The sequence below is a fragment of the Aulonocara sp. 'chitande type north' Nkhata Bay genome, linkage group LG8 (assembly GCF_057382095.1).
Source record: "Aulonocara sp. 'chitande type north' Nkhata Bay isolate Kocher_YH1m ecotype deep benthic linkage group LG8, A_spYH_male_GT1.1, whole genome shotgun sequence".
NCBI lineage: Eukaryota > Metazoa > Chordata > Actinopteri > Cichliformes > Cichlidae > Aulonocara > Aulonocara sp. 'chitande type north' Nkhata Bay.
Window position 1 is genome coordinate 11,746,416 of NC_141351.1, and position 116,205 is coordinate 11,862,620.

General features: G+C 40.4%; 12 protein-coding genes across 15 annotated transcripts; 8 read left to right on the forward strand and 4 right to left on the reverse strand.

The window, feature by feature from the left end:
- Positions 1-5,086: 5,086 nt before the first annotated feature.
- LOC147323300 (G protein-coupled receptor 15-like) lies at positions 5,087-5,938 on the forward strand. Its single transcript, XM_086304884.1, has one exon. The coding sequence runs from the start codon at positions 5,087-5,089 to the stop codon at positions 5,936-5,938; it is 852 nt and encodes a 283-aa protein (XP_086161010.1).
- Positions 5,939-12,299: 6,361 nt separating this feature from the next.
- On the reverse strand, positions 12,300-15,267 carry LOC147323301 (proteinase-activated receptor 3-like). Its single transcript, XM_086303599.1, has one exon. The coding sequence runs from the start codon at positions 13,363-13,365 to the stop codon at positions 12,469-12,471; it is 897 nt and encodes a 298-aa protein (XP_086159725.1). The 5' UTR covers positions 13,366-15,267; the 3' UTR covers positions 12,300-12,468.
- kcnh6b (potassium voltage-gated channel, subfamily H (eag-related), member 6b) lies at positions 15,268-31,209 on the reverse strand. Its single transcript, XM_086303596.1, has 12 exons — positions 28,459-31,209; positions 27,867-28,024; positions 26,348-26,773; positions 25,792-26,185; positions 25,465-25,664; positions 25,127-25,379; positions 24,844-25,037; positions 24,631-24,739; positions 24,062-24,325; positions 23,746-23,926; positions 21,810-22,014; positions 15,268-21,682 (listed from the first exon to the last, which is right to left on the reverse strand). The coding sequence occupies exons 2-12, from the start codon at positions 28,008-28,010 to the stop codon at positions 21,386-21,388; spliced, it is 2,667 nt and encodes an 888-aa protein (XP_086159722.1). The 5' UTR covers positions 28,011-28,024; positions 28,459-31,209; the 3' UTR covers positions 15,268-21,385.
- LOC147323303 (DDB1- and CUL4-associated factor 7-like) lies at positions 17,231-19,817 on the forward strand. Its single transcript, XM_086304885.1, has 6 exons — positions 17,231-17,275; positions 17,432-17,543; positions 17,645-17,763; positions 17,870-18,079; positions 18,230-18,347; positions 19,711-19,817. Exons 1-6 carry the CDS (start codon positions 17,231-17,233, stop codon positions 19,815-19,817), a joined length of 711 nt encoding a protein of 236 aa, XP_086161011.1.
- A 143-nt stretch (positions 31,210-31,352) lies between the features above and the next one.
- taco1 (translational activator of mitochondrially encoded cytochrome c oxidase I) lies at positions 31,353-57,824 on the reverse strand. Of its 3 annotated transcripts, none has more exons than XM_086303603.1 (7): positions 57,715-57,824; positions 34,376-34,462; positions 33,886-34,201; positions 33,685-33,791; positions 32,798-32,931; positions 32,025-32,187; positions 31,353-31,707 (listed from the first exon to the last, which is right to left on the reverse strand). In XM_086303603.1, exons 3-7 carry the CDS (start codon positions 34,160-34,162, stop codon positions 31,498-31,500), a joined length of 891 nt encoding a protein of 296 aa, XP_086159729.1. In that variant the 5' UTR covers positions 34,163-34,201; positions 34,376-34,462; positions 57,715-57,824; the 3' UTR covers positions 31,353-31,497. The 3 variants fall into 3 exon arrangements, with proteins under 3 accessions (XP_086159729.1, XP_086159728.1, XP_086159726.1); XM_086303602.1 differs by having other exon boundaries at positions 33,886-34,204; XM_086303600.1 differs by having other exon boundaries at positions 33,886-34,165; positions 57,715-57,822.
- Positions 36,230-45,675, forward strand: pth3r (parathyroid hormone 3 receptor). The gene is made up of 13 exons (XM_086304769.1): positions 36,230-36,295; positions 39,487-39,592; positions 41,015-41,125; positions 41,299-41,423; positions 41,984-42,078; positions 42,182-42,335; positions 44,039-44,192; positions 44,266-44,326; positions 44,412-44,478; positions 44,571-44,665; positions 44,767-44,908; positions 45,018-45,059; positions 45,159-45,675. Exons 1-13 carry the CDS (start codon positions 36,230-36,232, stop codon positions 45,627-45,629), a joined length of 1,689 nt encoding a protein of 562 aa, XP_086160895.1. The 3' UTR covers positions 45,630-45,675.
- Positions 48,679-61,234, forward strand: rundc3ab (RUN domain containing 3Ab). Of its 2 annotated transcripts, XM_086303598.1 has the most exons (11): positions 48,679-49,033; positions 56,581-56,696; positions 56,906-57,033; positions 57,161-57,246; positions 57,331-57,420; positions 57,516-57,596; positions 57,705-57,870; positions 58,114-58,271; positions 58,431-58,550; positions 59,906-60,006; positions 60,091-61,234. In XM_086303598.1, the coding sequence occupies exons 1-11, from the start codon at positions 48,939-48,941 to the stop codon at positions 60,231-60,233; spliced, it is 1,284 nt and encodes a 427-aa protein (XP_086159724.1). In that variant the 5' UTR covers positions 48,679-48,938; the 3' UTR covers positions 60,234-61,234. The 2 variants fall into 2 exon arrangements, with proteins under 2 accessions (XP_086159724.1, XP_086159723.1); XM_086303597.1 differs by having other exon boundaries at positions 59,906-61,234.
- Positions 61,235-66,368: 5,134 nt separating this feature from the next.
- LOC147323307 (protein FAM117A-like) lies at positions 66,369-76,770 on the forward strand. Its single transcript, XM_086303604.1, has 8 exons — positions 66,369-67,092; positions 67,915-68,060; positions 69,919-70,014; positions 70,374-70,490; positions 71,188-71,316; positions 71,515-71,701; positions 73,550-73,709; positions 74,627-76,770. Exons 1-8 carry the CDS (start codon positions 66,774-66,776, stop codon positions 74,913-74,915), a joined length of 1,443 nt encoding a protein of 480 aa, XP_086159730.1. The 5' UTR covers positions 66,369-66,773; the 3' UTR covers positions 74,916-76,770.
- A 1,984-nt stretch (positions 76,771-78,754) lies between these two features.
- On the forward strand, positions 78,755-81,228 carry LOC147323308 (cytochrome c oxidase subunit FA4-like). Its single transcript, XM_086304770.1, has 4 exons — positions 78,755-78,959; positions 80,551-80,639; positions 80,746-80,806; positions 80,962-81,228. The coding sequence occupies exons 1-4, from the start codon at positions 78,909-78,911 to the stop codon at positions 81,016-81,018; spliced, it is 258 nt and encodes an 85-aa protein (XP_086160896.1). The 5' UTR covers positions 78,755-78,908; the 3' UTR covers positions 81,019-81,228.
- A 1,297-nt stretch (positions 81,229-82,525) lies between these two features.
- cenpt (centromere protein T) lies at positions 82,526-88,617 on the forward strand. Its single transcript, XM_086303605.1, has 13 exons — positions 82,526-82,860; positions 83,024-83,144; positions 83,219-83,363; positions 83,441-83,534; positions 83,626-83,762; positions 83,889-83,946; positions 84,088-84,224; positions 85,245-86,330; positions 86,417-86,740; positions 86,820-86,925; positions 87,173-87,346; positions 87,452-87,556; positions 88,226-88,617. Exons 1-13 carry the CDS (start codon positions 82,775-82,777, stop codon positions 88,353-88,355), a joined length of 2,703 nt encoding a protein of 900 aa, XP_086159731.1. The 5' UTR covers positions 82,526-82,774; the 3' UTR covers positions 88,356-88,617.
- A 2,712-nt stretch (positions 88,618-91,329) lies between these two features.
- LOC147323310 (speckle-type POZ protein) lies at positions 91,330-111,653 on the forward strand. Its single transcript, XM_086303606.1, has 10 exons — positions 91,330-91,465; positions 101,015-101,215; positions 101,307-101,428; positions 102,886-103,037; positions 103,178-103,305; positions 103,391-103,568; positions 103,664-103,719; positions 106,579-106,701; positions 107,896-108,038; positions 109,909-111,653. The coding sequence occupies exons 2-10, from the start codon at positions 101,138-101,140 to the stop codon at positions 110,051-110,053; spliced, it is 1,125 nt and encodes a 374-aa protein (XP_086159732.1). The 5' UTR covers positions 91,330-91,465; positions 101,015-101,137; the 3' UTR covers positions 110,054-111,653.
- Positions 111,654-113,752: 2,099 nt separating this feature from the next.
- LOC147323311 (neurexophilin-1-like) lies at positions 113,753-115,645 on the reverse strand. The gene is made up of 2 exons (XM_086304771.1): positions 115,458-115,645; positions 113,753-115,058 (listed from the first exon to the last, which is right to left on the reverse strand). Exons 1-2 carry the CDS (start codon positions 115,515-115,517, stop codon positions 114,312-114,314), a joined length of 807 nt encoding a protein of 268 aa, XP_086160897.1. The 5' UTR covers positions 115,518-115,645; the 3' UTR covers positions 113,753-114,311.
- Between the last annotated feature and the right edge of the window lie 560 nt (positions 115,646-116,205).

Consider the following 116,205-nt stretch of genomic DNA (forward strand, 5'->3'; position numbering starts at 1 on the left):
GGGTCTCCAGCACTCTCAAAGCCATTTTGTTTTGGACAGAGAAGGCCCTGCAGCCCATCTGGCCTGTAGACATGCTCCCTGAAAGAAAGGCATCCTGTATGGAGAAGACAGAGGCATTGTGCCGCACTGATGTATGTGGTTGTTGGTGACCGTGGCTGTAGCTACTTTGTGGTACGAGTCATCAGCTATTGAGGTACGAGGAGACATTTTTAAGCTGCAGAAATGTCTAAAAAAATGGGAATAAGTGGTTAACTGTTCAGGGATTTTAGTTTTTCTGAGAAATATGGAGAACTACTGACTTTGAAGTCATAAAAAGAACACACTGTGTACATGTCAGACAACTCTGTGTGCACCCGCCAAGCGCAGTAAGCTTTAGAGATTTTAGTGGCTTTTCACTGTGCAAGAAAGCTATCAGTAAATATCCCACAAGAAGTGAAGAATCTGCATAACATATAGACATAGCCTGTGCGTGCGTGCCTGCGTGCGTGCGTGCGTGCGTACAAGCAATCCACTAGACCCTGGAGTGGATTCTGTGGAGGCGTTGCTTTTGAATAATCAATGCATGGCTCAAATTCCACTCACTGAGAGCTCACTGACATCCCAGTTAATAATAAGCAAGATTTTTTTTTTCTTCATGTTAACTGGTGTTGGGTTGAGGAGGCGGGGGTGGGGTGTCAAACTGAGTCAATGGAGTCATTGTCTGACCCTCGTGTCTTCGTCCGAAAGTCATCGCTCTCCGAACTCGCGCACCCAGAGCGGCGACGTTTGAAAGGAAAGGAGTTGTTGTGGTTCACTGAGGCTTGTAATCCTGGAGCGGTCTTGAAACAAGCAGGCGAGGTCTCTCTCTCTTTTTTTTTTTTTTTTTTTTTTTCCTTCCTTCTCTGCCTAGCATACTAAACCAAACCGCATCCACCTTACAACTACTACTGAGTTTGAGGCTCTTTTCACGTGTATAAACTGTCCACATAATGGCTGGAGCAGGACATCAGTGAGACTTTGTTCTGAAATGAGCACTGCCCCCTCATTCATGTCAGTTTTACTCTGAAAGTCTTTGCGGTTCTTGTTTTTTGTCTTTTATTTTGACGTTCTCATACGGGTTGTGAAGAGTTTTGTTCCAGAATAAGATCTCTATTAAATATTACGCCTGATTTTTAAACTACAGTTTCTTACACACACAAAAATGTATATACTGGATTTGTTTTAAACCCCTTAGCTATCATATTACACTAACCTGATTTAGAATTAAAGTTTTGAGTGAGGTTTTTTATTTTTTTGTGGATATACAGTGTGGTGTTTTGGAATGAAAACCTTCATAGGTGTCATTGCGGTCATGTGGAAACCTCATATCTCCACTGAAAGATCTGATTAAGGTTTATTAGGAGCGTTGGTCCTGTTGTATTTTTGTTAACCTAAACACTGATGTATACATTTGTATACAGTTCAGATTTTTAAGGAGGGCTGGAGTCTACCCCAGCTGCTGTGGAGATGGGATTGTAACCCGTGGATTGAACTCGTTCAGATCCACTGCCTGTGATAAGACTGGTGACAGGTCCAGGGTGTACCCCGCTACAACAGTCAGGATAGGCTGCAGGCCCGACCACTACCAGAATTCCATAACCAGAAGAAAATTAATGGGCTTTCTGGAAGATTTGGAAAGAGTTTGTGTTTATTTTAGATATTAAAACAAAAATCCTATAAAAGCAGGAGAATATGTTTTTGTTTGTTTGTTTTTTACCAAGCCGTAAGATGTGATAGCACCGCTCACAGATGTTCCTTCCTTGTTTATGAATGTATTATTTATCTGGTTGCCGTTAAACCACAATGATGGCACTCATAAATAATGAACTGTATCTGGATGACTCCGACTGCAGAATCTCTCAGATGACGAGGTGAATGTCGAAACACAAAGCTTTTAGTCATAGTTGCTTTTCTGATTGGAAAAAGCTAAACCTACAGCACCAAATGGCAACAGCAGTTGCCTCAAACTTTGGTAAAGACTCAACAACAATACAGAGAAAACCCTAAAAATCAGACAAACCCCTATGAGCAAGTATTTGGTGACAGTGGGGAGGAAAAACTCCCTTTTAACAGGAAGAAAAGGCACAAAAGAAAATTTAGGCCTCTGCCTGTTTTTTATAGTTGTGTTAAACATCAACTCAAAGCCTGTTGATAAGTGTCCAGTGCAGCTGAAGCAAGAACCTGCACGTTTCATTGACAGGTTAACCAGAAAGGAAGGAACAGCTAACTAACCAGAGTGTGCTGAAGGTTTTGTAAAATTAAATATCTGTATCAATATACATTTGGAGAGAAATATATCTTTTGTATTTGCATTTAAGCAGATTTATCTTTCTGTTGGTCAGTAAATCAGTGGTAGCTAATTTGAATACATTGATGCTCTGCTGTGGGCAAGGAGCAGAGCAAAGTTATTTCAAGAAGAAATGGTCATTTTTTTATATGTAAATGTTTGCGTAAGGCGAAACAATAAAACATTTAGAGTGAAAAACGAGTCTCCTCCGTATCCAGTTTATTTATGGACCCACATTGAGCTGTGCAATCTGAACCAACATGTCAGGGGATCGAGAGTTAACCCTTTTGTTGAAACATTGAATGCATTAAATTTGTCTATCAGATCTAGAAATACTGAATGTTATTCACACGAGCTGTTCCTGCCACCTGGTGGTGGGGAGTGGAGCTGCTTTTGAGTCCCACGGGGACAGGGTTTAATTTTGACAAATCAGAGCATTAAAAACTGAATAATTAATGTAAATTTGAGCTGTCTAAAGCAAACGTGGCATACTGGACCTGAGGTCTGCATTTTGGACTTTTACTGGTGAGCTTACGACCAAAACTAAAACAGGATGGTAAGTTAAGATGTTTATGCATGAGATATAGTGCAGTTACTTATGAGCTAATGACCATCACCTGGCAAAATGCAAAAACATTTATATTAAATGTTTCTTTAGTGACTTTCCTTTTTCCTGGTTATGTTGAGGAAATGGAAGCATTTTGTTCACACTTTATGGCCTTCAGGAAACTGCATATGTTGTGGCAAAGAAAAAACAAGGCTGTTACACACTAAAGTCTACCCTGACTGTCTGGTCTATACATATGTAATTCTTCCATTTTTATTTGATTTATTTAAAAGTTTCTTGATACTAACTTTTCCTAGATTCTTAGAGCAATCTCGGAAATTGGTGAAAGCTCATTTGGCACACTGGTGATACTGACTGTAAGCTAGTTTTTGGTTCTCGTGCATCACAGTGTGCTAAGTAGGGTTTGACCTTTGACCTGGAGAGGGATCGATTCTTTGTTGGAGCTGAAGCTTACAGCCCTCTTAACCTTGCTGCACCACGGGGGACTATCATCCATCAGATGTTATCGGTGGTATGTCAGAAGGTACCTCACTGCTCTTTTCTTTTGTGAAAAGGCAAACCCGAGTGGGCACTGTAGATGGAGCTTCTTGCCTTCTCCTTCCTCTTGCATTATGTTCTGAGGGTTCCCTAGTCGCAAGTCCTCTGACTCTGACTAGGGAACCCTTAAGATCTGCATAGAGGAGGACAATGGCTGCGCTCTTCTCCACTTAAGATTTCTTCCATTGTTTTCTCAGCTACCATCTTTTCTTCATAGTATGTTCAATTTCTCGTGTCTTCTGGACTCGAGTAGCATCAGTGTTTCCTTATCCTAACCCTAACCTTCCTTCTCAGCTGTTTTGTTCCCAATCTTTCTGCTCCATAGTAATAGATCGGATCACCCGTTTTCTCTAGTTTATTCTCCAGCTCCTATTTTGGATTCAGGAGACAGACACCTTCTCTACTTTTAAGATTAGGCTTAAAATTTTCCTTTTTTCACACACCGAGAGTTTGGATCAGGTGTGTCCTAATCCCAGATCTTACTATATTTTTTTGGACTTGACATTCATAGTTTTGTTTGCTCAAGAAGTTTGAAGATCAACAACCTTTAGTTGTTGTTATAATTCAGTCTATAATTTACCCTCTTGTAACTTTGCTTCTACTCTGTAGTGTTATATTAATACAGTACTATATTACCTGTGAACATAATCCAAGAAGTTAATCATTTCTCAGCACAAAGAAACTGGGAAGACGGTCAAGTAATATATAAACCTAGAAGCATTGTTTTGGCTCAAAGGTAAAAGGGTTTAATGGCAGTAGTTTTATTCTCGTTGTTAAATACATAAAAATAATTTAACCTTATAAGTATAATCAGGAAGCTCTACCTAAAATGTATCATTGAGGTAGAAAGTTAAACGGCTTCATGGTCCAACCACTTTCTGCAGGTCTTCTACCAGCAGGAATCATTAAACATGGAGAAAGTACAGTCTTTTAAAGAGAGATGTAAACATATAAAAACCTCACTGCTTTTTAAAAATAATATATTATTTCTTGTTAGATTGCCTGCTTATGTTGTACATTTGTTCTTTGTGAAAATGCTTTTAATGCTTTTATTGTGCATCAGCTTTGACTCGTTCACAGAATTATGTTTTAATCTGCTACATCTTTTCTAACTTTGATCACTCGAGAAAAGTTGATTAAGTTTGACCGACATGAGCTGTGACACTGGCACACAACGGCAAAAGTCACTGTATCCATGGACGAATAATGAAGAATAGTTATTTAAAGTAGTCTCCTAGGTAGGTCACACCCCTGACTTCTGACCTTTAACTATACCATGTGAAAGAAAGCTTTTTTTTTTTTTTAAAGGTAACCAGAGCATTTACTCTTGTTGCTGGTTAATAAATAGAAAACTCGTTCCTCTAATAACTGTTAAATCTGCAGGATCTAAGATCAGATGATTAGTCACTTAAAAAAATAATAAATCAGTCCATGCCAAGCTTGAAAAATGATCCTCACTGTCACTTGCATATTCAAATAAGCATTTTCATAGGAGAAACAAATTATGTGCATCTACACAAAATCATTCCCAATAATAAGAACGCATCGTGAAGGTAAGATGACTTTGAAACTGGAAAAGCAAGCGTCTTCAGATTTTTGTTTCCTCGGGAGAATCTCATTCATTTCTGTTTCATTTCAGGAGCAGACGATCAGTGAGAACCTCTTACTGCTTCAAAATGCTCTCTCAGAATCTAACCTTCAACTCCAGCGAGCCTTTGGAGAGCAAGTGGGGACACTGTGCAGACGTAACACCAGGTATTATAGTCTGGGTGTTTTTCAGCGCTCTCTTCTCTCTGGTTGGATTTCCTGCATGTGCTGCTGTTCTCTGGGAGCTGTTTCAGAGACACAGAGCTGGAACCTCGATCACCCCTAATGATGTTTTCATGATCAACCTCACAGTCATGGACCTGGTCTTCCTATTTTTTGTCCCACTTGGCCTGACTAACTTCGTCCTCTGGCACATCATGTCTTTCCAGAGCTTCATCAGTTTTCTCTATGCTCTAAACCTGGCTGGACGACCTCTTCTAACAGCATGCATCTGTCTGGACTGCTACATGGCTGTGTTCCATCCCATCGCCTACAGCACAAAGAAGAGTCTGACTCCCCGGGTCCTTATGGCTGCTGCTGTGTGGACTGCTACGATGGTTCAAGGGTCCATGTCCATAGTTGATCAAGAGATAAACCACAGTGTAAGGGCCACGTTTGCGTCCCTCATTGCGCTCCCCATAATTGTAATCTGTGATGCTTCCATCCTCTGGACCCTGAAGAAGTCCTATCGCAGCGGGGGACACCTCCACCCCAGGAAGAAGAAGGCTCTCCAGATCATCACCAACAGCATGGTCATGACCATCACCTCATATATCCCCCCAGTGCTGGTGTACGTCTTTGGGCATCTCATTTTCAGAGATGACAACGATTACGAGTGCGTCATAACAATACCTATCTTGATCATCCCGACAGCAGGAAGTGCAATCATGCCTTTGCTGTATTTGGGCAATCTGGGGAGGTTGAATAATATTTGCTGCTAGGAAGGATTTGCATATATAAAGGTGTAGTACAGGTCTGGCACGATAAAAGCAGAACAGATTTTATTTTTAATCATTTTAAAATTATTAAAGCAGAAAATAATGGATTAAAAATAGAAGTTGCTGCAAAAATGGCAGAAGAATGAAGCAGAATAGTAATTCAGCAGATAATATATAATATGAAATATAATTTTATGCATTTGCAGTTGATTGCACAGACATTAAAAATAACTTGAGTTGTTCCATCTTAGTGCACTCAATGCATGTATCATCCAGACTGTTTCAAAGAACGAGAAAAGTTACTCCTCTCCACTGCTCACAGATGTAAAACACATATATCACATATAGCTTTTGATGCCTCTTGTTAATTTTAAATTATTACTTTTCACATTGTTACAACTATATTCCATTTTTTAAAATAAATATCTATGTATGATTATATATAAACATATGGATGTACTTTGTTGTGAACTGGAGAAATGCACCTTTGGTTTCGCTCGTATATTTGAATAATGCAAATATATACAATTTTCACATTACTTAACATGTTATTGTTTCCTACGACTTCTGCACTGAGTTATGAAAACGATGTTTGCTTATACCTGCACGCCTGTGTGAAGATGAGTGTCATGAAAGATGACCTGCCTGCCTTCAACATTTACATTTGTAACGTGATCATTCACCCGATGAAGCCCATGTAAATCAATCATGGAAAATAAGTTCTTGATTTCCCAAAGTTTTCCAGTCTATGGGCTTGTAAATGGGAGCAGGACCTTTTTTCATACCTCTTTATTGGACTTTTTCATTCAATTTATCAGATTAAAATCTCAGTCTGAGATTCTAGAGTTTGTTTTTCTCTGATAGTATCTTATCTAAAAGCTAATAAAGGTTTTATGTCACCAGATTCTCTGCCGTTTTACCACCTACGACTTTGTTCTAAAGTCTTGGGTTATTATTATTATTATTATTATTATTATTCTAATTAACAATGAATAGAGTATATGTGCAGTGTATTAATGGAAACAACATTCAATTAAAAGTTCAGGTTCCCAAAATGTCACTATGTAAAATGTTGTTTAAGATCAGAATGCGATCATTTACAAATCTCATTAAACTCAGTTGTATCCACAATGGAACATATGAAACATTTCAGATCTTTAACTGAGAAAATACATTGTTAGAATATCTTTTTAAAAAAGCTGGAGAAACATTTTTGAAATTATTTGGTTAACTGGTAACAGGTTGGTAACATGACTGGGTTTAAAAAAGAGCATCTCAGCGAGGCAGAGCTTCTTAAAGCAAAGATGAGTAGTGGTTTGCTAGTCTACTTAAAACTATCTCTACACATTGTGGAACAAATTTGGAATAATGTTACTGGATGTAAAAGTGTGAAACTTTAATTTCTTATTAGTCACATGAGGTAATATCATCAAAAGAATCTGAGAATCTGGAGAAATCTCTGTGCGCAAAGGACAAAGCCAAAACTCTATATTAGATCTTTGACCCTGGCAGCTGCATTAAAAACAGGCTTGATTCTGTCATTGAAATCACAGCATGGGCTCAGCAACACTTCCAGAAATCACTGGCTGTGAATACGGTTCACTGTGTTATCAGCAAGTGGAGGTTAAAGCTCTGTCATGCAAAGCAAAAGCCACATGTGAACACGATCCAGAAACCCAGCTGTCGTCTCTGAGACAAAGCTCGTTTAAAATGGATTGACACAAAGTGGAAAACTCTTCTGTGCTCACACGAAGAGTGTCTGTCTTGCTTTTAGTGCTTTCAATTAATCAAAAGGTTTAAAAGCAAATCTTTCATGTGCCCTGTGTTACATGAGTTGATGCTAAAAATGGCCTCCTGTCCTAAAAATACTTCATTTTCTCAGTTTAAACAGTTGATCTGGTTTCTGTGTTCTAATGTGAATTAAGTGTGGCTTCATAAGATTTGCAAATCGTTCTTATTTACATTTTACACAGTACATCAACTTTTCCAAAAATGGGTTGTATAAGAAGATGAAAGCTTTCTTCATTTGGTTTCCATTGTTGTTTTATTTCATTTTTTAACCACATAGAAGAGAAAAAAGTACATATAGACTCACAGAATAACAGAAACCCACCCAATAGAGGTGGCTTGGGCACTTTCTATGATCTAAATGTGCACATGACAAAAAAAAAAACAGTCTGAATAGGGCTTATCTGTAAACTGAGCTGTTTTTAGTTTTGACTGTTTGAAAAATTTTTGTTTTCTTCTACAGGACTGATTTGACAAGAGAAATGTGCAAAAACGATTAAAAGTGGCTTCAATTAGAACTTGCACCGTCCAAGCCTTAAAAAATCGAATTTCCCAATATTATACAGGTAAAGCAGAGGCATGACAGCAGATCCCCAAGAGGATGAAAGGGTAACTAGATAGTCTAAGATACATTGACGAATCGACAGCTTGGTGATCAGGTACCCCTCAACTGAAATAAGAACTACTGGAGGGAGGTAAGAGATGATGACCATGGTCAGGCTGAAGATGATAGTTTGAATGGCCCTTTTTTTCTGGGGATTGATGCTGTTTCTGCCAAAGTCAGACTTTATTAATGTATAGAAAATAAAACCATCACAGATAACAATTATGATAACAGCAATTAGATATGTCACAACAGGAAGCATGCTGCTAAATAAATTTGAAGAAAGCGAGTATGCAATCCCAGAGGCGAGTGTGAGAGTCCAAACAATGCCAGCCATCACAACCCTGGGAGCCAGACCTTTCCTCTTGTGATAAGCAACTGGATGAACCACAGCCAGGTAACAGTCGAGACAGGTACAAGCCATCAGGAGCGGTCTCCCACACATATTCAAGGCATAAACACCGCACCAAACTGACATGAAGTCCCACCCCAGCCAAATGAAGTTATTTAGTATTCCAGGTGGAAGGAAGACAAAGAAGATAACATCCATGATCGAGAGGTTAAGTATGAACAACTCATTTGGTGAGAATGGATTTTTTCTCCTGTGTATTTTAAACATCTCCCAGAGGATGGCAACAGTGGAAGGAAAACCAAAAACAAAGCACAGTGCTGAGACAACATCCCAAGCATAAAAGGCCGGTTCAGTGCCATCACAGGATAAGTTAGACCTTTCAACTCCAGCCAGGGCAGAGCTGTTGGAGGGAGGCTTGTATCGAAGATGAAGTCCAAGCAGCATTATTGAACAGTGGCTAAAAGACCTGAAATATACAGTACAACAATTATTTACTATAGTTCAAATAAATAAATACAATAAAGGAAAACTTTTAAATCAGAGTATAAGCTTAAAGTTAAACTTCTCGTTCTATTGACTTCAGATAACTAGCTGAGTGTTAGTGTCGGTGTCACTACTGGTAGTGTGAGGAGATACATGGACCCTACAGAGGTTGCTCAGGTAGTCCAACCCCTCCCTGCAGAAGGTTTGCTGTGTCTCCCAGCATAGTCTCAAGAGCATAAAAAGGCTGTAAGCAAGCAACTTGGATTATAAAAAACAAAAATGTGATGTGAAGTCTTTATATAATCAAACAAATGTGCAAAAGATGCTGAGACTCGGCATCTTTGGTCGGCAAACAACGGAAAATGTACATAAAAATAATCATTATTAAACAAAAACGCAAACAAATGAGAACTGTACCTTGTTTTGAGGTTTTATGAAGGTGTTTGTGCTGAGGTCTTACTGTAATGGGCTGCCTGGACGTTTCAAACTCATCTTTAAACTGCTGTCTAAACATGTGTCCTGATTTCCTGACAGTGGAAATTTTGCAAATCATATTAAAAAAAAGTGTGACCACTGAGGTCATGAGCTTTAAAGACCACAGAGAGAGACACAATGTGCCCAGCGGATCAGTGCTGGAGCAAGAGCTGAGATGTTTTTCCTGTAGGTAATATATTAAGAAGTGAGCCGAAATTCACACTTCATATGTGGATAGATTATTATTATATTATTATATAACATATAACATATATATACATATAATATAACATCAATGGGCTTACTGAGTGTATCACAGACTACATAACTTTCTGCACCGACTCCATTGTTCCAGCTCAGACTGTTCATTGTTACCCAAATAACAAGCCGTGCATGACTAAGGACATCAAAGCCCTCCTCAATGACAAGAAGAGGGCTTTCAGAGAGGGCAATAAAGAGGAGGTGAGGAAGGTCCAGGTGTTACTAAAGGACAAGATCAGAGAGGCTAAGGACAATTACAGGAGGAAGCTGAGTGGAAACTCCAGCAGAACAGCATGAGAGAGGTGTGGAGGGGCATGAAGACCATCACTGGATTCAGGCCAACCAACAGCAGGGGAGCAGAGGGAGGTGAGAATAGAGCCGACGAGTTGAATCTGTTTTTCAATAGATTCGACACCACAGTGTCTGCTCCCACCCCCACAACCTCACCTGTAGTCAGCCTGGAATCCAGAGCCACACCACTGTGCCAGCCTCTCTCTTCACATGTTGCCTCCTGTGAGATTCCTGACACCCCTCCCCCACCCATCACCTTCACTCAATGCCAGGTTGAGATGCAAATGAGGAGACTTCACTCAGGCAAGTCTGCTGGACCAGACGGAGTGAGTCCCCTTGTCCTCAAGACCTGTGAGGAGTCTTTCATAAACTGTTTATGCTGAGTCTGAGTCTGCAGAGGGTACCAGTGATGTGGAAGACATCATGCCTCGTCCCTGTACCAAAGACGCCACGTCCCAGTGGCCCCCAGGATTACAGGCCCGTGGCACTGACCTCCCACATCATGAAGACCCTGGAAAGGCTCATCCTGGACCAGCTGCGACCCATAGTAAGACCACATCTGGATCCCCTTCAATTTGCTTATCAGCCTCGTCTCGGAGGACGCCATCATCTACCTGCTCATTCGTGTCTATACCCATCTGGACCAGCCGGCGAGCACTGTGAGGGTCATGTTTTTTGACTTTTCCAGTGCTTTCAACACCATCAGGCTGACCCTCCTGGGTGATAAGTTAGCAGCGATGCAGGTGGATGCTTCTCTGGTGTCCTGGATTGTTGATTACCTGACAGGAAGACCACAATATGTACATCTCCCACAGTGTGTGTCTGACAAGGTGATCAGCAACACAGGGGCACCACAGGGGACTGTCCTCTCCTCCTTCCTCTTCACCCTCTACACCACAGACTTCAGCCACTGCACAGAGACCTGCCATCTTCAGAAGTTTTCTGATGACTCTGCGGTGGTTGGATGCATCAGCAGGGATGATGAGACAGAGTACCGGGCTGTGGTCGACTCCTTTGTCACGTGGTGTGAGCAGAATCATCTGCAGCTCAACGTGGCAAAGACCAAGGCACTGATCGTAGACTTCAGGAAGACCAGGAAACACTTGACCCCTGTTTCAATCCAGGGGGTCAGTGTTGACATTGTGGAGGACTATAAATACCTTGGAGTACACATTGACAATAAACTGGACTGGGCTAAAAACACCACAGCACTTTACAGGAAGGGCCAGAGTCGTCTCTATTTTTTGAGGCGACTGAGATCTTTCAACATCTGCCAGAAAGTGCTCGGGATTTTCTATGAGTCTGTTGTGGCCAGTGCGATCCTCTATGCTGTTGCATGCTGGGGGAGCAGGCTGAGGGTCGCAGATGCCAACAGACTCGATAAACGAATCCGTAAGGCCAGTAATGTTGTGGGGATGGAGCTGGACTCCCTCAAGGTGGTGTCGGAGAGGCGGATGTTGTCCAAAATAAAGACAATGTTGGATAACACCTCCCACCCACTCCATGACATGCTGGTCAGTCACAGGAGCTCGTTCAGTGAGAGACTGAGAGTACCGAAAAGCACCACTGAACGACACAGGAAATCATTCCTGCCTTAACACACTGTTTACTGCAACAGCTACACCCTTCTTGCACATGTTCTTACTTTTTCAGCTATTTAATAATAAGTGACTTTAAAACTATTAAGTTTTTAATAGTCTTAAAGTTATTAAACTTTAAGACTATTAAAACACAGCAGCATAGACAGACACACTTGAATTAAAAACTGCTGTTTGCAAATAAAAAATCAGCCAAATTAAATTTCAAAACACCTTCCCTCTGCATAATAACAGAAGAACATGCCTTGTTATTCTATCTTGTTGGTCTAATGGGAGAAAAACCTCCTGAATTGCTTAATTAGAGTCATTATTGCCCACCTATTCTCTACTGTGGAGGAACTCAGTCATCAAGAATATATCAGCTTAAATACATAATACAGCCATTCTCATTTTATTATTAACATCTGATAAAGCACACAGGTCTCAAACACAAGTCTTAACTGTACATTATTAAATGTATAGGTTTGTTTTCCCATGGTTTTGTTATTCCAACTTTTTTTCCTATTGGCCCAAATAAAATATTAGATCAAACATGTAACACACATACAGAATTATATAAAAGGGAAGACCTGTAAATATGAAGTTAGAGAATCTTATAAACATTCGACAACAGGCGACAGATACACAGAAATACAGCTAGTAGTTTTGACTGTTTGGGTGGAAATAAATACTGATGCTTAAATTACAACTTGCAGCATCCAACTTTTAAAAAATCCAATTTTCCAGCATTATAAAGGTAGAGTAGGGGCATAACAACAGATCCCAAAGTGGAGGTAACTGTAATAGGAATACCAATAGTACATATGAACATCTTGTCACTGGGCATCAGAGGTCCACCGATTAAAAAGAGAAGTATTGGAGGAAGGTAAGAGATGACTACCATGACTAGGCTGAAGATGACAGTTTGAATGGCTCTTTGCTTCTGGGGGTGGATGTTGTTTCTGCCAGGGCCAGACTTTTTCAGTGTATGGATGATGAAACTATCACAGATAACAATTATTACAAAGGCAATTAAAAATACCACAACTGGAAACATGCTGTAGTACAACTTGTAGACAAGAAAGTATGCAATCCCAGATGCGATCGTGAGAGTCCAAACAATGCCAGCCATCACAACCCTGGGAGCCAGACCTTTCCTCTTATGGTAAACGACTGGATGAACCACAGCCAGGTAACAGTCGAGACAGGTACAAGCCATCAGGAGCGGTCTTCCAGATGAATTTAAGGCATAAACACTGTTCCAAACTGCTTCAAAGTCCCAATACATCCAAATAAAATGATTCATTATTCCAGGTGGAATGAAAACCAAGAAGATAGCATCCATGGTGGAGAGGTTAAGTACGAAAAAGTCATTAGGTGATAACGATGTACTTCTCCAGCATATTTTAAACACCTCCCAGAGGACTGCAACAGTGGCAGGAAAACCAAAAACAAAGCACAGCACTGAACAAAAAGCCCAAGCATACACGTTAGATTTAACACTATCACACCAGGAAAAGTCAAACTTTTCCCACACAAATTCAGATGCAGCTGAGCTGTTGGACACACGCTTGTATTGAGGATATATATCTAGCAACATTGCTGAGCCGAGCAGTTGAGAGAAAAGATGAAAGATCAGCGAGATAGAGGTCAGAGAAGTATTTGCAGTGACGTTCTAGTGCTATGTGCTGCCTGGACAAATGCATCAAACGTTTTGGAACTGCTGCATATAAATGCGGCCAAGCATCCATCAAATTAATGATGTGGCGTTAGTGGAGGTTTTGCAAATCATCTTGGAAAAAAAGCAAAGGTACATCACCCAGGAGATATAGACAGAAAGACAAAAGACATAGTTGGGCTGGCATAATGATTCAACAACAATACCAACAATAGAGTGAAGAATTGCTTGCGGTTTTGTGAATTTGTTGGCCTCTTTGGCACCAAAGTTCACCATGTTCGTTTAGTATAGCATGCTAACATATTACACCTTCCTGGTAGCAATTCATGATACAGTGATTTATGGTGTTTTTTGTTTATTTCATATATATTCACCACGTCGTTCTTTTGATTCAAAAACAGATTTTCAGGATCTTTGAATACATACCAGAACAGCTGAGCAATGCCATAACTGGTTGTCTTAAAGGATATGAAAAACAATATACAATTAAGTGTTTTTAACTAGTGAGTACATTTAGACTGTGAGTGACTGGTGACCTATCAAGAGCATACCCCACTTTTCACCCTCTGACAGCCAGTGACTCCAACACAACCTTTACCCTGATAAGATAAGATAAGATAACCTTTATTAGTCCCACCCGTGGGAAATTAATTTTGTTACAACAGAAAGTTGACCGTGCAAAGTTACAGTAGCAAAAATTAAGAAACAATCACTGGAATAGGATAGGATAATAAGAATAAGATCATGTACACAATACAACAGAATAAAATACAATGTTGTCAGAAAAAGGGAATCGGACTTAGTGTTATTGCTATTGCACATGTGTGGATGTGTGTGTTTGGTCAGCTGAGAAGTCCTTGTTGTGGAGTCTGACAGCAGTAGGAAGGAAAGACCTCCGTCCCACATTGTGGGTGCCGCAGCCTGCCACTGAAGGAGCTGCTCAGTGCTGTCAGAGTCTCCTGGATGGGGTGGGAGATGTTAAATTGTAAGAATACCTTTTTTCTCACAGCTCCCTTGTCCAAATCACACGGAGTTTTTCTAGTAGTACAAATGTGTATTTAATATACTACTTTATGTTGTGTAGTGAAAGGTCGGAGAATATGTTCTCTTTCATTGCAACTAATCTAATGACATGGCTAATAACAATTTTTTAAAAAGCCATATTCTATAACAGATGCCGACCAAAGGTTTTAATCAAAACTATAGGTCTACCACAGATCTATGATAAATTCCAGCCAGGAGCTGAGTAAATACTGAATGTCAAATGTATTTGGAAGTGATGCAAATATAATCCGAATTTGCACACATTGTTTTGTAAACTCTCACAGAAGCATGCATGAGGACTGGGCAAACAAATGTTTCGGGTGTTAGCTGGAAAAAATAGCAATGCTGTCAGTGCTGACAAATAATTCTACGCATACTGTTAAGGGTCCTCCAAGTTCACTTTCAAATGATAAAATAAATTGTTGTGTTCTGGTGAAAATTACTAATGTGTTCGTGGAGGCGTAGAAACATCTGGATCTTTTAGTAGAGTAGGTATCACAACAACAAATGGGAGATAGCTCCCTCAGGTTCATTCAAGGAACTGCTGTGTTAAGGAATTTCTATTATTTGGGTTTTATTTGCAGCTGCTCAGGTCTGCAGTGCTACCTTCCATTGCCTCTCGTAAACTTACCACTCTAACGTCAAATAAATATTATAAAACACAAAGTAAGTTAAGAATAAAATTTTTTTTAAGATGAACAAAAGTGGCACTTAAACACCGTAAAAAACCAAAGCAAAGACGTGAGATTGATGATTCATTTACATTTTATTACTAACTCAACTTGCTTATTTTTCAGTAATGTAATGTAACATATAGTTAACAGCACTACCTGTTTAAATCGCACGAGAATCAAAGCTCTCTTTTCTGAAACACTCCTTTCTGAGTCCTTTTGTTCTTTCCTGCAGTAATTGCAAATACCCCTGTTGGTCCTTGAAAGCAGCACTAGCCGCCTCCATGACGCTCATCATTATACTATTTTTGTCCTCCGGTTGCCGCCATTGCTGCCGTATTATGAACTAGTGATGGGATTTCCAGCTCTTTTTAGAGAACCGGCTCTTTCGGCTCCAAACCGGCTCTTCGGGTTGTTTTGTTTAATTAATTTATTATTAACAATAATATAAAATATAAAATTATGCACAAAAGGAATTACTAATGTAAAAAAAAAGTGGTTTTATTTATATATGTTTCTATATAAATATATGCGGTGGCTCCGAGAGACAAAGCCTACGGTTGCCCCTAGAGACAAAGCACGTACAAATTCCAAAACACATTTCTAGCGTTAACTTAACTTCCAAAACAGAGCTCCTTAGATCACTTAAATTACACAATTGAAAGCATATGTGTATTGTTTTTGTATTTATACACAAGCACTCATATATATTCAAATGATTTAAAAAAAATGTTCATTTACCTGTTACTACCACACATCAAATACGGTCGTTGGTACTTCCTGGCTTGTGTAGCCACTAGGTAACAAAAGCTCAACACTGCGCCTAGCATCCTGGAGCACTTCTGTTGTGTTTTGTACGTGTTTTGGAGTTTTTACGTGTTTTGGAGTTTTTACGTGTTTTGAAGTTTGTACATGCTTTGTCTCTAGGGGCCACAGTAAATATACTTTTATTTATTCACTCCACATAAAATGTAATAAATAAATCATATAATACAAAAACCAATTATTCACATTTCAATATTTAAATTTTCAGCTTTTTCCTTTTAAACAAATTTAAAGTGAAACAACACAAAACACTGCAAACCACAATACAATTAAATATAAATTATAATATGAAAACAAAAAGAACATGCATATTCTCTGTCATATGGACCTGCATGAATAAACTTTCTGAATCCTTTATCATCTGCAACTGAAAATAGTTGTGGATGATTACTATACCTTTCTAATGTGACGTTGTTGTCCCTGGCTCTCTTTCTCTGTCTCTCTCTCCTGCTCTGTTCCTGTGCTACTGAGTGTAACTACCGCCCCTCCCCCCCCTTTGCCCAGCGCAAAGCACAAGGCTGCATGCGGAGTGAAGCGGAAAAAAAGTGCGAGAGAGAGGGTGAGAGAAAGAAAAAAAAACAACCCACGGCTCGCGATAAGGAGTCGGTTCGCGTCATTCACGTCAAAGATCCGGCTCTAAGAGCCATTTCGTTCGCGACCGACACATCACTACTACAGAGGCATTATGTTTCTTATAATCTATTCAGTAATCATTACTAAGAAATTCCAGCATGACCTGAAATGAGTGTTTGAGACCATAAACTCATGGGCTGCTGCGGCCAACGTGGTTCAAAAGGCATAGTTGTTACTTTGTAGGTTTCTGATTTGGGTCGCACTTTCCACTACAGCTGGGAGAGTGTGTAGGTTTTCAGTCATCCAGGTTATAGGATGACTTGAGAACCCACACCTAGTCTTAAGTGCTTAAGAAGAAGTCCAGTTGTTATTTTATCAAGCTCTTGAGACTACTGGGAGTTCGCAGAGAAGTCAGCATCTTACATGCAAATTACCATGGCAGTCTGCTGTGACAAAAGCAACTGCAAGGAGGTTTTTATCAACCAGTTGGGAAATACACATTTTTCCTAGGGATTGATTTTCCATTGACTGCCAACAACCACTTGCCAACTGGTTGGGAAATAGATATTTTTACTCACAACCAGTGGTTGCAAGTTAGTTCTAGACCAGTCTCTAGAGATGTGTGACTTGTTGTGACCCTTATTCACTTGACCATACATTGTCACACATCCAAAATGACAGATCTGAATACAACCAGAAGTTTGTTTGCACACCCACAGGTATCGCCCCCTGCTGGCCATAAAAAAGCAATGCAAGTTTAAGCCCTTTCGCTTTGGCTAGACTTTCAGACCTGGAAGCTAAGTTCATCTTTTATACTGTCTATGGTATTAGAACATGAAGTTAAATTTAGACAATGATGTTTTGTCGATTGGCAGGTGAGTGATAGAGAGACCCGTCTGGAGTGTCTGCTCAACAACAACAAGAATTCAGATTTCTGTGCACAGCTCACATCCTTTGACTGGAACGAGGTGGACCCAAACTTGTTAGGTAAAAACCTCAGGGCATTTAATCGATAAACCCAAATTACAATGTTTGAAACTGAAAATAAAAAATGTTGTGAATGTATGTTGTTGTTTTTTTCTGTGCAGGTACTTCCAGTATAGACACCACCTGTACAATCTGGGGGCTGGAGACTGGGCAGGTGCTGGGGAGGGTCAACTTGGTGACAGGTCACGTCAAGACACAGCTCATAGCTCATGACAAGGAGGTAAAAGTTATTAGATGATCCATCAAACTTTATTGAAGCGCTGTCCTTTAAAACAAACATGTTGGAGTGACAGACTCATGTGGGCCACTGTCTGCTTGTATCGCAGGTGTATGACATCTCGTTTAGCCGAGCAGGCGGGGGCAGGGATACGTTTGCCTCTGTGGGTGCGAATGGCTCGGTCCGCATGTTTGACCTCCGACACCTCAAACACAGCACAATCATCTACGACGACCCACAGCATCACCCATTGCTCCGACTCTGCTGGAACAAGCAAGATCCCAACTACTTAGCTACCATGGCGATGGACAGCTTGGAGGTTAGTGCTGCTCCATTTAAAGGGCTCCTGCTCAGATCATGAAACTGCACAGTGGAAATGTCAATCTAACCATTTTTTCCTTTTATTTTGTATTGAAAAGTCAATTTAAGAGAAGCTCTAAAAATGTAAAGCGTCGCTGTGTATCCTCAGGTGGTGATTTTAGACGTGCGTGTACCCTGTACTCCGGTAGCCAGACTCAACAACCACAGGGCCTGTGTGAACGGAATCGCCTGGGCGCCACATTCCTCCTGTCACATCTGTACTGCAGGTAGGCAGCTGTAGCAAAACACTTGATTGTAGTTTTTAGAGCACTGCATAATATCGTTATTTAAAGGAAACCTAGGCCTCTGGTACATTTGATTGGCCCTCCTAAGGTCATTGGGAAATTAAGATTTAGATGTAAATAATTATAAAACATGCAGTCTGTCCTACTTTAGCCACCAAACGCTCTTTGATAAACTCCCCATCAGATAATGCTTTACAGTTTTTTGCAATTTTTTTGTGGAAAATCACAATACAACTGTGTTGCTTTTTATTTTGAAGGGGGTTCTTCTTTTATAAAAATTTAATTGTTAAACTTGTGTTATTTATTATGCAGCTTCACTGTAAATGCATTTTTTTATATCAGCAACACAGCCCAGTTACTCACCTTTGTAGGGGTCTAACACAAGAGTTCGAGATTACAGAGGAGCTGGCAACAATGCACTCAGTGAAAGGGACTAGAGTTACTGCACTGTTCAGATCTGACGGGAAATTGTCTGACTTTTGAAATGAAAGCAAGATAAAGTGACTAAAATGAATTCTGAAATTGGTACTTTTGCATTGTATTACAACTCAGGTGTTGTGTGAGTGCTAAAAATTAACAATGTTGCTAAAATAGTTAACTTCATCAGGGCAAGAGCACTGAATCAGAGTTTGTTGGACTTTGACTTGCAGAGCACTTCAGTCAGTATCACTGCTGGATTTTCTTTTCTTCTTTCAAACAGTCCACTATCCTTTGTCTTCAGAAAACTTAAAGATATCCAGTTGTGTTCTTTTCAAGCTTTTCATGACCCAGATGGGTGAGAACCTACACAGACATATTGATTAAATAGTGATACTGTGTTGGCCCATTTCACATTTTCATTTACTTTGACCAGTAGTTCAGAGGCGCGCCCCTCCACAATGGCCCTAGTTTCCCCTTGGCCCCTTGAAAAAATTAATTGCCCGCCCCTGATCTGAAATGTGAATGTCACTGCAGTAACTGAGATTCAACACAAGACGGAGCCCTTTAAGAACGAGCTGAGCAGCAAAAGTCTCAGATTTTGTATTTTATGCGAAAACATCTTCTGAATCAGAGGTTGGATTTGAGATAATGACTTTGCAGAGTGTGTGATACTTTGGGAAGAAGAAACAGATTAGTGAAGGTTTCCACCTCATTGACTAATTTCTTGTTGGAAAGAATCAAGTAAAGCCATACTGTTATCTGGGGCAGATTTTTTTTTCCATCTTTCCTCCTGCCAAAAAAGGAAAGCCTGGTTGCAGATATTACCAGACTCAGAACAGGAATATGTTGTGTCTACTCACATTATTTTCTCCCAGACTAAATAAGATAAATTGATTGAAATCTCATCTCCTCGTCCTCTGTGTAGCGGATGACCCCATACTGGCCTACACAGCCGAGGGACAGATCAATAATGTCCAGTGGGCTTCCACCCAGCCTGACTGGATTGCTATCTGCTACAACAAATTTTACTAGTTAGTGAAAAATATTAGTTAATTTTCAATTAAGTGCTAGCAACACATCTGGAAACAGCTGGGACAAGGCCATGTTTACTACTGTGTGTCATCCTGTTTGCTTTCGGCAACAGGTAACAAGAGGAAAATGGAGAGGCAGAGTTTCAGTAATCTGCAAAAATGGTATACATTTCGGAACAGTGTCCTCTATGTAAAATTCCCACTTTCAAATCACATCATCTACAGTACAATATATCTCTAAAAGACACTGCATTAAAAACAGGTAAAAACAGGGCTCAGGAACACTTCCAGTAATCACCGCTGGTGCCATCCAAGACCCTACAATAATACCAAGAAAATCAACACCTAGTCTTTCTTACAGGGAAGTTACTGGTACAAGATCAAAGATGCTAGCTATGTCAGTAACTGCTGTTTAATTCAGCTTATCTCTATTCCCTCTTCATTATTTTCTATTGTTGCTGACATAAAATTAAAATTACTTAACACAACTTTGCGGATTTATGCAATGCAGTGCATTATATTAAAGATACTTTATGTGAACTAAATTATCAGCCACACCTCTTAATCTTTGAATTTGGATATTTTTTCAGTCTGATTGCTACAGGTGTATAAAACCAAGCCTAACCTGATTAATCTTGGCCAACATAATTCTCTAAATATTTACACTAAACATAGTGGACTCAAAGTGTCAGTATTGGGTCAGGCTAGAGTAAATGGGTCTGCAGGGAAATTCTTTAGAATTTAAAAAGATCATTATCCATACATGAACAGGGACGCCACTCACTAAGGTTGCTGAGGTGACATTTCTGGATTAGCAGTTATCTATATAAAATATAACAACCTTTCTGTTAGTTGTTCATTCAAAAGTATTAAGTGTTTTCAAGTTTATTTCTTTAGGCAAGTGTGAAGGAAGTACACCGCCCAGCCAAAGAACAAGTCACGTGCTAATATTTCATTGGGCTGGCTTTAGCTTTGATGATGGCACACTTTCCCCATGGTTTTAAGAAGTGATAATTATTATTCATTTCCATCCAGAATTGCATTAATCTTTCACCAAAAAATTGTATTGATGATGGGTGATGGGGGAGTCAGACTGCTAAAGTCTTCTCCAGCACACACAAAGATTCCCACTGGGGTTAAGGTCTTGCCTCTGTGGTAGCCAATCTATCCTCCATGTTCCCTGAACCGCTCATTTTAAACCTGGTGAATCCTGGCATTGTCAGATTGGTATATTCCCGTGCCATCATCAGAGAAAAAAAATCATTCTGTATATTCAGGTAGTCAGCTGACCTCGTTTTTTGGGCACATAACATTGGTGAACCTAGACCCCGAATCCAGTGGGGGGGTCTTTCGTATTTGGTTAGGTAAATCCACATGGTGACTGCTGTTTTTTGGCTGGGCAGTGTGTAAAATCCTTGTTTGCAAGCACTGTCTGTGTTCAACACTGTCCAATGTCCAAAGTAATAGTAAAGTAAAAAGTGTAATTATAAATAATTCTTCAATGACAAACGGATGGACTGGTCACAGAGCTCCTTCTAAATGTCTTTAAGAAGTAGGTGACACTGACTGTCAGACGATGGGGAGGACAGGATCCGAGAGGTGTTTCTGGATCTCTGCCAATCGTGATTGTATGTCCAGGCTCTCTGGTAGTGAGGGGTAGCGGAGGTTACCACACAGCCTGGAACTGTCCATGAGGGAGGATTTGACTGATGGCTGGGGTAGCTGAGGAGTTAGCCCAGTATGTGTGTCAGTTTCAGGGGTGATAGCCATGAACATGGTGTCATCAGATGCCGCAGTCACGTGGATCCCACTGGACAGTGAGTCCTGGGATTTGCTGGTCTGCTTAAGGTCTGTCTCAGCCGAGATCTTAGTAAATAAGCACAAAATGTTGAGATGAAAGAAAATGAAATGCGTTTCAGATATATAACAGTGTTTTTCAGATATTTGGCCTAACTGATGAATTGTCGTGGTTTTTTTTGGTTTGATACCATACCTGTGTCGGTGCCAAGCTGTCCATTTGTATGGGGGAAATGGGATACATGTTATGCAGCACTGGAGTTCCAGCCCCATACAGGCCAGGGGAATCAGCGTGGAGAGTACTAGATGATACAGTGCTGTAAGCTGGAGGTACAGGGGCCATCTGTCTCTGGAGAAGCTGCAGAATAACACTGATGTCAGTTGTCATGCGAGTCTCCAGTCTGAGGAAATAAGAGGTACTAATTAAAAGATGGTGGAAGTATGAGAAGAATGAAGCAAAGTGATAATAAATTGCATGTCCAGACCCAAATGTTACATGCTTAAATTTACACCAGAAATAATGTCATGTTTACGTCCTGCTGATTTTGCTTGTTGACGTGTTGGTTTTAAACTTTATTCCAAATGAAAGTTTGCATAATTAGAGGCATGCCATAGACTGACAGGTGGTTGCCAATGCAGGCTGCAATAGCCTACTGGATATTCTTAAAATATGAATATACCAAAGTTACAATCCGCCCCCGTTGAATGTGTTTGTAGTGCTGATGCCTTTTAGAACATGTAATATGGCTAGCTGTGTAGATAGTTAATGTAATTAATAACTTAACAGATCCATGCTGTCTGATTCTTGTTTTGGTGAGTTCAATTTGATTATTTTCTCTATATTTTACTTAGCATTAATTTAACATATAGTCTCAAAACTGCAATTTACTAGAGCTTGCTAGCATAAACTGATAACTTAGGGCTCAAAATGTTTGTGCAAATATGATAAATTTTGACTCCAACGTAATGTAATGTAACTTATCGTACTATGAAAACTACCCTCACTGCAGGGAAAAATTATTGCCTGTGCAATATGTAACAGAAAAACTAACAAAATGATGTTATCTGTCCAAAATGCTATGTTGCTATGCTATGCTGGCTATGTTTCAGGAAGATTTTAGCACCTTATTTTCAGTTAGCTGTAGAAAAGTTAACTACATATAGCAAGCTAGTACTGAGGCTTTGGAAACATGTAACCACTAAACATGTGACATTAACTTTTCACCATTTTGCACATGCAGTGATCAATACAGTAGAATCAAGTGATTAAGATTTCAATGACACCTAGGACTAGAAACTGGTCTGCAACCATTTAGTAACCACCAGTTGTGAGAGAAAATATGTAATCCTCCACTGGTTGGCAATTGGTTGCTGGAGGCTGGTAGCAGTTGCTGGGAAATCGATTGCTAATGGCCTAGTCATATGGGCTTACAGACGAGTCCACAACCATCTGGTAACCACCTGTCACAAGGGGAAAATGTATACTCATTAACCAGTTGTTTGATTTTTGGGGGTAACAAACAAAGAGTAAGGAGGGACTTCTACATAATACAAAGTCGTTGGAGAGCCATGAATATTTTCCTCTCTGCTGTTGATTTCAATTGAGTTCTGTGCTGAACACAAGACATGAAAACTGGAATTTAATTTAACTTTTTGCATAAAGTCAGATTTCAACAAAGAAAAATTCAAAAAGTGCTCAAAGTCTTAGATGGAACTAAAAAAAAGTATGGCTTGGAGTGATGCTCATATGGAAATGAATATAGTATAGATAGTTTTTGAATTTTTTGCTTGTTAAAGAAACTCTCTACAGATATGTTAATTGTTCAGGTGTAGAAATGTAATGCTCAGGGTTACGTCAGGATTCCTTCGCTAAGCCATTGGTTCTATTACTTACAGCAAGGCTCGTCACATTGCTGATGTATACATGCAAAATGAATTTGTGCAAATTTTCAAGATTCTTGGGTGATGTAAATGTTAACTCATCACCCATTTTAAGATAAGACAGAAAATTCATTGACTGAGGGAATTTAGGCAATGCAACATTTGAGGAGTGACATTTTGAGCCAAAGTCACTCCTCGTATCTTTTTCTCAGAAGTAGCAAAGATCAAAAGGTGAACGGTAGCAAATGCACCTGTTGAGCTGTGAATGCAAAATTTCAAGGCGTGTCTCAAGTTCACTGGGCCTTTCTTCTGTGAATGGTGGTGGGTGGCATGAGTTGCGGACAGAAGGTGATCGCCAGGCTTGACTGGAAAACTGCTGTGATTGTCTGTCTGACCAGTATTGATACATCCCTGGCACATTCAGAGATGAGGCTGAGGAAAATATCAAGACAGTGCTTCAAAGTGACACGTTTAAAAGAACCAAAACCTTTCAAACAGGGTAACAATCAAGACTGCAGTTAAATTTATATCTTGCAATTGCATGACAAAATCAAGACTGCCATCTACCTTGAGGACCCCGGTCAAACACTGCATCCTTCCCCACTGAGGTGCCACTTTGGGGGTGCAGTTGTAGTGCAGATGAAGAGTAATCCTGCCTGTCAGCTTCTGCAGAGTAATGCTCTGTTTTGGCACCATGGGCAAGAGGTTTTTCAAAGTCCTCACTTGCCTGCGAACATGACGATCCACAGCTACAACTGTCCTCCCAGCAGGCATGAGAAAATGACTGATGGCAGGCCTGAAGGGGATACGAGTCTTCGTGATCAATTCCATCTGTTCAAAGAAAAGCATTTCTGTCCTTCAGTTACAGTTTTCCCACGCATGACACCCACAGTTTGGGGTGTCAGGCAGCCAGAGTTGGCTCAATTACAAGTCAAGTTGAAACACAGGTGGTGGTGGTGGTGGTGTAAAACTTTTCAAATCTGTAAGGCCTGTTTTACAGGCATGTCTAAAGCATCTTTGGATTCCATGGATAATCTCAGTATGATTCAATGTCCATCCATTTAAGTCAGGATTTGAAATGGCTTTTCACATTGTTTGCTTTGTTTGCACGACTTTCTATGCATTTCATATCTCACCTGGCCTATTTCTGCAGTCCAGTGAGTGTATTTTGCATCTTGGTTTGTGGTGGTATTCACAGTCATCACCAGAATCATCATCTATTATTACTGGTGGCTCTTGATCAGCCTAAAGACGACAGAAAAAAATATTTATTATCTCACCAAAGTGACAGTATAAAATATCTGTTTTTAGCATTAGGTGAAGTGTGTTACAATAAACTGTCAATATACATCTCTCAGGTCAAAGGTTATCTCCAGGTTCCTCCAGAAGTTGTCTGCAAAGCTTGGGTACATATCCAGGACCTCAAGAAGGTCATCCCTAAGGATGTGGTGCAGTTCACAGTAGGTGATGGTGTGTAGGTCTGAACTTGATTTCCCTGGCTCATCATAAAGGTGGATATGCTCACCAAAGATGTCATTCTTCTCTGTAAGAGGACAAAGATTTATTTGATTTGAGAAGGTCATTTTTGAGAGGACTTAAGGAGTAAAATAATGTATGGTTATATAGCTTTACCTAATATGGCCACCACTACATCCTCTCTGGTGACCTGGATGGAACCATGTGAGATGAAAAAGAGAGAGTCGAGGATGTCTCCATAGTGAATCAGAGTATCTCCAGGAGGTGCATGGACTGTCTTGAATCTCACAGATAAGACACGGAGACATGCTTGGCTGCCTCCTTGGAAAGCCTTGCAGTTCTGTAGCAGAGAGCGGTGCAAGTGCAAACAGATGTCTGCCTGCAGAGACTCTGGAAATCCCTTTAACACCTGAACAAAGAAATACGGTCAGAAGATACGTAACAATAAGAGAGATAAAGAACATCAAAGGAGCATTACCATTTTGTTTACTTACAGCATTCATGTCTATTCCGTTTGTGTATGTCCATGCATGCTGGAAATACTCCTCTAGTCGTTGGCGCAGACTACCTGGAATCTGATGGAAGCGGATAAACTCTTTGACTCTCAGCATCTGGGTGTGGTACCGGGTTGTACCAGTGTACAGCCGCTGGATTATGGCAGATACATTGCCAAATATGCTGGCGTACGTGAGAGCTGATACAGAAGAGGAAGAGGACAAGAAGACAAACAGGATTGGGTCATTTCAGATGTAATAATGATAAAGTTGTACCAGTACCCAACTAAAGACTTAAATACAATGACCATTGGTTATTCAACTTACATCCAATGACCATGACACAGATGGAGAACATCTTCTCTGAGTTCGTGTTTGGAGACACATTACCGAACCCCACACTCGTCAAACTGCTCAGGGTGAAGTACAGAGCTGTGACGTACTTGTCTTTGACTGAAGGACCAGAGCTGGAGTCTGTTTCATTGTACGCCTTTCCAAGTTGCTCAGCCAGGTTGTCCAGCCAACCAGTCGCAGTGTACGGCCTCTCCACAAAGCCAATGGCATACCACATGCACGCTAGCCAGTGGGCGATGAGTACAAAGGTGCACATGAGCAAGAAGAGGACAGCAGCACCATATTCAGAATATCGGTCAAGCTTTCTTGCCACACGGACCAATCGCAATAGCCGAGCTGTTTTCAGGAGGCTTGTTAAGGTTGCCATCTTTGGTATCCATGAACAAGAGGGAACATGTAAGACAGGGATGGGCAGATAAAAGGTCAAACAGCTTCAATAACTTTTGAAACTCAATAGGGAACAACTTTTAAAGTTTAGACACTTAAGGATAAAAACCTTTGAAGCTTTACAAAGAATCAGAATTCTTACCTCGTCCGAGCTTGATCTGAAAATGAGAAGGTCAAACGGGATTGCTGCAAACAAATCAATAGGGAACCAGCCTTTGATGTAATGCTTTGCTATCTGGCTCGGCTGCGTGACTACCTCGTCATTTTGGTCCACATAGGTCGTCCGAAGGTTGATGATTATATCCACAATAAACAGCACGTCCACCATAAGATCTGCCACATTTAGAGGGTTACATGTGTAGCCACAACTCCTTTGGCGTAAATCCCCATTTTCAGCCAACAGGAAGGCAGCTGAGTAAGGAGTAATAACAGCTGTGTAGAGGACCAGAAGGAGAATAATCCAGTCCCAAAATGCCTTAAAGGGGCTGTAGTGAAGCAAGATCCACCATGTCGTTTCTGGTACCTGGAGTTTGTATTCAGGCAGCACATCAGACTCCAAAGAGAGAACCTAAGCATATAAAGAATTCATCAGTATGCTCTTTACCTATTTCACAGGGAAATCAAAATATTTAACGAGTGCTGTTTTAATTGATTTTGAGGAATATACTTCTTCTCCCAGAAGGTGAATAAATATCCATCATGTACCCAAATCCCTTCTTTCTTTGATGAAAAGAACACCTGATCTTTTGCATGCAAAGGAAAACAGTAAACCTAGATTTCTACAAAACAAATATTAGTGTTTCTATTAAATCTCTCTCATAAACTAACTAATAGACCTTGTTAGAGCACGTACTGTTTTGACCAGGTTCTCGTTGGAGGCTGCGTGCTTTAGTTTTGCAACCTTGTAGGTCCAACAAATCCTTGACCATCCTGTCATTAGTGTCTTTCAGCAGACACAAGACTTGCAGAAAAGTTAGATCCAGATAAGGGAACCATATCCAAAATTTCACAAAACCTTAAAGATAGATAAAATAACAACATCCTGTTATCAACAGTCTAAGAACTGACTGAACGCAGGATGTTGGTTTGCTGGAAGCCAATAATGATGAGTTGGTCATGTGCTTTCACTGTCATTGAGTTCTGCCTATACCCTCAATATCGTATTATTTAATCTCACCAACTTTGCAAATAACTCTATGAAAAAGACAGATAAATTAGATTATTGACAGTCAGAGAGACAGGGATTACCGGGTACCCCCATGGAAGTTCACATGCCCCTTCCATTTGTTTTGAATCCATCTCACATGATCCCACAGAGCAGTGATGCAGGTCACTGAGCTTTAGGGGTCCAGCAGTGTTAACAGTAGGTGTTAATTTAACTGTGGCTCAGTTTTAGGTTCTACTTCACACCCAATGATGAATACAACCAGTCACCTGATCACCAACTGATTTTAAAAGGTTAATTAACAGAAGTCTTCCAGCGTGGAAACTTTCTAGAGCCCATCTTGTTCTCAGTATTTAAAAACATGATTACTTTCACATCCAGTGATGGACTGAACCAGGTCAGCAGTGAATGTGATCATTAATGGCAATACATTTCAGTCATTTGGATCTCATAAATGGGACCTGCAGAGCCCATGTGAGGTTCTCAGCTGCCATACCTGTGTGACCTTCTCTGTGACATTGGGCGAGCGCTCCCCCACTTTGAAGGAGCCGTGGAACTCCATTCGAGGAGTCGGAGATGAACGGCATTCGGGGCTCCTGATGGCCGGTCCCCCACCCTTCATGAGGTCTGAGTCAGACATTGAGCTTTGCTGTCCTGTGTATGATTAGAGAAACACTCCTTTATATTTAGACTAAAGAGATCACATCCAAGCTGGTTTCAAAAAAAAAATTTTGATCATTTTCTATAAAGAATTTTGACTTTTTCATAATATTACAATAGTTAGTGTATTAAGATTACCATTATTGTAAGCCTGATGTAATTTACTTTATTATGCTTTTGTTTATATAAAGACACTTATTGAAAACGTCTTGATACAGCTCTGTTTCCTAATACAAACTCCTCTGTACTCTAAATTTCCCAGAATGCAAGTCTAGCTGTGCCCCTCCCAAAATACTATGCCCTCACATAGTGCAAGGAGTCAATACTTTAATCCCTGCATGGCAAAGGCAGGATTTACATAGCTGAACAATCTTTCAATAGTCGATCAAATCTTCAGTCAAACATCACTAAAAGTGAACAGGACATACCTGATTTGAAACTTCAAAGTAGGATGTTCCTTTACCATATATACGCATCCAAAATATCCATCATTTCAAACACTTTTTGGGCAAGTGTCTTCGAAAACATTCAGTCTCCTCTTTCATATTTGAGTAAAACAAAAGTACTCTGTGTTTCTGTTGTGGCTGCAGATGTCAGTATTGAAGCCTTCACTCTGGCACGCAGCGGAGGACTGTCCTGCTGCTCGCATGCGACTGTACAACTTTCCCCGACACTGGAAACCAATCAATGCCACGCTATAGCTGAGAAGAACCGACCGGAAAATCGATGACGAGCATTGATAACAGAACAAATGGGCTCAGAGCCATTACACTAGATCTCCCTGTTGACATCAAATTATCATTTCAGCTTTCTAATTTGGTTTAAATTAAAATTAGATTATATTTTGAGTATAGTTCAGGCTGCATGATGTCAAGTTGAAAAATTCAAAACAAAGTTGGAAATGGTGTCCACTCCATATGTTCCATGCAAACTGCTGAAGTGCAAGCTTATTGATTAAAATGTTGACACTACAGTTAATACAAGGGAGAAATGACCCATTATGACATTGTCCTTCAGCTGTAACCTTTAACATCTGTATTTCTTTTATTTGGTTCTTAAAAACGTTATATCATATTTTCCTCTTTTAAAACATTTTTGATGACAAAGGAAAATATTTAACAGTAGACAAGCGATGTATCACGCCTATACTTTACATGCCCTAAATGAAAAACTGCCAAATGTTTTCAGAGGTCAACCTAATCGATGACCCGATGGCCCAGGGCCAAGAAAAAAGTACATCAGGAAAGTTCATTGGTCAGATGAGGGTCTGTTTTGGCCAGTGATGGGGTTTCTGGCCTTTGAGGTCCCTTATGATGCAAACAGATACAATAGCTTGCAGAACCAACTTTAGCAGAAATACTAGTTATTCATTTTCTTTTTTGACTTTATCAGTCTGTCACATCATTCTTGAGAAACTTTTCTCCAACTCTTCTTTACAGCATTGCTTCAGTTCATTGAGTTTTGCAACTATTTGTTTTGCACAGCTCTCTTAAAGTTCCTCCACAACATTTCACTCAGACTGAGGTCTGGGCTTTGACTGGACCATTGCAGCACCTTCATTCTTTTATTTTTCAACCATTCTGTTGTAGATTTGCTGATATGCTTTGGATCATTTTAAAGTGTGCGTGTTAGTCCTCATAGGGAAATAGTTCCTCTGCATTTAACCCATTCACCCAGTGAAGCAGTGGGCAGCCACCAGTGCAGCGCCCGGGGAGCAGTGTGTAGGGACGGTACCTTGCTCAGGGGTACCTCAGGGTAGCTGTTCAGTGGAGTCGAACCCCCGACCTTCTGATCATGGGGCCACCACTCTACCTACTGAGCTATCCCTGCCCCCCTGCTTTAGCTGTCAAGTAGATAGCCTTACATTTGACTGTAGAATTCTTTGGTATACAGAGGTGTTCATGGTCAACTCAGTGACCTGTAGCCACAAAACAAGCCCAAATCACCACCTCTCCACCACCATGTTTAACAGTTGGCATGAGGTGTTTGTGCTGTGTTTAGTTTTCCCCACATGTTCCACTTTGGTCTTGTACAAAAGCAACAAAAAACTAACAAATAATGTAATATCAATATTTGTTGTTATTTTAGTACCTGCTAAGGAAACAATGCGTTTTTACATCCTCACACGTTAACTCTTAAAAAAATAAACATACTCTTTCAATTCTGTATCATACGGCTGAACGCTCTTTATCTAACTACCTGTTTTGGACACTTTAAAGGAAAGAGACGCTACCATCACCAGCCCTGCTGGTTTGTTTACCACAGCCTTTGTTTTTCGCAGTGATACCTAGAGCTGAGCTGAGTCTAAATTTATTTTAAATCTTTAGTTACTAGTTATTTTGCAGATTTGGACTAATAATTGGTTGTGATCTGTCCTAAATGCAGCTGCGTGTCTTTTAATATTTCCAGAAAGAGATCTCATATCCCCTAACTTTAATATATCTTCACTGACTCCCTGTTGACTTTCGAGTCAGTTTTAAAATTTAAATGGCAATGCACCCCGGCACATGTTAAAACTTTTACTGACCCACTCTTTCAACCCTTAGGACTTTGGAACAGACTGCTGGTGGTGTCTCATTTTAAAATGAGTGGAAACCAGGCCTTTGGGGTGGGGTGGCATGAGTTGCACTTATCTCTTTGTTTTACTGATTCAGAAGAGGCTTTTAAAAAAGGCTAGACATTCCTACTCAGACAGGCATTTGAGTATTTATATGTAAGACTTTGTGTTGTTCATGTATCTGATATACTGTATTTAATTTTTTTTCATTTGTTGCCAGGCACGTTCTGACGTTGGCCTTGAAAGATGCTTTACAAACACATTTCTCTTAATGACGAGGTATTATGGATGAAGCAGGGACTATAGGAAGCCAATCAATTAGATTTTTTTGTGGGCCAGTTAAAGTGTGACCTTCTGACCTGGAGGCCCAGAGGATAAAAACATGTTATGTCCTGTTGTTTGCATTTTTTCACTTTTTTCAGCATGTCTATTGTGCATGTTTCTACTGTGACTATTATAGAAAACAGATTTTAGACAAAAGCATTACTCAAAGCTGTCTCTCATGTCTGGATGAGGGCTGAAGTTTTATTTTAAACTGATCCGTGCTAATCCACAAACACTTGTTCCTTCTATGAGTCCAAAGGTTAACTTTGAGGTCATGTTCAATCAAAAAGGACTCATTAAAACACCTCTTTTAATAACTTTTACAAACCTACATGATGAATTCTTTCGTCAGTATGGAGATGCAGTTCACTTCCCACAGCACAGTGTATTTCAGGATGGCTTCCCCCCCACATACAGACCACATCCATAAGGCTAATACAGTCACACTTTCAGACTCTCAATTTTAATTTCAAGACTCTGTTCTTACTGATAACATGCAGTATCGGCACCCATGAGGTGTCAGCTGGCAAATCCTTTGTCTCCAATATTCCACAGTTAGTGTCCACCTAGTGTCCAGAGACTGTCCTCAGCTGTGAGCCTGGATGTTGTCCCACACTTTGACTACATCTGGACAGTCATTGAGGGCTTCTATTAGAATTGAAGCAGCATCGAGGTGATCCTCGTCCAGGGGTGCGTGTGTGCGGGGAACAAACTCCAGCCCAGAGGATAAAACCTCCATTCCTAGCTCCTTTAATAAGGCCCTCACCTTATTCAGGTCAGCCACATCACAGAGAAACTAAAGACAAAGAGGTAGATCAAGCTGTTAAATAAAATTTGTACCTATTATTATAATATTGTAATTATTTATTTATTTTTTTAGATTTCTACATTTCAGAGACCTTGAGTATTTCTTTTTTCATTTTGTATTGAATGCACAAACTGAACTGTATTTAACCTGAGGACAGATCTGAAGGTTGTGTGTTCTACTGTACTGTATGGAAAACTGAAAAAAACATCTGTTTGTCGGTATCTCGAAGAATTAAATCATTCCAATCAGTTATTTAAAGGCACATATCAAAACTGAAATCATTTTCCTGGAGGTTGATGTCCGACCTGCAGCAGGGGCTTCTCCTCCTCATCCTCCGTCTCTTGGACGTCTTCGGCTCCAGCCTCGATGGCCAGCTCCAGTGCTCTCTCCGTGGTGATGTTCTGACCTGGCACGACCACCACTCCCCTCCTCTGGAAGTTATGCCGGGCTCCGTCTGACAGCATCCCCCTGAGGATGGAAGCAGAATTTAAAAATTTTTTTTTATTCCGAAGGCTTACAAACAGATACGTTTACTTCTTCAATAAAAGAATAAAAACAATAAGAACATGTGAGTAGTAAACAAGCAAGCTTAAATACATCTCCCTGCTGTTTTTTCATCACTTATACCAGCAATACAATCTTTAATAAAGACATACATTACAACATACTATTAAGCTTTCATCACTGCTGTTTCCTGCAACTAGAGGGACATCTACTGGCTACTTTACAACAAATCTTTTGTATCGTGTGTGTAGAAACCTGAAATGTCCTATAACAATCTGATATTCTCTGTCCATGTTCTTTGTTTTTTTTTTCCTAATCTTTAAAAATTAAAACACTGCTCCTCTGGCATGTTTTGAATATTTTATCAAGGTATTCTCAGGTAATCTCTTAAGATTTGTTAACACTGATTTTGCATACAGCTGGGATTTGTTTTGTGTGAGAGAAAATTGATGCATCTGTTAACCTTAAGTACATGTCGAGCAGGTTAACACTAAAACCATCGGCGATGGTGTGAAAACGCTCGTAAACCTGACACAGTTACAGAAAGGTGAGACTACAGGAAGCCGGGCCTGACCCATTCTTGTTAAGCAGGCGTTTGATTTCCTGGTGGGTGCGTGAGTTGTTGTCGGTTAGGACTTCGACAAGCAGCAGACACCCGCCGGGTCCCCGAGCCTCAAACATGTGCTGAGATGCTGGCTTGGCCTTTTCCTGCAGAGACAGGACACAAGACGAGAAGATGACTGCAGCACAGTATCACAAAAAATAACACATACAGTTATGTTCTTAAGTATTTGGACAATTACACTTTTTGATATTTTTGTACACCACCACATTAGATTTTCACTGACTCTTGTATTTACAGCAGGCTTTAAGATTTCTGTGATGGGCAAACTGCGAATTAATAGTACAACACATTTAAAACAACTGTTACTGGAATCAAATTAAAAACCAGGGAAAACAGGTGAGTTCTGAGTAAGAACTCAAAGGTCTCTAATGATATTCTGGGGTAGGTGGTTCCACAGGGAAGAGCCTAAAGCTGAAAATGCCAGATGCCCGTTATTTTTTAGCCCTGTGATAAGAGCATCCAGAATCATCTGATTAGAAGACCTTAGTGCTGTAATGGAGTGTGGATGGTTAAAAGCTTAGATAAATAAGGGGGCAGGACAATTCAAACAATTAAAAACAAGCAAGAAAATCTTAAAAATTAAATCTAAAAGAGTGGATAAAACGGGGACCGTGTGTTCTCCATTGACTTGTTCTTAACTGTGTCACATTTTATTGATATATTTATAGATTTTTAATGACCCTCACCTAAGACTGCTACCCGGCTAAACAATGCATAAAAACTATTGGATGCAGGTAACCTGCAAACATGCTCTGTGCTCACACTGGGGAGGATCTGTTTGAAGTGGCACCACAGATGCTTTCTGTATCTCTGTGCCAGTAAGGTTATCAACGTACCGCACTCTTGACTGCAGCATCTATGGATGCTTTGGGCATGTTCTTGCTCCTGCACTGCTCCAGTATGTGGGCCAAATTTAGATTCAGCTCTGGGTTAGATCCACCTTCTGAGGATGACAACCAGAAGTGAAATTTTATCCAATCAGAAACCGTAAAGCAGTGAAGCTCCGATTAAACAAAACAAAACCCATTCTCACGTACCTTTGACAGCTATTCTTATCATCATACCAAACTTCATAAACATCCTCCCCCTCGCCTCATCTTTTGGTCCCTTGACGTGCTTCACCTTTGACCACTTGTTATGTCCGGCACACAAAGCGGGGCACAGCTGCAGTGTCCGGGCAGGAGGAGTCCTCCACCCTGAGGACACCACACATGAAGACGGCGGGAGAACTGGCTCCAGAGACGGGAACCTGCTGGAAGCCGCGGACACAGGGGGGCGGAGAGCTCTCAACAGCAGCAGCACCGGAGCCGCCATGCCCTTCACACACACAGACACACAACTACATGAACGCTCCTGCTGCACATGTAAGATAAGATAAGATAACCTTTATTAGTCCCACACGTGGGAAATGTGGAGCAAAGACTACGTTTAATGAGTGAGCTGAAAGTCTCCGTCTGAGGGAGAGAGCTCCAAACTTTGCTGTAACCACAGTAAATAATAAAAACTGTCTGAAGTTTTCCAACTTACGAGCTGACAAGTCAGGAGAGCACGCAGCTGCTTCTGCCCTTGTTGTCAGACCGGTACTTCCGGGTTGAGATGACGTCGGAATCGGACCTGTCAAAATAAAGGCTGTTAAATTATTTTAAATCATGACATTTGTGATACAGTAAATTCGTAATAGTGTGCATTACTATACATATATTTTTAAATAACTGACCACAGGAGTTACGGAAATGTTAATAGAACATTTAATGAATTAATAACTACATTCTCACTTACCAATTTTGTCTTTAGTAGTTGTAAAATGAATTTAAAAAAAGATTTTTATTTATTAAACGCCAAATAACAACAACAGTCGTCTCAAGGCGCTTTATGTTTTAAGGTAAAGATCCTACAATAATACAAAGAAAACCCGAACAACCAACAATAGTCAGGAAAACAAAAAGAAAGGATTACAAAACACGCACAACAAACACAGAAAATATTCATTTCCATTCAGTTTTATTTATATAATCCCGAATCACAAATGTTGTCTCAAAGTACTTTATATTGTGGAGTTAAGATCCTAGAATAACATGACGCACTTTAAGCAAGAAGTTGGCAACAGGAAGAAACCTCTGGTAGAACTAGGCTCAGGGAGGAGCAGGCACCTGCAGCGACTGGTTTGGGATGAGAATAAATAAGAAATAAAAATAAGAAACAAACTGAACAAACTTCATCATTCACTAGTCCAGACAGTTGGAAAATGTGGGCAAGCTTCTCATCACATAAACAACTCAAGTGCAGCACATATGTAAAGTCTGACATCACAAAGTGAACATCTGACATCATCAGCAGGTCACAAACCAGTAGCACCCCCAAAACAAGATGGTACTACCTCACTAGAACAACTTCAAACCAGTAAAAAAAAAAAGTAGAAAAAGTAGAAAATAAAAGATGACAGAGACACCTTTATTGATAAGTCAGAGGTATTGTTTATCTAATGCAGACTCATCTTCACTTTCCTATTTATTTATTTATTTATTTATTTATTTATTTATTTATTTATTTATTTATTTATTTATTTATCTGTTGCTTTATTACTTTTTAAATGTATGGAACCAGGAAAACATATGATAGAGTAAAACCATGGCAATCTAAAGTGTCTCTGGGTTTTCTGATTGTGGCTGAGGACCACTGAGTACAGCAGACTATCACCATGCATACAAATATAAGTTCTTCAAAAATGCCTGTCAAAACAATGTTTGTCATATAATTTGTGCATTTGTCATTCATGCATATCAGAATATATATTATGTAATATATATTACTTTAACTGGTGTGGTAAGTAGTTCTATGAGTCTGGTTTGTATCACTGCTTTCTAAAGTCTCCCAGTGCGGGATACTCATGCTGTAAACCAAGTATTAAATTATGTTACTAGTAAAAACTAAGAGTCCTATTAGTGGGAATAGAAAAGACCAGGTTAAGGCAGACAAACAAGCCAAATGTCAAGCACAGAGAGATAATGACAGCAGAGGAGAGCAAAGAGTTAAGTGAATGGAAGCCACAGCATATCAAGGCCAACCCATCTCATCCCAACAGTCCTAAGAGCAGCGAAGGAGGAGGTTTCCTCCTCAGTGCTCCTCTCTTCCCCAAAGAGAGATCATCCAACCACAGACAGCCCCTCAAAACTCATTAGTAATGTCAACTGAGCTTCATGCAGAAAACTCTGGACCTCAAGAGACTCCAAAACACAGTTCCTGTTGACTAATAAAGGAGCACAGATGGGACACGAGAGAAGAACATTAACTTTAGGACAAAGTTCCTTCAGCACAACCTGAAGAGGATAAAATGATCTGAGAGTGAAAGGTGTGCTGTTCTGTTTCAGCTGGAGAGACATCATGTTGTCTGCACAAGGAATTATTGTTTTTTACTTTTTCCACGGTGTAATAACAGCCTCAGCGCTGGTAAGTTGACTACATTCATAATATTTAAATTGTTTAATTATTGAACAGTTATTCACTGATGGGGTTTGTCAGGGGAAAATATTTTACTCCTGGTTTGCTGCTATTTCTCTGCTGCTTTACTGTTAACATAAATGAGGTCAAATAAGTGCAATTTAAACCCAGATATTGAATTTTCTTGATGATTTCTACTAATGTAAGCTTTTTCAAAGCAAACTTTACTTAAAAGGGCTAATAATGATCTTAAACGGATTGGAGCAGTAGATAAATTCTTAGTCTCACTTGCGTCTTGTGTCCTAAATTTAAACTTTTCACACAGCAGCAGCATATCTTACACTTTATTATGACCCTGAGTCAGACATGACACATCCGCACTGCTGCAGTTTGGGCCAAAGTTAGAAAATTTCATGTATCTGTGATCCGCTTTGATGCTTTGAATTAGATTTATTTAATGCTTCAGGAAACATGCCAGACATTCAGCAGCAAGACTGAGATGACAGTGTCTTCTTAGTTAACTGATGGGGTGATAAGGAATAAGTTTTCCAGCAGTCCTGCTGAGGAAAATAAAAAGTATTCTAACCCACCTCCATTCCTCTATTTTGAGTGAATCTCGCATCAAACCATGAGACAACTGAGACAAATTATAAAAAAGCTCATAAGAAATTTAATTGAGTAGAAAAATACTTCTTTTCATATAAAAAGTGGATATATTAATATAGTTCTTCTCGAGGCAGAGAAAAAAAACTTCACATCACAGCAGCACAAGAACCATCCCTCTCCTTTATCAGAAGTCACCTGTGGTCTGCTTTACCTCACAAACCATAATCAGCTTTGACCCTTTTAACCTTTCGCTGACTGAAGCATGCTAACAGTGACCGTAAGTGCCCTTCTTCATCTCTGGATCTCCCCCGTGTCCATCCTGAGTGTTGATCTCGGACAGGATAACAGGATCATGGAGGTGGGAGGCTAAGGCAGTTTAAACAGTTTGTGTCGGGAGAAAAACAAAAAAGCTCCCCTTCTGTATTAAGAGGCCCAGATAACTTCTCTGTTAGATCCAATCCACTCAACAGTGAAGGGTTTGAACTACACAGGATGCCTGGATATGCTAAACCAGGGGTCTCAAACCTACAGCTCCCAGAGCCACACGCGGCCCTTTTATCAATCTCCAGTGGCTCCCTGTGACATAAAAAGTAAATGAATATTTAAACATATAAGATGTATTTTAAACATTTTAATTATTTATTTATCAAGTTTCTTCCCATTCCCAGTTTTAAAAATGTGTTGCTTATAAGATTAACACATTTTAAAAGCCCCCTATAGTCTGTGTTGCCACCTGGTGCCTTAGCTTCTTAATGTTGCTTTTTCTTAATTTCAGTTATGTGGTTCAGAACCAAGCACTGATGAGGACACATAAGCAGCTAGTCTTGAGTTCTCCAATGCAAAAAATTAAACATAATCTTGAAAATAGAGCGATTCACAGCGTGTCAGTGCTACCGGCTCACCTGTGCGCTCGATCAGGAGCAAAAAGGCAAGAAATGAAAGTGCAGTGAAATTGTGGAAAGATATTTCTAGAAGAAGCCGGATGTTGTTGCATTTACAGGTCTGAGGGTTGATTGACTTGTGTAGCTGAACCTTTGAAATTCATTTGCACAACTACAGCTATTACCAACAATGGTATTCATAACTTTATAGTCTGTGTTTCAAAGTTGGTCCATACATGATATGATAGACCGTTTTTCCTCCACTTTACATTGTTCTGCTTAGTCATTATATTGCAAAAGTAACATCTAATAAAGTTTTATAAATCAATTTTTCTTTTTTTTCAGATCTATCATTTCCTAAAATCACTGAAATAAAATTTGAAAAACAAGTCAAAGTACCAAATCCTCAGAGTTACACGTTGTTAAAGATTTTAATTATTTACCATTAGTATTAGTATTACTTCTGTTTACCAATTATTATCTATTAGCAATGTTGATAACAGGATTTCTCACCTTTATTATAAAGCAGACATATGTTTTGCATCTTTATACACTCAAAAAATATTTATGCCCAAAATGCTAACTTTAAGTAATTAATCTTGTTACATAAGCACAATGTTTAAATGATTATTTATCTGAATAAATATACCTCAGATTTTCTATATTTACTCAAAGGGTTGCTTGACAGTAAACATTAATCAAACCTCTACAGCGAATGATCGCTGCTCAGCGTCCAGCGTTACTAGAAACAAACATTTAGCCAGCTGCAGTTTATTTCACTGTAACGTTGTATTCATTTACCTACATGGTAATTTATAAATCAACTAAATCATTTTCTTTAGCATGTGAGAGTCAGTACTCACCTCTTTTATTCAAGCCAAAGTCCACTGAATGACAGTAGAAATTACTTATATGGTTTTTTTGTTTTTTAATTTCTATACTAGATTTCTTTTCTTCTTTATTTTGTTTTTCAATGTTTCATATTATTAGTTTGTACTTCTTGCTGATCCCTGTGCTGCTGTAATTACGGGATTAATACAGTCTGTCCGTCTATATGACTTCCAGGCCATTTGATTCACTACAAGGCCCTTAAAGCATCAATTAAAAAAACTGAATTTTAAAGGAGAAAAAAAGGACTTTCGATAATTTGAAGAGGTGGCAGTTTGCTTTGTTTGTTTCTCTTCCTTTGCAAATCTTCTGTCTGCTCCGCTGCTCCCCTCTGCCAAACCGTTCTCATGCTCTGCTAGTTTTGATGCTCAGTCGTGAAATGCACCCGGGAACACAAAGCTGCTTGTGCTGACCGGTTCACACAAGCATGGCCCCCGAGGATGAGATCCCCGTGTGGCCAGCGGCAGCCCAGCTGCTGTGAATAAAGGGCCTGGCGGGCCATCATCACATACCGCACTCTCACACAACTATTTCACAACACCTGGAGGCAGCACATCAGATCTTTGGGAGAGGTTGTGGTTGATGAATCACTTCAGAGAGAGTTTCATGAGGATCATCTCAGAACGATGCATAGATGGGTTATATGGCCCTTCAGTATAAATAAATGACATGATTTATGCTGATCATTATGTATTAATCTTGTTTTCTATTGTTTACCATTGAAATGACATATATGCAATAATGTATCTATACGTAGTATTACTGAGAACTTGGTGGGCGTGTCTTCATAATTCATGTGATGCTTTTTTGTTCCTTTTCTTACAGATTGACTCTGATGATGTCATCACACGGGATGAGCAGATCTACCTTCTGATTGGTGCTCATGCCAGATGTGAAAGGAGCATCAAGGCACAAATGCCCCTCATTAAAGGTTTGGGGACTTCTTTTTAAACACTATACAGAGTGCCTCTTTATGGAACTGCTTTCCCCCCGGTTTTGAATACTTTCTATGACTTTGTGAGCCTCCAGTTAGAAATAAAAAGCAGTCAACACTGGAAGTATGTCTGACTTTTAATATTTCAAAGAAGGTCCTGTCAAATAAGAGCCTTTTTTTAACAGGCGGTCAGTGAGTGCACGTCCAAACACACAATTAGATCAACTGTTTATTGCATCACTTGTTTATTTAGGATCAGATGCAACACCCAGTCCAATATCCTGCTTTCCAATATCTCTTTTATTACACAGCGAGGCATTTTTAATTTGGAAATGCGATGGAGAAGCTGATGCTTGATAAGCTGATTCAATGCGGTATTATTAAATATTACAAATCTTCTCAGGAAATGTGACTCAAGCTTTAAGTGTTACATTTTTATTGATTTACCAATCTTGAGGAAGCATTGGAAGCAAGTATGTTTATGCATCAGCTCATTTACAATTTTACCTCCAATATTGAAGGAAATCTATATATGGAGTGCTAAAAGTGCCATAAAAAGACAATAATGGTCTTATATGATGTATTATTACAGGTAAAAGCAGCCAAATGTGATTTAAAGAAGTTTAAATTAGCTAAACTTTGTCTGGTAGCAGCATTAAAATCCTATTTAGTATTTCGGTAACTTAATGATGTAACATTATGGTCATGTAAAAAAGATTAATAGGTATATGGGTATACTTTTGTGTTTATATGTATTTTTTCTGTTTATGTTTATTTCAAATGCACCAGTTATACTCCCCTTAACTGTGTATCACATATATACCCTTACAGTGGTATTAAATAGGGGTGGGGTGAAAAATCGACACAGCATAGTATTGTAATCTGTTGTGTGGCAATACTGCAGAGCTGTATTGAATTGTTTCACATAAAAGGGAGCTTTCCTTCCCACTGTCGCCAAGTGCTTGCTTGTAGAAGTCATGTGATTGTTGGGGTTTTCTCTGGCTTTACCTTACAATATAAAGCACCTTGAGGTGACTAACTTTGAGGAAATAATTAACAGTTTAAAAAAAGGTGATGAATTGGAATATAATATATTGCAGTATATTGCAAAAAGATACAAATTGCAATACACTGATGTTGTGGGTTGTTCTGTGATTTTCACCTCTGATATTAAACATGGAGAGGTTTTAGATAATGAGGGCAGCTCATGTATAAGTTATCCTTGTGAGTCAAGGAGGGGCCTGTTTCAGATAAAATATGAACTGAAGTTTAAATCACTGAGGATTATTTTAAGTTTTGAATCATGCAAAGCTACTCAAGAGCAGTCTACGAATAAAAGTACAGCGTTAGGTGGCACAATGTGTGAACTATACACAGATCTATCAGCTTGCTAACACTTTTTTCACACCATTGTTGAAGATGGCGACTGCACCCCAGAGTGGGATGGGATCATCTGCTGGCCACAGAGCACAGCAGGTCAGCTGGTCTCAGTTCAGTGCCCGGAGTACATCTATGACTTCAACCACAGAGGTAGCAGAGCTCCAGAGATACTAGCATCTGATCATCTACACAGTATAAAAAGCATCCTTCAACCTCAATAACCAGGAAGCAGTAGTTTTGAGAAAAATGCAACTGAAAAGTATAAAATCAAAGATTTCCTTATTCAAAAAATTTATCATTATGTCCTGCCCTCCCATGGACAGGGCGAGCCTACCGTCAGTGTGATGTGTCAGGCAACTGGGAGCAGGTGGCAAGCATCAACCGCACTTGGGCAAACTACAGCGAATGCACCAGATACCTGACCTTCAATCACAGAAGCCACGAGGAGGTGTGTGCATTTGATCCAGTGCTGGGTTGAATTAATCTGTTTGTGCACGTTTATCTAACAGCAGAAAAGAGACAGAACTTCTTTAGAAGACAGTACAACAACGGCCATATTCTTTTTTTGTTTTGTTTTGTTTTTTTAGCTCTTTCAGTATTGCAACTTTATTACGCCCAGGTTACAAATGATCTTTTACAAGGTTTTATGTTACAATACATCGTTTCTTTTTTACATCAAGTTTTTGCTAGTATTTTTAGATTCGAAATTTTCTCTATAAGGGATAGCCACACTCCCCCTATGCTAGTCTTTGTGTCAAATCTCTATGTTTATAGCTTTGATGGTTCACTAAAGATTCTTGTGGTAATGTGTAAGTGTGCATTTGCATCTTTACATGACAGAATATGTGTAAACCGGCCATATTCTTACAAAATACTCTAGGCCTGTCTTCAAAAGACCTTTTCCCTCCAGTGTGCTAATTGTGCTGAAGATACAAAATTACCAATGTGTTCAAATCTGTTCAGTCACTTCTGTTTCCAGATATGAAAAGATGTTTTGCTGTGTTTCAGAAGGTGTTTGAGCGACTCCATCTCATGTACACCATCGGCTACTCCATTTCTCTCGCATCCCTGCTGGTGGCAGTCTTCATTCTCTGCTACTTCAAGTAAGAAGAAAACAGCTTACGAGCTTTGATCCATAAACCTGTAACCGAACAGCATCTCCGGACTTCAGTCTGTTGCATCCAAAGACGTCTTCCTCTCTTTCAGGCGTCTCCACTGCACACGCAATTACATCCACGTTCACCTCTTCACCTCCTTCATCTGTCGAGCGGTCAGCATCTTTGTGAAGGACGCTGTGCTTTACTCCATATCTGATGGCAGTGAAGCTGAGCCCAACTTTACAGGACAGAAGCCCCATATGGTAAATTGTAACGTCGCATTATTTCTTATCACCAGTTATTCAGTTTTGTTCATTTTTTAAATACTTCATTGTGATCAAGACTATCGGCTGTATGGCAGTCAGCACAGTAGCGGTAGTTCACAATGGCATGGCCTGTTTGCAAAGCTAAACAAACCATATTTGCACATAAGCACTCAAAACACCTCATTCATCTAAGAACTTTTTTTCTACACTTATCTAACATTCATACTCCGATGGATGCATCAGAGAGCACCGTGGGCTTAGTAGCTTGCCTAAGGATGCTGGGTCTCTGACAGAGTGTTTTGAGTTTGTTTTGGTCTTGGGATTCTTTCTTTTGGAATGAAGAGATTTTCATTAGTTTTCTGCATTAGTTACTTTTGAGTTCAGTTTTCCTAGTGCCTCTGAGTTTTTAGTATTTATACTTCCAGTTTCTTGTTTTTATCATGTGAATGCCTCTTTCCTGTCCAGTCTGTCCTAGTCTCATCTCTCATCTCTGTTTTCTTACTCTTACTCTTTCTTTCCGGTTATGTCACCGTGTTCGTCTGGTCTCTCTGTGTTTTGTCTTCATGGCTGTCTACAGTTTTTGTCTTGTCTATTTAATAATTTTGTAATCCTGTCTCTGTGTGCTCTCCATTTGTCTCCCCAGCCTGTCATGTCTCCTTTTGAGTTTATCCCGAGTCCCAGTGTCAAGTTCACATGCCTTAGTCTGAGTCTTTGTGTGTGTGTGTGTGTGTGTGTGTGTGTGTGTGTGTGTGTGTGTGTGTGTGTGTGTGCGTGTGTGTGTGCGTGTTACTTCCTGTTTTATTTTGATAGTCCTCTGTCTCATATGTGTTATGTTGAGTTATGACGTCCTTGTCTTGTTAGTTATGATTCTGTTCCCATGCGTTTCCACATCCCTAAATTACACTCGTGTGTATTATTTGTCTGCATCTTCCTCTGTTCTTCATCACGTTCTCCTTCACTTTATGTGTGATCTCAATCAGTCACTTTTATCAGTTTCTACTCTGCCTAGTCATTGTTTATCTTTTGTTTCCTCCACCTTAATAAAGTTGACATTTTGAGTTTAAATCCATCTGATCAGTCCTGCATCTGGGTCCACTCCATGTTCGCCACACACTCATTACATGACAGTTACAGCACATTTCTCATTTCTTCATCCACAACAGGAATCCACCGCCCACACCTGCTGTAATGGACTGAGATCTGGTGATTTGTGCCAAATTCTGACCCTACCACCACCTGCCCTACTTTTGTAGCAGCAGAAACCGAGACTAATCAGACCACACAACGTTTCAGCCTCAGTTTCATGTTCTTAGCTGACAGAAGTGCGGTGATCTTTTCTGGTGCCATAGCCCAAGGTTCAACACGTGCCTTAAGAGATGCTCTTCTGCATACTTTAGTTCCCAGAGAACTGACCCTCAGTAGAAACTCAGAGATGGTAGTGTGGGAAATTCCCAGTAGATCAGCAGTTTCTGAAAAACTCAAACCAGCCTGTCTGGGACCAACAACCATGCCACATTCAGCTGCTCAATTTGAACTTCAGCAGGTCGCCTTGACCATGTCTACATCGTGCACTGAGTTCTCTCGTGAGATTGTCTGATTAGATTTTCGCATTAACAAGCAGGTGAACAGGTATACCTAACAAAGTGATCAGTGAATGTATTATCACAAGTTTTACTCATATTTTCTGTTTTTGCCATTAGGCTGGCTGTAAAGCAGCTGTTACTCTCTTCCTGTACTTCCTGGCAACAAATCATTACTGGATCCTGGTGGAGGGGTTGTACCTCCATAGTCTCATCTTCATGGCCTTCCTGTCTGACAAGAACTACCTGTGGGCCCTCACCATCACTGGCTGGGGTAAGTGACACTGGGGCAGGTGACACTTTGGACTAATGCCAGTTTTTCTAATAGTCCCATGTGCTCGTCATAGGTGTTCCAGCTGTGTTTGTGTCCATTTGGGTCAGCGCACGAGCTTCACTGGCAGACACTCAGTGAGTCATGTGATCCATTTATCTTATGTTTACGTTACACTCCTACAACAAATGCTCCCTGAAATAGATTCATGGCTCTTTCCAGATGCTGGGATCTCAGTGCCGGAAACTTGAAATGGATCTATCAAGTCCCTATTCTGGCTGCGATTGTTGTAAGAAAAGGGGATTTAAATCAGAAGAGCATTAAAGACTGATATTCTGAGTATATTGTTTTAAATCTGGATTTCGGTTTCTTTCCCTGCAGGTGAATTTTCTCTTGTTCATTAACATCATTCGTGTACTGGCCTCTAAACTGTGGGAAACCAACACGGGCAAACTGGACCCCCGACAGCAGTACAGGTAACCCTCCAAGGAAAATAGTGGATGTTTTTAATCTCTGGACTTTAAGCTCCCATCTGTTTGACAAGAAACATCAATGAAATAAACTCTTTGTTCTGCAGGAAGCTACTCAAGTCCACATTAGTCCTCATGCCTTTGTTTGGAGTTCACTACATGGTGTTCATGGCTCTTCCCTACACTGAGGTCACTGGGCTGCTGTGGCAGGTGCAGATGCATTACGAGATGTTCTTCAACTCTTCCCAGGTCAGGACACATTTATAAAAACAAGCACTGCATGCAATTATATGCTGTAAGCTCAACTGCAATGATAATGAAAGCTGATTCTTTTGAATAAAATCTCATATCTTTGCAGGGGTTTTTTGTGGCGTTTATCTACTGTTTCTGCAATGGTGAGGTAATAAAGCTACAATACAGAATCGACTCATATTTATATTTTTTTTTTTATCTGGTAAACAAAATAAAGGAACTAAAATTAAATAAATCTTGTTCCCAGGTGCAAACCGAGGTAAAGAAGGCTTGGTTAAGACGTAGCCTGGTGCTAGACCTCAAGCAGAAAGCGAGGATCACCAGCAGTGGCGGAGGCAGCTGTTACTACGGCGGCATGATGTCACATACCACCACCCACAGCGTGTGCCTGTCTGCTGCCAATCCCAGAGCTCTGTCCTTTGCTGGAGGGGTGGTTGGCTCAGGTGGAGCCTCTGGTTCTGGGGTCAGACCCCCACTGCCACGTCAAGTTTCCACAACTCCCCCCCACCATCATACCAACCTACGTATTTACACTTCGACTGACAGCGAGGCCTCAGGCCCCCAGCAGGAGCTGGGTGTGTGGAAACCAGAAGGTGCTGAGTCAGGAGGTTTTACCAGAGAAGCCAAAGCCAACAAAGGAGATGATGACCGCAAAAGCCACAGAGAAGAAGATCTAATCAGCTCCTTATCTCCCAAAGAGCTGGAGACCATCTTGTGATTGCTGCTACTTTGAAATATCACGGCAAGCTACATGTTTTCTCAATTAGGAGCACTGCTTTATGTTTTGTTATGTGTGTTTAGATGAGGATTTTGAGAAATAGGGGAATCCAAAGGCATCTTAATTTGGTGAAAGGGTGCTGAAAGACTTTAGTTACTATAGAAAAGCAAATCTGGGGACTAAGGCTGGGAAGTTTTTAATGGCTCAGAGCCACATACAGTAGAAAGAAATGCATGCATCCAATCCAATTCTTGCTTGTAATATGGCTAATCAGAGTTTGCTTGTTATATTTATAGTGGTAAGTGTCATGGTTGTGTGATAAAAATAATGATAATAATACAATACTGGTCTCGATTTCAGGGTTGCAACATCATAGTATGACATAAGCTGTCACGGTACAGTCGAGCATCCTTTCATAGGCTACCATTAGTGACTGGACCACAATTTAAGAACTCTAAATCTAAATTCTCATGTCATAAAGACAGATGTTTTTGTGTGTGGATGTGTTGTGGATTTTTCAAGCTGATATGAACGGAGAAATCCTAAACTAAAGAATTCAGAGAAGTCAAAGGACAGACCTGGATGTATAAATAGGGAGAATTTTTTCTCCCTCTTCTCGTCTTTCCTGTGTTGCATTTTTCACACTGACCTCCTTGTTCAAACTGCACTTCCTACAGCCCTTCCCTGCCTAAATGTACACCTCCACATATCAGCCACACATTAATGAGGGTGTGAACGCTTTTTACAATCCAAATGTCACAATGAGATTAGATTTAAAGGCACCTAGACAGCATGTCTGGACTTATTTTCATGTTTGTCGCTGTCCAGGTTTGCAGACCTATTTATCAGTCTGACAGGACCCTGAAGGCTGATGCGTGAACCTCTCGCCCCATGCAGGCAAAACTCCAACTCCTTCTTTCGTGTAACCTCTGCCCTGAACGCCCTCACAACACTGTCCAGAATTTCACACACTCCCCTCAATCTTTGACTCACAGACAGAGGCACCTGAGCCATTTGGAGACCTGGAGCAGGAGTGACAAACCTCTAAGCCACAATCCACCGGCATTCGCAGAGAAACAGACAGAAAACCATACCTGTACATATTTTAGATGCCCATTAAAAGAGAATCATGTTCTGTGTTTATGATGTGTAAATTTAACACTTGTATTTTAAGAAATGTTTTGGGGAGTATTTTAAATAAACTGTACAGCAGTAATGGAAGTGACTTATGGATTTTAATTATCTGGCAGTGGCAGTGAAACATAACTGGAAGCTAAGGAATAGCTGCATAAAGAAAAAAATGACCAAACACAGAGAAAAACAAGAAATATTTAATTGAATTCAAGAAATAAATAATTGAAACATGGTCTAGTTCATTTACATAATGCCAAATCACAAATGTTGCCTCAAGATGCTTTACATTGTAGGGTTAAGACCCCCTACAATGAGATAACTCCGTTTCACCAAGCACTTGGCAACAGAGGGAAGGAAAAGCTCCCTTTTAACAGGAAGAAACTTCCAGCACAAAAATGCTGAGGGAGAGGAAGCTATCTGCCACGAGCAATTGGGGGTGAGGGGAGGGAGAGAAGACAAAAGACAAGCTGTGGTTGAAATATCTGATATGATAATAAAGCGATTATGGAGGATACTAGAATAAAGTCTCTGCTGAAAAGGTGATTTTGGGACACTGAGGGGAGTGGACAGCATGAAAAGAACATCCGACTCATTTAAGACATAAGAAATGTGCTTATTGTTTACAGTGAAACATAGTCTGCCATAGCCTTCAAGTACATTATTTCCAATATTATAAAGCTCTATTGTGTCATAAATATATATAATCCCAGTCAGTGGCATGTCCAAGATTTTTATTCCTCAGCCATACAATTTTATGGATTTAGACTTTTTACTTCAGTAAAAGTTATAAAGTCACATAGATTTATTCTGCACAAGTTGTATAATCAAAAATATATTCAGAGTAAGAGAAAATTTTCTCATGATGTAGAACGGCATTTTTAGAATCATTATATACATGCTGGATCATTCATTTAGGCTATGCTTATGATTTTATTCATAACTAATGAATTTTAAATGAACTTTTCACACATTTTGTGTTGTCAGACATGTGGAGCAGACACAGATCTGTGTCTTAGTCCAGGACCAAAAGCTCCCAACCCCCACCCACCAACCAACCTGTGGTTGCTACCAGCTGTCGTTTCATTCGAGCAGAAAAGGTTTGGGGCCAACGTGTCTGCACCACTGCTGTGCTGACACTAAATCAGCTGAAAACACGAGCACTTTCCTCTAATAGCAAGAGCAGGGAAATGACGGGAGGATGTTGATTGGAAATTACGAGAGGAGGAAGTGAGCCAGCACGGTTACCGCAGTGGTGGTGATGATATCAGGTTTATTGTGCTACAAAGCTTTTACCAGGAACAGTTATTAAACAAGAAAAGAAAGAAATTTCAGTCTCAAATACATCCAAAACAATCTTTAAATAATGCAATATATAAAAGGTCCTAGCACATCTCTTATTCTATATCTATTTATAATAATATAGAAAATTATCATTTATTATTGATGCATAAATTAAACATACAGAAAAAACGAAATAAACTTTCAACGTGTATAAAATGTGTCATATGTTCAAAATAAAAATTGATAAATTTAATGATTGTATTACTTTCCATACACAGTCTTAACAAATAATTATAATAAAAATGTGCATTTCAATCACTATAGCAAATGAAATTTCCAAAATTGAGATAGAGCATTTGCTATCTTAAAGAGATAAAATGATGAGGATTTTGAACAATACATATATTGCAAATATAAATATTAAATATTAAATGTCTATTTTAGGGTTTTTTTGTAAAATATAAATTTGTGAGCACAAAACCAAACAAACAAATAAATAATCCCTGGTCTTTATATATTATATTAAGCTCTCAAAGAAACTGCGTGTCGCTGGAGCCGGTGACGTAATTCGGTCCGCACGACACGAAACGATCCAATGACGGCATGATGAAGTCAGAAAAGTGGGCGGAGACAGAAAGAGGGGGCTCGAGCAGACACAATTCAGTCCCGTGAGCAGGTCACAGAAGTAAACATAAAAACAAAGCCCACGCTCCGCGCGCTCTGGTGTGTCTAATGTGTCGAGCAGTTTCCTCCGTCGTCTCACAAAGTGCCGCCGCTGTCTGTCAGCGGCTTTGACGCGGGCCGCCAGCATCCTCTCCGGCATCCACAAGTGAATGAGGAGGGCCGGTGGCCCACAGGGAGGGGTCGTTTGCTTCCAGGGCTGCCTACTCCTGGATGGAGCAGGCAGCGATGGCCATGGGAGATGTCTCGAAAAAAGCATCGACTAGGAACCTCGCGGTGGAGAGGAAAAACCTCCTCACGGTCTGCAGGTGAGTGCATTATCCAACACGCCTTATGTTGTATATGGTGATGGACATTTTTAATGCCCTCAGTGCTGCATCAGACAGTGGCCTCTCTGTGTGACTTTTATCTTTGTCAGTGCAATTTTTATCCCAGTGCTGATGGTGTGGTCGCTATGACGACACCCTTCCTGGAGCAAGGACTAGCTGGCACCCTAGGGACTTAAGGCAGGATGGCAGTATAAGATCTTTACATAAAGTCCTGCTTGTATTTTGTGATTTTGGATAGAGATTTGTTCTTCAGTAGGCTCAAACACTGACCTGACGGTGCAGGCACATAATGATCTCTAACGATTATGGTTATGTAAAGGGACAGAGCATTTAGCCTGTAAGTCAGCAGGCATGCTTCCACTTCATCCAGCAGTAGTTGTGCTATCATTCAGCTCAGTCATGCATCAGCTTCAACGTAGATAGACATCCACAGCCCACAGCACATTTAAAGCTGCTGTGACTTAAATTTGGATTTTCCCAATGCATAAAATATTTTATATAATCTAAAAGGGGTCAGTTGCCAAGGTGGACATAGGAGTGTTAGCTCACTTCAGCTCCACTGCATATTGTAGCTTCTTATATGTAAATTGAGAGCATTAAAGTCAGTAAAAAAAAGGTTTAAAAAAAAAGTAAGTAAGCAGGACCTCTGTGAGCCAATGACAGGTGAATCTAGGTCAGGTCCCCGCCCTGCTGTTTGTAATACACAGGAAATGCAGGGATTGTGCTCGTTTTGAGGATAGTCAGCCATTTATTATCCAGTTGATGCAGCTGAATGAGGCATTGTTGCCTTTGGAACAATGGGGAGTGAAATCACTTGCCTCAGTGGCTTGTGATAAGATAAGCATTGTTTATAGATGTGAACGTGGCCAGTAAAACATAAAGATGGTGACTCTGCAAAACATGACCAGTATTTAGCCATAATATTTTCTCTCTGTTTGCAGGAGATGGTTAATTTCCTTCTCACGGCTCACTGCATATCTTACCGTCACTGGACAAATAGTATTTGACAGGTGTTCTTGTAGAAAATAGTCCTGCTGAATTATTTAGTGTCCAGGAAAACATTTAGTGGTCACTGCTGAAGAAATAATGGTGCTTAAAATAAACTGAAAATTCTTTGCCTGTGAGCTTTTATATCATTTGTGGGTGTATATTGCTGAAAATATACACCCACAAATGCACAGTGCTGGGAAAAATATTTCACTACTTCCTGATTTCTTTTCTTTTTTTTTAATATTGACAAAGATAACTTAAAAAATACAAAGTGAAATTCTGAATGATGATTTCCTTTTATTAAGGTAAAAAAATGCTGTCAATTTTCAGGACATAGCTTAGCCCTATGTGAAAGTGTAATTGTGAACCTGGTTAAATCATGCATTTACTGTGATTATCCACATTTTTTGGAAAGCTGAGTTCAGTTTCGCTCACCATTGCAAGGTCTGATTACTGCATGACATGGTGAATCAAGAAATAACCTAAATATAAACATAAACCAGTCTGACAAATGGAAGCAGGCCAAAAGACCTCCACAAGCAATCTTGCCACAATCTAAAGAAACTCATGAACAGATCAGAAACAAAGTCGATGTCAGGTCACAAAAGAACCCAGAACAACAGCTAAAGAACTTCAGGTCTCACTTGCTCCAGTTTAGGTCAGAGTTTATGATTCAACAATAAAAGAGCGACAGGGCAAACATGGCATCCATGGGAGAGTTCAAGGAGAAACCAAAACTAAGGCTCGTCTCACAAAACATCTTGATGATCCCCAAGACTTTTGTGGAAACATTCTGTGAGTAGGGCTGCCACGATTTGTCGACTAGTCACGATTACGTCGACTATCAAAATCGTCGACGACTGATTTAATAGTCGACGCGTCGTTTGAAGCTTTGTAAGATCCCAAAAGACGCAGGAATAAGTAGCAGGATTTAAGAGTGTAATAACGGACTGAAACAGAAGATGGCAGCACTGCATGTACAAGGATGCCAGCTGCCGTTAAACCCCGAAGAAGAAGAAGAAGAAGAAGAAGAAGCTGTGTCCCAGAATTCATAGCGCAGCCCAGCTTAGTTTCCAACAATGGCGGCAGCTAGTTAGTTTTAATATTACTCTTATTATTCTTTCTGGGTCAGAAAATAAACGTTTAACGTATTTTCAGCCGAGAATGTAGCTGTGTAAACCTCAAATATCGGCTCAGTTTATCAGGACACCACATATTTTCAAAAGCGCTCCGACGTTTTCGGAGACGTCTGTTACCCACCAGCTCGATAGCTAGCCGGGGGCTAGGTCACTAGCGCCGTGAGAACACCGGACTCCCGGCAAATTGTTTTCTAACCCACCGCCGTCTTTCGCTACTCAGGTTAAATATATATGAGTCACTTAGATAAATTAAAAATGTTGTTGTTTGGCTTTTTTTTTTTTTTGTATTTTATTTGTTCCTGAGTAAATCGGTTTGTCTGAGATTAAAGTTATAGTTTTTACACAGCTGAATAAACGTCAAGCAGACAGCTGATTATCAAAAGTGTGAGATGCTGGAGAATATACTCCGTTGTCCTGTTATATTTTAGATAGCAAGGAGTTCATTAAACTTCACCGAAACAATCTGCAAATTTCATTAAAATTGAATAAACTATCATCTTGTCTTTATTTTTAGTTAGCACCTTAAACACTTAAAGCTGTAAGCTAATGATAGTTATATAAGACCAGATGCTGCTGGTGCAATAAGCTGTAGTTTTACGTCCAGTGGATGATGATCTGATTAGTCGACTAATCGCATAAATAATCGGTGACTAGTCGACTATCAAAATAATCGTTTGTGGCAGCCCTATCTGTGAGATAAAAGTTTAACTTTTTGGAAGGTTTGGGTCCTGTTACATCTGCTGTGAAACTAACATAGCCTTTCATGAAAAGAGTACATCGTAACAAGAGCCAAGCATGGTGGTGGTAGCGTGATGGTCTGGGGCTGCTTTGCTGCTTCAGGCTTGCTGTAATTGATGGAACCATGAATTCTGCTCTCTACCAGAAAATCCTGAAAGAGAATGTCTGAATGACTCAAAAACAAAACAAAACAAAACAAGAAGAAAAAAAGGAGGTTTTTGGAGTGGTCTAAAATAATCCAGACTTAAATTTCAGATGCTTTGGCATGACCTTAAACAGACCTTTGATGCTGGAAATACGTCCACAGCGATGTGAAATACTCATTTCCTGATATCACAAACTTATGCTGTTTGTGTCATGGTCCGGAGTCTGTGGACTCCTTGTTTATGTTTAAATTTATTAATATTCTGTGGTTTTGTTTATTTTGGGTTGTTTGTGATTATCCCTAGTGTTGTGTGTCCTCTGTGCTCTCCTGTTCCATGTTTCAAGTTCCTATGTTCTGTCTCCTAGTCTGTTAGGTTTGCCTGTTTAGAGATTTATCGGTGTCTTTCCTGTTTTATTGTGAAGGTCCATGTCTCTTGTCAGTGTTTCTAGTTTTGCTTCCCCTTGTCTTGTTATGTCTAATTAATCCCAGCCGTGTCTCCCTCCTGTCTCCCATTCCCTGATTGCCCTGTGTGTATTTAAGCCCTGTGTTTTCTCGTGTGCGTTGCTGGATCGTCTGTGTATTGAAGGCCGATTACGTCACAGCCAGGCGATGAGGGCTGTCCCAATTCAAGGGCCGCTCCAAATGAGGCCCCGAAATCCGTCCTTCATTTTCCTGGATATGAAGGATGGGTCAGGTGTATCCTTCGTGGCCCAACCTATCCCAGAATTCATAGCGCAGCCCAGCCAATTCCAGTTTCCAACAATGGCGGCTTAGTTTTAATATTACTCTTTCTGGGTCACAAAATAAACTTTTAAGATATTTTCAGGGAAGAATGTAGCTGTGTAAACTTCAAATATCTGCTCGGTTTATCAAGACATCACATATTTGCAAAAGGGCTCTGACGTTTTCACAGATGTCTGTTACCCACTAGAGCCGTCGAGAACACCGAACTCCCGCCACATTTTCAGACCCTGCGTGGTCTTTCGCTACTCAGGTTAAACATATAAGTCACTTAGATAATGTAAAAATACTATTGTTTGGCTTTTTTCAGTGTTTTATTTGTTCCTTAGTAAATCGTTTTGGCTGAGATTAAAGTTATACTTTTCATGCAGCTGAATAAACGTCAAACAGAAAACTGATTAAACAGAAACGTGAGATGGTTGAGAATTTACTCCAATGTTCTGTTATATTTGAGGGAGCAAGGAGCAGACAGCTGAGTTTATTCAACTCCACCGAGACAGCTGGTGATGCAAATCTGAAGGCTAGACCGTCCCATTTCACAGCCTCGCACTTCCAGACTTCGAAGGACCCGGCCCACGTAGACCATGATGGCCGGGTTCTTCGAAGGCTGTGGCCTAGGAGTTGGGACACAGCTACTGTTATGCTAATGCTAGTTGATGTTATTAATATTGTTAATGCTAATTAGCATTAGCAACAAAAAGCAGCTTGCTAATATCTGTAATATCTTGTTCCCTTGAGTTTTAATAACCCTCTATTTTCTCCAAAGTCTTTGTTTTTACAGTGTAATGAAATAAGAAACAAGCTCAATGTACAAGAATCAAAATTAAAACAGGATAATAGGGTAAAGTGGATTAAAGTAGTTGCATGCCATGGAGACTAGATGACGCGCATAAGTGACCAGTGACTCAGCTAAAAGTTTTCCCCATACATCACCACAGTTATCAATATTTACAGCCAAAATTTAAAAGTAGGATATTTATGAAATTATGGATAAAATCTTGCCAAATGATTTATGATTATTATCATTATTGAGTTATGTCTCTCTGAACTAATTTTATTTGTTCAAATCTTCAACACATACAAAAGTTAAAGGGTTTTCACAGGAAGATCCTGGAAGTCAGGAATGTATTACGGGAGACTTATGTCATCAGCTGAAATTATCTAGTACAAAGGAAGTTGTTGGAGTTTCCTGAAAGTGCTCGATGAACATATTCCTCACAGTAAAAGGATGACATCAGACTGAAGTGTAGAAATGAGACTCTGCAGGAAATGGAAGGTACATTGTCAGAGATCACATAATTACATCCACACTCAAATGGGATGGAGATACGCTTGTACAATTTCAAATAGTTGAACTCTGTGCTCTAACCCTGATTATAATTATGGGAAATCAGATTAGTAATGGTTGATTGATTGATGACGCAGTCCTGATACTATAACCTAAGGAATATTGCGGGAATTCGATCAATATTGAGTTTTAGTGACACTCTGACTATTTTGCTTTTTATGCTTTTATTTCCTCTTTGTTAGACTACTGTACTGGTCTTTTAACAGATATCAATCAGAAAGCATGAAATAGACTTCAGACTATGCAAAATCAGCTGCCAGATTGTTACCAGAACCTTGAAAACTGAACACATCTTACCCCAGTGTTGATGACTCTACACTGGCTGTGCATTTCTCTAGGAATTGATTTTAAGATTTTACTTATTACATTTAAAGTCCTTCATTGCCCAGCATCAAAATATACAGTCAAACTGCAGTTCTTCTACCAACCAGTGCTCAGCTGAGATCCTTGGTCTGAAACCCATTAACAGTTCCCACCTCACATGTAAAGACACAAGTCGATTGAGCGTTTGAATGTTTGCTGTTGGGGCTCCTCGATTGTGGAATGACCTGCCTGAGAAAATTCAGCTCACCTCATTAGTGTCTTCTTTTAAGATTCACCTTATTTTATTTTGATGTTAAGTCTTGTGTTTTAATTGATATGTAAATTCCATCCATCGATCTATCCATTTTCTTCCACTTATCCGGGGCCGGGTTGCAGGGCCAGCAAACTAAGCAGAGAAGCCTGGACCTCCCTCTTCCCGGCCACCTCCTCTAGCTTGTCTAGTAGAACACCAAGGCGTTCCCAGGCCAGCCAAGAGATGTAATCTCTCTAGCATATCTACCCCAGGGTCTCCTCCTGGTGGGACATGCCCAGAACACCTCACCTTGGAGGCACCCAGGAAGCATCCTTGTCAGATGCCTACACCTACACTGGCTCCTTTTGATGTGGAGGAGTAGCAGCTTTACCCGTCCCAGATGGCTAAACTTCTCACCCTATCTCTAAGGAAGAGGGCAACCACCCTTCAGTGAAAGCTCATTTCCACAACTTTTATCTGTGATCTCATTCTTTCGGTCACTACCCAGAGGTCATGACCAGGTGAGGGTGGGGACATAGGTCGACCAGTAAATCGAGAGCTGCTTTTTTACGCTCAGCTCTCTTTTCACCACTACGGACCAGTACAGTGTCCGCTGATATGTTCATTGTTTTGTATAATCTCCTCCTTGTTTGTTCTGTTATTCTGTGTTTCTGGGAAGTACTCTGTAACTCTAGTTTTGATAAGTGCTGTAAAAATAAACTATTATTAAGCTGTATCATACATAATTACTTTATGCCCTGCCCTAACAAGCTAACACCACCCAGATATTTTGCTTTTATGAGTTTCATTGACCTTTGTTAATTGTACAGTACAGATTACAGCATGAGTTTTGAACAAGGAAACCTAGGATATTTATGGAGACAAGTTATCTCTCTTATCTGCCATGGTCACAGAATACATTTAGACCCTTGTGTACAAAACCTAACTTGTACATTAGCTTGTGGTATATCTGAAAGATTACGTGTTGACAGAATAGGACAACGTGGAGTATTTTGTTCAGTAAGGTCAGTCTGACACCGAGATCAGAGTCTTAAAATGTTCCCATTGATGCCATTTTACCATTCACTGATCACACAAGTACATCACATTTATGACACCGGATCCAAAAATTCACATAACAACATATATATTTAACCATTTTTCTTCAAATATAGAAAGTAACTTTCTTACACATTAAATTGTTATCATACAGAGACAAGAGTTCAGCTTCCTATAAAAACAGCACAGAGCTCTGTAGTCTGGGGAGAATTGTGTGATTTTTCAGTGCTTACTATTTACTCTATATTCTGCCAAATTAAGCAAGGAATTTGGCAGAAGATAGAGCGATTCCACAGTCTTATCATCTCCTGTTTTCTCTACACTGATCCAAGGATCCATCCCGTGTCATCTGGAACAGCCATCACAAATTTTTGAACACAGAAAAATAAACGTAGAGCGCAATACTGTACATAATCTGCTCATGTACATTCTTTAAATCTGTGCATATTCCTGTAATTTGTGTTTTTATGATATTAGAAATCATGTAAGAAAATGAATAGTCATTCTAATTGTACTCATTAAAAATGTTCAGTCTGTTTTTTAGGGTTAAACCTAAGAGCTAACTAAATGTATCACAGTGGCAGAACACTGTGTTCTTTCGCGACTGCATCCTTAAACAGACTTGTGTGGTTTATCAAGTGTGATTCACAAATGTTTAGCAATAGTTTGATGTACGACATGTTCTGCCTACTGTAAACTGAAACGAAGACAGCGGTAACCCATCAGCGTTTTTCCTGACTAATCTTTTCCCTCTATGCTTGAATAAGTGCTCGAATAAGTGCTCTCCTCGCTCCTCTCCACCACACACAGGTTTTCAGTTAAGACCCTGCTGGAGAAATACACGGCCGAGCCCATCGATGATTCATCAGAAGAGTTTGTCAATTTCGCCGCCATCCTTGAACACATCCTCAGCCACCGTTTCAAAGGTACTAAACTGAGGAGATAACATACTGGGACTTAACGTCCTGTTGAATCAAGGCTCTTACAGTGTTTACTGAAACTTTTCTGTCCTGTTTAGCAGCTTCGGCAAGCAGAACCATGTTGTTTTATTATTCGCAGTAATATATGTGTAGTGTAACAACGTGTTTTTCAGTGCTTACTAAAACTAACGCACTTCACATGCTTGTTGTGTCAGGCTCTAGTAGCTGGTTCGATGGTCAGAGGAGTTACTGGGACTACATCCGCCTGGCTTGTGCTAAAGTCCCCAACAGCTGCATTAGCAGCATTGAGAGCATGGAAAACATCAGCACCTCACGAGCCAAGGCAAGACCATCATACGATGACAAAAAAATTACAAATAAATAAGAATATGTAGATTTATTGGGACTAATTTAGAAGTCATTTTTGTGACTCTCCAGACTAATTTCTTTAGCTTTGGTGTTCCTTTCAGGTCCGAGCCTGGATGAGAGTAGCTCTGATGGAGAAGAGGCTATCTGAATACATCGCCACTGCTCTGAGGGACAGCAGGACAACCAAGTTAGCACCTCTCTATGTAATAAAAATCACTTGATCCTCGTACAAACATGTTCCCACCTAACTGCACTTGTCTTTGTGCTTTAGGAGGTTCTATGCAGAGGGAGCCATCATGTTAAGAGAAGAAGCTACAGTGCTAACAGGGATGCTAATAGGTCTTGGAGCTATAGACTTTAGGTGGGGCGTCCTGACTTTTAGATATCAGACTGATACTTTTAAAATCCTTATGCATGTATAAAGTTTCTAATTTCTGATTGGTTTGTCTCCCTCAGCTTCTGTTTAAAAGGGGAGGCCCTGGATGGGAAATCTCCTGCAGTGATTGACTATACTCCATACTTGAAATTTACACAAAGGTACACCAACCTTCATGTATTTCAGAAACACTTTGAAAGTTACAGAAACACCATTGCACAGCCCATTCAAAGTCAATAAGATACTGATACTGGCTGCTCGTGTCACAGCTATGATTACCTGAGCGATGACGATGATCGGCAGAGTGTTGACAGCAGCGCGAGTGACGACAGCGTCCCTGAACATCCTTACATCCCCCTGGTCACAGACGAGGAGAGCTGGAGCACAAAGTGTCGCAAGATGGAGCAGAGGTTCAAGATTGTCAATGCACAAAAGGTGGGCGGACAAACATGATGTGTTTCTGTCGCTGTTGCTTGATCTAAATCTAAGGTTAATAAATGCAGATAAATACGTTCATCGTTTCATGACTCTATTAATCTGTCAGTTAATAACAAAGATTATACTGCGGAATCGTTTCTACATTACTATGACCGTTCACAGATGGTTGATGTCTAATATGAGTATCCGAGGGTGAATGTGTTTTTTTAATTTTGGCTCAGTCTGAATGTGTGTTGTCAGGGTTACCTGGAGGAGCTTGTGCGTCTGCGTGAGTCACAGCTGAAGAACACAGAGATGGAGAACAAGAGGCTAAAGGCCCGGCTGGAGGAGCTGCAGACCCAGAGCCAACAGGAGAAAAGGGAACTAGAGGCCATTGTCTTGGAGCTTCAGGAGCAACTGTGAGTGAAACACACAGATGGCTAGCATGTTTAAGCAAATAGCTTTAACACAATGCCAGCTTAACTGATGAACACTCTTCACTGCAGAGTACCGTGGACTGTGTTTGCTTTTCAGTGGTTCTATTGTTGGGACTTATGTTTTACCCTCACATGTCTCAGGACAAGCTTGATTCCGTGTGACTCCAACCACTTGGCGAAAAACCTCTCAATCCCACTCGTCAACCAGTGGCCAACGCTCGAGCCGTTCGACAGCCAAGAGGACTTGAAGCTGTTTCGCAGGTTTGCTACAGGCAGCATGGTTACTTTGTCTCGTTGTTGCAATTTGACAATATGCACAAACTCTGTAATAACAATAATATACACCAGCCAGTCGCATTTTTAAGTTACACCTTGCTAATACTGGCTGGGACTCCCTTTTGTCTTCAGAACTGCTTCAGTTCTTCACAGCATGGAATCAAAAAGTCCATCTGCTTCAAGGTTAGACACGTTGTTCACTTTTTCAGACCATTCTCCTAAACTCTACAGATGAGGAAATACATCAGAGGACGATATTCAAACGTCTATCGTTCCATGTTATAGGCTATCGTTTATTTGTTTTAATTGACGGTTTGCAATAGTCACCATGGCAACACAGAAGGACTAACCAAAACAAATCGAGGAGCTCATTCCTAAACAGGCAGCTACTTCTGTAGCTGCAACAACAGATACGTGGACGAGCCGAACAACATTCCTGTATGCGCTTAACGGTGCGCTTCCTCCGAGACTGGACACTCTGCAGTAGATGTTTGCAGACATGCTGGTTTCCATACAGGAACAGCAGTGATACCCGGTGGCCTCAGGGAAGCTCTTGCGTGACTCTGAGGTCATCTAGTTAGTATCGCTATTGGATAATACTGCGTACAGCCCATATTTATTTCATTTTTAATTATTTGATTTAAATGTGAAAAATAAATAGTACTCTTGGTGGACAGATTATATAAACTATTCACTAAATTTACAGAAAATGCACTATATTGTGGTATATATCATCAGTTGTGTGGGAAAATCCCAGCAGATCAGCAGTTTATGAAATACTCTGGCATCAGGTGTGCCACGTTCAAAGTTTGACCTCCCAGCCCATTGTTCCCTTAGTGGGCTGGTTTCAGTCATTATGAAAATGTACTCTTTATAAGATTGGGGAAACCTGCAGTCAGCTGAGACTGAAGAAGTCACTTTATGAGTGACGAAACGTTTCTCCCACTGAAAACGCTACGTCCAGATGAACAGAATCGACCTTTGGAGACGTTCAAAGTAATTTAAATCACCTTTCTTTCTCATTCTTATTCTCAGTTTGAACTTCAGCACATTGTTTTCATCATGTGTACATGCTTAATTGCACTCACTTGCTGCCATTTGACTGGTTTATAAAATAATTGTGTTGATTAGCAGTGCACCTAATGAAGTGGCTGGTGGGTGTATAATATTGTTCAATCAAAGATCAGACAGCACTTAGCAGTTTGTGTAAATCACAAGCAAAAATCAAATGGCGTAGTTATGTCCATGTAAACCTGTATAGAAAACATTTTAATTTTTTAATTCAAAATTTGAACCTGGTTTGAGCCATATATAAATATTTGCCTTGTTTTCTCTTTCAGGAGGAGTTTTCCAAGCACAGAGCTGCTGTCAGTGGAGGTCAGCCTGGATTCTGACTCTCAGAGGACTCATGGGAAACAGAATGGGAGGGCCTGGTGCACAGGTGACAACTCAGACACACAAGCGATGAAACATGTGTGTACAGTTAAACTGACCCTCCCGTTATATGTTTGTCCCACCCTCCCAGAAAAGGACTACACCCCCTCCATGATGGGCCTGTGTGGGTCCTTGGCGTCCTTCCCAAGCTGCAAATCTCTGACTAGCCTGAAGTCCAGCGAGTGCCTGGTCAACATCAGCACAGAGAACAGTCCTGCCCTCTCTCCCAGCTAGGGGGCACCAAAGAAACACTGCCAAGAAACATTAAGACGCTCCGGCGTGAAAATAAAACGACTGTTCTCGGTGGGCGGACAGATGCTTGACAGACTTGAGTCCCTTTACTTTTAAAACCCAGCACTCTCTCAGCTTACACCTGTTGTGGAAGAGCAGCCTGCACGCTCTCTGGGCCTGTGCAGCCAAGATACAGGAGCAAGCTGCCGCACTGCCTCATGGCCTCCTACAGCGTCATTGCCTTTCATTGTCGTGACATCATTAAGCCTCCTGCACTGTAAAGCAGCTGGTTTAAGTCTGACCCTCCTTCACTTACAGTCACCCATCTGAACCGGTCACCTTCATCGAAGCTCGCTGTAGGGTCGTTCTGTGTGTCGCTGTCCTTTTGTCTGTGTCTTATCGATCTGTCAGCCTATCTTACTCTGCCTGTTGAATAACACTCACAAGATGGGTGAGCTGCTATATCCTTATGGAGAAACAGCCCTATTATATACTGTTACAGGAGCATGAAAAGATTTTAGAACAGAAGCTTTTAATGTGGCGAGTCAGATGGTTTATGATGAAGATTATTTAAAAAAATAAATAACAGAAGCTACTTTATGATATTAAAATCAATGACAGTTTAGACCTTATTCAATCATACGCTAGGTTAGACACACAGGCTACAGAGGATTGTGGAGATGCCACAGTGTGAACATTAAAAAAAAACAGAAATCTGTTGCATACAAACGCAGAGTTTATTGTGACTATGCAGAATGAGTGTTGTCCTTGTCTTTTTCTACAAACCTAGCTTGATAGAATAGTTTGAGCAGGAGAGAAATAGTGAATGTGCAACATGCGTATGCCATTTTTTTTTCTTTCTGTGAGCTTTCCTTTTCTGTTACAGTTACGTCCACGACATACTCACCTGTGTCAGTCACACATGTGTAAATTGCTTTTTAATGCGGCGTTTTTGAGAGTTGGGAAACGTTTAAAACTGCAATAAAACTGCCTTTTTTTGAAACATTAAATGTGCTTATGTATTTAATGGATATACCATCAGCATATCTACCGCTTCGATCCAGGCTGAAATCGCTCAGTTCCTATCCTATGAGAATAGTTCCTCTAAGCACTACAGCTAATCCTCAGGGATGCTTTCTGTTGCACCACCAGCAGGTCAGAGTTTTAAATGGCGAGTGAAGAATCTATAATCTATTAGATGGACTGTCATAGCATTTTGTACAGACATTAATCAAGGTGCTGGGATTATCTACCACACTGTTGTACATTATCCCCTGATTTATATAATTACTAAGTACTTTTGCATGAATTGTTCTTTTAGCTTCTGAGTTCTCCCAAATATTTTGTAGCACCATAAGGTTGACAAATCTGATCTCTGATAAAATTTGGACATCATGATATCGTGTTACCTAGACTTTCCTGCACATATTGTCCATGATCTGACTGCACTTAGACTACACCTATCCAGTGACATGTTGATTTTGGCATAATGGGTTGTTTTAATACTCAGACACAAATGGGGAAAAAGAACGTACATATCATAAAAAAGAATCTGGTCCTTAGCAGGTCTTAAAATTGGGTATATACAACCTCATGTTAAACCCACAGCAGGTTACTAGCAATAACAAAAAACTTTTTTCAATGAAAATTAAGGAAAACAAATCTTTTTTTCACAGTCAGTCGCTCCCCAATCTCAACAACAGACCAATGACCATTTCACTGCAACCAATCAAAAGCACACTAAGTGATCAGACACCATTAATGAGTTCCACACCTAATTAGTTTTACTGTAGCCCATGAAAAACAGAGACCAGGCTGAATAAAATCAATAGGATTTGTAACAAGGAAGCAAGCATATATTCAAGAAATGGACAGACAAACAAAAAAGACAAAAAGAACAAAAAAAAAAAATGCCCGGTCCATCCCAAAGGAAGCAACCATTGTCCATACAGGCTCACTTGCCAGGATGGACCACTCAAAAAAAACCCAACAAATCAAAACAATACCCCATGCCTGGAACAGCTAGTGGATCACTGCTGCTCTGGTAAATCAATCTACGCCCTTGGCACCTTCACTTCCAAAGGTGCACAGGTTAGTGTTCCTCCACCTGCACACCTGATCCCGACTCACAAAACACATCTGTAACCCCCTGTAGTTGCTTGAATATATGCACAAAACTTCTAATTAAGGCACCTCCTCTGTTTTCCTTCAATACCAGCTGTCACACACAGGTAAACAACTGAAATGCAAAATCAATGTGAAAAACTGAATACACCCTCATGAGTTACCTGCTTTCCACAGGAATTAAGAGGGTAGGTGGCTGCTAATTAATTGCACTTCACTAACTCATCAGCAGTGTGAGCACCTCTACTGCAGTTTGCTGGTCATGAGCATTCAGGCTGTGGACGTGCCGACAAATTCACCTCTTGGTCAGAGAAACTGGAAAAAACCACAGAGCTACATACACTCTACTGTCCTCAGTTTGCATGATAAATGTTAAAGTTCTTTACAGTTAAATTAGAAAAAGATTGAACAAATATGGCTTGTTTGGAAGGATTTCCGGGAGAAAGCTTCTTTTTTCTATAAAGGACAGAGAATAGTCATTTTTTCCTGGTTTGCAGAGTTGAACAAACCACAAGTCTTCTAGAACAATTTCCTTTTAACAGATGAGACCAAAGTGGAGATGTTTGACCATAATGCACACTGGCACGTTTAGTGAAAACCAAACACAGCATATCAGTACAAACACCTTATGCCAACTGTTAAACACAGTGGCGGAGGGGTGATGATCTGGGCTTGTTTTGATTTAAAATTGGAAAAATTGGTGTACTTTCATTTTCACACTCCCTCCACATAAGCTGATATCACAGCTGATTATTTTACTAAAGGTCCAAGAAGCCTCCCTGTCATCACCCTCGTCCCCCTTTGGCCTGGGTCACGCTTTGTTCTCATGTCTTACCCTTGAGACCTGACTTTGTGAAGCATGACATCGCCTCTCTTTAAATTAGTTTGAGATAGCTCACATGAGGTCAGAGGTTAGGCTCATTTATTCATTAACACAGACAAATACACAGAGCTGAGCAAACAGGAGCTGGAAGTCCTTTGGTAAATGTTGGAAAAGCATTACGTGGAAGACGCATTCCAGGTCGACATACTGTCCAATTAACTCCCAGGCTGTAAATGAATGGATGCCTGTGGGGTGGTGCTACGCTGTGTTTAGTTATTTGTCTTTGTCTTTGGTGGTTTTGTGAGAGTGACATTAATTGCTGGAATTTATACTAGACAGATGAGCATGCTGTAAACACATGGTTTAACGCTTCATCTTTCTGTGATAAAGCCCTCTTAGTCCCATTCTGGTGTCCCGGCAAGCAAATGTGTTATCTAAGCACGGGGACAGGGTCCCGTGTAAGACACGCATGTTTCAGGACAGTTAGCTTTTGCAGAGGGCGCCGGATGGTGAGTCTTACACTGCTCTGGCTTCTAAAAGTGGCATTTTGTTATCTCAGTCCTCTTCTTCTGTCCCACCATCGGCACTCCCTTTTTACACAGTCAGGATATTTATCTTCCACAATGCACACTGTCTCATATACGCACACACATACGCACCCACACCACCCATAACCACTTCACAGTCCACCCAGATGGTGCACACACACCCAGCTGGGCCTCAGGATTGCATGAAGGGGAAATTAGTCTACAAATAAACAAATGTATGAAGTTGATGATGAAATATTTAGATGACCGCTCCGGGGGGAGTTTGCATGTTCTAGCTCATTTAGTGCAGATAACATGGACTTTATACCAGAGAGAGCTCTGCGAACCATGTCACACTGTTGGAATTTGTTTATATTTCTCCTACGTTTATTCATCCATTGGTGTTGGTGCATTTCTTTTTTTTTTTACATTGTGTGTATTTAAAAACAATCTCTTGAAAGTTTTCTTTAATTAGCCAAGTCTTGCTTTTTTGGTCAAATAACATTATTGGTAAAGGCTAATGCAGCGTAGACCCCAGAGAAGTGCTGCTGTAAGAAAGAAACTAGCAAATTCGCATGAGGTTTATGATTTTTACATATGATAAATTAAGGAAATCAAGGATGTTACAGCAATATTATTTTATTGTTGTACTGCAATGAAGCAAACCAGTGGAGGAGAACACAAATATGTCAAAATAACATGAAAATCAGAGCTTCAGGGAACAGAAACAATGACTCTAATGTATGTGCATAATGACCGATCAAATAACAGCATGATCTTAGACAGGCCCTACAGTTTCTCTCAGCTAAATACCGGCCATTTTTTCTTCCAGTAGAGCGAACGGTGGTGATTGTCGCTGCTGTCTGCATTCCACCTGATCCCAGGGTTTAGCAGGAATTCCTGCGAAACAGACTGCAGCTTCACCCTGATGGCATCAGACAACCCTCAGCTCAGTACTTCTTGGATTCATTTACATGTGTACTGCCTGATTAGGGCAGAAAATACATTTGATCATGTTTATTCAAATATCACTAGCTGCCCGATGCGCCGCCCAGCGTAGGAGGAACTAAGTGTGTAATTCAAATATCAAGCATTCATATAAAGCCATACCCCTCCCCCAGTAAGACCAGTCAGACCACGTCTTTCTTCACTCCTGCTTGCACCCCTCTCAGGAGACCCCCCCCCCCCCCCAAAAAAAAAAACAAAACAAAAAAAACAAAAAGCAAAAACAAAGCCACAACTGAAGACTATTGAAGACTATCAAGCCTGACTTCAGAAAGCCCTCTCATAAATACCGGACTGTTTTGAACACACTGTTTGGGACATATTTGAACATCAGCTGAACACACGGAGTCGGTTCTGTATCAAGTACTGTGCTAATAATACCGCTGCCAGAAAACCTGGATGACAGGGAAGCTCAGGACTGTCTTCAGAGACCGCGGCTCTGACTGTTAGATCAGGTTGCAGAGCTCTGTACAATCCTGCTAGAGCTGAGCTGGAGAGCGGGATAAAAGAGGAAGGTGGAAGATCACCTCATCCACTTGCTACAGGGGCTTTGAGGACTCACACAGCACTCAGTGTCAGCCTCTCAGTCTCCCCAGACTCCAGAGCCCAGGCAGTCACCTTACAGCAACATCAAGTGAGGCTGGGGCACAGGTCAGTGAACACAAGGAAGGCCTCTGATCCTGACTGGATTCCTGGGAAGGTGCAAACAAGCATGTGCAGATCAGCCATCACAAGCGCTCATCCCAACCTGTGTGAAGTCTGCAACAGTCGTTCCTGTACCCAAACTAATCAGCCACTGACTGTCTCAGTGCTTACCACCCAATAGCACTTACAGCTTTGTCTTTAGTAGTTTTAATATATATTACTTTTTTATATTTACAGTGTAAATGACTACATGTTTGCGCTTGATTTCTCTTTGCATCTGAAGGTGGAGCTGCTCTGCAGTGACATTATTCACGGTATAATGAAAACTACAATAAAATTTACATAATTTGGAGGAGTGAGAAGCAACTATGTACATTTCAGTGGCCCTCCCATAGGCGTACTTTACATTATTATTTCCATTTTGTGTTATTTTATACTTCTACTTCACTTGGAGCCAATTATTTTCTTTCATTAATGAGCTACTTTTATTTTTTGGGAGCTGTAGATATAGTAGTGCTGCAATGACTCTAAGTACTTCAACACATTTTCTTTTCAGCTTTTATGCCATTTGAATCAATGGCCTTATTTTTACAACAGCAGGTGTAATAACAAACGAATGTTGCTCTTAATTAAGAGAGTGCTCTGTAGATCTTTCTACACAAGTAATGTTTACTTGCTAGGCCAGAAAAGCCACTAGCATGGCCCTTTAATACATGTAAACTACTGCAGCAGCTTTAAAGTATGCTGATTCATGTGTCAAGGTATAGCTACAATAGTCGGTTTTCTCCTTTAAAAAGGTTTAAATTTGTTTTTAAAACACGAATTTAACATTAAAAAATAAGCTAACCTCAGATATGAATTTGGGGGCGGGGACACCAAACTTTATGGGCCTAAATATGAGGGATTGATGGCGCACTGACAAATAGGATTGAAATCTGAGGCTTCCCGACCAATCAAAAAGTGAGATCTGGGAGCAGGGTCCGCCCACACACGTAATTAAATCCACACCAGCGTGGTGCTGGAACTGTTTGGAGTTTGCGTTGAAACAAGAACGCAGAGGGCTAGGGAGCTGTGCTCAGCCTCGCATCCTTCACGGCCACCTTTAAAAAGGAGAGAGAAAACAAACACGCTCCAGCCCGACAAGTTGTAATGAAACACACTTTAAAGTTTGCTCGGAAGCCGTGGGAGTTGACGTAAAAGTGACTTTTTGAAACTGGAGCTGCTTCCTCCTTCGACAACGGGGTGAAATATCTCAACATCCTCACAAAGAAACTTTGCTTGCTAGGCTGCTAACTCGCCACACAGCCAGCAGCAAGGAGACCAAAAAAAGTATGCTCAGCGGCGAAGACGAGAACACAAGCTCGTATTGACGTTTTACTGGTCGAGTTATAGTGGTATGTGCTCGGACATGGCCTCTGAATGACTCGCCTTGAGTTTTCTAACGGTTTTTCTTCGAGTAGTCATCACCAGCACCAGAGGAGAAAGAGCCGCTGCTGGTTAACTTTAGCCAGCCACCACCATCACCAGAGCGCCCCCACATCTCTACCAGGCAGGACAGCCACAGCTAATAACAGTCATTTAGAGTTAAGTGGACCCAGATTTGACACTGTAAAGATGTCCGGTCGAAGTGGAGCTGGACACACGAGGGGTGCTGCTTTGGGTCCACAGCCGCTGAAGGCAACTGTCCCATATCAGCTGGCCAGCAAACCGAGACCCAACAGGATAGATGGGAAGCCAGGTATGAGCTCAACACCTTTTTCCACCTTATCCTTTCAAGTTTAAGACCTCACGTAGTGTCACGATAGGTGTAGAAAGCTGGGTGCGAGTTTCTGCAGTCCTGCGCAGTTGCAGAGCAGCTTTATCTGCTAGTTGCCCAGTAGGGCATTTGCAGACTTTAGATAAGATGTTCAAACTTGTGATAGCAAATTCTCAGTAAAAGAGGGCAAGTTGGTAGCCGGATCCAAGCATAATATAAACTGTCTTAATTAGTAACACGAGCTATAAAATATGTTTTTAGTGTGTGTGTGTGTGTGTGTGTGTGTGTGTGTGTGTGTGTTTTAAGGGAAACTTTGCTACTTCTATATTAAAGTATTCAAAATCTGTAGTTATATTTTCGAAATTTAAAAAATGATAAAATATATTTTATAATTTCTTCTTGTCAATCAAACTGACTATTTGGTGTTTATAGGGTAATATCCAGATATTGGTAGCCCCAAATATAAAACTATTTAAGTATTTTTAGCGTCTTAAAGAGCATTTTTGTCCATTTTTAAGAGACCCTACTGTCTTTTTTGTATCATGTGTAGATGGCTGTGACATGAAGTCTCTTGATGCTTACTGTCAGTACGTTAAAACCTTTAAAATAGATTTAAAGGCCAGTGTGTGTGAAAAGTAGCATTACATGTGTGGCTTTCTGATGTGAAGGTGAAAATGATGCAATGCGTTTAAAATAAGTGTCTGCCACTACAATGCTGCAAGTTTCCTGAGGAAAAACCGATTAGTGTGGATTATTTTTAAGCTTTTTATAAATAATAAGAAAATATCTCTGCGAAACTGACAGCTAGAAAGGCCAGATCCCACCAGCTGAGCCCAGGCATGAGGCGGACGATGTCTCTGGACGCCATCATCGGGCCGTACCTGCAAGGACACTGGCCCAAAGAACCAGAAGGCCCGAGCTGTGTACCCCGCCAGGACAAATCCACCCAGGTCAGCGCCACAGGGAATAATGCTTTCAAGTGTGGGAATTATGAGTGTCAGAAAAATGAATGGAATGGCATTTATCAATGATGCTTCCTCAATTTAGAGCTTTTTTTTTTTTTCTTTTTTTTTTTTATGTTTCTCAGTTTTGTTTTTGGGTTTTTTTGGGGGGGGTGGGGGGGATAGAGGTTAGGTCACATCACAAGATTAGCTTGCACTTTTTGCAGCGAAATAAGTTGCTCTGAGGTTGAGGGAGGGTGGGGGTAGGGGGGTGTCCGGTGCTTGCACAGCGATTACAGAGTGAGAACTACAGCCGCGACAACAGTCCCCGAAGTCAGCTGACGAGGCCTTTTTGGCTGCACCCATCCTCTCTGCTCCGTGCAGGCACTCGCCACTGCACTTTGGTTGCCCACATCCTCCCTCCCTCCCTCCCTCCGTCTTTGTTTTTCAGTTTCTCCTGCTCTTTAGCTCGTCTGCAAGTTTGACAAGTCTGTGGGTGTGGATGGTGCGATGTGGCTGCATGTTGGCCTTTTAAGCATGAGACGTTGATCTGTACTAAGTGTGAAACCAATGATTAAAATATGTGTGTTGCTGTAATATTTCATGTTAAACGTGACCTGTTTAACGTGAAATATTACAGCATGATTTATGCAATTGCTGTTGGCTTGTGTGGTGCTTTGGCTCTACTGAGGAGATGTGAGAAGTAAAATCATGAAAGAGAGCTCCACGTTGCTAGCCACATGTTTTTGATGGTGCCTTCAGGTGACAGCAGACCATATGTGGACTTGGGATGGCAAAGCTGCGCACCTCCATTGTGCAACCATGGCTGCTGCTTAAAGCAGAATCTGCTGCGTTTTAGGTCATTTGCTACACAGAGAGAAGGATTATGGGTATGCACTTGATGCAGATGCGCTCTTGCAGTCCTACAAAAAAGCAATCTCCTGTAGACTGTCAGGAAAGGTGCTGTAAATTGCCTAAGAAGTGAGCTTAGACAGAAAGGGACAGACGGTGAAGTTTATCAGATGGGAAGGAGTAAAAAAAAAAAAAAAAAAAACAACAACTAACCAGTGACCAAAAAAGCCAACTGTGGCTGCAGTGGACAGTTTTCACTTCAATACAAAACATTTCTTCCTGTGTTACGAGTTCGATCTACTCCGCGGCAGGGGCTAAGCTAAGTAACAGCAGAACCCAGAAGAGTAGCCCCCCCCCAAACAAGTTATTCCGTATAATTCTGACACTGCCCCCTGGTGTCAGTACACAGTTAAAACATGAAAGCAGGTCTGCAGCTTGAGGTGCAACTTATCATCCAGCTAAGTACACAGTATCACAGATCGTAGTTGGTCCGCCCTCTTGCACTATGCCATTTAAATGCAGCTAATGATTTGTGCAATGATGGAAAAATAACAGCGAATTACCACTGAAGAAGCAGAAGCTGTGTGATGTCTGCGCTGCCTGCTTTTACAGTTCTGGGTTGCTGGAATTTATTATCTTGTGCTGTGAATACTGTGTGAAATATTTTCTCATGAGATGTTTTATCACACTTGTGACGTGCATCTGGAAACAAATGGCATATGTAATGGTCTCTAATTGTGTCTGGCTTGCACTGAAGGCAAAGAAACCACGAAGTATTATAAGAAATGCAAATTTTGAAAATGGCCTCAATCTGTAATTAATGATTGAGTCATTATTGCTTTAAGTACATAAAGAAACTGTACACAAGGCTCTATAGCTTTCCCTTCATTTTGCATATATGATCATATGACAGCTTTAGACCAAACCCTAAAAATACTTAATAAAATGCATATTAAAGACATGTGATTGCATATGAAGAACATCAGTTCTCATGGCTGCTTTCTTCCCACCGCAGACCCCAGACTCATGGTCCGATAGATCCCACAGCCGGCGAGGAAGCAGCAGCCACAAGCGATCAGCATCATGGGGCAGTGCTGAGCATCTGCGAGAGGTCAGTTCAACTTTTGATTGCGCAACATGCATTTGTAATGCCTGGATTTGCTAAACTTGACCCTTTTTTTTTTTTTTTTTTTTTTTTTTTTTTTTTTAAAATTAAAAAGGGCAAGTTCTTGAAAAAGTCTTGACTTTTATTGACATTGTTGAGCAACAGGAGACTGAGGTCATCTGCAACGTTCCCCTTTTTATACTTTTTAACGAAGCCTCACTTCTCATGATCTCACTGAACATTGAGCCAACATAAAAAACATAATAAAATCCTTGTTTGTTGATACTAAGCGTTCGACATGTGGGATTAAAGGACTTCCTTTGTGTGTTTGCACGTAGAGGTTGATTAACATGTGTTTGTTTCAGATCACTAAACTAAAACAACAACTGCAGCAGTGCAGCAAACCTGCAGTCTCGGGGGCACATGACAAAGACCGTCAGCGGGGCTATCCTCAGGGGGGCCGTAGCCTTGGAGCTGCTCAGGTACCTTAGCATCAGCAGACACAAGCACACTGAGTTACTTGAGGTTTTAGTGCAGATGTCTCTAGAAGTAAATTTAGGTGTATTTGTTTTTTCTTCTGTACCGTATATGGACACCTGTCACTGATTTACATTCACAAGAGCGCATTACTAAGCTATGCAGGTCTCTGCAGGAAGTGAATGAAATAAAACACTGAGGAAACAGGAAGATCACTACATCATGCTAGCTTCTGCTTTTCAGATTGTAATGCACGGTTCTGCTTTTTCAGCACAGCTGGTGTGTGGTCCCACACTCCACTGGGCTGTGGTGATTTTTTTTTTTTTTTTTTTTTTTTTTTCCCAAATAAACCAAAGTGGTGATGAGACGGCCCCATGCAGTTTATGAAAACACTTGTTAGTTTGATTATCAGCATTGAGCTTGCTGGATTTTTGAGATGTCTGAAGCAAATGACTTTTTGAATGCCTGTGTGCTCTCAAAAAATAAGAAAGTTTCCGTTTTCTTTGTTGCTTTTTTGTTGTTGTATTTTTAATGGTAACAATTAAAAAAAAAAAAGTACATTTAGCCTGATGTTTTTGGAAAATATGGAAATAAAAGAAGCAGAAGGGAACTCTTAAAAAAACAAAAAAAAACAAAAACGTCCTGGTGTTTGGCTCTTAGGAGTAGTGCAATAAAATTGTGTTCACTTGTTTATGTGCTCAGACTCAGCCTATTCCCATCCCCCCTGCTCCCCTGTCTACACTGGTCCCGCCCCTGCGCTGCAGCGTGGAGGGCCTCAACCAGGAGCTGGAAGGCATGTTCATCAGCCAGTCACTACATCCATTACAGAGGGTAATTATCACCTACAGAGCCCACACATGCTTGTTTACACAACATGGACATGTGAAGATGTTTAGGCATTGTTTTATTTGCAAAGAAAGGCGGGTTTCAGAGGTGGCACATGTAGTTTTCTGCTGAAGTAAAACTTCTGTGTTGGCCGATTTTCGTTTAATTAAACGTTCTAAAACGTGCAGTTTCCTGTCTCGACAGCTGCTCGAGGTTCCAGATGGTCATCGGGCTCCGGTGCCTCTGCAGAGCTGCAGCAGTGGATCTCAGAGCGACCCCCCCACCACGCCCCCGCCATCGTCATCCTCCACCTCCTCCTCACCCTCCTCCTCTCCCAACGACATCTGCACCTCTCAGCCCAACTCAGATGCTCCTCCAGACCTGCACCAAGGTTAGTTTGTCAGACATTTTAGATAAGAATTTAAATTTTTATAATGGTGAGAACAAATGTGAAAGTATTGATTTGCTGACCACTTTATTAGGTATTAGGTATTAATTACCTTAATTGTTCATGGCATAAATTCAGTGAGGTGCTGGAAACATTCCTCACATTTCGGTCCACATTGACGTGACGTGTTAAACACATCAGGGGATGGTACACTGGTATTTAAGAGCTGAAAATGGTCATGAGCAGTACTTGGGTAGTCTGTTGTATTTAAACAATGCTCAGTTGATACCAAGGGGTCCAAAGTGTGGCACAGAAATATTCCCCCTACACCAACCGGCATGTTGTTACATCATACATGCAATGGATCCACACCCTGCCATCTGAATCGAGACTCTTCAGACCTGGCAAGGTTTTGTTGGGTTTTAAAAAAAAAACAAAAAACCATTTATTGTCCATTTCTGGTGAGGCTGTGTGAGGTGTAGCCTCAGTTTTACTGTTCTTAGCTGCCAGGAGTGGCACCCGGTGTGGCCTTCTGCTGTTGTAGCTCCACTCTAACATGTTGTGCATTCAGAAATGTTCTTCTGCATACTTTGGTTGCTTGAGTTACTTTTGCCTTGCTATGTCCTCAAACCAGTCTTGACCATTCTCCTGATATTGAGGTGTTTTACCCCAGAGAAGCTCTAATCACTGGTTGTTTTCTCATTTTCAGACCATTCTTTGTAAACTCTACAGATGGTTCTGTAGGAAATTTCAATAAATCAACAGTTTTCAAATTACTCAGACCAACCCATCCAGCTAGAACAACCCTGCCACATTAAAGTCACTTAAACTCAACTTTGTTTCTCATTCTGCTGTTTGAACGTCAGCAGGTCATCTTGCCTAAATGCACTGAGCTGCTGCCTTGAGATTTGCTGATTAGATAACTGCATTGATGAGCAGTTAAACTGTGTGTTTTTAAAAAGTGTCTGGTAAGTGTATTTCTAGCAGACGCATGTAGACATAAAATTGCAGCACTGATGTATAACTTTGTGGCGGTTTCAGTAACGCAATTCAGCTCTGCCAAAAATATGTCTGCAAAATGCAAATATGGCATGACATGTGTTCTTTATATTCACCATGGAAGTTATTGGTTTTTTTGGTGTTGGCTTGATGGACTAAAGAGTTGTAGTTGTCTTAGTTTATAGTAAGTTTCCCTCTCACTTATAATTTCTTTATAGGTTCTTTCTGACATTGATCATGGACTTGGCAAGGAACATATGAATTAGGTGGCATCTCTAGCTGAGACCTTGAAATTTGACTTCCTTTAGTTGTGCATCAGGAAATTTATAAATAGATTTCTAAATGTCAAAAGAATGCAAACTGCTATTAAGGTTTTAATTTCTTTTCAGTCCTTTGTTTATTCTTCAAATTGAATCTCAATTTGGGGAACATGGGTGAAGTGAAACCCTATCAATAAATGCCTAAGTGATTGTTAGGGAGTCTGTCCCATCCCCCCCAAAATCCTGTGTTTGTAATGTACTGCGTGCCAGAAAATTATTACTTGATGATCATCACCACATTGTCTGCACGAGCCTTTGAGTCCAGAAAGGACTTCAGACATAACACAGTGTATCTAGGCTTGGAAAGGATGGGCTCTAGCTGAAAACTTCATAATGTTGATCAGTCATAGCCAGAAACCAAGCTGAAGACAGTTTGAGAGAAAATGACAAGACATTGTTAAGGGGGTGAGGTTGATAAGAAGTGAGTAAACTGTTTCTGCCCCTCAGAACATTCAAATCATAGATAGATAGATAGATAGATAGAGATATATATGTATATCATTCTCACAAATGTTTTCTCTCCTATTTTCAGGCTCAACAGACAGTGGGCTTCTGTCTCCATTCCCCTCCCAGAATGAGGCTGACCTTTCTCCTCTCCTGAACGCCTCATCTCCCGGGCCCAACAAAAGCTGCTGCTTCCAGAGAAAACCTCCAGAGGGCTGTGAAAGGGTGAGAGTGTGGGAGGAGATCAGGTAGGTTTTTATTCATTTTGCTTTGTTTGCATGCTAGAGGGAGACAGATGAATCACCTCTGGATAATGAAATATAATTAGACAAATACTGTATACTCCCTGTCATTTAACACGGTCAGCATGTAGATGCCCCCTGGTGGTCACATTTAAAAAATAAACACTAGAAAAACAAACTAATTCAGTGTCTTTACCCAAAGTTGAATGTGATTTCCTGCATGACGTCATAGTTTTTAGTTGAGTCAGAGTTTACCTTGTACTCTGTTAGAGTGAGTTAGTGGCATTAACTGTAGATGTAAGAACAGTCCCCCCTCAAAGCAGTTTGTTTGTTCAGCTTGGGAGTTTTGTTCTGCCAAACAGACAAGTTGATGATGTTGCAACACTTCATGTTGTCAGCACTAAAGCATTCGAAGTCCTCCTTGTTTTTAACTTGGTCTGAATCTTACAGTGTGAAATTACTAGTCGTTACTCATTAAAAGGAATCAACAATTACAAAACTCTGTTGCCTGGTATTTTAGTTTTTCTTTTCTAGTGGGTCCGTGACTTCTAGGGGAAAATTTTGGCTTGAGTAAAGCCTCGTGCATGTTGACATGTAAGCACAAGCAGCGACTACAAAGATCAGGGATGTCAAACTCATTTTACATTGTGAGCTGCATACAAGTCACTCTGATCTTAAGTTTGCTGGACCAGTGAAACTTCCCTTTCTGTCAGTGAAAAGAAGTTTAACCACATTTAATCCCAGAGATATCTTAACATTTAAAAAAAAGAAGTGCAGAGTCAACATTATGTCTCAATTTTTCCACATGATAAAGAAATGCTGTTGAACTAAATGTAAGAAATCTGACTGTGTGCACTGAATGTAACCAAACTTTTTGCATCACTTTTATGGACATAAGTTTTTCTTCTCCTTTTCTTCTTTAGCTCTCCACAGAAACCCACGATGGCCCTCATCTCCTCCTGCCCCGACCCCAACAAGGTAAACTTCACCCCCTATGGGGGTTCAGCCTTTTGCCCAGTCAGCCTCCCTAAGCCCCTGCTCCCCTCCATGGACATGTTTTTCAGAAGCTTTGGCTCTCCAGCAAGCAACTGCTTGAACCAGGGAACAAGCTCCTGTCAGATGGTCTCCTCTAACACCTGGGCTGTTCGTCCAGATCCTCCTGCAGCCACCACTGTGATGGGAGAAAGTTCTGGAGAGGGGCTAGCTTTATAAAAACGGCTCCAGGTCGTTTATTTGGAAATGAACAGAGTGGTCTGGGACAGATGTCTAGATTTCTTTTTCTTTTCTTTTTTTAAATCGTAGCTCATTCTTTTGCCACACAGGTACAAACAAATAACATTGTTGCCCTTTTCAGCCATGCGATGGCATCACTAATGTTCATTAGAGCTTCATTGAGACTTGTGCACCCCTGCAAAAGACTTGAATTTATATTTCCAGCATCAACTCTAGTTGAGAGCAATCATAGTTTTAAAGGCTTAAATCTTGCACAACCACAAATGGGTCATCTGTTTGTGCTGCTGGAGCTTCCCCTACAACACAACACTGCTGCAGAGAGCTGCTTTTGAATTAGGCATAGCAAAAAATGCTTATGGGAGGAATAATTGAGTGTTTATACAAACTAGTAACGGATAAAGTGCTGTTTATGTGCTGCTTGTTGTTATCTAGGATGCTCTGTAGTGAGCTGATCAGCAAAAAATAAATAAATGCATGCGAGCCATTGTAATCAGGTATTCACTCGTCATGTTGAAAGTGATGGATAAATGTTAGCAAATCTGAGACTTTCAGATGCAGCGAGATTAAAGGAAACCACTGGATGTCTGAAAAGGGCTTGATGTTGAAGGTTATTGAGAAAATGAGTCACAATGCAAAGGAGAGTGCTCTGAGTTTCCTTAATTGCAACACTTCTAAACTAAACAAATTTAGTTCTGTTATTACCCAAAGATATTTACATTTGTCTTAGCCAAAAATAATTGAGACACTGTGCTGTCTTACAGCAGCACTGCTCACTTATTTTTCTGTAAACTTTCACTTGATTTGTTTGACTGACTGCTCACTTCCTGCACAGTTATTTCCTCAAAGACGCCACAACAGTAACTTTGTTGATACTGTTCCTTATTTTTAAACTGCATCTGTTTAATTATTTTTTTCATCTTATCAAAGATATTTATCTGCTGTTCACTTATTTCCTTGCACCAGTCACTAGTGTACGAAGCGTGACAAATCAGTGGGTACTTTGTTTTTACCTGATTTAAAGGACAACATGAAATGACATTTTGGTTGTTGTAAAGGGAATTTTGTAGATGTAGAAGTTCAGGTAGCGTCAGCACCTAATGGCTTCATCACATGCATTCTTGCTTTACGAGTAGTACTTTTTTAAAATGTCTTGTTTACTTGCAAAAAAGGGTTGCATGTTGTTTATTGACGTTCTAGATCTGTGCCTGATGGTACGTTTTAGTTTTGAGGTTTCACTGCCTAGTTGACTACCTAACCAGTTTTAGTGGTATAGACTTGTCGTCCTCAGTTTCCCTGATCATTTTGTTCTGCCAAGCTGACAAGTTAACGATCATATAGTTTTATTTTCTCGCAGACATGTTTGCACAAGTTGAACTACTACTTTTGAGTCGCAATTCTTATTTTTATACTCACTTTTGTACTTGGTTGTATATGTATGTGTAGTGATGTCTGTTTTTTACCCTTTTCCCCCAAATACCTGCTACATAAGCTAAAAAGGAAAAAAAAAAAGACCCTTGTCATTTTTAGTTTTGTTCTGTCAGGCAAATGTCACATGTATCGGGTGGATTTTTATGCACTTCCAGCAGAGGGTGTTACAGAGGAGAGGTGTTCTCCATAATTTAGCCTCTGATAGTTCTGTTTGCATGTGAACTGAAAGTTGACTATTTTGATCTTTTGACTAACATCTCCTAGTTTTAGCATCTTGATGAAATGCTGATGGACTGAAATATTCTTATTCCAAATAATCAAAGATTTTTTTCTTTCCCCGGTTGTGGATACTGGGAATGTTATCTCAGGTTCTGTGTTTTGTCTACATAAATACATGATGCTAGCATGTCTTCTGTGTTTATTACATTCATTTTAGCATTTTAGCTCTTAGTGCTTTGTTTTGAATTCACCACACAATCTATGCAGCCATGGTGTTAAAGAGCAGACCTATTGGTGTGAAGTCCCGTGCGTATACTGCCAAGTTTTCATTTCTCCTACAATTAAGAAGCTACTTTCAAACCTTGTGCATTCATCTAGTCATACTGGAATATTTGTTTCTAAATTGGGTAAAAGAAAACACTAGAAAATCTTATAATGGTACCGTGTGTCATTATATCACCATATACTGTAATCTTCACTATTTTCTGGGGCAGGGGAATTGACAACTGCCTGACTAAGACGTGTAATTTCCTCTTGTCTTGAGTCACATTGATTTCTTCAGTCCTTACCTTTGACTCACCACAATGCTTCTCAGTTTTGTTTTGTTTTGTTTTTTGTTTTTTTTCCCAGAAAGCTGATTATTGGTGGCACAAACATTAAAGTTTCAGCAGTTTGGTTCATTGTCTCAAGATACAGTGCTCAGCATAAATGAGTGCACCCCTTTACATTTGTCAGAAAACCTTTAGTTTCCTTTCAGAATCAACATTTTCTATGAGCTACTATAATACAAAAATACTCCCACAAATGTGGGCCATTGATTGCAAACAAGATTTGTTAATTTGTTAGGAAAAATTTTTTTTTTTTTTTTTTTTTTTTTTTCTTTTGTGTGTGTGTGTGTGTGCAGACTCATTCAAGCCCATGTTGCAAAAATGAGTACACCCCAATTATAGTCTAAGGAGAAAAGCCACACTTAAGACTACAAAATTCGAATTACCAGGCATTCAACCAAAGGTGAGTCTAATGATTCATTTACGAGGTGTCCAGCAGACAGGTGACCATAAAAGGGCATTACTTAACAAGGAAAAGCCCTTCCCATTTCATACTGCCAGCAATGGCTCCACATGGAAGAGAAATGTCACAAAATCTGAGAAAGGAAATAATTTCTTTACACAAAAAAGGTGAGGGCTACAAGATCAGCAAAGGTTTACATATCAGTCAAAATACTGTAGCAAAAGTGATCACAAAATGTAACAAAGATTGAAGCGCAACCATCTTAGACATCCAGGCCGTCCACAAAAGTTAACATCTCAATGGGAGCGTCTCCTGATGAGAAGGAAGGGTTGAAGAAATCACCATGCAAGTTCACTGCAGTTCGCTAAAGCAGTAGAAAGCCAAACTGGAGTGACCGTTTCCCGTGACACCATACGGCATACACTGCAGAGGAATGGCATGCATAGGTATCGTCCATGAAGGAAGTCTCTCCTAAAGCCCATGCACAAAAAAGCACGCCTAGAATTTGCTAGGGCCCATGCTGAAAAAGATGAAGACTACTGGGACTCTACTCTGGAGTGATGAGACAAAGATCACTGTTTTTGGAACTAATGGTTTCAAAACTGTATGGTGTCATAAACGTGAGGATTTCAAAGACAAATGCATGGTGCCTACAGTGAAACATGGTGGTGGCAGTGTCCTTATGTGGGCCTGCATGAGTGCTGCTGGTGTTGGGGAGCTGCATTTCATTGATGGTATCATGAACTCAACAATGTACTGCTCTATTCTGAAGAAGAAGATGCTGCCATCACTCCGTGCACTTGGTCGTCATCCACTTTTCCAACACGACAATGATCCAAAACACACATCTAAAGCTACTGCTGCATTTCTGAGGAAGGACAGGGTGAAGATGATTGAATGGCCAAGTATTTCTCCTGATCTGAACCCAATTGAACACCTGTGGGGAATTCTGAAGCGGCAAATTGAGCATCACTCTCCATCCAGCATCCAGGCTCTAAAAGAGGTTATTCTTGAAGAATGGAAAAAGATAATGTTGCAATATGTCGCAACTTGTTCATTCCGTGACTTGATGCTGTCCTTGAAAATCACGGTGGTCATACAAAATACTATATGAGTATATGAGCCCAGGTAGGGGGTTCGCACAGCTGCTGTCGTTGCATTGTGGGATTGGCTGACAGTAGCGCGTGGAGGTGGTGTGCAGTTCAATTGTACGTTCAGGCCTGCAGGAAACTGCAGGAGATCCTCCGGAGAGGTGCGCCTTCAGCCCGCAGATATTCACGTTAACGGAGCCGGTCAGCGGGAGGACTGTCCACCATGTCTTCATTCTTTGGGGTCGTCGCCAAGCAGATTAAGAGCCACCCAGCTGTAAGTCTCAGCCACTCGTTTTATTTTTACGGTCGTTATTACCAGCCTGTAACCAAGGAGACGGTGACATTGAAACGTGCCTATCAGAAGCTTGAAGCTGCGCGCGCTCCCGTTTCCCCCCCAAGATCTCTCCTTAATTACCTGATGTGGGATCAGCTGTAAAGGCTCAGGAAAACAGTTTTTGTGACTTATCCACACACTGACACCCTAAAGTACGCATTCGTAGAGTATTTTACTATTTATAAAAGCAAAAATAATTTCATATACAGCTCTGAGTGCGGAAATCTCAAATTCCTCGACAGACTCACAGGTTTCGGTTAGAAACATTGGTAGAACATTTTCACGTCACTACATTCTTATTGTTTTAATCACTGTATTCGTGTAATCCCATGAAAGCTTTTCTTGGGTTTTTCACCCGCAACCTCCTGACAGAGTTCGTTTTTGCGCTCTGGCATCCGCAGAATCAGACAACCGCATCACCTGCTCCTACTGAGCGTGATACACTGATACTGTTGTTACTGAAATGTTATAATGATGATAATCTAAAGGTTCAAATCTGTGTGTGTGCGCGCGCGCGGGGGGGGGGGGGGGGGGGTCGCTTGTTTCACGCCACCGTGCGTCTGTAGCCATGCGAAAGGGTTTGTGGTGGCAGCACGTATAGCGGTGGAGTAGTTTCCATATTAGCTTGAGTGAAGGCCAGATAAATGCATGTGAGGGTTTATTTCTCCAAGGACGACGGTGTGAAAGGGTTTGGTTTGTGGCAGCCTCCATATTAATAGACCTCTGGATGGAATTGCTTTGTCCCCCTCCTGCTCTGTGACTGAGCAGCCTGTTGCTCCCTGCTGGTGAAAACTCTTCATTGTTTAAACAATCCTCTTATGTCATGAGATAACAATACCAACATGGAAATTCTGTGCATTTTATACATCATAGACTGTTACTATAAAAGTAGCACTGCCTTAGCAAGGCTTTTTGAGGACAACTGCACATTTTTACCCACAGCAGCAAGGTGAGAAAGTGGCCCTGGTTGTATTAATAGCTGTTAGACACATGCAACTGGCCACGGGGTCAAAGTGTGGTGATATAAGCAGGGACAACAACTATTTGCCCTTATCTTAAAACTTAATAAGACACATTATGTCTTGGCAATGCACAGTAGGAAAAACTGGACTCCTACACATGGTTTGTAACAGATGAAATGCTGAATAAGATCCAAAAGGACGCAGATAACAAAGATCTATCAACGTTTTATAGATCAAACATAGAAACATACTCTTTAAGGCTCCACACTGGAAATCCTGCAAGATCTGCAGCTGCAGAGGAAAGCAGAGTCCGTCTTGTCTGTTCCCATCTTTTATGTCTGCAGTTTTAGTTTCTGATATCTGGTAACCTAATCTAGGACTACCACTTCCAGTCAGAGAGCAACAGATTTACACAGATTTATAGCAACTTCTCCTCCTCCATCCTAAACTCAAGAAGGAAAATGTGCCCAACATTTTTAAAACTCTGTATATTGTTCTCTTCTGGTTTTGCTCCACTGGCATTGATAAAGCAATAGCTTTATTGACTAATTGATGCCCTTTCTCCAAAGCTGATCCCCCTGTTCATCTTCATAAGTGGAGGGGCAACCATGAGTGTGTTGGCCCTGACCAGGGCGGCTCTGAAAAACCCAGACGTGTCGTAAGTATCTGAGACGATTTAAACTTATAGAAAAGCGGGCGTTTTCACTTTCCTCGGTTACTCGGGGATGTGTTGTTTCGATCACGGCTTTTCCTCTTGTCTTCAGATGGGATCACAAGAACAACCCTGAACCCTGGAACCAAATGAAGCCCAATCAGCAGTACAAAGTACGAGCCGTTTTTCTTAATCCTTTACGTCAAGTTATAGAGCAGGCATGTTTCTACAAAGGACAGGCCATAATTTTCTGTTATCTTGCGTCAAAGTCCATATCTCAGCAGTCATATGATAATGCATATTTGTTTTTATGTGTGTGTGTGTCCAGCTTCTTGCAGTAAACATGGATTACTCCAAACTGAAGGAGGACAGGCCAGACTTCTAAGCCATCCGTACGAGGAGCCTTTGCACTATTTTTAAAAAAAAAAATCAAACAACCTATGACAGCAAATGAAAGTTTATTTCCAGTGTGCTGGGCAAAGGGATCATTCACCTATAAATGACTATGAATAAAACAGACAACCACCTGTTTTACTGATTGTTGAATATAATTATCAGTTTGCTGCCATAAATTATTAAAGACTATTTAAATCTTTAACGCCTCCCTTGCATGCTTATTACAGGCAAGAGCTGAGGGGAAAGATTACAACACATCAGAAAATGTGAGAAACAAGAATGTGCTCTTTTAGTGGTTTACAAAGAAACTATATTAGAATTTGAGACAATGAGAACAAGTGCCACCTGATGTTTGTTTATATTATTTAAATAGCCTTATATTTAATGCATATATCTCAAATTCTAAATGGTTTAACCATCATCTGCACCTGGTCTTAGATTTGAACCTAAAAGAAGAAATTCTTATTCTATTGACACAGATTTTACATTTTAATGTCTAAAGTAAGTTTGAATTTTTAAAATCCAGTGTTGAGCCATCCCTTGTTTGTGTGTGTTGTTTTTGTTTTGTTTGTTGCTTTTTTTATATTTTGCTTCCAACTAGTCAGACTTCCTTGTAATTTTTAATGTGTTCTAGAGCAATTCTTGAAAAGCTCAAAGCTTTTGCCCCAATTTCCTTAACTAAATCTATGAAAAATGCCAAGGATAACAGAGTCTGAGAGACATAAAATTGTATTTTTGCACCAACATAGTGATTCCCAAAGAGCTATTAGTTGAAATCTTGGCATGGTGTGCAGGTAGGATGTTCTTCAGGAATGGAAATGGGGAGAAAAGCCTGAGGTATGCCAAATGAATCCAAATTTGAAATTGGTGGTGGTAGTGGTGTCCAATCTTATGATAAAGGGTAGGATAAGTTTCTCAAAATGAAACATTTTTATAATTTTCACCCCTTGTGGTAACTAACATGTTGTTTTGCAGGGAATTATGATATTATAAATTCTCTTGAGAACTGTGTTGCTCTCACGTTTATTTTCCAGTTTATCGCACTGCACTCCACTGGTCAAAATTTAGTGCACACCTGACAGAAATTCAAAACACCTCACTTGCCTTAGATTATTATCTCAAAATGTCGAGTCATTAGCTCAAATTTTCGACTTCATTTTCAGAAATTTCAAGTTATTTTCTATGTTTTGTTTTGAGATATTTTCACAAAAGTTTGCATTAAGATGATGATGATAATAATAATAATAATAATAATAATAATAATAATGGATAATCACCCACAATTTTGAAGTATGGATGACAACTAAACTAAACTAAAATACAATAAAATAAAATTTCAGTATTGAAAAAAATTCCATAGCTCTGGTTTTGTAAATTATTCATTTATATTATTGCTTTTTCTGAAAACAATATTAAAATTTCATTTTTAATTTTATTTATTTATTTCATTGCGATCTCGAGGTTCAAAGCCAAATCTCTCTTCTCGCGAGATTTCACTTAAAAATAACGCGGGACCGTATGAGAATTGAGTCCGTTGAAACAGAAAACACAAGGCAAGGATCAGAGCACAAATGACGTTCGGGTGAAAGCTGAGATAAACGACACTAATTTCAGCTCAGCACCGCTTGTTTGGACAGCGTCGTTGTGGAAAAAGTCATTTGTTTGACATTTTTGACGTTTAACTGCCCGCAATTGTCTGCTAGCTGAGTTCAGCTAACCAGCTGACTTTGCTCCTCGGTGGCTAAATGGATCCCACGGAGGATTTGTCCGCTCGGGTCCTGCTGAAACATATTCTCACCACCGAGCCACCCAGGACCCCTGTCACACGCAGGTACGGTTCATTTTCTGGGAGAGAACCACGAAAGTCTTATTCACTGGCGTTTTCAGCATTAATGCTAGCTAAGCTATCGCTAACGACAAACTTGTGGTTGTCGCACGTTAGTCTCAGCGGCTTTGTATTCAGTATTATTAATCGTAAGATGACTTGTCTCCAGTAATTCACAGGAGCCGAGTAGCAGCGGGACCCGGCGGAGTAGCAGGCTCAGCAAGAAAGATGCTGGTCCCCAAACCCCGCAGGAGATCCTTAGGCGGAGCATGAGACATAAGCTCCATGAGGTAAAATAGAGGTGAGCAGCGTAGTTGTTATTCGTGGGCATGTTAAACTTATTAACTTTGTCCCTTTTTTCTAGAGCATAACCAGAAAATCCCTCCCCGCCACTAAAAGGAGGACTGCCTCAGTTGTGTTAAAAAAGGCAAACATGCCTGCCACATCTTCAGTACTGATTAATGACGGAGACACTCCCAGACACATACTCATAAACATCCTGCGGACAGGTGCGTGAACTAGCCTTCTTTTAATTCCTGGTTGGTTTCGGTTGGTTTTGCTTTTGCTTATATGTTTTGGTTTTCAGAGCCGGTGAAATCCCCCGTGGTTCATGAGACAGAAACATCTGAAGAGCCGGAGCCACCTTCAGCCAATTCGACCATCTCCAAAACGCATCACAGGTGAGCTGTGGGTTACAGGGTGATTGATGGTATTACTGAATTAGTCCTGGTTGTGATGGAAAATAAACTTTTGAGCTGAATTGACTTTCAGTATGGAGCTGTCAGGGCTGGACCTGCCTGATGTAACAGTTGGCCCAGCAGCCAGCACTGCAAAGGGACTGAGCCGAAAGAGACCACGCAGGAGTTTTAACACAACGGCTTTTGAAAAACGACTTAAAGATGGAGATGGTAAGATTGAAACGAGCATTGAGGAGGTACACAGATTAAAAATGAGGTTGTGGGTTTTTTTTTTTTTTTTGTGCTTCTGCAGCAATGTGAACACTTACTGTGTATGCTGGATGTTTGTGCTTCCAGAAGCTGAAGAGGAAACTGAACTATCAATAGATGACAATTCATCACTGTCTGTGTTGAGGTAAAGTGTACAAAGAATGCAAAATATTAATTCTAATCAGGGATCAAACCCATGACTAGGTTTAGAATTAATGATCAGCGTGTGAATGCACACCATGTTTGTTTTTTATGTTTTTTAGTTTATGTCCAATCTGTTTTTCAGCTCTGCTTCCTTGAATTTAAAAACTCCGTTTGTTGACGCTAAGACTGAGAAAAGAGGTCTGCAGAGAAAAGTTTCAAATCATCGGAAAATCTCAGAGGAAGAATTTGGTGCTGCTGTAGATAAACGACGGATGGGAGGTGAACACTGCGCTCAAAATACTTTATTACATTCTTCTAATGGGACACAGGTTTTTCAAAGATTTCTTTCTGAGGCACAGCAGCCATACAACCATATGGTGTAAAACACAGAAACTTAACCAGAAATGTAATATAATCTCACACACTGTTGTTACCAACTGGTTAATTTGATAATTGATTCATTCATTGCTAAATAATCTCACTATCAGGATTTTTCACCTTGAGAACTGTCACTGTATTTTGACCTGCTATTGAGTCACTTTAAATATCACCTTCTTTCGGTTGCTCACTTTAGGGGTCACCACAGTGAATTTGTCAGTGATTTGCATCCATCTTTATCCTCAATCCCTTTATCCCTCCTCTGCACATGTCCAAACCCCCTCAGCTTTGCCTCTGTAACTTTGAGTCCAGACTTTGACTAAACCTGAGTTATACTCATTTCTAATCTTGTCCTTCAGACTTCTTAACATCTTCGGCCCCAGCTTGGCCTCTGGTCCTTTATTCAGACATTTTGGTCTTCTGCCACAAACCACCCCTGACGCGTATCTCCACCGTCTTCTTCACCTCTCATACATTTTGTAGATGAGTGCATGTGAAAATGTTTCAGTAAGTAAAGCTGTTACCAGACTGCAAAGAAACAGCTGCTTGGGACCATGTCTCAAAAAGAATCTTGCTGAAGGGAGGTTTAAAAAAAAAAAAAAAGTGGAACTAGATTGGATTGTAATTTTGTTTAATGCCAGTTTTTATCACAAGATTGTGTAACAAGGCCATGTAACCTTTGGTTAAGTTGCCGGCACACATACAACAACTATTCAACCTACCTACAAGTAAGGTGCTGCCCCCTGCTGGTGAAAGTTTTAGTTAAATTCTGCAGAGGTTCAGTGCAAACCTACGACTGAGTATAAATTTAACACTTCAGCCCAGTGATGTGAGAACAGAAGTACAGCATGAAAAGAATTGTAGGTTATTTGCACCTGCTCTTTACCTCCACCTTACATTTTCCTCCTTCCTGTCATCCAGGTATGAGCAGCTTTGGACCTGTGGAGCAGGGGCTTGGTGAATCTACTCACTCTGAGGGCTTCACCTTAGGTCTAAGCAAACTCAGCGAACCAGATATCACAGCCGATATCGTGAACTGTAACACGGCTCTCTACGCCCAGGCTGATGCCATGACCTCCAACTTTTCTATCATTGCTACTCAGGACAAACCTACAGTCGTGGCGTCTCAGCTGCAGAAGGACATGAGGGAGATGGAGCCAGAGGAGCAAATGGAAGTGGAGCAGAGCAAGCTGGAAACTGACCAACTGTGTGTGTTTCCAACTGAAGATGAATCTGAAAAGAAGGAAGCAAGGAGAACAGTTTACAGTAAACCTGAAGATGTCTTGGCAAAATCTGACGGAGATGAAGATGTAGTTCAATCTCGGACCGGTGTAAGCGAGGATGCAGCTCAGTTTGAAGACGTTGAGGAAAGAGCAGAAGTTGCTCTCAATTCCGAGCTTGAACAGGGTGTTGAAGCAGGGTCACAGGCTGAAGAGGAAGCTGAAGCAGATTCTAAAACTGAAGAGGAGGAGGAGGAGGTGGAGGAAGATGAGGAAGATGTAGTTGACTCTAACACTGATGGAGGTACAGCCGACTCGCAGATCGAAAAGGGTGATGACGCAGGTTCTCAGTCTGAAGACGAGAATGTGGCTGAGGATCAGACTGAAGAAGAGGAAGAAGACAAGAGAGGCGTAGAAGAATCTCAAACTGGTTCCCAGTCCGAAGAGGGAGCTGAAGCATCTACTCAGTCTGAGGAAGAGGACGTTGTACTAGACTCTCAAACCGAAAAGGATGAAGAGGATGGTGGCACTGAATATCACACTGATGAAGTTGTAGCAGCCCTGCCTGAAGAGGATGTTAGTGGTCAATCTGAGAGAAATGACCACGTGACCAAGTCTGAGAACGAAAATGACTTTGAGATCTTCAGCGGTGAAAATGAAGAGGAGGCATCAGCTCAGCTGAAACATGACTCAGAACACATCAGCCGGAGGGCTTATCGCTCTGAGGGCGGTCTCATTGTGCCGGTTACAGAGGCAGCAGAGGATTTCCCTAATGCTACGTTTGCAGGTTAAAAAAAAATCAATTAATCAATCATTTAGCATTTAAAAATCTGTATGATTGAGATTAAATATTGTTTGTGGTTTTGTTTGTAGGATGGCCTGATGCCAAATTCAAAGGACATGGCACTCTGGATTTGCGCACCATGGGAAAGATGGGAAGCCATGAGAGTGGTCAGACTCACACCGGAGACCCTGATGTGGCCGAATCCTCAACCCAAGGACAGGCAGAGGCCACTGGGACAACGAATGAGCCTGAGGCTGACAAAGAGAACTCATTTCCTCTGTCAGAGGGAACGTATGACATTGAAGATGGTAGGAGTGAAACTGTGCCTGATGAAGCTCCAGCTGAGGATGCTGCTGAACCAGAAGAAGAAATGGAAGAAGAAGAAGAAGATTATGATGATGAAGAGGATGAAGGTTATTTTCTCTTTTAACATGCACTGGTAAAATATCTATTTAAGCATTCAGAATGACTAAGAAATCTGTTTTCTGATAGCTTCAGACTTCCCCTGCAAGACTCCAGCATTTGTCAGACAGAAAATTAATTTTAATCGTCCTGATCCTTTAGCATCACCTTCTGTTCTAAAGAACAATCAGGCCAGGTAAGCTGCATGTCCTATTACACTTAAGTGTGTGTGTTTGTGTGTCCTGTGGGTTTCAGTCAGGACTGTTTTTAGGGAGAAAGAAGTACCTACTCAGCTGGGGATATGGACCTTTCAGCTGACACAGTGCTCTTTTAACTCCCTAAAAGCTTCTCTACTTTAAATAGAAAAACTGCTATTGTAGCACAGGTACAGAATCAAGTTTTTATTCGGCAATTCACTGACACTCTCTTCTGATCTCCACCAGTACCAGCGGTACAAGAGAACCTTTACCTGCAGCTAAACCTAAGCAGAGGAGAGTGAGGAAGACGAGGATCTCTAAAAAGGAAACTATCCTTCCTAAGAGCTACCTTATGGGCGTCTTTAAGCAATTTGCCAAAACAAAAGTCTCTGCAGACGTCCACCCTGTCCTAAATGAAATGTAAGTAACACACTGTGTTTCACCATTAATCACATGCAGTGTCTCTTTGTCTTTGTTAGAACTGTGTGTTGCTTTAATATAACAGATTTGTTGTAATTTTAACAGAATGGATAAATTCTTTGACCGGCTAGCTGAGGACCTGGAGACGTATGCTGCCCATGCAAAGAGAAAAACCATAGAGGTCGAGGACGTTGAACTTCTGCTGAAAAGGTATGAGGGCAGAATTCAAGACTTTTTGCAATCAGATGTTTTTAATGTCATAAAGCCCCTTTGTTTAATTAAGGAGGAAAAAGCAAAACTTAAATACCACTTAAAAATGTAGCGAACTACATTATACACAAAACTGCATTATGTATTCCTAGGAGGGTTTGAGGAGGCTCAGTACAACACTGCTATATAACTTTATGGAGCAAACATGTACAGATTTATTTAAATACCTTGTTCTGCATATCTCAGTGTACATGTCAACTAGCTAGCTGTTTAGTTTGTCTGGTGTGTGTTATCAATAAATGAATAAAATGAACCAAAAAACAAAGCAAATCAAGAAACCTATACTGAGTGTAGGCCTGTCTTTCCTGTCCACTCTCCACTATCTAATAAAGGCAAAAGGCCCCAAAATAATATGTATTTTAAGCCAGAAGTGCCCGCCTGTACAGGTAAGGCACTGACTCTACAACGCTTGGATTATGCTGACCTCTAGATGGCAATGTTGAGCTCTTTGTAGTTTGAAGGCTATATCTGACTGTAATAAGAGCATAAGCCTGTAGAATATCTTAAATGCTGCCTATAGGTAGCACACCTCATTCATGATCTATTTTCTGACATTTCACATAAATTTTCTAACATGGAACTTAACCAGTATGTGTTTGTAACTTGCAGGCAGGGTTATGTGAATGACAAGGTGCCAGTGGAAGTGCTTATTGAAAAATATCTTCGCATGGACCAGCGAAGGCTTCTAATCCCCATCGCAACCAGTGGAAATGTTGTTATCCCTGCAAAGCGGAGGTGAATCTTTCATCTCCTGGACTGCTACTTGTTTTTCTGTACACTGCGTTCAAACAATGCCTTTATTCATTGGAGCATAAAAGCTTCTGTAAATGTGTAAATTATATGCATGTATCTTTATTTTACTGCGAGTCTCTGGACAACTGTACTTTGTTGCTGTTAGGTATGTTTTCATGGGTGCAAATATGCGTGCCAACTGTATTCTCTACAATATGAAACAAAGCAGTGTCTAAACTTATAATAATAATAAAGGAAGCTGAAATAAAGTTTCACATATCTGTGCTTCACACATGTATTATTAAGGAAATACTCAGACAGAAATATCTTATGTTTGTGGATCGTGAGGGGCATTTGAATTATTTGTTTTTCCTTGATAAATTAGGATTTCAGCCCATCATGCTGTGCTTTGTGCTGCTTATTAAGAAAGTTATGCAGATATACACTGCTTTTATAAGGCTCAGAAAGACTAGATGGCCTAAAAATTGTGTTTTTATGAGAGTACTTGAAAAATGGAGAGAATGTGAGGACAGCACCGCCTGGTCCAGAGTGATTCAGCCTTGCTCACTAAATGAGGCAATCGATATATTTCATCACAAATGACTGGTTTAAAAAGGAGGACATAATAAGCAAGAAACATGTTGTAGTGGTAGACTTCCTCTGCTGCTAATAATGTTTTCCATAAAAGCTTAAGCTTTTGTTATATATACACACTCAAACAGGCGCTAATAACATGTGATGCTTCTTAATTCATTTTTACATTGAACAGCTGATGTCTATTTATCTCTGCTTGAGATTACAGGGCTATTTACTATTCTTTTTAAAATGGGCTCAATTAGTTTTGTTTGGATACATTATGTACATGTGAATGTCATGGTGATTTGGGGCTTTTAATGGGTTTTTTAAACTTGTTTTTCCAGGGTGGAATGATTGTACAGCATACATGTTTAAAGACTAAGTGGATACAAGTGGGCAGCATGGTCGTATGGGGTTTAGCACTGTTGCTTCACAGCAAGAAGGTCCTGGGTTTGAATCCATCATCTGGTCGGGGGGGGTTTTCTGTGTGGAGTCTGCATGTTCTCGCTTGCTCCCACAGTCCAAAGACATGCAGTTACTGGAGTTATTTTAACTGGTGATTCAAAATTTCCCATGGTTATTGGTCTTTCTTGCAACACATTGGTGACCATTGGAAATATATATACTCTCCCACTAATATTTGGTTAAATGCCCCTTAGCAGGTTGTGTCTCAACCATAACCAAAGGGTTATGGTTGAGACACAACTTGCTTGTGTCACAGATGCCTGTGTCACAATTCTAGCTGGATATTTAATCACTCTTTTTGGAGGAATTGATGGAATTCTCAATAGGGTTGACATTGGAGTTTTGAGACAGCCATTCTAGAAGCTTAGTGTTAGCCTGCTTTATTGATTCCAAAATCAACGTAACATGTGTTTGGGATCATTTCCCTATTGAAACACTCAGTTGTGTCTATGTTTCAAACATCTAACTGTTGATTTAAGGTGTGCAATGTACCAGCACCACTGGGAGCAGTCCCAGAGCATGATGCTACCACCAGCATGCTTGACAGCTGATACAGTGTTCTTAGGTTTGAAAGCCCAACCTTTACATCTTGAAACATCCCTCTGTTGTTGTGGCCAAATAGCTCATCTTTTTCTCATTTGACCATAATACTCTTCCCTAGAATGTATTTGGCTTGTCCATATAGCAAATCTAATTCTAAATTGAGCTTGAAGGTGTCAGATTTGGAATAGATGTGCATTCTTGGCCAGAGCTGTTGTTCTTGAACATCCTAACCAATTTTCTCTCTTATCCGAGGGTCTTCTTCCAGACCTTGGCAAAATGAGACATCAAAATAAGTTGTACTTTAATAAAGTTTGAACTGATTATCTTGGATAGTGCCGTTGTTTAGAAATGGCTCCAAAATACCTTGCTAGCTTGTGTAAATCTACAGTTCATATTAAATCTTCAGTGAGCTACTTGTACTTTCCTATTGCTCTGAGTGTTGGACACTGTAAAACCTTAAGCAACACATAAAAGATTTAAGTGAGTGTATGTTTATATTTGAGCCTGTATGTACAATGTTGACCCTGTGTCGATTAGAGAAAACTCAAAAGACTTAGAGACTTCCATCTGCCACTGAGGGTGCTTAAGAACTTCTACTCCTGCACCATTGAGAGCTTCCTGATGGGAAACATCTGCACCTGGTTTGGGAACAGCACCAAGCAGGACAGACAAGATCTGCAAAGAGTGGTGCACTCGGCTGAACGCATCATTCGATCAGAACTTCCTGACCTGCTGTCCATTTACACCAAGCGGTGAAAGACTAAAGCCAGGAAGATTATGATGGACCTCTACCATCCCAACAATGGACTCTTCTCACTGTTGAGGCCTGGGAAGCGCTTCTGCTCCCTTAAGGCCAAAATAGAAAGAATGAGGACGAGCTTCTTCCCCCAGGCTATTCGGACCCTGAACCAGGTGTAGGACTGGACTCTGCCACACGCATCACATCACCACACGCACTCTGGTTTTTTGCACACTTCTTATAATTAATAAGTTCTTCTTTCTTCTTTCTTTTTTCTTTTTTATTCATAATTTATTTCATGAACTGTTATTTGCACATTTTTACTGTAAATTTCCAAGTTAAAACCTGTAAATTTTGTAGTAATCTGTAAATCTTACTGTCATTTAATGGTCGGGTATTGCACAGCAATAAGCATTTCACCACATGTTGTACTGTGTATGGCTGTGTGTTAATTCAGATAAAATTTGAATTTGAATTTGAAAATGGAATTAAACTTGTGCACCCAGAATACTTTTGTTGTTGTACAGTCATTACACCCCAGAAAAGAATAGTTCAAACAAATAATTAGGCTGAAAATAAATAAGCTGAAAATCACCGTGACATGATGATAAGTGTTTATGAACTTCAGACCACATTTATAGATGGATATATAGCAGTGGTTTGTGAAATTACTCCCAGACAGCAGGGTGTGCTATTTGTGAGACACTGCTATAGTGGTCCAGCTCAACAGCCAGCTAGCTAACAACAACACAAGACTCCGGCCAACTAGCGTTGTAATTAAATCCAACATTAAGGTGAGTCTAGCGGAAAATAAAAAGAAAGCCGTGAGATAGGGATTAAGGACTTAAAGAAACACGACAAAGGTAGTCGTGTAGCATTTTTAGCTGTAGTTTGCGCAGTTATTTCCCCGACCTTTTTGTTTGGCTTAGGTTAGCTGCTAAAGGCAAAGGGCTAACTAGCCAACTAGCTCTCCCCGCTTAAGCTGTGGTGCTATTGGTGCATTGTCTGGATTACCGGCAGGATTTATGTATTAATAGCTATGCCAGAGACTGTCACGTTTCTTTTTTATGACCACAATGGTCTGCATTCGTAATTAAAATGCGGTGCCATTTCAAAACGAAATACCGGTGTCGATTAGTGCACATTGTTAGCAGGTTAACTACCTGCTACTGTCACCGCCTACATTAAGTGAGTTTAACTTCCCGGCATGAACTAAATTAAAGTACAGGCTCTTCAACTTCAAAGAAATACTCAGAAAAATACCATGTTTAAACTTTGTGGTGTTGCATTCAATTAGATTTGGAATTCACAACTGGGCCTCCGTCATACTGTTTATTGGAGTCATTCACTCACTGCTCAGTCAGTGCAGGCTGTTTTAACTCGAAAGGTTTATCCGTGGAAGTGCTCATGTGGTTATGACTTGTATTCCTGTAAAGTGTATAAACCATGCTGCTCACAAAGTGGTGAGGTGACCAGCTGTCAGGGATTATTGTTTGGGTGGAAATTGTGAGTCAAAGTTCACTGTGAACACTGATTGCCTTCTCGGTTTAGGCACAAAGTAATGAATGAGTCAGGTCAGTGTAAACAAACAAAGTCTTAAACCAGTCGTGTTATTTATGTGTTTATCTCAAATCTAAAGGAGGACGTCTACATCTCTGATGCAGCTGTGCTGTATTTCTGGCAGGTAAACTGAGTTGTAAACTGTGGCTTTGAGAAACTTTGTTTTTAAGAAGCCTTTCCCCCCGCCAATCAAATAATTTATCAGAACATAGACTTGCAGCTCTATATTTAGGTGATGCTGAGTATTACTTGCAGTGCAGGGCTGTCTTGCAGCAGTTGCACTGATTCCAGCAATGCATTTCTTTTGCCAAATCAAAAACCTGCTGTGCAGCAGACTTGAAGTGGCCTTTAATCTGTTTTTTCCCTGAGCTCATCTTTTTTTTTTTTTTTTTCACCCCCCCTATACTTAACTCAGTTGAGCTGAGTTCACCTTCAGTGGGATCACCCACTAAGAAAAATCCACTGCCTGTGAGCTTTCATTGCTATTTTGTTAAAAACGCATAGGTTGCAGAGTGACTGCTGCAGCTGAAATCTCAAATAGGTTTTCAACTTAATGCATATGATTGTGATTTCTGAGTCACAAGCATTGGCTTCATCCCTAGGAAGGGCTCAGTGATGGGTTTAAATTACTGCAATCAAAAGAACATTTTAATTAATATTTGGGTGATTTTTATTTAAAAAATTCAGACCACTCAGTCAGACCACTGACTGTTGTGTTAATGAATGGCATCTGTGCTACTTAATTTTCCCTTCTTACATAATAGACATGGTTGACATGTCAGGATTTGCGCTAAAGGGATGCACTCTGGGTTTATTAGCTCATTAAGATGTAGGGGATTATGTATTATTATGAGCACACTGACCCTAAATGCAGGTCTATGTTAACTTATTTCATTTCAGTTGAGTACTGTGTGGTTAGATAAATGTCTCCAAAGGATCATTTAGTTTTTGAGCTTCAAACCCCCCCAAAACTAAACCAATGTTTGATACAAAATTAAGCAAATTGAAAACAGTAATGCTACTCTGATACTCCCATGTGTCTTTGGAGGTTAAGACAATAAGTGTATCTGTTGGTAACAATATGAACCAGGTGACCAGTGATCTTAGCAATGCATTGAGGCCTGTCCTCCCTTTAACCCTCATGTACGTGGTGAAGCGAGCGGGGTTTTGCTCGGGAAGTACAGACAGGAGCCGAAACCTGGCTGCTAATGCTTTTTCGCCCTGTCAAATCCCCTTCAGTGTAATTGCGGGTCTGCGCAAAGTTGAGGATGAGAACGAGGCAAGCTGATCGCTGTAGCAAAATCAATAGTTCATACCTCTCCGAGATTGAGTTTTTAGGAAAGGAGGAGCACCGTGACCGAGGGCAGAATATGAAATCGCTCCCACAGAGGCCGAACACGCGCCCTGCAATCGATCCCCGGTCCCTGTACCAATTATAGTTTTAAGGTTTTCTGTGGCTTACTGCAGTCCTCAAAGACCAAAGCTTTGGAAACAGACATTCTGTTCACTGACACTTCGACAAGGCCTGCAATTTTTTTTTTCATCCCCCCCGTTGAAAATTGCTGTCTGAAATGCCTCCAAACCTCCAGTCTTTAATTTAGAGTAGAGATTGATTTGTCCTTTTTTTCGTCTTCTTTTTTTTTTAAGTCAGGTGAGTAAAATGTCAGGAAACACATAACTGCCACAGTGTGTATTCCACATCTCCACAGGTTTTTATTTATTATTTTTATCACCTACAAATAAAACATGTCCAGTATACAGCAGGATCATTTGCATTAACTGCATTTGGTCTTATTTGAATAGGAAAAATATTACTAATAGTTTTTACTTGCCATTGAAAATGCAGCAACAGTTACACTTTTCTTACCATGATTTTAATCATTTATTTATTTTTATCGCATATCCACCTTCATTTGTTGGTGATGGACTCAGTCCTCCTTTGCATAGCGCTGCACAGATATACGGAGAGCTTGTTTCTGCTTGACTCGTTGCATTTCTCTTCCTTTGTCTCTAAAATATCCTGAAGGTGCTCTTTTGGATTCAAGTTAGACAACATACTTTTTGTCTTAGTTTTTGCCCCCCACCCCACTTGTGATTTTTGGCACTACGCTTTGGGTAGTTCCTCTTCTGACAGGCTTCTGCAGACTAGGAGTCATTCATTGTGCCGTCTATAAACACCTTAGCTCTCATGCAGTCACACATCCTCACAATCCCACATCCAGAGCTCCCAGTGTTGGGGGTTTGCTTTGATTGTGATAATTCTGGTCAGGCGCAAACCAAACATACTGGACCCCATCTGAGCTGAGCAAATTTACCGCAGTCTCAGCTGTCCTCTCAATATATACCAGGATCGTTTTTTGTGTTCGCAAAGTAATCGTGGAGTTTTGTGTTGAACTCAGATCCACTTTATAGTCTATGTCACCCTTTGCCAAGATTTGTTTTCCTATTATTTTCTTTTTATGTTGTGTAGTTACTCGGTGGGTTTTTGTAGCCAAAGCTGTCACGTTGGATGATGTCAGCAGCTCTGTGAAGTTTGGCCTTTTTTGTGTTTGAAAATTGAAAAGGCTTGACAAATTGGCAGGTTAATGGAGTTTTATTTCCTGTAACATCTCCCAGGCTTTGAATGTACTTTTGCAATCTGCTGTGTTTTGATTCCAGGTGTTATTATTGTAAGAGCCTTGCCCTACCTTTTGCTAAAATGATTGGACTGTATATTGCCAATATGATTATAGTTGTCTTACACAATACTGCTCTTTTTCTGCTTACATTTTTTTAAAGAAAAGACCTAAGCAAATGAATAATACTTTTTAATTTGCTTATGCCCCTTATGTTACCATTATAAATGGACAATATGGTGGTGGAGTGCTTAGCACGGTCTCCTCACAGCAAGAGAGCTCCTGGTTTGAACCCGCTTGCTAGCTGTAGCTTGTCTGTATGGATTTTGCCTGTTCCCACTTTACCTGCATGGGTTTTCTCCAGGTGCAATGGCCTCCTTCTACAGTACAAAGACACACATGTTAGGTCTTTCAATTTATTCTAAAACTAGGTGTAAACGTGAGTGTGACTGGTTGTCTATCTCTATGTGTGGGCCCTGTGATAGCCTTGAAAGCTGTTCAGGGTGCACCTTGCCTCTTGCCCAGTAACAGCTGATGAGACGCTACCTGAGTTGGATAAGCGGTTAAGATAGATGGGTGTAACGTCATAAAATAAAACCTTTCTGACAGTTTACTTGAAATGTATGAACACTTTGAATGTATGAGCCCATAACTAAACAACCAGAAGGAAAATGGTTAAGATAACTGGACTCTAAGCTGCAGTCAAGCACAACAGCATGCTTGAGCCAAAGCGATGTGAACGATAAGCTACAGCAAACTAAAGGAAACTGCATTCCTCCAGTAGGCGTTAACACATTGTTTTTGTCCCTGCCCTTACATCTAAAAGCTCTGCTGTACTTTTTTAAATATGTCAAAAATGTTAACATGGTTATTAGGGAATAACATACATTAGCCAGGTTAGCAGTTGTAGCATTTGTCTTTTAACATTAATTGCACAGGCTCAGTGGACTGCCAGAATGAGTTTTAGTACTTCCCCCTAACTGGTGATAAGTGTTTAGATTATCAGGTGTAAATTAAGCTGCATGAATTTATCACAAACCCTTTGACCTCTGTGAATGACATTTTAAAGTTACACTATATAAATGGAAATGATTCAGTATTTTCACACATCACAAATTTGTCACAAAGGACTTTATAATCTGCACAGCACGTGTCATCCTCTGTTCATAGGCCCTCCATTCAGAGATGGGAACACGCCACAAAAAATATTTGACAGGATACTGACAAAGACCAAAGAGACTGATGCAAGTTAGTATCAAGAGCTTTTTAACACCAAGTCCTAATGAAACAGCTTCATCTGAAATACAGCAAACCAGCTGCTGCATGCAACTTGCAGTGTACACTAAAACAACACGAAAACTTGCCAATTTCAAATAAGATAAAGCAACAAACCTTTTTGAAATAGGGTTGCAGCGTACTCCTTCTATTACTTGTCAGTGACAAATCTATAAAAATGTCTTAACTGTTAGGTGTGTTGGATGAACAATTCCTGCAGTAAATGCTGTCATATAGTGTGCTTCTATAACCTTCCTGACAGCAAAAGGCACTCTCTGTTTCAACTGCTGTGTGGCTTTAGTGCAAAGCTACAGCAGCAGATAACGTCCTGTTTAAATTAGCAGTAACTCTGTTGCCACGTTGACCAAAAAAGAAAATAATAATAATTAATTACATGCACATATAGCTTTATAGACTCGCTGTAGACTGAAGAAATGAGGATTGTCAGTTTTTGGGTTGAGCAATAATTGTTTTTAAAGAAAATAAACTCTAAGACCTGATAGGCTGATGAGTTCAGCTGTTTCGTTATGAGTGCACTACCCTAAATCTGTGTGTCTTGATTAAGAGGTCCTGCAGCTCTTGAAATGTGCAGAACGTAAAGTTTCCATACAGTGTGCATCTTCACCTCAGTCCACAAATCTATATTTGATTGCTCTCTCACACCTCAGTTTGATTTTCTTTTGTCTCCATCCAACCTGTTTTCATGGCAATTTATCTTGGTGAATAGTTCCTTGGACGGTGTTCCATCTTTCATTCGCTGCCTGTTTTTTCTATTTGGCCTCTCTATCACTTTAAGTTTAATTTTCTTTCTCTGTACTTTCTTCTGTGTCTCCATCTTGCCAGTTGCCACCGTCAAAAACATATGAAGTATCATACCCCAGGAGAAGACTGAATTTCAGCCAGCTGTCTTGACTGTCTGCATGCCTCAGTACATTGAGTTGCTGTCATGTGATTGACTGATTGGATATTTATGTTAATGAAAAGTTACATATTACAAAGCCTTAAGTATGCTGCTGTAGTAGAGCTGGGCGATAGAACGATAACGATATGTATCGCGATATAACTTTTACTCGATAGAGAAATTAAGCTATCGCGATAGACCTCGCCGCTCTTGTCCTCTTAAAAAAAAAAAAAAAAAAAAGGTCAGCCAATCCAAATTAAGTAGCGCAGAGCCGAACCAATCACAGCCGCAGCGTCACGTCGCGTGACTTGTTACGTACAGCACAAGTGCTAAGCCGCACATGTGTTTGTTTGGGAAGCAGGCAGCGGGTAATGGAGCCAGCGCGTAATGGAGGAAATGAGTGTGCCGACTAGAAAAATCAACCGAGCGTGACCGAAGAGAAAACAGATGATGGTTCCAATGCCGGAGAGATTGTCGAACGGAAGAGCCATAGAAGTTCCGTAGTGTGAAGGTATTTCGGCTATTTCAAGTCTGACAAAAAACAGAGTAGCGTGCACTGTAAATTGTGCCGAAAGCAAGTCTGGAAATACAATAAACTGGTGCATGCATCACACTGTGCGCCACGTTATTGTTTCGGTGAAATGAATTTCTACAATACTGTTACTGTTAATTCTACTCTCTGCAGTGTTTAAATGCTTACATATACACAGTTACTGTCCCTCCACACATACGACTCGGTTCTGCTTCTATGCCCCAGCTTTGTTTACTTTTTCCCACCGAGGCTTCTAGACTTCTGATTGGCCAACATTTCTGCACGGTTAGGAATCTAGCGCCACCTGCTGCTTTGGCATGTTCATAGCAGCGTTTTCTTTCATTTCTGCCTTTATGTGTGGACGGGATTATTTTTTAAAACGAAAACGGAAAATCTCCGTTTTCAAAAATACCCGTGTACGTGTGGACGTAGCCTCAGTGTCTGACTGGAAGCGCTAATTCGTCATTCGGCTTTTGTCAGACTAAAGTAACTGTTAAAACTGTTTGAAAAGCTAAGCTATACAACAAGGAGAGATTGAGAATTTCCTTTTAGTTCTCAGTTTATTTGATATTGACAAAGGTTAGTCAGTTTTGTCTGTTCTTCTGTAAAACAAACTAAGATTTATTTTTAGAATTAATATTTTGTTTCTAAGTGGAATTGACAATTTAGTCTGTTTCGTTTGTTCTATTTTGAAACTTAAACGCTTTAGTGGCTGCCTTTTGTGTAGTTTGCAATATTTGCCTTTATTTATCTGAAAAAGTCTCATGTTCCTTAAGTACATCTACCCTGTTGAACTTATTATGGGAAATAAATATTTAAATAAAAACAAGCTGCTGATTATTTCACATTTTACTTGTGAGCAACGGCACATTTAAATCTTACAAATATAGTTATTTGGCTTATATCGTGATAGATATCGTTATCGCCTGAAATGAAAAAAACATATCGTGATATGAAAAAATCTCATATCGCCCAGCTCTATGCTGTAGTAATGAGCTCAGCTGATTTTAACCAAGGTTGCTAAGGAAACATGGATAGTCATGAATATCCATTGCAAATCAAATACTAAAGTTAGTCCTGAATCTAGTATTTAATTCCTTGAGCCTTGAAGAACTTTCACTGTTGGCATCTCACCTGTATTCGGTGTAATTATCAGAATCAGAAAGCTTGGCGGTCCCAACCTTCCCACTTGTTACACCAAGTTTTGGTCCCAAATTGAATTTATGGATGAAGACGTAAAAACATTAAAGGCTCCGCGTGTGAGACACCGGTAGAGACGGATGAACGGTTCAAGGACTGTTGAAATGGAAATAAGAAATGGGGGGGATGGAAACAGATTAACAGAGATTCGTGTTGTGTTAACACAACACCAATAAACCAGAGGCACTCGGAGGTAAACACTGCAAACACTGTCTGAAACCACAGAAAAGCTCCTCAAATGCGTTATAGATGCAAAGGCATACAGGGAAGGACTTGGTCCGCAGCAAAGGGCACGATATTTGGAAAAGTTGAGGTTTATTGGTGGTGCAGATCCAAACGAATTGACTCCTTCATTTGGATCAATGACGACCTGGAGAGTCTTCCGTCTATTGCATATCCTGATATCGTCAACTATCTGGTTTTCTCGCCAAGCCCATACACAGCAGAAGACCTTAAATCTTATAAAATTTGGAGGCCTATAACCAGATGGTGTGTGGATGGGTGAGGGAGATGCAGTATCAAGTCATCAGCGACAGATGTGTTGTGAATGCCAAAGTAAGTAATGCAGTAACATCTTTAATCAACCAAACCTTAACTGTATGATATCATCCCTTACCAAAAAGTAGCATAGTTCGAGTATATTTTATTAAGTATGCTTAACTATAGAAAAAGAAATGGGCAGAACTAATTTGAATGTTGTCTAGATTTTTGCCTTGTAGATCCTGGTTTAGCTTCGCTAACTGCAACCGCCTCCTTTCCTCTAATAACTTTCGGCATTGTTCTCCCTGATTTGTAATAACTTTTGGCAGTCTATAAAACTGCAAATGTTTTTCACAGTCTGACCGATTGGTACAGCCATAAACACGGCAATAATTCACCATTTCCTTTCGTTCGACGTTTAGACTCTGTTTGATTGCGCGCGCTTTGTTTAACTCCAGTATCTCCAATATGGCGACTTCCAGTTTGATAACGCACCGTGAAAACCCACTATACAATTCTGTGTTTAGATGTGGGGAACTATTTTTTTGTGTTATATACCATATAACATCAACAAAACTAGATTGTTAGATCAAATTTCAAAGCTTTTTAAAGCCCCGTTTGTCTTAATTTCCCACAAAATAAAAAAAAATAAACGGATATTTATTTAAATCTTTTAAAGGGCACCTACAAAAGAGGCGAACGGTTGTATTAAACTTTCCTTAAAGAGGGAAAATATTGCACTTGTTCTTTGTCTTTTCAGTTGTGGATTGATATTTGACTTGTAGGTTTTTATTGATGTTTAGATTACAATAGAGACATGAAGCAGTCAGGCCCCTGTGCCTTATGGTTGACACCACCTTTTTACTAGGAGAAATGGGGAGTTTGGAGTTAAGCTTTGGACTCTTTGTTGTCTTCCAAACTTCCTCAAGCTGTTCCCGGGCAGCTTTGGGAGTGTGTGAATGTCAGGGCAGAAAGGCTTCTCATGAGAATCTTGGATTAAAAGAAGATAATCAATATAAACACTTTAATGTTGTGGCTTATTTGTGTGTAAGGAATGAAGTCTGTTCTGTGTGTGTGTGTGTGTGTGTGTGTGTGTGTGTGTGTGTGTGTGTGCATGTACTGATCTGCATGGCGCTTCTGTGTGACTTTAAGTTAATTAGGGAGCGTAGCCAGTGGGTCCAAATTCCTAGCACAGTCCTAGGAGACGGCTTGTTTATTTACAGTTCATTTTTGAGACTTAATTGCAGCTGCAGCAGTTATTGATCTTAGAACAGGCATGGTGCCATCGATCTCCTGCTGTCCTCCAGTGGGTCAGGGACAATTCATCTAACTCCAAGCCAACAAACCTCAGTATTGTGCAGCAGGGGCCACACGAATGAAATGATATTCGGTCTCACCTAGATTAATGAAAGATCCAGCGCCAGTGTCCTGTCTCTGTGAACACTGTATGGCTTAAACTGTTCCAGGGAATAACTTCAAATTTGGCTCAAATGTTCAGGCTAAGGTCGAGGTCACTTGCAAACTTTTACTTAAACTCAAGGATAGCTTGATCAGAAATTCAAGGTCCCTGCAACCTCCCTTTTTATTTTTTATTTTTTTTATCCACAACTCATGAATTCATGCACTAGTCTCTACAGTCTGGATATAAACTGCAGCTCAAGTGGTTGATGGAGGCATCACAGTAAAATGTTTTTTTTGGTTGTTTTTTTTTGTACAGTGTGTGAGTGAAACTTAAACATTTGTATGGTTCAGACTAATTCATCACATTCTCTGCCTGCAGGGGGCAAACAGCTTCCATGTGACACGCACCGATGCAGATGGACGTCTGGGCTGAACACTGACGAGTGGAAGTGACAGATTCCTCTTCCTCACCCTCTTGCCCCAAACATCTGTCACACTGGCAATGTCAAGAGTCCCGAGTCCCCCTCCCCCTGCGGAAATGTCCAGCGGGCCTGTGGCCGAGAGCTGGTGCTACACTCAGGTGAAATGACTCTTGTTTCAGGCTCGCTGTCTGATTGAACCTCGGATTAATGAATCTAAGCCTTTTCTGAATGTATTCTTCCTTTTAACAGATCAAAGTGGTGAAGTTCTCTTACATGTGGACCATCAATAACTTCAGCTTCTGTCGTGAGGAGATGGGGGAAGTCATCAAGAGCTCCACCTTCTCTTCTGGGGCCAATGACAAGCTGAAATGGTGCGTCAGAATGAGGGCTGCTTTGTTGCAAACATTTGGATAATCCCGCTCAGACTGACACACACAGATGTAATAATCTGTCTGATGGAAGGCCTTTCAAGCTGTTTACAAACAGTCAAGCAAACTGCTCAAATATCATTTCAGTTAGAGCCATCCAAGCTCTAAGCTCTCAGAAATCTCTCACTGTGGATTCTCATGGAAATCCAAAAAAGCGTGGCTAACATTTCCTTATGTAGCATCCTAGCTTTAATCAGATTTCTTTTTAAAATCTCTTAATCTGTACAAACGTAACATAAATGTAGATTTATAACACAGGTTTAGCCTGATTTAGCCTTAATGAATGACCTCTAGTACAACTTCAATAAAAGAGCCTTATACACCAAAACAAAGAAATCATTAAACTTTCCTGGTGTGCAACTTCTGCACTTTCCTTGCACAGCATAATAGTCTGGTTAGTAGAGCAGGGCGATATGACCAAAAATATTTATCACGATATACATTTGAAAATTTGCGATAACGATATAACTGACGATATAATTGACACTAGACAAAATGCTTTACAACTCCACAACTTTGATGGGGGTTTTTGCACTAATAATGTATTTTCACTTAAACAAGCAGCTGTTTTTTATGTGCATTAAAGTTATATAAAAATTTAACAGTGCAACTGCAAATTCATTGCTGACAGTTTAACCAAAAGGCGTTTCCAGTGGAAATTGGCCGACATATCCTGAGCACAACCATGTATAAAATCCACAAAACTTAAAAAGAGTTTATACACACACACACAATACGGTAATATTATGTTGAAGCGCAGTACGTATCACTCCGCGAGGCTCCTGCCTGCCGAGGGAGCAGCCGTAATGCTCCGACAATCCATCAAGCGGTGTAGCAAAGTCGTTCTAAAACATTTGACAGATTTTTGAGCGTGTATCACATAAAATTGTTTCGAGGTCAGTAAACACAACCAGAGTTCATACATAAGGCACACGGGATTATGAGGGGCACTGTCGATTTTCAGAAAAATCAAAGGATTAATTTTAAGTGTGCCGTATTTTCCAAACAACACTGTAATAACGACGGCCTGCTAGCATGCTCTACCAAAAATAGTGTTTTGTTGTGTATCTGACGAACGAAAGCTAAACCAGTTCCACACCACTGTCGTTGCAGCATTTTTACAAACCAATTCTGGTTCATCTGTTTCATTCAACGATCCGCTTTTGCTCTTCTCATTCTGCGTCGCCGCCATGTGCGTATGTAAACAAAGGCACTGCGCATGCGCGTTTTACCCATATTCTATCGCGATATTTCATTTTCCTATCGTTGCCCAAAATTACACCACTATTACCGTGAACGGTATAATATAGCCCAGTCCTACTGGTTAGGAATGACACATACTAATAAGGGTTAATACATTTTTACATTGACCTTCTTGTTGAATCTTCTGTCCCCATCAGGTGTTTGCGGGTGAATCCCAAGGGCCTGGATGAGGAGAGCAAAGATTACCTGTCCCTCTACCTGCTGCTGGTCAGCTGTCCAAAAGCCGAGGTGCGTGCCAAGTTCAAGTTCTCTATCCTCAACGCCAAGGGAGAGGAGACCAAAGCCATGGGTGAGTACAGAATATTCAGTGAAACAGACACATTTTCAGATTTTGTAGGCGTTAATAATTTTTCTGCATTGAGCTTTTGTAAAATAGTTTCTTCTTAGACTTTCCTTATCGTGGCTTCTCTGTGTCTGCTCTGTCTGCAGAAAGCCAGAGGGCGTATCGTTTTGTCCAGGGGAAGGATTGGGGTTTTAAAAAGTTCATCCGGAGAGATTTCCTCCTAGATGAGGCCAACGGCCTTCTACCTGATGACAAGCTCACGCTCTTCTGTGAGGTACGTGGCTACATTTTGCTGTTGCCTTTTCTTTCTGACCTTGCATTTTTGACGCATTGCATTTCATTACATTTGTCCCCTTGAGGTGAGTGTGGTGCAGGACTCTGTCAACATTTCTGGTCAGAACACCATGAACATGGTAAAGGTACCCGACTGCCGGCTAGCAGACGAGCTGGGCGGCCTGTGGGAGAACTCACGTTTCACAGACTGCTCCCTGTGTGTGGCTGGCCAGGAGTTTCAAGCACATAAAGCCATCCTAGCAGGTACAAGCGTCTTCTTCATGTTTATATATTGAAATTTATTCAAGTTTTTGCTAATTAGCGCCATGACTGCAAGTTGTTCTCTTCCTGTTTCCTAGCACGTTCCCCAGTATTCAGCGCCATGTTTGAGCACGAGATGGAAGAGAGCAAAAAGGTAAACCCAAGGTCCCAAAGCTTTTTTTTTTTTTTTTTTTTTTTTTTTTTTTTTTTTAAATCCTCAGATTTTCACTGCCGTGATGTGAGGTTAAAACGAGTGAAGGATTGCGTGCTGTCAAATGGCTGCAGCACAGAGCCGTTTGGTGAAACTGAATGATAGCACAGCTGAAATGCAATTGTCCTGCCGATCTTGGGGGTCAGGATTCATCCTTCACTGACAAAGCTGCAGATGCACAGAATAGCTTTTTTTTTTTTTTCCTTTTTCATTTTTGCACAGGTGAGTGTAAGAAGTGAGATTGCAGGAGTGGTTGGGATAAAATGGCCTTTATGAATTTATTAAATTACAGATAATACTGAATTCAGCCAAACTGAACCCTTTCAGTAATTTAACCACAAATGCCTATGGGTATTATTAAGTGACTGCTAATGTAGGTATAAATAATGGATCACACTAGGTTGATATGCAAGACAGTCTCACACTTACTTGATGAATATGCAAGTGCACTCCAAATATTTCAATAAAAAATGTTCTCTTGCTCATGTAAAGCTGCTTAATTACTGATTTCTGCATCTCAGCAGTATAAATAATTTTTATTAAGAATGAGGTCATTGTTTTTGACCCAGTGTGCTGATCTTCTCCTGGACCTGTGCCCCTCTGAGCAGCTACATGTTAGACGCATAGTGGACTGTGACTGTGTTTAAACTAGAGCTGGGCGATATGAGATTTTTTCATATCACGATATGTTTTTTCATTTCAGGCGATAACGATATCTATCACGATATAAGCCAAATAAGTATATTTGTAAGATTTAAATGTGCCGTTGCTCACAAGTAAAATGTGAAATAATCAGCAGCTTGTTTTTATTTAAATATTTATTTCCCATAATAAGTTCAACAGGGTAGATGTACTTAAGGAACATGAGACTTTTTCAGATAAATAAAGGCAAATATTGCAAACTACACAAAAGGCAGCCGCTAAAGCGTTTAAGTTTCAAAATAGGACAAACGAAACAGACTAAATTGTCAATTCCACTTAGAAACAAAATATTAATTCTAAAAATAAATCTTAGTTTGTTTTACAGAATAACAGACAAAATTGACTAACTTTTGTCAATATCAAATAAACTGAGAACTAAAAGGAAATTCTCAATCTCTCCTTGTTGTATAGCTGAGCTTTTCAAACAGTTTTAACAGTTACTTTAGTCTGACAAAAGCCGAATGACGAATTAGCGCTTCCAGTCAGAGACTGAGGCTACGTCCACGCGTACACGGGTATTTTTGAAAACGGAGATTTTCCGTTTTCGTTTTAAAAAATAATCCCGTCCACACAAAGGCAGAAATGAAGGAAAACGCTGCTATGAACACGCCAAAGCAGCAGGTGGCGCTAGATTCCTAACCGTGCAGAAATGTTGGCCAATCAGAAGTCTAGAAGCCTCGGTGGGAAAAAGTAAACAAAGCTGCGGCATAGAAGCAGAACCGAGTCGTATGTGTGGAGGGACAGTAACTGTGTGTATATGTAAGCATTTAAACACTGCAGAGAGTAGAATTAACAGTAACAGTATTGTAGAAATTCATTTCACTGAAACAATAACGCGGCGCACAGTGTGACGCATGCACCAGTTTATTGTATTTCCAGACTTGCTTTCGGCACAATTTACAGTGCACGCTACTCTGTTTTTTGTCAGACTTGAAATAGCCGAAATACCTTCACACTACGGAACTTCTTTGGCTCTTCCGTTCGACAATCTCTCCGGCATTGGAACCATCATCTGTTTTCTCTTCGGTCACGCTCGGTTGATTTTTCTAGTCGGCACACTCATTTCCTCCATTACCCGCTGGCTGCTTCCCAAACAAACACACGTGCGGCTTGGCACTTGTGCTGTACGTAACAAGTCACGCGACGTGACGCTGCGGCTGTGATTGGTTCGGCTCTGCGCTACTTAGTTTGGATTGGCTGTTCTTTTTTTTTTTTTTTTCTTTTTTTTTTTTTTTAAATTTTATTTTAAGAGGACAAGAGCGGCGAGGTCTATCGCGATAGCTTAATTTCTCTATCGAGTAAAAGTTATATCGCGATACATATCGTTATCGTTCTATCGCCCAGCTCTAGTTTAAACTAGATAAGCAGATAAATGATGCCATTAAATGTTTTTTGTTTTGTTTTTTTACCACTTGAGGCTTTTATACGAGATCAAATCTGCTTTATTTCTAAATGTTTTTGAGCATCCTTTAACACAGTGTGTCTGGAGAACTGTAATGGGCTTTATGTTGGCCTTAGTAACGCTTCCTGTGATCACAGTTAGTTCAAAATACCACAGGTTCATTTCCTCTGTCTTGGTTTCCCTCCACTGGCTCTACGTTCATTTTTAAGATTCATTTTAAGATTTTATTATTTCTTTTTAAAACCTCTTAATGGATCAGCACCACTATATATATTTTTGCACGTGACCTGCTGAACTACATGTTCCTTGAGGTCGCTGAGGACCGGCTGAAAGTCCCAGAAACCTGTCTGAAAACCAGGGGTCAAGCTTCATCAGCTATCATCCCCAAATTATGGAATTATTTCCCTGTACATCTTTGCCTGTTTTCAAAAACGCATCTTAAAACTCATTTTTATTCCTTGGCTTTTAACTCGAGGAATAAAAAAAATGAGAAAGTGTGTTCTTACCCTCGTTTATTATTGTTTTATTGTTCTGTGGTGCTTTCGTGCTTTGTAACTCTTGGTTTTTAAAAAGTGCTTTATAAATAAAATCAGGTTGGATTTAAATTTTTCTGGTGTGATACAAATGTGCTGTTGAAGTGCAGTTAAAGCTCATGTCATCGATGCTTCATTCAGTCTCCATCCCTTGTGTCTTGTCAGAATCGTGTGGAGATCAACGATGTGGAGCCCGAGGTTTTCAAAGAGATGATGTGCTTCATTTACACAGACAAGGCTCCAAACCTGGACAAAATGGCAGATGACTTGCTTGCAGCAGCTGATAAGGTAATATAAGAGTGGGAAGCTGCTACCCGACACTCTGTGGATGTGGGAAAGCCTGTTGCCTGTTTGTAACATGGCCACATACTCAGGATTTCTACAGTTTGAGGCACCTGCACGTTGAGGCCACAGAGCTCGTGCGTGACTAGTGTTGCTGTTGGCTTTCTGTGAACATGAATGGGATAAAATAAAATTACAAATGACTGAATTGGTAAAACTCAAATACAACGAGCCATTTTCTGGGGTTTTTAAGGCTCGGAAAAAATTTGATTTACCTGCCATTAGGGAGTAACCTGGTGTTCAGTGTCTTTCCCAAGGGCACCTTAACATGTGGGGATTGAACTGTCAACCGGTGCAATTAGTGGACAATGGAGGAATTCGAGCCCACTGAGCATGTGTATGAGAGACCTTTTGAATCAAGCCCACAGAGAGCTTGGATCGAATTCTGTTAAGAAAAAAAAATCATTCGGGGGGGTTGTGACCCTCAGAAAAACTGCATTCATCAATTCACCCCACCTGCTTCTGCAGTGACTGTGGCTATAAAACAAAAGGGCTTTTTTACAGAGTGTGCGTCACATGACCAGTGCAGAAGTTACTGTAATGAGGTTTGGATGCTACCACACAGCTCAGCACTGTTTCTGAGGGCTCTCTGTCAGTTTTTGGAGAATAATGAACAACTACACATGAAATGTTTCATCTAACATGTTTTTTCCCTCCTTTCTTCTCTTGATAATCTAGTGCAGACAAAACCTTATACAACTACAGAGCTTATAGACTGTAATTAGTCCTAAGTATATTTTGCAGAGCGAGCTTTCAGAAATCCCTTGAGGTAAAGATAATTAGTTGCATTAATGCATGGCATGATACAAGTGTACCCAGTAAACCTTTTCCCAGTAAGACTTTATGATTTCAGTGAACAGTTGGATGATTTAACGCTGATCTCACTCCTCCATGACACCAAACGTGGAGCTGGCTTTGAGACAGTTTCCCTCAGAGGTCGAGCATTGAAATGTTTATATCCTACTCTCCTATTTATCTCTTTAAAACATAATATATTTTATAGATCAGACCCCACTGACAACAAGACGAAACGAAGCTTTGTGTTTGAACACTGGAATGGTCAACTGTGACAGCAGAGACCACATAGATACTGATGGAGAAGAGGAAACTGCCAATCTTCTTGTATCCACTCTTTTACAGTATGCTCTGGAGAGACTGAAGGTCATGTGTGAGGACGCGCTGTGCACTAGCCTGTCTGTGGAAAACGCTGCTGAGATCCTGATCCTCGCTGACCTGCACAGCGCCGACCAGCTCAAAACGCAGGCTGTCGACTTCATTAACTAGTAAGTTGAAGAAAAAAGAGCTCATCGTCACATGCAATAGGGTTTCCAACACCTTTTTCACGCACTCGCAGGTCCTCCACATCCACTGTACATCCTGTCTCTGTCATGTCAGTATGGTTCTTGTCGTTCTTCTTTATCTTGGAATCATTACAGGTAGTACCTGAGCTCGCCTCATCTCTTGATGGCTCTGTGCCAGTTAGTGATTTTAATTTCACATATGCCCCCGTGGAGTGGTCTGCCTGATATTATTAAACCCTGCCATGGCTTTCATAGGGATCGGGGCAACCTGACTCCTCACTAGTCTGTTGTCACCTCCTCTGTTGACTGAAAGTGTGATATTAACACACGTCTGTGCTGATGGTGGGCTCAGATATTACTATTATCTTTCTTTCTTTTTTGTTAATGTAGGGCCGGGCGATGTGGCTCGACAAAACATGATTTAACAACATTTCTGCTAACATAATATAATATAATTATATCTTTTCAATATGGACTTCTTTGTCCCCAAAACATTTTTCCATCAGAAGGATTCAAACTCGCTGTGTATCCATAGAAGCATAAATGAAGGGAGGATGTTGTATGATTGAGGAACTGCATTAGCATGTGATTCCGCTTAACTGCTACTATGTGTCCATTTAATTGTTATTTATCGGGCAAAATGGGAGAATGAAAGAGTTTCAGTTTGTGGTACAAAAGAAAAACTGAGTCTGCTTTTGAATAGGAGACAACAGAATGAAGTGTATGGAAGCAAACGGCTAGTTCTGTGACCGTCAGGGCTATAGTCTGTATGTACAGGTGTGGTCAGATGTTTCCACAAGCCTATGTAATGGTGTTCCCAAAGCTCCGACCTCAACCCTGTTGAAAATTTGTGAGCTAAGCTTAAGAGCTGGGTTTATGCCATGAAACTACTCTGCCAAGACGATTCAGGCTGAATCATGCCAGAAGTTTGTTGATGGTTACCAAAAGGTGCAACTTGCTAAGGGACATTTAACCAAATATTAGTAGAAGGTATGTATATATTTGAGGCTGTATGTGTTATTTTCACCCTGTGTGGATTAGGAAAATCCAAAATTAAAATTTGTGCACCCATCTCTCTTTTTTTTTTCTTTTTTTTTTAAGGCATAAAAGATGAGAACGAAATCATTAAAAATCATAAAATTACCATTACGTTTACACTATGTTTACCTTTAACTGAAAGTGTAACAGTCTGTTGGGAAAATGCCCATCGCTTCCCTTGATCTGTGACCTCTGTGAACACTTCACTGATGACTTTGTGCTCTCGCTACTTTCAGGTAATAATGAATAAAAAGTATATTAGAAAAAAAATTGTCACTATAATCTCAGTCATGATGTGGGATTACACCGGTTTAGGCTTCCAACTCTCCCTTAAGCTTTAGTTGAACTCCTGATTCTGGCTCCTACTTTAAGGATAAACTTTTAACTGGAAATGGAGATTTTGTATCTTTTGAGCACTATTGTAAACCAGCAGCTGGAGTCACCACAGCCCAGCAGTCATTCCTGTTATCATTCTTTGAAGTCTGAAGGCACAGTAATTGGAGTAATTGGAGCATTGTTGTGTAAATTTTCCACAAAGTCTGCATGATAACTAAAAATTGGCAAAGCCACACGCTCACCATCTGACAGGGAAATTTCAGTCAATCAGCCTCAAGCGGACCTTGGCAGAAGTATAACACCTGTAAAATGGTTTCACGCAGTCTGTACTATTCACAGGAAAATTGGATCCAAACAATCTGCCATTATTTAGGATTTCCAGGTTGCCTGTCTGTACATTTGTTATGCATGTGTTTACTTAAGGAAAACTTGATTTGTAATCTTTTTTATTTTCTTCCTTTCTCATCTCATCCACCAGCCATGCTGCAGAGGTGATGGAGACAGCAGGCTGGAAGTCCATGGTGGCGTCTCATCCGCACCTGGTGGCTGAAGCGTATCGCTCCCTGGCTTCTGCTCAGTGCCCTTTCCTCGGACCCCCACGCAAACGCCTCAAACAGTCCTAACAGTCCCACAGGAAGGCATCCACACACACTCATACAAACTCACACCTTTGCACATACATGCACTCACAAAAACACACAGATCCCCCCCCAACCCTCAAACACACAGGGACAACCTTTCCCCCTTGCTGTTACCTACTACACTACCTACAGCCTCTCCCCAAATCTCCCCCTTCTGCCCCATCCAGAACCTGCTGTATTTAGTCTCTTCTAAAGATGGAGGGAAGGAGGAGGAAGAGAGGGAGAAGTGGGATTGTTAAGTGGATGTTTTGTTGTTTACAAAGGAAAAAGAAAAACCCACAGCACCCTCTCCTTTCTCCTCGGCTCTGGTTTAGTGAGGTCTCTTTTCCGTGAATAAATCCAAAATCCTTGGTAGTTCCTACTTTGGAATCTGTTCAGGAGGAAGAACTGGACACATGAACCCAACAAGAGCCAACCGTTTTTGAAACTTGGAGGCTTGAAGGACTATTGCAGATAAGGTCTTTTAAGTGTCTATTTTATCACATGGCTTCTTTTTTTGCTCTGTTCTTAGTGTTTGGAGTAGAGCTGTGAGAGAAGCCCAAAAACTAAAGGACACGTGGGCCTGTGAGGGACTAAAGAAGATGAAATGGGCCTTTCAAACTAGAAGACCCCAAGAAAGACAACCAAGGGCTAGTCAAAAAAACAAAAAAGAAGCAGCAAGAGCAGATATGGGCCTAAAATCATCAAATTTTCCCAAAGAAAGTGGGGAAAACATTGCACTAAATTCACAGGTCACCCCCGTGTCAACCCTTACCAGCAGTAAAGTAGAAATACTGTAGGCAAGCACACATTGACGCAAGCTTCTTGGACTAGAGACCCAGCTGGACCACCAAGAACAAGTACCCTTTAAGAAGATTTATCAGCAAGTGACAAAAAAAACCAACACATGATCTCCCATGTAGAACTCTTCAAACTTCATCTGCATCTCTTTTCATTTGTTTTGTTTTGTTTTTTTTGTTTGTTTTTTAATTAGTGGAGAAAACCAGTTTAAAAAGGATACGGAAAATAGCAACGCACAACTGGATGTCATTCTTGGGGAAATTTGTTTTGTGTCTGGATCTCTTTGTAGCCCTTGAGAGAAAATGATGTCCAAGGTGTAGACAGACAAACCTACTAGAAGACAACAAAGGGAGGTTAAGAAATGGTTACATTAGAGTCCGATAAGGCGTGTCGATGTTATTTTATGAGAGGTTTTTTTTTTTCCCTCAAAAATGTTATTTCTATTTTTTTTTCTTCATGGGAATTTGTACAGACACCAGTGCTTTTGAAGCTGTGTTTAAACAAAAGCATTTTCAACAGAGAAATTCTTTGCAGGCATGAAGACTGAAGGGAAATGAAATTGAAATGAACACGTTTTAATGTTCAGAATAGACATAATGTGAAACACATGCACACCAAGGTAAAACCATATGAAATACATTTTTGAAGTTATCATTTTAACCTGGTGAAAAATGGTAATTGATAGAAGGAACCATTGTTGTTTCTTTCCTGTAGATATCGCTGAATATGAGAAGTGACACTTAGTTGTTGCCATTTTTTGTTCCCAAAAGAATAAACCACAACTATTTTGTATTGAATGCAGTGCAAGCTTTGTCTGGGTATTTCTCTCTGAGTTATGTATGTTGTAGTCAAATGTTTGCTTAAAAGCACATAAATCTCCAAAGGAAAGAGAATTTGTGGAGTTTTGCCACAGAAAAATATTTTGAAGTGAGCACAGACTGTATCCTAAATGTCTTAGATCGTTAGCTATTAATTATTATATATAGACTATATTCTGTCTCCAATACCCAAATTCTGGCAGATGTTGTTGCAGTCTATTATTACTCACTGTATAGCAGCTTAGGAGAACAATAAATCATAGATATTGTTCATAACAATGGACGGTATAAAAGATATGTACAGTCAAGGTAAAAAGAAGTATTAAGGTTTTACATAACAATGTTGTGTAACAATAATAATCTGATCCATAGGTCTTGTGATTGGATGAACCACAACACGTGATGTATTACACGGTGTCATTTTTTAAAATTTAAAACTAAGTATACCTCTTGCTTCCATAAGAATTTACAGGGTAAGAGGCAACCAGGTGCTGGCAATTTAGCAAATGTATTGAATGTGAACATTCAATGCAGTGCAACACTGAGAAACTGTGGAAAGGAAAAATAGAAATTAAAAAACAAACCCAAGAGTTAGGTGTCACCCAAATTTCATGACATTACTATTAGAAAGTGTGGCTTGTTTTAAAGAATTAGCAGGAGCACACCTTTTCTCTCTAAAAAGAACATGGCAGCACAGCCAAGTCTCATCTAACCAAACCATGAGACTTTGGCAAAAAATCTTTTGAACAGTGGTATAGATTGGCCATAATGCACAGCGCCACGTTTGGTGAAAATAACAGCATATAAGCACAAACACCTCAAAAAAACTGTCAAGTACAGTGGTTGAGGGGCGATGCTTTGGGCTTTTTTTTTTTTTTTTTTTTTTTTGCAGCCACGGAATTTAAGGACCTTGCAGTCTGAGTAAACCATCTACTTGAAACCAAACGCAATAATATTGAGCCCAGCAACAAAGCGGCAGAATGACAGAATTTTTTTTTTCTAAAGTGCTGGATTACCCTTGCAGGAACTTAAGAGAACTGTATAAGCAATCTCAAAAAGCAATCTGAAAATCTCAAAAAACTGAAGGGGGGGTACTGTCTTTGTTGCTATGACGATATTCTCTAGGCCTGACAAGAGAAACCAACAGGAAATACCTTAAACCAACAGGGGACAGTAGATTGCACAAAGAACATTTAGTCCATTTTTTAAAAAGTGTTGTTCACTGTAATTGTCAGCAAGGAGAATTATCTAGGTTAGTTTGCGATTTCAAATCACTCTTATCCATATATTATTTTCACTTTACTGAAAACTTCCTGGTGCCGCCCCTGCAGAGAAGCTGAAATCAAATGTCTGCATAGAACTTTAATATGTCTTTGGTAGTGGATGGTCCTCCCACCACTCTGTCCTTGCTAATTTAGAAAAAGCAGTATGCTGCATAGGATGCTGAGACTCCGTAATATGGCTGACTGTACTTGCAGCTGTTGACAGAAGCGTTCTCCCTGCTGTTTCCAGCCACTCCGGGAGCAGCTGGAAACAGTGGTGGATGGTGAGGGGTGTCTTTAACCTCTGTCACCTACTTAATCGAGTTAGCGGCCTGTGTCTGGGTCATTAAACATCCATCTGCCCGGCAGAAAAGGTTAGTTGCCAGTGCCTTGAGTGCAGTGATCGAGCAGATGTGTTTAATTGCACCTCCTGAACCGTTTCCTGAACCATACCCCTGCACTCTCGCGTGCACCTTAGTTTCACTCTGAGCCACTCTGGGTTTAAACTGCAGACACAGTTTAACAAGGTTATAAGACTGAGGTTTATTCAAAGACAGTCTGACATGCCTGTTTAACCTGCCAGCTGTTCAAAGATAATGCGAACCTGCACGTGTGGGCAACGACAAGCATACTTTGTTAGCAATGGAAAGCAAGATGTATTGGAATAACACAAAGCTTAAACCTGTGCGCTTCATCTTTTATAGCCTGCAGCTCTTCTGAGTGGGTGAGTTCATATCAAGAATCATATAAAAATATAAATAAATTCAAATTATTACACGAAAAGAAATTAAATTCTTTATTTAAAAAAAAAATTACAGTGGCATGAAAACAATTTTGAAGGACTGATTTGCAGGACCACAAGTATTTATGGTCCTGCAGCTACAACAACATTAGAGGATGACTATATCTTGGCTTTTATTAAACCAAAAACTTACCATTGTCTGCTTTAACCAAAGAAACATGAAAAAAACAAAGAAACATGAAGGGAATAGCTGATTAATCTGCTGAGTACTACCACTGCCTTTTTGTTGGTAACTACAGTTCAGAAAAAGAGCAAATATCAAGATTTTTGTGAGTATTTTCACAATACTGTGGTTTCATAAAACCATATATCCAAAGGAATAATTAAGAAAGCAATTGCCAGGTAAATCACTCACTTTTAGTTGCACCCTAACCTTTTTTTGTTACATGATCTAAAACACTTTAATCTTAACGCAGGCACATTTTTTGCACTAAAAACATAGAAACTAAAGTGAACTTAAAAACACTTTTCAACCGAATTTCTTGAAGAACCTCAAAATGATCCATCAAACTGGCTCATAGCTGCACTAACTGGATTTCTCTATAGAGGCTTGCTGAGACATCACTCTCCAGTGTCCTTTAACCTGCAGGCAGGTAGGCTGGACTTTGCAGGCTATAGTCTGGGCAGACTTTCTGAACCAGTCTGTAGTCTGTGCTGTAGAAAGACACGTAGATGCAGATGACCTGGAAAGGCCTGGAGCACATCCAGGTGACGTGGCTCTGGGTGTGCTCCTGATCACATGTCTTTGATGGGTCGTAGTTGCACAGCATCACCTTCTTGTTGCGTTCGGTTTTCTCGGAGTCCACTCTGCAGTTGAACGTCTTTGAATCCTTGGGGTGGATCACGCTTTGGCGCTCCAAGTCGAACTCCACCTCTTTCGTCGGTGGCATGAGGCTGACGGACACGTTGCCTACCCCCGTGGAGTTGTGGCGGAAGTAGACGCCAAGAGACCCGTTCCCATGATCCACAATCTTCCCCAATATCAGCAAATTCAGTTTGACCGTCTTTATATTTGAATAAAAGTCCCCCCAGATGAAGGTCTCGGACCATTTAGATGTTCCATGAACTTTCATGATGGGCTGAAGCTTCATCTTTAATGATGGCTTGGAGTGCGGCTGTGAGTTTCCTTCAAGTATTTCCCCAAATCCCTGCTTTGAAAGAGGGATGAAGGGATTACGGGGCAGCTTGGTGTGCTGAGTTAGACTCCTGGACTGAAGCACAGAGTTCTTCTGCTGTGAAGAAGCCTCGTGAGCCCTGCTGGGATGAGGCGGTGCTCTCTTGGTGAAGGTAAAGTTGCTGTGTGTCTGGTGTGGTCCAAGAACCAACTAGAAAAATAAGCACAGGAGAAAGTTATAGACTGACCCCATCGGGAAGTAAACTAAGTGCTAGCATGAACGATTAAAAACAAATCAACAAAAAAAATCCCAAACGCTTTGGAAATATTGTCTCAGAATTGCTTCAATTAAATAGAATCTCATTTGAAAGAACTGTTGAGTTTTTGAGAAGTATTCTTAATATTGTCAGACTCACACACCACACAAATATTGTTAAACCTCACTAAGCATGTTTTAAGAAACTTAAGTCTGCAAAGAAAGTCGTCATTAGGATAATGCATCAAATCTAAAATATGTAGAACTTGAAATATTTTCAAAACCCTCTTAAAATGCAGCATAACTCAACTTTGAATGTATAATGTGTTTAATGCTACCATTCATTTCACTCACCAGACATATGGTTCCTTTCAAAAGTATCCAAGCAAAGCACTGAAAGCCAATCTTCTCCATTGTGCATAACCTTCACGAGCCATCCACTGCTGCGTTTCATTCAGGCAAAGCGAACTTTCCGATATCCTAAACAGACACTTTCTTTAAACTCTCTCCCAACTGGAAACCTTCACTGTGCTGCTGCTTCCCCTCACAACACACAGACTGGGAGGCTTTCTCAGAGCTCAAGATTTTGACACCCAGTTTTGCTCTCTCTCTTTCTCCCTCCCCTTCAATCCTCCCTCCCTCCCCCTTTCACACACACATAAACACACACCCTTCTGTTTAAGAATATGCGCTGTCTGCAGCATCTGCCAGCCCCTGGTCCCCTCCACTTCTTTCTCTGACTGAAAATCTTCTTGCATCTTATTGCGAGGGAAAAAAAATTAACTAATCAACACTTTCATAAAATGTTTTTTTTGTTTTGTTTTGTTGTTGTTGTTTTTTAAATCAACCTAATCCAAGACAATGTGATACTGGCATCTTGTGGTTGTGTGATAAAGTGCAAGGATGATGCTTTGCAGTAGAGCGACATTAATAACCACAAATTACATTTATTTCTTTGTGTAGGAACATGCACTATAACTAAATCTAAACACAGAAATCTCTCATGTAGAATAACCAAAATCAGCTCATGTGTTCACAGTTCCTGTCAGTCACGTCAACAATTTCATAGCCTTTAAGTTATATTAAAGATAAAGGAAGATGC

Coding starts and splice junctions, on each gene's coding strand:
- LOC147323300 (XM_086304884.1), top strand. CDS start 5,087: ATGCTCTCTCAGAATCTAACCTTCAACTCCAGCGAGCCTTTGGAGAGC.
- LOC147323301 (XM_086303599.1), bottom strand. CDS start 13,365: ATGTTGCTAGATATATATCCTCAATACAAGCGTGTGTCCAACAGCTCA.
- LOC147323303 (XM_086304885.1), top strand. CDS start 17,231: ATGACAGATCTGAATACAACCAGAAGTTTGTTTGCACACCCACAG. Junction 17,276..17,431: donor GTTTGTTTGCACACCCACAG/GTATCGCCCCCT, acceptor GTCGATTGGCAG/GTGAGTGATAGAGAGACCCG. Junction 17,764..17,869: donor TCATAGCTCATGACAAGGAG/GTAAAAGTTATT, acceptor CTTGTATCGCAG/GTGTATGACATCTCGTTTAG.
- kcnh6b (XM_086303596.1), bottom strand. CDS start 28,010: ATGTCTGACTCAGACCTCATGAAGGGTGGGGGACCGGCCATCAGGAGC. Junction 25,665..25,791: donor CTGTGTCATGGTCATTGGAT/GTAAGTTGAATA, acceptor CTTCTGTATCAG/CTCTCACGTACGCCAGCATA. Junction 22,015..23,745: donor TTGCATTCACAGCTCAACAG/GTGCATTTGCTA, acceptor TTATTTCCTCAG/ACTGGAGACTCGCATGACAA.
- taco1 (XM_086303603.1), bottom strand. CDS start 34,162: ATGGCGGCTCCGGTGCTGCTGCTGTTGAGAGCTCTCCGCCCCCCTGTG. Junction 33,792..33,885: donor GATAAGAATAGCTGTCAAAG/GTACGTGAGAAT, acceptor TGTCATCCTCAG/AAGGTGGATCTAACCCAGAG. Junction 32,188..32,797: donor CGCCTGCTTAACAAGAATGG/GTCAGGCCCGGC, acceptor TTCCATCCTCAG/GGGGATGCTGTCAGACGGAG.
- pth3r (XM_086304769.1), top strand. CDS start 36,230: ATGTTGTCTGCACAAGGAATTATTGTTTTTTACTTTTTCCACGGTGTA. Junction 41,424..41,983: donor ATCACAGAAGCCACGAGGAG/GTGTGTGCATTT, acceptor GCTGTGTTTCAG/AAGGTGTTTGAGCGACTCCA. Junction 42,079..42,181: donor TTCATTCTCTGCTACTTCAA/GTAAGAAGAAAA, acceptor CCTCTCTTTCAG/GCGTCTCCACTGCACACGCA.
- rundc3ab (XM_086303597.1), top strand. CDS start 48,939: ATGGAGCAGGCAGCGATGGCCATGGGAGATGTCTCGAAAAAAGCATCG. Junction 49,034..56,580: donor AACCTCCTCACGGTCTGCAG/GTGAGTGCATTA, acceptor CACCACACACAG/GTTTTCAGTTAAGACCCTGC. Junction 57,247..57,330: donor AGGGACAGCAGGACAACCAA/GTTAGCACCTCT, acceptor TTTGTGCTTTAG/GAGGTTCTATGCAGAGGGAG.
- LOC147323307 (XM_086303604.1), top strand. CDS start 66,774: ATGACTCGCCTTGAGTTTTCTAACGGTTTTTCTTCGAGTAGTCATCAC. Junction 68,061..69,918: donor GCCAGGACAAATCCACCCAG/GTCAGCGCCACA, acceptor TTCCCACCGCAG/ACCCCAGACTCATGGTCCGA. Junction 70,491..71,187: donor GTAGCCTTGGAGCTGCTCAG/GTACCTTAGCAT, acceptor TTATGTGCTCAG/ACTCAGCCTATTCCCATCCC.
- LOC147323308 (XM_086304770.1), top strand. CDS start 78,909: ATGTCTTCATTCTTTGGGGTCGTCGCCAAGCAGATTAAGAGCCACCCA. Junction 78,960..80,550: donor AGATTAAGAGCCACCCAGCT/GTAAGTCTCAGC, acceptor CTTTCTCCAAAG/CTGATCCCCCTGTTCATCTT. Junction 80,807..80,961: donor AGCCCAATCAGCAGTACAAA/GTACGAGCCGTT, acceptor GTGTGTGTCCAG/CTTCTTGCAGTAAACATGGA.
- cenpt (XM_086303605.1), top strand. CDS start 82,775: ATGGATCCCACGGAGGATTTGTCCGCTCGGGTCCTGCTGAAACATATT. Junction 87,347..87,451: donor CACCCTGTCCTAAATGAAAT/GTAAGTAACACA, acceptor TAATTTTAACAG/AATGGATAAATTCTTTGACC. Junction 87,557..88,225: donor GTTGAACTTCTGCTGAAAAG/GTATGAGGGCAG, acceptor TGTAACTTGCAG/GCAGGGTTATGTGAATGACA.
- LOC147323310 (XM_086303606.1), top strand. CDS start 101,138: ATGTCAAGAGTCCCGAGTCCCCCTCCCCCTGCGGAAATGTCCAGCGGG. Junction 103,569..103,663: donor ACATAAAGCCATCCTAGCAG/GTACAAGCGTCT, acceptor CCTGTTTCCTAG/CACGTTCCCCAGTATTCAGC. Junction 103,720..106,578: donor AGATGGAAGAGAGCAAAAAG/GTAAACCCAAGG, acceptor GTGTCTTGTCAG/AATCGTGTGGAGATCAACGA.
- LOC147323311 (XM_086304771.1), bottom strand. CDS start 115,517: ATGGAGAAGATTGGCTTTCAGTGCTTTGCTTGGATACTTTTGAAAGGA. Junction 115,059..115,457: donor TGAAAGGAACCATATGTCTG/GTGAGTGAAATG, acceptor TTATTTTTCTAG/TTGGTTCTTGGACCACACCA.